The sequence below is a fragment of the Copadichromis virginalis genome, linkage group LG2 (genome assembly GCF_057382275.1).
Source record: "Copadichromis virginalis isolate Kocher_CV1m ecotype Utaka linkage group LG2, C_Virginalis_male_GT1.1, whole genome shotgun sequence".
NCBI lineage: Eukaryota > Metazoa > Chordata > Actinopteri > Cichliformes > Cichlidae > Copadichromis > Copadichromis virginalis.
The window spans coordinates 32,539,027-32,683,205 of NC_140619.1; the positions used below are offsets into that span (position 1 = coordinate 32,539,027).

The 144,179-nt window shown below is 39.2% G+C and overlaps 6 protein-coding genes and 1 long non-coding RNA gene across 11 annotated transcripts; 5 read left to right on the forward strand and 2 right to left on the reverse strand.

Moving 5' to 3' along the window:
• Window positions 1-3,140: 3,140 nt before the first annotated feature.
• On the forward strand, window positions 3,141-38,607 carry LOC146717770 (neuronal acetylcholine receptor subunit alpha-7-like). 2 transcript variants are annotated; one of them, XM_085430755.1, is made up of 9 exons: window positions 3,141-3,477; window positions 18,645-18,784; window positions 22,204-22,248; window positions 22,923-23,032; window positions 31,222-31,469; window positions 32,237-32,431; window positions 33,017-33,103; window positions 35,875-35,984; window positions 36,086-38,607. In XM_085430755.1, exons 1-9 carry the CDS (start codon window positions 3,408-3,410, stop codon window positions 36,677-36,679), a joined length of 1,599 nt encoding a protein of 532 aa, XP_085286881.1. In that variant the 5' UTR covers window positions 3,141-3,407; the 3' UTR covers window positions 36,680-38,607. The 2 variants fall into 2 exon arrangements, with proteins under 2 accessions (XP_085286881.1, XP_085286888.1); XM_085430762.1 differs by lacking the exon at window positions 33,017-33,103.
• Window positions 38,608-48,466: 9,859 nt separating this feature from the next.
• Window positions 48,467-52,175, reverse strand: LOC146717771 (uncharacterized). Its single transcript, XM_085430807.1, has 5 exons — window positions 51,752-52,175; window positions 51,497-51,670; window positions 51,318-51,417; window positions 49,749-49,879; window positions 48,467-49,525 (listed from the first exon to the last, which is right to left on the reverse strand). Exons 1-5 carry the CDS (start codon window positions 51,800-51,802, stop codon window positions 49,238-49,240), a joined length of 744 nt encoding a protein of 247 aa, XP_085286933.1. The 5' UTR covers window positions 51,803-52,175; the 3' UTR covers window positions 48,467-49,237.
• A 118-nt stretch (window positions 52,176-52,293) lies between these two features.
• On the forward strand, window positions 52,294-56,682 carry polr2g (RNA polymerase II subunit G). The gene is made up of 8 exons (XM_085430820.1): window positions 52,294-52,548; window positions 52,814-52,923; window positions 53,069-53,228; window positions 54,425-54,475; window positions 54,583-54,648; window positions 54,884-54,955; window positions 56,123-56,156; window positions 56,341-56,682. The coding sequence occupies exons 1-8, from the start codon at window positions 52,537-52,539 to the stop codon at window positions 56,352-56,354; spliced, it is 519 nt and encodes a 172-aa protein (XP_085286946.1). The 5' UTR covers window positions 52,294-52,536; the 3' UTR covers window positions 56,355-56,682.
• Window positions 56,683-56,836: 154 nt separating this feature from the next.
• Window positions 56,837-64,504, forward strand: eef1g (eukaryotic translation elongation factor 1 gamma). The gene is made up of 10 exons (XM_085430795.1): window positions 56,837-56,919; window positions 57,797-57,955; window positions 58,223-58,286; window positions 58,621-58,763; window positions 58,889-59,032; window positions 59,155-59,284; window positions 59,830-60,046; window positions 61,020-61,192; window positions 63,243-63,367; window positions 64,151-64,504. Exons 1-10 carry the CDS (start codon window positions 56,908-56,910, stop codon window positions 64,307-64,309), a joined length of 1,326 nt encoding a protein of 441 aa, XP_085286921.1. The 5' UTR covers window positions 56,837-56,907; the 3' UTR covers window positions 64,310-64,504.
• A 1,852-nt stretch (window positions 64,505-66,356) lies between these two features.
• On the reverse strand, window positions 66,357-69,154 carry LOC146717774 (uncharacterized). Its single transcript, XR_014914911.1, has 3 exons — window positions 69,013-69,154; window positions 68,638-68,764; window positions 66,357-66,705 (listed from the first exon to the last, which is right to left on the reverse strand). It is a non-coding gene; the product is annotated as an uncharacterized LOC146717774 (long non-coding RNA).
• Window positions 69,155-81,152: 11,998 nt separating this feature from the next.
• ahnak (AHNAK nucleoprotein) lies at window positions 81,153-113,289 on the forward strand. 3 transcript variants are annotated; one of them, XM_085430849.1, is made up of 7 exons: window positions 81,153-81,391; window positions 88,402-88,466; window positions 92,289-92,345; window positions 92,465-92,621; window positions 92,734-92,960; window positions 93,116-96,275; window positions 96,972-113,289. In XM_085430849.1, exons 4-7 carry the CDS (start codon window positions 92,465-92,467, stop codon window positions 112,367-112,369), a joined length of 18,942 nt encoding a protein of 6,313 aa, XP_085286975.1. In that variant the 5' UTR covers window positions 81,153-81,391; window positions 88,402-88,466; window positions 92,289-92,345; the 3' UTR covers window positions 112,370-113,289. The 3 variants fall into 3 exon arrangements, with proteins under 3 accessions (XP_085286975.1, XP_085286967.1, XP_085286983.1); XM_085430857.1 differs by having other exon boundaries at window positions 81,154-81,391; window positions 93,116-93,404; window positions 94,680-113,289; XM_085430841.1 differs by having other exon boundaries at window positions 93,116-113,289.
• Window positions 113,290-116,572: 3,283 nt separating this feature from the next.
• Window positions 116,573-141,794, forward strand: klhl4 (kelch-like family member 4). 2 transcript variants are annotated; one of them, XM_085430866.1, is made up of 12 exons: window positions 116,573-116,683; window positions 121,170-122,179; window positions 129,288-129,455; window positions 130,407-130,543; window positions 130,940-131,136; window positions 133,198-133,410; window positions 134,546-134,732; window positions 134,876-135,100; window positions 136,957-137,119; window positions 138,079-138,291; window positions 139,841-140,012; window positions 140,386-141,794. In XM_085430866.1, exons 2-12 carry the CDS (start codon window positions 121,719-121,721, stop codon window positions 140,443-140,445), a joined length of 2,196 nt encoding a protein of 731 aa, XP_085286992.1. In that variant the 5' UTR covers window positions 116,573-116,683; window positions 121,170-121,718; the 3' UTR covers window positions 140,446-141,794. The 2 variants fall into 2 exon arrangements, with proteins under 2 accessions (XP_085286992.1, XP_085287002.1); XM_085430876.1 differs by having other exon boundaries at window positions 121,713-122,179.
• The last annotated feature ends 2,385 nt before the right edge of the window (window positions 141,795-144,179 follow it).

Genomic DNA, 144,179 nt, shown 5'->3' on the forward strand with positions numbered 1-144,179 from the left:
GGCAAGCTGGCAGCTAGTGAGACAAAAAAGGACGAGCTGTGTTGAGCGGACCAAGATGATCTTCATCATGTGGGCTAGATATTCACACGTACCTCAAACCAGCACATATTGGAGTGCAGAAAAGATGCATTTTATTTTTTGGGTTGAAAACATTTCAGATATGCACACACTTCTGAAAAGATTATAAATGACACAATGCAGATTCACGAATGCGTGCACACCTCCCACATCAAAGGTAGTGATTTAGATACAAACTAAAGCTCATCTGACCTCATTCTATCATGTACATGCATACATATGCGCCCTGCTGGGACTATGGGGAATATTTCAAATATTTAAGTTAGAAACAGGGCAAAGGACAAGATGGATGTTGAACAAAATATGTTACGATACTGAAAATTTCATGCATACTTTCTCATCATTGAGAGAATATCGAGATAGTGACAAATCTGTGATTATTTTTTCTGACTATCAGCTTTTAGTTGTACTGCGATGTGTGATTGTCAGTAATGATGTGTGCTAAGTTTGTTTCACGTAGTAGAAAAATACCATAAGGATTTGAAGAGAAGAAAAGACAAAGACGAAACAGGGAAGCAGTACCAGTAACGTCATAACATTAAGTAATTAAACATAACAGTTTCCATTTATAAAAAAAAAATTGATAATTAACAGCTCCCTGCAGTCCTCACACTCCTTTCTGTGGTTATCATTTTCTCTTGTTCACTTCCTGGACTGGAGACATTTTAAACCTCAGCACTGAAGCTCACAATCAACTCAAAAAGGTGAAACATTAATTAAATAAGAATTGCACAGTGGCATCTTTCATGTTCATTCATATTACATACGTTTGCCAAACAACAGTGTTGGGAATACATCTGTACACGTCGTTAGGGTGGAAAATCTGAACGGTCTGTCTGAAAAAGGACTGTAGTATTTGGGTGAAAGAGTCCAGAGTATCATCAGCTGCCAGTTTGCTGGAGGATTGATTTTAAGAACTTTGAGCATAGAGATGTTTTTTGTTTTAGTTTTTTTAAATTGTGTGTTTGTGCAGTTGTAATGTGCACTGTGCATTGTTAAGTGGGGGCAAACAGCTATACAGAGTGTAGGAGGAGGCAAAACAGTGGAAAGAAAAACATAAAGTGAAAAAAAAATACTCCTGGTGCAACAGAGCCACAGAATCACTTTATAAACACAAACACACACAGAGACAGTACTGCATGCATAATGATGCACTTAATGTTTACACTCAACGAACACTTTGTCAGATGCACCTTAGTAATGTTTTGGACCCCTTTTACCTTCAGAACTGCCCAAATTCTTTGTTGTACACGTTTCTGGAAATACTTCAGAGATTTTGGTCCATATTGAATTGATGGCAATTCGAACAATTGCTGCAGATTTATCAGCTGCACATCAATGATGCAAATCTCCAATTACACCACATCACAAAGGAGCTCTATTGGATTGAGATCTGGTGATTTTGGAAGACATTTGATTACAGTGAACTCGCATTCTTGTTCAAGAAACCAGTTTGAGATGATTCAAGCTTTGTGACATGGTGTGTCACTGTGTGTGATTTGTTTACTTTTACTTCCTTCTCACTCCCTAGATGTTTTTTTTTTCTTTTACAGTGAGATTATTTGAAAGGATGAAGTTGGGATCAGAGGTTTCACACAGCCCACTGTGGCTTTCGGGACCACCTATTGAACAGATATGGGATGCTGTACCAAATCAGATCTAACAGCATAAATCTCCTCAGATGGAGCTCCATGTGGGGTAGGAAAAATAACTAATACCAATGGCGCAGGGCTGCTTCTTAGATAATACGCCCCTATTCCATTGAGAGAAGAAGAAGAGAGAGAGAGACAGGGAGCAAAGGCGGCGAGAACATTTGGAGAAATATGCAATGTTCCCCCTCATTGCCTGTTGGATTCTATTTCCGACTGAAATTATTTATGGACTGGAATAAATAGGTCATGTGATTATAAGCCAGTCTGGCACAAAAAGGAGACAAATATGACAAAAATGCAGTTGATGAACCTCTTTGTAAAGCTGGGAAGGGGGAAATTGCAGTGCGACGCGTGGCACTTCAATAAATGATGATCTACAGCTGTGGGAGATGGAGGGTATGCACTGGTGATTTGTACCTGCTACTTGGGTCAGAGTAAGTTTTCCTGTCAAACAGTGAGATAAAAAAAACAGACAAATGACAAATTTATTTATCTGGTATTTGTATAGCTACTCTTTGACCTTGTGTTTGATTTAAATGTGCACTTAGCAAAAGAAAAAAGATATATGTCAGTCACTGGGCAACTACCAATTTTACGAGTTGCTCAGAAAAGGCTATGCATAGAATCAAGCATGTAATGATTTGACTGATTGGACTGAGCAGATTGGTTTAAATCTTGCAGGATGTTACTTTCAGGCTACAATACTACTCCTGGGCTTAAGTAGCTTGTTTATCTGAGGTAGATAAGAGTATTGATACAACTTTTATTACACTTAATAGTGATATACGGCTACCAACTGATAACCTTATCCTAAGTTCACTAATGAATACATTTATTTACACTGTCAGAGCACTTATGCCATTTGGAGTTTTACTTAGGGTTACATATTCCTTATTTACTTTTAGATCTGTACTTATATAACAGTGCACAAATGGAATCAATCTTCATACCTTACTCTGTGCAAGAAAGATAAGATTTTTTTTCCATGAACATCTAAAAAAAGTCCCTGTTTAATTCTACTGTTTACTGTAATAGACTGCAGTGTATACAGGCGTGACTGGGAGAGCATACACACAGTCCTGTTTCCATCACTTCAGGGGACTTTACATTCAGGGTTTCGTTACATCATTGCCTGAGGTCAAACACTAACATTATCACCCCCAGAATGTGAGCAATATAAGTGGGCGGCACGCACACGCACCTTTATTTGATTAGACTAGTTGAGTTTAAGTAGACACTAATGTAATCTTTAGTCAGTGTCTCGTGAGCATGTTGTAGGATTTAACATTCAAATGTGAGCTAGTTTTCAGGGTTAGCACACAATTACTGGGTTACAGGCATCTCATCAGCCTCATCTGTGCTCATACTCCCGTGACAGAGGCTATTACTTTACTGTATCCTGTTGTGTTACCTGTGATGCGCACTCAGGCTGGGAAGGAGGTGCACTGTGCAGCGTTGTGTGCGTGTGCGTGTGAGGGAGACTGAAGCAGCGTGAACGTGCCAATCTGAACTCCGCACTCCTGTCTGTCAGTCTTTTTTTTCTTTTCTTTTTGCAAATCTCTCACGCCGTCCCGGTCCCCTTCGTTTTCCCCAGCCGCATGTTCATTCCACCGCCGAGCCGGATCAGAGTTCCCGTCTAGCCGACACAACCGCTGGAGTTCACTGGACGGTGCCAGCATGCGGTGCCACAAGTTTTGGAAACCGTGTTCGCTTGGATTTTATATTTGGATCGCAATGCTTTTCAGAGGTAGGTTTGGGGCAAAGTTGTTCTTCCCCTCCAGTTTATACAGATGATCTAATGAAGGGTACCGACTTGAAAACGATTTTTGTTTTTGGTTTTTTTGAGGAGGATGGTAATTTAGACCTGAGTTTACGTCCTCAAACGACTAGTAGGGAATCTTTTCGGCATTTTCGGAAAGTTTTCTAACATTAAAAAACAATCAAAATTGATAGGATAATTTTAAATTGTCTGACATAAACAAACCAGAGTACGTTTAGATAATTTCATATCTGGATATAATGTGGAATTTTTTACTTAAGACCTCACAGTACAGGACTAGGTGACGGTTTTTTGTTTAGCAGTCACCATACACCTGCTGAATAACACTGGCTGCTGAATCTTTCACAGGCTATAGCCTGGGTAGGAAATTCAAAGATTTATAAATCTTTGAATTTCCTACCTAGAATCCAGACTAAAAAACAAGTTAAAGACGCAAAGAGTTATTTTTAAACACTGAGCATATGTGTGCATTACTCTCTACATTAATGTTTGCTGCGTTGAATGATGATGATGTGCATGCATGACTCTATAATGCATTGCTAAGCCCCATCCCATCATCAGCATCATCATCTAACATCTGGGTTGGTTACTTAACTCAGTGGTTTTGCTGAATCTGCTTTCCAAAGCACTGCTTTATGCATAGACATATGTCCACCGCGAACCCGAACCTGCCACCTTCCACTTCACCAGTCAGAAGGGAGGCAAGACCAGGAGACAAGGTCAAATCAAGTGATAAGACATTCTAACACATGTCACATATGGCTGTTGGCATGTATTGGTAATAGCACGCTAGTTATCCTTGAACAGGGTTAGCATGTAATGACTTCTCAGAATTGTGTGGTTTACCTCTTTCTTTTTTGTTGTTTTACATGAAGCAAGAGTAAAAACTTAACTGTCTTGGAAGCTTAGTTTTGCTTTATTGACATATGTGGACATGAACCAAAAAATGAAGGGAAGCGCAACAGAATGGATACGGTTTGTTTCACCCATTGATGTTTTTTTTTTTTTTTTACTGTCTTTTAAGTGGCTACCAAAAATCAAGCACAGACACGACTCCACAGCACGCTGTTCAAACAGAGCATCATAACTGATGAAGCAAAAGCGATGAGCCCCATGCCAAGTAAAGGGTATTACCTCTCTCCATGTTAAAGGGGACAGAGGGAAAACAATTAATCCATTAAAGTACTTCAGGGAGTAAACTGGCACATCCAGAAAACATGCTTAGACTCACAGGGGTCCAATATAAAGACTGTAACCTCCCCCAACCACCCACAGACACACACATACACCCACCCACATACACACACACTACTCTGACTACACCAATGGCATCCTACTGAAACAACAGCCTCACTGCATACGTGTGACTCAGAATCAGATGTTTTTATTTAAAATAGCAGGGAAAAAACAAGACAAAGCAAAAAAAGAACAACCTGAACTAGTCTTCTACCAAGTGTTTCTAGTCTTCTAGTGTTTTCAAAATCAAATACTGGTTGACCATAGAGTTGTATTTGTTGCATCCATCCATCCATCCATCCATCCATCCATCCATCCATCCATCCATCCATCCATCCATCCATCCATCCCTTCTATTCTGTTTTGGCAGCAGGGTACACCTTGGATAGGTCACCAATCTATCGCAGGGCTAACACAACCATTCACACTCACATTCACACCTATGGGCAATTTAGAATGATCAATTAACCTTACCTCACTAATTGCATGCCTTTGGATTGTGGGAAGAAGCCTGAGTACCTGGAGAGAACTCATGTAAATATGGGAACAACATGCAAAGTCCACACTCTTAAATTGTTAATGTCTAGAATGGCTAGCTAGGGTGGTAGTGGTGGGAGAAATTTATGTGTGTACCTGTATGTGTGTGCAGAATATTTATAAATGTTAATATTCTATAAAAACTGTTTATATGTTTAGTAAAATAAAATAGTAGAGTTTTATACTTAATGAAAAAATATTAATGATTACTTTGGATTAAAAAATTAATTAAGGTTGATTTCAATTGAAAACAGGGATGTAGAGGTTCTTATGGTAGTTTCCTCCACTCTACTGAGTCAAACAAAACAGAACAGTGACCCGAAAAAACTGATGTTGTAGAGCTCTTTAACGTTTTCTAGTTTTGGTTATCTTTATTTGTAAAGCTCTCCTCAAATTATTTTCCCATCCTTTACCACCCTTGGAAGTCTGTGATTACTCAAACATTTATAACACAGCATGTTGTGCAGAAATAGTTAACAGGTTGTTCTGCTATTAAGTTAAACTCAAATGTTTAAAAGTAAACCTAAAACATTTTTATTTTGCATTAACCATGTAGGTGTTGAAGGATTTTTGTTTCCAAATCTGTAAAAGCATGTGGGTTGTGTTCAGTGTATACGAGATGTGGTGGTCACAGACTCAGTGCAGCACTTCAGAGGTCTTAGCTCCTGGATTAGGATTACAGTGGTGTCAGGAAGCCATAGATTGTAAATCTCTCCTCTATAAATTCATCTATCTAGAGGTCCATTAACAAACTGCATCATACACGATTATGCTCGCTACTGTAGCCAGTCACACAATGCTGGAAATGATGTGTTAATGGATGAGTTCATGGTTCATCAGTTGATTTAAACATCCCACACACAGAATGGTTATAGTGTGTGTGCTTGCTCTTTGGAAGCCCAGAGCTGCACAGAGAAGTGACAAGCATTATTAGTTAGCAACAGAATATGTGGATGGTTAAATCTATTATATGAATTACAGTTTTCTGTTTTATCTCCATCCTAACGGTCTCCTTTACTTGCATCATTTTTAGCTCTAGGTCATTTCTCTAGTTTCACCCTTTTATTAGGGTTTTTTTTTACACTACTTTAAGTCATAGTCTTACTGCCTCACTAAAATATTTTGTGCTTTATTGAAGTTTACAGGTTCAGAGACCCCAATTTAAGTCCTTTAAGCATGATCAGGAATATGATGAAATGTAAAGGAATCCAGGATTTTAAAGGCTCTGTGATGGACTGGTTTTCATCCATCTCTTACACCTCCATCTAGCACAAATTATTTTTTCTCCCTGGATTCTTTTTGTACTTCCTGCTTAACTCAAATCAACTAATTTCCCAGAGTCTCATGTTCTTCCAGTCTCCCCAGCTGCATTTTGAATCAGGTTAGGTAATAGGCTAGTGACCTGGGTTCAAATGTAGGTTTAGAGCTGCTGAACATCTGGATGCTTCACTGCTGACCTCCCCTGACTGATATGTTTCCTTGCCAAACGACTGATAGTAAAATAATGAGCTGCTAGACCATGCCAGTGTAGATATGTCCTCAATTTACATGAATGCACACTTGCCTGGTGTTGGAGCCAGAGCGCAACACACAGTTTATAAGAATCATGCAGATTCTTATAAACAGAATCACACAGAAAAGCACTGTGCAAAAGTCTTGAGCCACCCCTCATTCTTTAATGTGTTGTTAGAAAATGGGAAAGATGTCCGGCGTCTTATTGAAACATGTAGAGTCATATGTGAACAAACTTGAAAGCCAATATTTGGTGTGATTATCTTCATTCTTCAACAGAGTCTGAAAGCTTTAGGTAATTTCTTTAAGTAGTCCTCAGGAATAGTTCTCCAGGCCTCTTCAAAGACATAGAAAAGCTCTTTGGATGTTGGTTTCCTTTTGCTCTGTCCTCTGTCAAGATGATCCCACACTGCTTCATGACATAGTTGGTTAAACGGGTCAGATTCTTGATTGGTTCATATCTGGATCATATCTTCATATCTGGTGGGTGGAAGTTTTTATTTTAATTAGCAGTTTTAGATCTGCCTAAAACCTAAATCAGGGGTTCCTCAAAGCACTGCCCTTGGTCCATTACTCTTTACAATTTGCACGATCTCACTTAGTACTGTCATAAGCAATCACAGTATACAGAAATCTGACCACATTAACACAGTATTGAAGTCACTTCACTGACTCCAAGTGCAATATAGAATTACCTTTAAAATCCTTTCAAGGATTAAGCCTATTATATCACAGAGCTCTCAATGGTTAGGTCCCACACTACATCTCTGACTTGCTCACTGTTTATTAACCAGTCAGAACTCTCAGGTCGTCAGACTGAGATGACAGGATTAGTCTCACTATACTGAGGGTGCTTTCAGTTATTGTGTTTCTGTTCTTTGGAAGGAGCTGTCTGCTGACCTGAGATATTATTAAATGTGTGTGTAAATTCAAATACAACCTCTAAACCTTTTTATTCAGACAGCCTTACACTCCATAGGGTTTTTTTTGTTTGTCTTGTTTTATTTGAATTTGTTATTTTTACTGCTTTATTGTAAACCTACACCATACATGTTTTTATGTTTTTATCTTCTGGGTTAAGCACATTGAATTAGCATATAGTGAAATGTGCCATTCAATACTGTTCAACACTGTTTCATCCCTGGAGTATGTTGCTATTTCTTGTTTCTGTCACTATAGTGTCTGGATTCTATTATCTCTCCACACTGTCACTGTACTGTGTTGGCCACAGTCTACAAAAGAGATTCATATCTATGCTGTTCACCTTTCTATTATTGTTTTATTTAGAGTAAAAAAGAAGATTTGAAGTGCTGTATAAGTACTTTAAAATTGACAAACTGTTAGTTGTAGGAGTTTGTGGTGTAAAACAAGGTGTGTTGTCCTGATCTAATTCCATCTCCTAGAAGCAAATTATAAAGTCTTAAACTTTATTTGTTTGAACCTGTGAAAATCTGTTTCCCCTGCAATGATCTGCATATAGTGCAGCTGTTATTGTTTTGAAAAAATAACTGTGCGAGGCGATAACTTCTTTTTTACTAGTATGTTGACCATTTTCCTGAAACCTTCCTTACTCATTGTATTTTTGGTCACTTATCTTGGACATCTGAAGTGACATTGGACAATTGTTCTAGGTTGACATCACTGGCCCTAAATCTGAATTATATCCAAACTACAGGTAATGATCTGCCTCTAGGATCAAAATCTTTGCCTTCTGCTGTGCCAGACATTTGATTTTTGTTTTTGACGTTCTGTTATATGTAGTATATCACTGCAGTCAAGTGAATTCAGGAAATTTCAGGCTCTGCGGTGCAAGGAACAGCTGTGATTGGCACATGCAGGCACGCTGTCAGAGAGAGCTTGATTTGCTTTTACTTCATGTCTAGCTGTAGCACACATTTTCATTATCAGTCAATCACGTTCATTTAAAACTGCAGGAAGTTGAAATTGTGATTCAGATTAAAATTTGATTAATTGTGCAGTCACCTTCCATCTTTTAGTCTTGACTTCTGGATTCAAAAAGCTAACTAACCTTTAAAATCGACAAAACAATGTGTAAGATCACACAAGGTATACCTATCATCCTGCCTATAGTGATGTTACGCATTCATTACCAATGCTGCAGCAGTATTTTTTTGTGTCAGACATATAATTTGTTGATATCTGCAGGACGGACTGCATTTTAAAAATATCAGTATGTTTCATAGCTGAGAAGTCCGTCTATTGATACTGCTTCAAAAAGACCCAGTTACGTTACATCCCAGTCTATTTAAGCAAAATATACAGTATTTGTTAAATGTTTATATGTTACGCCTAACTGCAAACAAGGAATGTATTATAGTTTGCACTCTAGCCTGTGTTTACATTCTGATTTGGTATGTTTATTTTTCCAGCTGCCAGCAGATTTGATTTATATTCAGCAAGTTTATCATCTTTGGACTAAAAACATTCACGGTGTGACTTCAGCATCAGATATATTGCACATTCATTCAATAGTGGAAATTTTTCCATATTTGTTTCTTCCGCAAACACTCATAAATACAGTGCACTAATGCCATATATTTGCATGAGAAAGGGTCTAGATGCGTAGTATTTGTTGTGATGTCGACTCTCCGGGCCCTCAGGGAGTGGCATTCTGTTAGCAGCTCCTTTGTGCAGCATAGTCCTTGCCAGATTCATCACTCTAGTCCCAGGGCACTGTGGGTTCAGAGCCTTTTTGTGTTCCATACTGGATGATAGATCTGGCTTTTTGCATCAGGTTTTATGAGATTTGCCAAGTTTGTTGTGTGAAACAAAATTACGATAAATAATAATAGATCTGTTTCTTGTGTAGAGTTATTTTATTTGTATGTTTTGTGCTTTTCTCTTAGGGACAAACCTCAAAAGAAAGAACCTGCTGGCTGCATGTAAATTAATGTTGAGTCACACTAAAGTGAATGTCTTTAAAGCCTTTTATTTGTATTTTAATCTTCCCGAGCCTTTTGTTACTACAGCTTTGTAGTGTTGCTGTTTATTCACCAGGATTAAAGTTACATCATTTAGAACCTCGGGGGTCCCAGCTATACCAGAGTCCCCGGGTTAACTGTGAACAATGTCTGTCTAGGAGCAAGATCACTGGTGTGAATAACAGTTTATGAAGACTGTTACACTCCAGCTGCAGGAAAAAAACATCTATAACAATTGCTCCATCACTTATGGATTATATATTATGCTGAAGACAGTTTTGACATTAGGAGATAATGCCTTTTGAGTCCTTTTAAATTGATTAATGTTCATGAGATGCAATTTTGCTGCATCATCTCACTACTGTTATACATTTGAAGGCTGATGATGGGTGTCACTGTCTCAGGGTATAGGCAGAGGTAAGTGCAGATGAGGAAGAGATGGAGTGGCACAAGTATTTCAACCTTTTGCCTAAGTAAAAGGTCTAAAAGTCCTGAACGTCTGAGCTATGGATAGTAAACATAAATGGAGACAGCACAGTGGAGCACCACAGGGGCCTGCATCCTCCACAATGCAGCCCCTTGATGGGGTTAAACTCTCTGCAGCATGGATATGATTGCATCATTGCACCCCGATCTGGGAACCAGTCTTTCCAGTGCTACAGTAACTGGTCAATAGTCAATATGCTCTGATGGTGTCATCTGTTTAGTATAAGAACCAGATGTGATGTTTTCCACAGCACCAGTATCGTCTTCAGTTTTAGATTCAGGTTGTAAAATGTGACTCACAGACAGCCGGCTAGCACATGTCCTCATAACCTCGGGGCTGATACAATGACATAGCACAGGCACACCAAGAATACTAAACACACCATTTCTGTCCCATTTGTTACCACTTATCTGTTAAATATCAGCATTCCCATTGATTAGTTTTCACTCAACTAATCACTCCAATAACTTCAAGTTAGTTAGCAATTTTCAGGCATGAATTTCAAACAGGCCTGAAGTCCTTTATTCACATGCAGTAAATAGCAGGTAGGTCTGCTGTAGATGTGTTTTCACTGCAGGAAACACTCAGTTTGATTTTGGTAAGGGTGCTGTCTTAGTTCTATCTGCTATGGAGATGGCAGGTTAAAGACAATTTAATGCGATCCAGTGTCTGATATTTGCTTTCTTACCTGCAGCTGAGCTGGAAAAAGGTCGAGGGCTGCTGTGCATGTGTGAAAACAACTGAAGTTACTCAGCCTTATGTCAATATTGCAAGTTTAGTTACATAATATTTTGGATTTGCCCAAAGCATAATAGTAATTAAATCACTTTTAACTGTATAGGTAATCTACACAATAGATTACCTAATATTCATGATTCATGTGGCAGATTATCTTGACAAAGGGAAAAAATGGACCGAGAAACAAAGCCATTATCATCGCTGCACAATGGAAAGCAGCTCAGCGTGGATAGGTTTACCTGGCCACAACAGGGGCCCTGATTTAAGAGCTGGTCATTTAGTACTCTGCTTAAAATAGCAATCCTGTTGTTTGGGTGTTTGTCTAAGAGGTATGTGTGACAGCAAGAAGGAGAATGAGTCCCTCAGGCTGTTTGTGTGTGAATAGCCTGTCTGATGAGCCTGTTTAGAAGCCTCATCTGAACATACTGACCTAGTAAAAATATCCAAAAGGGACAGAATCAAATAGCTGAATTTCTCAGTATATATTAATTTGTGAGCATGAAAGAGAGAAGATTAATGTGCTTAAATGCCACCCCAAAATCACAATCACTTTGCGATGGTCACCTTCTGCCTGTTTGTTTGGCCTCACATGACCTCGACCTCAAACGACTCTGCTATTTGTTTGCAGCTGATTGGAAATAAATTGCATAGGTGACAGTGCTGATTTGGATGGTTTTGTTCATATTTTTGTGTGCGCCATCTCATTCTCTGTAAATAAGAGCAAAAGGATAGAAAAGGGAGAATGTACTTTTCATTTTCTTGTAAAGATTTGCTCTTGACATTCAAAAGTGCTTCAGATAATTTATATTTGTGGAAATAATCAACATAAATCCATCCATCCATCCATTTTCAGCTAAGTCAGTGACATTTGCGTACAACACATAATTTAGATATCGTAGATATTTTGTACTAAAACGAATAATTTGAGCTTCACTGATCACATAAGAACAAATTTCGGTTACATTTAAGCCCTCAGACAAGTTCTCATAACGTTGATTAAGTCTTTTAGCATTAATGATATTATGAAAGTTGCCTTGCTATTACCTAGTTTTTCAAAATTTAAAATCTGGTATCTTATAGTGATACTTTTTAGTTTATAGAGCAATGTGTAATTTGTTGGAGGTGAAGGAAGTAAAAATCATTGCACTGGAAAATGAACAAGCTACAGCTAGGTGGAGGTGGTGGAAAGACCAAGGAAAGTTTTGAGCAGCGTCTGATTCCAAAGTTAAAAAATAAGAACCAGAAGTTAGAAAGATAAGACCTGCACTGCAGATTTAAGGTGTTCCTTTAGACTATGTCTAAAAGAGTCCATCCCACAAAGCACTAATATCATTATTAATTTCTTTAGTATTTGAAGACCTCTAAATTTTTGCTCGCATACAACATCAACACAGACTGATTGAGAGACAAGCGACACATTTCTGGACAGGTTGTCTTATCAGCACAGAGCTAAAAACATAATGATATTCATACCAAATTCACATCTCCATGGGTCTCACATTTTTAATTTCCTCTCCATTCAGTTCCACAGTCATCTGTGAGCTAGAGCGCACATCCAATATTCTTCTAATAAATTTCATGTCAAGGAAATCCACACAAATAAAATTGGCATGGTCTGTAGTAGTAGACCATTTGAATATGTGAAATGCATTAAACTTTCCCCCTGGTGGTGCCTTGGAGTGACCAGGAGCAGGCTGGCTCTCCTTATTAGAACTAAATGCATGCAGACACCTCGGGGTAAGCTCAGAGTGCCAAATCATTATGAATTGTAACGTGGACACATCATTGTGAGCCTGTGCGTGTACTGAGTTAAAAACAAATCACCTGTTTCTGTGGAATCTGTGTCTAATGTGGAAATGAGGATGAGACTTGTATTGACATCAACAACACATTGCCATTGTGTTTGTTCTTGACTCAGAGGTAGCTGTTTTTTAAAAATGAAATTTAGCCTCTTTTTAAATTTACAGTTGCATATTCTTTTATTGTTGTTGTTTGTATACAGTGAGTCAGCAGCAATCTCCTGCTGGATGCCTCAGTGTTTCACTGGTGATAAAGATACTGACACAGGGTAAACAGGTCATCAGAGCCATGGGATGAAACCGAACGTCATTAACTGGGAGGGAGAAAGGCAAAATATAGAACTACAATGGGCTGCAGCGGGCTCAGTGGGGCTGAGCATGACAACACAGCTTTTCTCCCACTTTCTTTCTTGTTCTCACTCACTTCTGTGGTTGCTCTCTGGGAAAGGTCCAGGTTCTTCTGATGTGGTAGGGTCCCCTTTCTTCATACTAGCTACAGTTAGCTCACCAAATAAAATGAAGTTTTATGTTTAATTGAGAAGTATTAACAGCAGAAGTCTGTCGAAAAGAGAATTTGGTTAAACTTGAAGAAAATGTTTCTTTGTTCAAAACTTGGCTGCTTAAGTATTTTGTTTGAAGTAAAGTAGACGTCCTTCTGACAATTCCTGAATTTTCTCTCACATAAACAATAAATTTAACTCAAACAGAACCCTGAAAAAAGTGCTTTCATCCACAGTAATCCACAATTAAGTGCATTTTTCTGCAACAGTGTGTGGCCTACCAGTGTTTGTGAGCTTTCTGAAGGAGGCAGAGATAGTCACTACTTGTTCCAGTGGCAGTATAGACTCAAAGTTTGGTTCCTGAGACTGAGACAATTGTCTCTTGACCTTCTCTGCTAATATCTACAAATGGTCTGACCTTCACTTTTTAAATGTACATATAAATAATGAACAGATTCTCTGTTGTAAAGTTGAGCTAATAATCAATAATTTTGTGACCTTTTCATAGGCTGATCATTTCCTGTAGTGATCTATATGGGGTTAGAGGGACTGAGCATTGAAGGCAGTTGTTGTATAACATTAGCCTGAGTTTAGCAGGGATAACATGCATAGTATAAAAGACACAATACGTTAAAATGAAATATGTTAATGATGCAGCTTAGTTTCAACAAATACCCCCATGGTCAAAAGTAAATGCATTAATAAACATGTTATTTTTTAACTGGCAAGTTATTCATGTACTGTAGTTAGGGAAAGTTTGTGGCTCTTCTATTAATAACACCAGCATTCAACCCTTAAGTCCCCCCTAAAAAAACCCAGCAGAGATTTTTGGGGGCCTTAAGTAACATACTCCTGAACTGGAGTAGAACAAGGATTTTCTCTTCCCAACAACCACAAACCGCCTGCTGGTCTTCTGCTGGTGCAATGGTGGTTAGCGCAGACATGTCACAGCAAGATGGCTGTGAGATCGTTTTTACGTGGCGCTTGTATGTTCTCCCTGTTACTGTGTGGGTTATCCCACTAGGTTAATTGGTGATTCTAAATCAGCTGTATGCAAGATAGATATGTGAATGCTATACACACACAGTGATGCTCTTTTATATATACATTTTCAGAAAGAGAGTAAGGAAGTAAATACTATGAACCCAAATGTTGTTTTGTCAGGACTCTGTAAAAATCTGTATGTATTTGCATATATTTGTACAGTGTACAGGCAATAGAACTTCATTATTAAAGTAGGACCCCATTCAGTAATAGTATTTGGTAGTATTTTGCAGTATTACAATTTATTTCTTTAATTAAAGACATTAACTGGTAAATGGTAAATGGCCTGTATTTGTATAGCGCTTTACTAGTCCCTAAGGACCCCAAAGCGCTTTACACAACCAGTCAACCACCCATTCACACACACATTAACCCATGTAGAACACTCTTATCTCCCTGCAACAGGAACACATTTGCCCAAATGGGTGAATAAAGTGCCAAGAAAGTGCTCCAACTGAGGGTCTACATCAGTTGACCTATCATGGATCACCATTAAAACAGTTTTCACATTTTTTCCCAACTGTGCAAATTGCTAAGAAGACTCGTAGAATAACATATACGTGTTAAAAGTATATATATATATATATTTATCTTTTTCCTTGGTTTAGTTTAGTGGTGTAAATGGAGTCATTTGGAATTGAAATGAACTTTGTGTAAAGGTGACTGAGATATAACCTCAAAGGTCAAACCTCTCAAACTATTTATATAATATTCTTAGTTCTGAAAATATTTGATTGACCTCTCTTGTTTGACCAGCAAGGTCTACACATATTCTGAGTATAAAATGAATGCTTTTCCTTTACGATACCTTCTAACACTGATGCACGGTAATCTTTCATATTTCCCCCTCAGAAACATATTACCACATGGAAATCACAAATTAATACAATAAATATATGTCATATATTTTCTATATTTTTTTTCTCTCTTTAATATATTGACCTATAGTGTACTGACCTTGGTAAGACTTGAGTGAGAAACCAAATCCATCATAATCCGAGTCTAGAAAATAATTAGCATCTGTGTTAATGAGCCACACCCATACAAGTTCCTAATTAAAAGTGTGTCACTCTCACTTTCTTATTTCAAAAAGAAAGCAACATTAACAATAATCTAATTCAATCTAAGCCAAATCCAAACAAAAAAAATTAAGAAAACATATTTGACTAAAAAAGGAAAGAATTTTTTTTAATTTCTTTGAGGATTATCTTTATAGACAGTTTTCTATTATACTTATTTAAACAATAGAGCAGATTTGGAAAACATTGAGATAAATAGTGAAGGTGATTAAGAAAAATAGCTCCCACTGCTCCCTTTACTTCCTTCTTTCATTCCCTCTGCTGGATGCGTAATCTTTGTTTTGTTTTGAGGACGCCTCTCGCTGTGTTGGTGGAAATTATTCCTTCATTGCATCTACTCATATAATCTTCATTAGTGAGATGATTAAAAAGAAAAAGAAAAAACAAAACAAAAGGTATGAATCTACCCCTTCCTCCCTAATGTACACTGCACACGGTTGTATGTGAATTAAAGTTTGCAGTGGTTTATTTGACTTGATTATTTAATTCCTTATAAACTTGGTTTTATGATACAAGCTGCAACAGAGACTGAGGTTTCAAATCTTTTTGATTGGTTTAGTTATGTTTGTTTGGCCCTCTGTTCACATTTCACAGTAATAACACATAAAAGTGACACAGGAGGGAGATTGGCCGGATAACAGCTGCAGACGAGGCTGTGTTTGAGTCATTGTGAATGTGTGCATGCAAATTTTATTGAGGGTATATCGACATATTTATAACTTTGTTGTGCTGTGATTTCTTTAAAATGTCTTTTTTACCTTGCAGAAGAAATCAACTTTTAACATACTCGTAGTCCATTCCAACACGTTTTTAAAAAGAAAGAAAAACAAATGGTACAGATGGTGAATAATGGTTCAGCATGCATGTGTGTGGCTATTAATGAGTTTAAATGTTTATGTGGGAAAAATATTTATTTATCAATCCCACTTGAGCAGAAGGTACTGGGCCTCGGGTGGATGGGTGCATAAAGTCTGAGAGTGTGAGGAGTCTTAGGAGCAGTCAGAGGGCATCTGCTGTGCTGAGCAGCTTCTTGCCTTTGACCTAAGGCTCCGTCCTCCTATAATTCTTCTCATTATAGTCCTAATGGGCCAATCAGCAGCATGCTAAGCCAAAGGCATGCTTCTATCATCTTCACAGCTTTGCAGGGCTGTGTCAGTAATCCCTTCTCCTTTTTCCCATTCATACTACATGCCTTCTCTGATGTATTTGTTCTGTTTCACTGGATTACTCCATCCAGCAATTCACTGTTGACTGCCCTCTGATGTTAATATGAGGGAGTCCTTTTACTGTTTGCATTAGAGTATCTATATGCATGGGAAGAGTAGCAATTTGGTATCTAGAAAACAATGTGTGGATTTAATGACCTGTGTGCTGTTGACCATGTTTTGAGAGTGTTGTGATTCCCAAAACATATTGGTCCTATGAAATCCTTTAAACAAACTATCAAAAAATAACAAAGATAAAAAATGTATGGGATTTAGTATTCCATCCATCCATCCATCCATCCATCCATCCATCTGCTTCTGCTTATCCTTTTCAGGGTTGCAAGGGGTGCTGGAGCCTATCCCAGCTGTCTTAGGGTGAGAGGCAGTGTACACCCTGGACAGGTCGCCGGTCACCATGTAGCACATCATCATATACCAGCTAGCCCAACATCAGTAACCCTTCAAACGTCACTGCTGTTTAGTTTCCTGTCTTCATTTATGCCAGAAGTGATAGCAGAGCTATATGTTTTAATTTTTTCAGAAATTCCTCAGTCAGAACATGGTATATCATGTTTAGGTGGGAAACTAGGCGAGCTAACTTTCTGCTAACTTCTAACTCAGTGAAATTGAATAAATTCTGTTTTTATGGATGCCTGGATTTTAAACTTCATTGTTACACCTGGTAGAGCAGCCACACTGATCATTTTATTAAAGATGAAAGAATTTATCTTTAATAAAATGATAAAATGATAAAACTCAGAAAATCTCAATCTGCTTTCATAAAAATTAGTTTGCTGTACTCAAATAGTCTCTGTAGCCACCAAATTTGAATCCAATAGCCAGTAAATCTGCCACAGCTCTGCGATGCTATTGCGTCAATGTGGATGAAAGACTCCAGCAACTTGTTGAATCTATGCCACAAATAATTAATGCAATTCTGAAAGCAACAGGGGGTCCAACTTCACAGCAAGATGTAACTAATGAAGGAACTAGTGGGTGTATATTATCACTTCGACTGTTAATTCACAACTTCAGCTTATGTTTTTCATTGTAGCTGGAATCCAATATCATTAAGAAATTCATCTACACCAACCCTCAGATGCTCACGTTTGTAGAGAATTAATGCTATATTGAATCAAGTTATTGGACATGCATATGATGTCATTTTAAGTCATTTTTGATACTCTAATTCCAGCTGTTTGATAATAAAGGCAGAAAATCTGATTTTTAATTTTTTTTACATTTTAAGGCCAAATACAGTATCATCCTGCAGCTAGTCAGAACAGTGACTTCAAGGTTAACAAAGTGTCCTGATGTGAAAAGTTAGGTTGTTCTTGTGCTAAACATGTATGGGGCATTTGAATCAATAATGGTGACAAAAGCTGGGCCAACAAACACATCAACCTAATCACCTTAATCCTAGAGATCCCCAAACTCACAGTCCCTCCACCCTCTCTTTGTGTTACAGTCAGCAGATGTATCTGCAGATGTCAGCACTTGTTTATTTGTTCATTATTCATCAAAACTCATGGCTCAACATACACACCTTCTTCTTATACATTTTCAATAAGCTCACATGATAAACTATAGAAATCAAAAGCCTCTAGAATGAGGCAGTAAGGCAGTGGTGCCAGCAAATGAAGGGTAAAAGGTTCTCAAGACCTTTAAAGATACTTTTTGGATTAGGAATTCAGCCCAAATGCACCACAGGATATGTTCCAAGAAATTGGATAGTCCAAGCCAAAAAAAAAAAAAAAACCGTCTTTCTCCATAACATTGTTATTCTACCACTAGATTTATGGCTTAAAATGCAAAACACACCCTATCAATCACATGCTGACCTTCAGAAACTATTTATAGTGAGTGGAGGGCATGTCAGGAGTGGAGCATTTATGCAAACTAGTGGAGCTTAGGTGTAAAAAACTCATAGACCTCCATACTTGCTTTCATTCTCACAGAGCCTCCATGCGTATATGTTGTAAATGCAGCAGACGGCACTTTGGGTTTAATATGTATTCAACACAAACCCCTTTTCCTGTTGCATTTGTCCTCCAGGGTCCTTGCAGGGCGAGTACCAGAGAAGACTGTACAAGGAGCTGCTGGCTAACTACAATCGATTAGAGAGACCTGTGGTCAATGACTCAGCTCCCATCCTGGTGGAGCTGGGCCTCACACTTCTGCAGATCATAGATGTGGTGAGAAAACTGGATGTGTGTGTGTGGCATGGTATCTAGTTTGGTCATTTTAAAATAAAGAATGTGTGGAAAAATATGAAGTTTTCCAGGTGTAATTGTATGAAAACCTGAAGTGGATTTTAGTTACTTTAACGTTGACATTTTTGTATTTAGCTGAGTGTTACATTCATGGAGACTTTTCCGTGTAAGAGTTGTGGCTTTAAGGTTTGCGCTAATTTTGCAGGTGACATTAAATATTACACAATACAGGCAAGTATATATGCAAATGTGTTCTTGTTGTGTCTGTTTGAAGCTGTAATGTGGGTATCCATGAAGTGATTGATGAATCAAACACTACATTTGGGTTAATGAAACAATTTTAAAAGCTCTGTTTTATTCTATTTATTTTCATTTTAAGGTGGCTCTATTGTGCAGTAGTTTACTTATTTGCTTGGCAAGTGAAAGGTCACTGATTAGAGTGAGGCCCACTGTGGTGACCACTTGTTGCAAGGGAGGAGCCAAAAGAAGATTACATTTTATTTTTTTAATTTTTGCAGCTCCTTCTTGCAGCTCAATTGTAGTTTTTTACCGTGCCTCAAAAGCCCTGTGATTTTCTCTACCACAGTTTCCCATGTTGTCTGGAGTATATTTAAGAGATTGTTTAGAATCTCCTTTCCTGATTGTGAGTTTGTGTGAGATTGCTCATACAATTCTTGTTTATTAGCACACTGAATGGCTGTTACCAGCTTGTAATGCATCCCATTTGGCCAAAAGGTGCCCTCCTAAACTTTGTGGTAAGACTGTTTTCCTTGTTAATGGTTGTGTTTAAACTCAACTTGTGGTTTGTCTTACCTTCGACCAAGTTGTTCTGGTGCGTAAATCTAACCAAACCCAAATCTTACTGTATAGTTTAATTTTAAACTAGAACTCTGCCCAATACACAGTGGAGTGACCACTGTTGATGTGTCTATATAAGAGTAATAAAAATGGTAAAAGTAATTCAGTGGTTGATAATATTCGATACAGGGGAGCTTAATACACTTTAAACAGTTGCAGTTTATGAACATTATATTTTATTCCTCTTTTCTCAGGCCTGTGACCCCAAAATCAGGTTTCTACTAACTTTAATGACTTTTTAAATAGTAAATGATCTTCTCAGAGTAGCAGCAGGTTGTCACATGAAGCCTCATTAACCATCAGAAAGAATTAAAAACGTAACAGACCCGACAGAGGCTGTGTGTACATTTATCAGTCAGTCTCATCCACAGAGAGGAGACAGTTTAGGGAAGTGTTAGCATGTTACATGCACTGGTTCTGAGATTTAACTGCCATGTGTCTGCTGTCATTTGTCAGAAATGACAGATGCAACAGTTTGTGTGTGAGAGCATGCACTTTCAAAAGGACGTCTTCCTTTTGAAACTGGAAACAACTGGAAATAAAGCGTTTCCAGTTGTTCTTGTTTAATCTATTTGATAATTAAGGAACCACATGTTTTTCTGATGATCTACAGTTTCTAACAGACTGAGGAAGACATTCAGACAGATTCAGAATTTTACACTAGTTTACTGTAGTAGGGCTGTAGTCTAAAACAAACAAACTTTCAGTCCTTCTAAAATCATCTTTCAGTCTGTTTTTCCACTAATTTTTGTTTTTCTTTATATGTGGTGATGCTTCTTAAATCACTGAAAAGCTTTTATGTAAAAACTGAGGACTCAGATACTTACAAGTCATTTATTTGTCAGATCAGATTGGCTCTCCTTCATAAAGGGTCTTCAGTTAAGAGTGCACAAAAGATGTGTTTGGAATTAAATTTTTTTAGACTGAATGTCAATTAACTTTTCTGCACCTCAATATGTTTCTTTTTTGACAAAGATTTTTGACTGTTCCAGACAACTTTCAGAAAAAGGCTAATCCTGTTTATTCCTCCTGTCTCTAACAGTCTGATTTCTACTATCCATGTTGTTACTGAGATACTTTGACACGTGTCACCATCTTCTGCTCTTAGTTCAGTGGTATCCTTCGTTAATAGATACTCAGATTTTGTTGAAAGTGTGTCTTTGAGCATGGCCCAGGCCCATTTATTCCATCATACACCTTCCAAACAAAGTCAGCAAACTGAAGTGCAGTTTTTGTCCGCTGAGCTGCTTCATATGGACATAATGTCTGTCCTGCTGCTTCAAAAGTTATCAGTTTCCTAAAAAGTAATTCCTGAGAGAGGCTGTTCCAGGGCATTTTTGTTGTATAAGTAGAAGCTGCTTAAAGCTCTTGGCAGTCTCTGATGCTTTTTCAATAATGAATCTGACCATCCTCTAGTTTTTTTTTTAACTTGAGTGACGTGGACTTCATCTGTAATCAACAACCAAAGGAGCAGTCTTGACAGCAGGGTTTTGACGATGGTCTTAAGGAACTTTGTGATTTCTCATCTTGGCTTCTGGACAAGTTCATGCCACCGAGACCTGCATTGCTCCTGTTCTCCAACATCTTAGCTGGTGCTTCAAACAGCAACTGGTGTATTGTGTTCACTGAAGCTTTGGTCTGATTTTTATATGACGTGAAAATGCAAATGAACACGTATTGATAGAAACACCAAGATATTACTAGGAAATGTATACAACACTATTACTGTAACATACAGTAGAAACCCCCAAAGCTTGATTTTTGCTGCAATAATAATAATGATAGACCATAAATTAAATAAATAAATATTGCCATTCTATACATTATGGCCCTGTTTACTGTGCTGCAAGAATTTTGTCTGACATCAAATAGATATGCAAATTCAGCTTTTCAGGATATTCCGTTTTATTTTGATTGTTTCATTAAATTGTTTATAGACAAAGTTATTTACCTTTTATTTGACAAATTCAAAAAGAGGACAAAAAGCTAAAAAGATGCAGGAATTCTGCTTGGATTTCATTTAATATATATCCCCTTTTCTTTAAAGTAAGGGAGCACAGGGAGCAGGAATAGTGATGCTTGCAGAAATGCTAATTTCCACCCTGCAGCTAGAATATGAGCAACATCATTTCCAGAAATGCTATATGTACACTTTAAAAACATTTCCGAAGTTCATTATTTTATAATGTTCGTCATTCTTTGATTTCAGCATGACATGCAGTATTTTACAAGAGCTAGCATGATATTTTACATTACATCACCCCTGTTTAACAGACAGTGTTATATAAAAAAGCTTGGAAAAGTTTTAAATAGTCCTTTGCCACCATGAAGCTCTTTAACTGAGCTACACTTTATTGCAAAAAATCACTTCTAGAAGGTTTCACATAGCGTGGTTGGTTCTTTGGAAATGCAAAACAGCTGCAATGACTTGCTGATCACAAAGGCATTTTCCAGTTTATTAAATATGAATTGCTTTGGTTCTTTGCTCTTATATAAAAGAAAATCTCACTCTCTTTTTGTCTTTCTTCTACTTCTGTTTTTAGGACGAGAAGAACCAAGTGCTGATAACGAATGCCTGGCTGCAGCTGGTGAGTTAAAGTCTGAGTGGGGCACATGACCATCAACTTAATGTGCTGTAATACTTGCTTAATTGTTGTCTCTGAAAATAACATAGTGCATGCTCTAAAAGTTGGAATAGTCTTACTCATTTCGGCAACTCTATTATCAGCATTATAGGTGTTTTTCAGTTACACCTAACAATTTGGCTTTTTTAACCTGCTCACCTATGAAAGCCTGCCTGGACCCAAGCACCAGATTCTCGGTCTATGGAAAAAACATTGGAGCAACCTGATGTTTAGGTTTCTAATGGTACACAACACATAGGTTGTTAACACAAAAGGCTCAAGCAGCCAGATTCAGTGTCTCTGTGTCATTGTCCTGTTGCCTTTCCCGCATATACTGTTTATATGACACAGTCGACACCCAAGTCCAAAGTCCAGGTGTATTTAAAGAAATAGAGCAGCTTTCAAAAAGCTAAGGGAAGAATTATCACTAGTTTACTGTCCCATGCTTTTTCTATTTTAAGATACAGACTTTTAATGTAGCTTGTCTGCTCCATTTACATTTTTGCTATTCAATTTCTTACATTGTGACAGGTTACAGGTTTAGCAGTGCATGAGGGTAAATTATGCCATTTTATAAAAATGCCACATAATCTATAACTGAATGAATGAGTCTATAAATATGTATGTTTCTGTCTCAGTACTGGACAGACATCTACCTGACCTGGAATCCAGAAAACTATCCCGGTGTCCAAAACCTGCGATTTCCTTCAGACCAGGTCTGGACGCCTGACATCCTTCTTTACAACAGGTCAGTTCTGACTTTGTCCACTCATTGCAGCCTTACTTTAGAAGGTTATGACCTTGATCTTTCTTAAAAAAATGTTTTTCTACTTTTCTTGTGGAGCAGTTTAACACTGTCTGTCCTTTGCTACAAATAAACTCACCTCTCAGAGCCATCTTTCCTTGCACTATGTATTTTTGACAGGAGCGAATTAAACGTGTATATAATTCTTTAGATATGCCGCCATTTTTTAAATTAAATTCCACCTTTAATCTCCACAAAACCGTGCAGATTAGTTTGAGCCAAAGTGATAAATATTCAATCAAAATGCAGCACAAACACATTAATACAAAACAGGAGGAGACGGGTTATTTTAAAAACTCTGTGGCAGTCAAATCACTGACGATGAACGAAAGCTGATAAAAAGCAGCTGATGTCATTAAAACTGATTTTCACTATATTAAAAAAATATTAAAATGTTAAAAAATAATAGTTTTTAATGAATTTAGGAGCCGCACAAGAGCTAAGGTCAAAATCATTGTTTTCATAAACGATGTTCAACAAGCTCATTGCATTTTTGATTCAGGTCAAGCTGATGATGGTGGCTTATCCACTTCATGCTTCTGTGTAAGGCTTTCTCAGTCCAATTAGAGATGTAGGCCAGTTGTTTTCCTCCAAAACAACTAATTGCAATGCTTGAGTGAGAGATGGATGTTCAGTTTGAGACTAAAAGGAAAGGAGAAGATGAAGGGATGGATAAATTTAGTACCTCCAGCACACACATCACATGGAACATTAGGACAAAACAAAGGTCTAGGAGTATTAACCCAAATTTTAAAAGCTTAGCTTTTAGACCTGCCAGGATTACCCAACCTAATCTCTTGACTCTCACCCCTCTCTTTCCCCATGTCTGCCTTTTACCCTCCCCTACCCCTTCACCGCCGGCCCGTCTCACCATCCCTCTTTTCATTTCATTTCATTTGTGTCTCCCTCCACGTCTCTTTCATAACTCACTGTCTTACTATAATTCATTCCATTCAATCAACTCTTTCTCTCCATATTTTATCGTTCCCATCTTTCATCGAGTGCTCTTTATAAATCACTCCATCTGCTCTGTCAAAGTGTCAGCATGTTTCCTCGCCCTCCTCTCTCTGCCCGCTTGTCTTGTTTCTGAACTGGCTACACACTCCCCTAAAACTTAGGTGCTACAAATGTTATTTACCAAACACTTTGTTTTGGTGTTTTGTCTCCATATTTTTTTGTTTGACTTTTTTTGTCAAATCTAATCAAATCATAGTGAAACGTATCAGTCTGTGCAAAACAAAGGTTCTGTCCTCTTTGTTTCATGTTAAGGGTTTTCTATAAATTTGCATACTTTGTCAAAGTAAATTCTCCCTGTTGTATTTTACAAAATATATTCATAGTAACATATGTCCATTACAGCACTACTGCTAATATATTATGGCCTGAATATTTTTTTTACAGTTTTTTCAGAGCAATGGCTGAAAAAACCCCCAAAACAGACTCTAATGAGAAATCAAAATATCTGTTGAACTCGCTAAAAATGAACAGCAACATGAAGCTAAACATGAAGATCCCGTCCACAGTTGAGCATGAGGGTTTATGCACCTCATGAGGAAATATCTAAATTTACAGTTTTCAGAAATATTAATAATATAGCTACTATTACAGTTATTATTGGTAGGGTTGCTATAGTTACACTGCATGACACTGAGCTTTTACACAAATGCACAACAAACATCTGTACAAAAATTCCCACGACCTCTTCTCTTAGGGGTGCCACTTGGGCTGATGTATGCAGTCTTGGTAAATATAATAATTACATACTAAATAGTACTTATTCCATAACACTTTAACTCATAACCTAAAGTAACACTGTGAGGGACCAAGCAGCCAAGGCATAGAGGACACGGGAAAAATGTCTTCAAAATGGGTTCTCTTTATTTTAACCCTCAAAAAAAGTTCAAAAAGACAAAATTCAAAAATATAATTAGTGGGCTCATAAAAGAGGTCAACTAAATATAACTCTACAAAAAGTAATTTCCAGAAACTTATATAAACAAAGTGGACACAACTTAACTCACAAACTGACCTATAATCACAAAGTTTGACCAAACCATTTACACACAACAGGGGGGAAACAAAAACAAACACCAACACTAACTAAGCACAGAATAACTTTAAGTAAAGCTAAAACACCCCTGTTTCTGATAGCACGTGCTTGGTCCTGCTGAGCAGGCATTTTGTTCTCAGCCATACCTTTTGCCCAGACAGCAGACAGCCAACGCTCCAAACCAGGTAACTCAAAGAAAGAGAAACATAATTAATATAACAGAAAATATTTTTAGAAAAACCATACAATGCTATTATGCGTGTGCCTCATAATATCAGTGTTAGGTTTAAGTAAAATGATTAAAGAATCATATTAGTGAATAAGCAACTGCAAACCAAACTAATAAAGTGAATGAATGGACTAGTTTTACCTATGTGTGGCTGATGCCATCACAAACATATTCAACATATATATACATAACATATATACATGTAAGGCAGCACGGTGGCACGGTGGTTAGCACTGTTGCCGCACAGCAAGAAGGTCCTGAGTTCAATTCCACCATCAGGCCGGGGTCTTTCTGTGTGGAGTTTGCATGTTCTCCCCGTGTTTGCGTGGGTTCTCTCCGGGTACTCCGGCTTCCTCCCACCGTCCAAAGACATGCAGCTTGTGGGGTTAGGTTAATTGAATAATCCAAATTGCCACTAGGTGCGAATGGTTGTCTGTCCCTGTGTGTTAGCCCTGCGACAGACTGGCGACCTGTCCAGGGTGTGCCCCGCCTCTTGCCCTATGACAGCTGGGATAGGCTCCAGCGCCCCCCACGACCCTGAAAAGGATAAGTGGAAGCGAATGGATGGATATATACATGTATACAATGAATCTGCAAATATATATATAACAAAAAAACTGCTATGAGGCATATTAAATAACAGTTTGTCATTTTTACCCAGAGATCTCGTCATCCGGTTTGGGCTAATTTATCTGTGATTTATAACTTTATATAACTCTAAGAACAAAATGTATTGCACTTAATCACTCTCATTTTTATGTCAACACTGTGAAAGATGCACTTTGTGTTTTCTTTAAATGAATAATTCCATGTTACCACTGTTGGATGCTTGGTGTAGGTGTCCTCCCTACAAGTTGTAAGCTGAAGAATGAAAATAGGAAGTACTTACTAGACAAAAGCTTACCATAAATTTTTTTATTCATTTCAATTGTATTAATATTACCATAATGATCTTTAGAGGTGCTGAGATCCGATTCTGTCTAAATATGGAATGGACTGAATGGAAAGACAAAAAATGAGATAAGCCAGCTCATTTCTTTCCCAGTGTGAAATCTCATATTTCTCCGATATTGCTTTTGTTATTGTCAGCCTGTTTTGTTCACACTGCTTCACAATTATATTTTACGCATGGGTAATCTATACAGTGAGCCATGGATTTATCATCCAGAAGATATCTGTGCATTCCTGCCTGGGGAAAATAGTTTTTTATCCTCCATCTTTGCAATAGTTTCAGTCTTTAATTAGCACATTTCATCTTCCAGTTCAATAATTACAGTGGGTCTAATGACTTGCTTTTCGTCAACTGGCCTCATGAAAACACAAACCAAACTTTAATTAACAGATGAGACCGTTAAGATATTTCTCTTCTACTGAGACTTCTACTTTACTTCTACTATGGCTTCTCTGAAAAAAACCAAAACTTTTCTGTTAATTCACAAAATACTAAGTTTTAAAAAGACACTTTATTTTCTGTTTCATGCTTTGTCTTTTACTTGTTTAGTTTTAGTACGCCAGGTTTTGGATGAAGCCTTTATAAATGCTGAAACACTGAGAATGATTCAGACCTTTGATGGTGCAGATAAAATAATAGTCGTTATAGTTATACCATTGTGACATTTTTCAAAGCCACCCAGTGGCAGGGCTGTTCTGGTTGCTGAGCATATGTTTGACATCTCTGATATAAAGTAAATAGAACTATAACGGGCCGAATATTTGAGCTGTTAACTTTTCTCTCATTAGAGGAAACAGAAAGCTGCAACGATGAACATAACAGACGTCAAATTCAGGTAGGACAAAGACTGAATTGCAGTTATGGCAGAAAACGTAAACATACAGCACACAACATTGTGACAGGCCATATGAATTAATAGAGAAGTAATCAAATAAATGGATGTGAACTTTTTTTTCCTGGACGGATAGCTGAGTTGAATGAATAGACAGATGGCTGGATTTAATGATGTTTCTCTGATCCATTAAAATTAATGAAGTTTTGAATGAAAGAAAAGAGTCAATGTCTTTACTGCCCAGGAGCATGTTTTCAAAATTCACGATGGTTTATAATAAGGTTTATAAGAAACCTAAAAAAACCCAATTCTGTCATCTATTATTTTTTCACAAATCGCTGAAGTGGTGACAGGATAAGTAACAATAAGGTGCGGCGTTATTAGTATATGTATTCATGCCTATGAGGCTGTGCAAGTTCCTAAAATGCTTATGATGACAACATGTTTAAACTTACATTACAGACAACATATTATATGCAAAACCAAAGAAATTATCAGATACCACTGTGTAACATTACAAGTCTTCTTCCGTCCTGTTTGCTTCTGTATTTTATGATTTGAAGCTGAATTAAGTTTATAAGTAATCCATTTAATGTCACTTTGCACTCTGCTTCTATTCTGTCCATTTGCTAACCACGAAGCCTCGAGGCTGTCAAACAGAAAGCCTCAAGTCATGATGCCCTGAGGCTGCTTAATAGAGGGCTGTATCTCTGGAATATGACATAATGGACATGGACAGATTGGGTGTACTTCATGCAGTCATTCTGAGTCTGAGGCACTGACCTTGTGTAATTCTCAACTATGCTTGACTAAAAGCTTCAGAAAAGCTTTGGGGAAGGTGTTAGCTGTTTCCTCTGGAGAAATACACATTCTGTATCTCTATTTTATTCTTATCTTTCTCAGATTTCTTTTTTAAAAAAAGCTTCAGACTAATCATTTAAGATACATAAGATTATATTTGACATAATTTTATATAAACATGTTTACCGTTTGTACATTTCTTGTGCTGCATTTAGAATTTGTTCACTCTGTATGGCCTTTTTTCTGCCTCACATCCAAAAGACTTCCTTCTTTTTATTATTGAGAGTCAGGTGTTGAGTTAGTGAGAATAAAGCCGGGTGAGTCATGTCCCATGGTGCAGAGACCTGTCACTGCCACCATTGTCACTGTCGGTCAGTCTCCGTTTCCCCCTTGCTGCACTCTGACATATCCACAGCGCCCTTTTGCCAGCCTGTATGTGTGTATGTGAGCGTGACAGCTTCTCCTTCTCCCAGGGATATCACGTGTCCAACTGTATGCTGTTTTAATAATTCTAATCTTTACATGGCAAAATGTTGGTTACTCCATTATTAAGGGTTTCAGAAACTTCAAATATGCTCACAAATGTTTAACTGTAAGGTCTGGTAGATCTTTGATGTTACTTGTGCATCGTGGAAGAGCCATGTAATGATGCTTTAAATTAATAATTCCATGTGACCACTGATGAAAGCACTGTGGAGGTATAAGATAAAGAAATGCAACAAAAACTATAATCAAGCTGAAGGGGTAGGCAAGTGTCTTAAGTAAAAATTGAAAAATTGCGATTAGACAAGTGTGTACCTTCTGGCATCTACTCACACACACACACTTCAGGACATCGTCTACTGTGATGTGTGTAAGCGCTGATTGCAAGAAAGCTTGCACATCCAGATAAAGTAAGGCCAAAGCTTGAATAATTCATTGCGTGTCTCCACCTTGGCCAACCCCACACATCCCTTCCTGAGTACCTGCAGGATCCACAGCTAATAGCGACGCACACAGCAGAGACATAAAATATAACACTTGACCCTCCAGAGAAAAGGTCAATCACTCAATCTGAGAAGAAGCAGGTACAAAGAAAAAGGAGCCATCTACAAACTTTGGTTAAAATGCAGGCCACGTTTTTTTGTCAAGTCTCAATACTGCTGTGGGGTATTTCAGACACGCTGATGTTATCACTCTCATTGGGGATTGAAGTGTGTGTGTGTGTGTGTGTGTGCGCCTATTGCTTTATTTTTTGTTTGCATTTTACTGCATTGTGTGTGCCTGTATACTGTGCATTTATGTACAGATCTATATGTGGCTTTTTAAGCTGTTTGGAGTGTGAACTAAAACAATATAGCTCACAACAATTAATACACAATGTGTCTAATAGTTTGCACATGTGTATTTTCATGTAATAAATACACTTATTAATCAAAATGTGTTATTATTTAAAAACTACAGTACAATAAAGCATTTGCTCCTTTGCCAGTCATATTGTCCACAGCATCAGTGGTCTGTTCCTTTTTTCTGCAGTGTTTTTTGCAGGGCTTATTTTTTGGGCTATTGCTGTATACTTTTTACCAGCACTGTCTGCTCCTTCAGGTTCAGTCCTCTGATCAAAACTTCTGTTTTGTATTCACACTCTTGCAGACCTTTCTTTCAGGAAGCTGAAATTTGAAGCAATATGAGAAACTCTCACTCTCTCACTCTTTTTGTTGCAGACTTTTGTGTGTTTTTGTATTGTCTTGTTAATTTTGTTGTTTTGGTAGCTCATAAAAGAAGATTTCTTCCCCTTTATTTGATAGAGCAGCAAGAGTGAACAGGGAAAGACATGGAGCAAACTCAAACACTGTCTGCTGCATGGTCACCTGCTCAACCTTAATTGATATATTTTACTGAATTTTTTGTATTCACTGGTCTAAGCTGACTCAATTTTTCACTTCTATCCAAATGCCGTATTGAAGAAGGATCTAAATTGCTTTCTTCCAGCCAGCTGCTACACTCAGAATTTAGTTTGCTTTATGACTTTTGCCATATACTGTTAATTCTCTAAAAGTTCAGGTTTTGCCTCTGGCACTTTATTAAGGACTTCCCATTCTAACCAACACCAGAGGAGCTTTTCTTTAATATTTAATTAGAGTTCAAGTGGACTACCAGAGCTGTAGTACAATCAAGGTTATGCACATGCATTTTCTTTACTGTAAGCATCTATCTCTAAGTGCTAGCACTCTTCGACTTGCAGATGTAACGTCAAATTATTTATTTGTTTTTGGTACATTACAGCGAATATTGTCAGTGAAACAGATCCAATAATTTTTATGTGTTTCATATTTTGCTCAAACTGGCGTTTAATCATTGCAACAGTTAGTGAGTTACAAAAAACACAAAAAGGATCACCTACTCTGTTTTGGTTTTGCAATTACATATTTAGCGTTTAACAGTTTTCATCAAGGTGTATAGTTGCAGGCAGGTTGAGGGCTCAGTAGATATATCACTCAACAACTCCCTGCTGCCACTGCAGTCACTGCAGACTATACATGAAATACGTCATCTCCCCATTTTGAAGCTTCAGTGTTAGCATCTTGGCTGCTATCATGCTATAATGGGGCATGATAATTGCATTAAAATGCTCCGACCAAACGTAGGTGGTAGCTCTTGGCTACATCACCCCCTATCTGTGCATGCACCTGTCCCTTAAAGCAGCCTTGCCTCAACTTAAAGCGTTGATAAATTGTAACGGGTTAGTTTTACATAAGCTATGTACCCTTGTAAAATTATTAGCTATAAAGATCAGTTGCTAAGCATGATCGTTTCTGTGCTAAAGATTGTTATTTTATTATCTAGTCCATACAGATTGACTCATGACCTAGTCTCAAAAAGTCACTAAAAGAAATGCAGTTTTTGGCACTTGGCTTCAGTTTTCAGACTGAAAATGCTGGCACAAAATGCAAACAATATTAACTGTATCAGGTGTCAGCCCCATGGTAGACTGGTGCCCTCTCTCAGGTGTAAACCCTTCTTTTGAACAGAGACAGGCATTGTGCAATTTGCTATTTCTGAGAGCACAGCAAAGCTTCAGGGCGACTGTGAAGAGTAGGAACTGCTACAAGAATAAAAACACACAAATAAAGGCACATTGGCACCACGTTTGCTGCAAATAAACAGATGTGACAGAAATACCTTCTTGTTACTTTTTCCATCAGCGCTTGCATTCCCCAACAAGATAATTTTATCATGTGGCAATGAATGAATGCTTTAAAAGTACTGTCCTCTGCTTTCTTCCCAGTGCGGATGAAAGGTTTGATGCCACGTTTCACACCAACGTGCTGGTGAATGCGTCGGGTAACTGCCAGTATATTCCCCCTGGCATCTTGAAGAGCACCTGTTACATCGACGTGCGTTGGTTTCCCTTCGATGTGCAGAAGTGCGATTTGAAGTTTGGCTCATGGACACACAACGGCTGGCTTCTGGACCTCCAGATGCTCGATGTGGACACATCCACTTATATACCAAATGGAGAGTGGGATCTTGTGGGTAAGAGGGCTTCTTTAATCAGAACATTGCAGAACTTTGCAATAAGAAAGGCTGCTTAATTCAATCTGTCACCAGAGAGTGAGGTGTTACATCAGGTTTTCTTAAATCAATATTTCGAATCTCTTTTATGTAAATAAAAAGCTAAAATACTCAGACATAAGCAGATGTTATACATTATATACATGCACACTGCCTGTTAATAGACTGACATGAGGCCAAAAAAATGAGCTATAATGAATAGACTGGAAATGGAAGAAGTTTTGGAAGACCTCTCGAGGTTTTCAAGCTGGGACAGAGTAGAAGGAAATCCCAGTTCCAGGGCTCTGGGGTTTAGGTTAGTTTGAAATGGGTGTGAGACAGAACCAGATGGCATGCAAGAGAAACAGTTTGACACTTTGACATGAGTGTAGCCAAGCCATATGTGAGTGGAGCTAATCACTTCCCTAGAGCTGAACCTTAAGGTGAGAAAATTCTAAAATTCAGGAAAACCATGGCCTACCTACTTTCTACTTTTTTATTTTGCCAAACATTTAAATACAGAGTGAAAATAATGAGGTTGAAATACAATTTTATTTGAGAAGGGACTGTATAAAATATTAACATAAATGCTGGCATTCAATGCATTGTACCAGAGTTAGCTTAAGCTAATTTGCAATCCCATTGGCAGGTCGCATGGTCACATGGTGTTTGGGTTTACATGGTAACAAACATTTAAATGAAGTTTGCTCTTTAGTCCACAGAAACAGATCTGCATTTGTGTCCTTCAGGTGTGCCGGCCAAGCGTAATGAGTTGTACTATGAGTGCTGTAAGGAGCCCTACCCTGATGTGACGTTTACAGTCACCATGCGCCGCAGGACTTTGTATTATGGACTAAATCTGCTCATCCCCTGTGTGCTGATCTCTGGCTTGGCCCTGCTGGTCTTCCTTTTACCTGCAGACTCAGGAGAAAAGATTTCTCTGGGTGAGAGGGGCATGCTGAACACACGTTAGCTTACTGCAGATATGTATTGGTGCATATGTGAATAAGTAACAAAAAAGAAGAATTGATATAGAATATTGGTCGAGTAAAATAAAACAAACAACAAAGGGGGTGTATTGTTTAGACATTCTTTAAGTTTTTAAATAAAGGAGAGTGTTCAAACTAATAAGAATGCAAACACCCTGCACAGTACATCAAAACTTCAAGGTGCCCTCACATGCATTACAAGCATATTTGTCCACAATGAATGTTGTAATGAATTCATGCATTTAAAGACACTTAAAAAAAAAAATCACTGAATGCATTCTGTCCGTGCAGAGCATTGATGAATAGCTACCTGTCTGTGAGCAATCAGCAGCTACAAAGTAGGGGAGTTTTGAAGCTGTAACCTACCTTGAACATGTCAGAGAGGGCACCATCTGACAAATGGTTGTAGTCACGAGAACATAACTGATTACATACATAAGTAATTACAAGAATAATTTCATACACCAGTGACCCTGATTGCATCATTATGTATATGCTCATGTTCTCTCTCACTGTGTCTCTCTTGGTTTCTGTCTCAAGGCATCACTGTGCTGCTTTCGCTAACTGTCTTCATGCTTCTGGTAGCTGAGATCATGCCTGCAACGTCAGACTCTGTCCCCCTCATTGGTGGGTTATATTTCTGTGTCTGTGTGAGTACATGTAACATGTTTAAGCGTGCGTGAATGTTGAATCAGGGGGAGCAAATGAGATTGGTATGCCTTAGAAGATAAAGCATACCAATGATTTTGTTTAGCTTTACCTGATACTTATGTCACGGGCGGGGTGCGCCGGTGTGTTTTTGAAACAGGACCCAAAAGCAGATGTGGACGAGGTGTTGCAGGTTTAAACAGAAAGCGATCCTTTATTTGGATGATTGCAGGAGTAAACCAGGAAACCAAAGTAAACTGACAAGACACTGACAAGAAACAAAATACTAAACGGTACTGAGACCAAAACCTAAACTATGACTGTGGTGGAAAATAACAAGCAAAGACCATGACTAATAATACATAACAGACAAAAAATCGTAACTAAGACTGAGGTCAAATAAACAGAACCAGGCTAGAACTAGGGCAGAATAAACAGACGACCCGACAATGGCATGAAGAAAACAAAAGGCTTAAATACAGACATGAGGTGAATCAGGGGAAGTGGAAACATATGGGGAAACAGCTGACAGCCATAAACCTAATGACAGGACCAGGAGAGAAAAGCTAAATACAATTAACAGAGAACACATGACATTGTCAGAATAAAACAGGAAATACTAAAACTAAACATGACAACACAACTCAACAGACCCAACACGTGATGAATAAATACCAAACCCCAAAACATAGAAAACCCAGGAACAATAACCAATAACTGCCTAAACTAAAGGCAAAATAGGAAATAACACAAAAACTAATAACATATCAAAAAATACAAAGAAAACTCAGAGTGCTGGGTCGGAGACCCAGCCTGTGACAACTTACTGATTATACCTCTTTGTCAAAACTTTATTATGGCTTCTGAAAAATGAGTGACAGCAGCAATAACAGGATAACTTATATTCACCTGCCACTTTATTAGTTACAACTTGTTGGTACTACTTCCGATTCATCTCAAAGGCGCTCTATTGGATTGAGATCTGGTGGCTGTGGAGTACATTGTCATGTTAAAGAAACCAGTTTCAGATTATTTCAGCTTTGTGTGCTGGAAGCAGGCAGAAGATGAGAACATTTTGTTCATAAAAGGAATGGACTCTATGTTCACTTGGTACTAAAGAGCCCACAGTGTGCCACCACCATCACCACCACCTAGAACAGGGTGGATCCATACTTTCATGGCAGTTATGCAAAATTCTTGCCCTGCTGTCCAAATATGTATATATATATATATATATATATATATATATATATATATATATATATTTATATATTTATAAATAAATAAAAATATATATATGTACCTCGTCAATCTGGAATCGTCATGGAAGGACAGGCCCCTGCACGGTATGTACCACCGGCAGATAGAGAAGGTGGCTGATATCCAGAAATCCTACCAGTGGCTGGACAAAGCTGGACTGAAAGACAGCACAGAGGCACTAATCATGGCAGCACAAGAACAAGCTCTGAGTACAAGATCCATAGAGGCTGGGGTCTATCACACCAGGCAAGACCCCAGGTGCAGGCTGTGTAAAGATGCCCCAGAGACAATCCAGCACATAACAGCAGGGTGCAAGATGCTAGCAGGCAAGGCATACATGGAACGCCATAACCAAGTGGCCGGCATAGTGTACAGGAACATCTGTGCCGAGTATAACCTGGAAGTCCCGAGGTCAAAATGGGAGATGCCCCCAAGGGTGGTGGAGAATGACCGAGCTAAGATCCTGTGGGACTTCCAGATACAGACGGACAAAATGGTGGTGGCTTAGATAAATAAATAAAAAAAAAAAAAAAAAAAAAAAAAAAAAAAAAAATATATATATATATATATATATATATATATATATATATATATATATATATATATATATATATATATATATATATATCTGAGTTACTGTAGCTGTCAGGGCATGAGTCTTTTATTACTCGCCAGCCGTTAATCACAACATAGGTGTGCTAATTTCTTGTTTGGCTTAGTTCATTTTAATTGTGTTTTGATTAATTCGCAATTTAGTTTGTTCTGTCTCAAAAAACAATGTGGTTTGGGTCCACTTACCGTATTTCTGGAATTATTGTACATCTTGTGTTTTTCTATTGATTCTACCTCCGTATAGATATACACTTTCTAATAGCAGCCTAATTTCGTGCTCCACTTCTACTATAACCTTCTTTTCTGTCCTTTTCTTTTCTTTTTTTTTCTTTTCTTTTCTTTTCTTTTCTTTTCTTTTCCTTTCTTTTCTTTTCTTTTCTTTTCTTTTCTTTAAGGCCCTAACCTCTTCTCTTTTATCTTTAAAAAAAAAAAATCCTAACAAATAATAATGAAACTCCACCTACACACTTATCCTACCCCCTCCTCTACTGCTTCCTGATAAGAGTCTCTCTCTCTCGCCTCTGTTTTTGGGTTTATTTACCTTTGTTCTCTGTTTTGTTGCACTGTTTTGCACTGCTTTTATTCACCCAGCTTCAGTTCAAATGTGCATCTCTTCCCTTTAGCAAAATAGTGTGTTGTAGATTGAGGAGAATTGCTTTCCTTTCATGATAGAGTGTGAAATCAGCCTAGTTTATTCAGTCTTGTCTGTTTCTAAATGCTAGTAATTATGAGCATCTAATAATAAAATGAGGAGTAAGTGGGAAAAAAACATGCCACAAGTAATAAAATGATTGATCTCATACATAACTCTGGGGAAAAAACAATTAAGCCTTGTTGATTTTCTTTTGTGTGTGTGTGTGTTTGTGTGTACTAAACAGCTCAGTACTTTGCCAGCACCATGATGATTGTGGGAATGTCTGTGGTGGTTACAGTTATAGTCTTACAATTTCACCACCATGACCCTCACGGCGGGAAGATGCCTAAGTGGGTGAGTGACTGAAGCTTATATTAAAAGATAATCATCATGTTTGTGTTTGAATGAATATGTTAACGGTGCCTATGTGTTGATTTTCCCCTTTCTTCTTTCAGATCCGTGTGGTTCTGTTAAATTGGTGTGCCTGGTTTCTCCGTATGAAACAACCTGGCGATGAGCGCAAGCGGCCGGGTTACAAATATCGTCACACCTCCCACCACCACTCCAGCACCAGCTCCATAGAGATGGGAACAGTACCAAGCCTTACTGTGCCGATGTCACAGACGTCCTGCCCACCCTCAGGCACCTCCAATGGTTCCATGAGTCTCTACTTTGGCAGTTACCATCCTATAGAAAGCCCACACTGTCCACCTTCTAGTGACTCTGGGGTAACGCTTGGGGGACGTGCCCACAGCTCCCCCAGTGATGAGGCAGAGCCACATGTCAGCAGTGGTGTTGTAGGCCTGGGGATGGGAGTGGGCCTCCCCCCACCAGAGATCCAGCGTATTTTGGAGGAGGTGTCGTACATAGCTCAGAGGTTCCGGGACCAGGATGAGGCTGAGGCGATCTGCAGTGAGTGGAAGTTTGCAGCCGCAGTAGTGGACCGGCTGTGTCTAGTGGCGTTTTCTCTCTTCTCAATCATTTGTACCTTCACAATCCTGTTGTCTGCACCCAACTTCATAGAGGCTGTTTCTAAAGACTTCACATAACTGGTTACAACAGGAGAGAAGGAATGAAGAAGGTGTAACAGGGAGAGAGAGAGTGTAAGAGTGAGGACAGTGGAGAGGGCATAAATGTACGTGGTCCCAAACCAACCAAATCTACTGAATAGGAGGCGAGCTTCAAAATGTGGTGCAAATAAATGCAAAAGCACCTGCATCATGCTACATCATAAAGGTCAGGAAAAATTCTTTTTATTCTTTCTGTCTTGATATAAGAAATAGATTGATAGATTTTCTTTAAAAGGAAAAAAATATAACCAAATAAACAAACAAAAATACTCAGAACACAGAAAAGCAGTGAGAAAGCAGAGGACAGCATTGCATACGTTTTTTTTTTTTACATTAAGTAAGTGGAAGACAACTGTCTTTACCCTGAAACTAGTGTAAACATCATTTCTGTCCATTAAAATCACCTCTCCAATGATACAAACTCCACCACAGTCCTCTTTGTTAAATATTATTCTCCTGTCCACTTGCACCACCTCAGTCTGAGTTCATACACCCGTTGTTTACCTTTTAAGCTAATAAGGAAGTCACACATTACTTCTGATAATGTAAATCCTTGTAAAAATGTTTAGTGTAGTTACTGAAATGAGATGTTTCACTGTGAATCTTAATGTTTTCTTGTCCGCGTAGATCAACAGAGCACTGAACAAAACTTTATTGCTTTATTGTTCTTTATTCATCAGTTTAGGAACTTCTCACTTTGTCTTGCCTCTTCATTTCGAACTATAGAATCTGTAACATAATAAGAGCTGTTTGGGACAGTGAAAAATAATGTTTATGAAATATCCAGTGTATTGTATTGACAGCACTGTGTTGACTGGTATTTATGGTTGTTGACCAGTAAAAACAAGATGAACTGGTGTCTTTTCTTTTTCGAGTACTGTAAAATATCACATGTTGACCTGTACAGTAAATCATATAACCAAGTGCTCTGATGTGACATGCGCTTAATATTCATTTAACTGTTGAAAACAGGTCACGTAGTTGCACCAGTTTAAAAAACAAGCAATCACTTGAAAGCTGTTAAAGAGTTTGCACTTGTTGGAAATCATACGTGGTTTCTAAGGATGAAGAACAAAGTGACTTTTGAATCCTTGACACTGCTGACACTTGCTAGAGGCTCAATCGCAAACAGAAAATGTCATAACCTCATTTGCCACCATATCACCAAAGAATATAGTGTTGATTCAGGCTAGGATCCCAGTATGAGTTTTCCTGAAGGAGCTGAGGAACTGAAAGTGACTGAAAGCTGTAAATGTTTACTTCCACCTCCACCTCCCACCCATGGAACAGTTGCCACCATTCTCTGGTAGTTACAGTCTTTATCTCTTTCATTCTGCCTAAATGTGAGTGTTTTGCTCTCTGTGTTAATAAAAGACTATTTATTCTCCGTATAACAGGCTCTGCATAAATCTGTGGGGATATAATGTGGAAGGAGGCAAACGTGTGGCTTTGTTGCTATGTGAGACAGTCACTATAGAGTCTACACATAAAACACAATCACATCTAATCCTTATTGGTCTATTGTTGTGAATATTGCATTTATTGAATACTTTTAATCACAGAATGATCCCAAACAACAAATAATAGTTGAGAATTGCTGTAAAACACATCAAACAGTCCAAGGATCTTACTGGAGTAGACAAATACAGTGTAACATTTTATTCAAGATCTGTATATTCTTCGCTCTTTTCAGTAAAGCTTTGGTTTTCTTAGATAGTGGCATAAAATTGTCTTTGGTCCCAGATAAGGAAGGGGAATGAAAAATTGAATGCGGGAGGAAATTAAATATAAATCTGAGCTAAAACCATGACCAAGAATTTGGGGCATGTTTTCCTTCTGTGATTTAGGAAACATGCTCTGATTTCTTTCTTCCTCTTTTCCTTTTTTTTCTTTTGTGAGACCAACAAAGACATAAAGTCCCAACTGTTTGATGTTTTTTGTGGATAAACTCCAACTGATAGGACTGAGCCAAGACTTCAAGAAGAATGACTCGTGCATTTAAGTCTTGAAGCGATTTTACTGTTGTATGTACGCAGACAGGAGTAGTGTTAAAACCAGTTTACAAGTGCACATTTCCTTCTACAACCACAATTTTCCTGAACTCAAGCACAAACTCATTTTGTTAACAGTAAAACTACAAGTATTATCATTTGAAATGATTCGATTCACATGGCAACATTAATTAAAAATAAAACCTTTGTTCAGGTAAATCTTTTGAAGCTTAGAAATTAGGGTGGGCTTTATTTTGCAGGGGTGGACGTGACAAAATAAACCTTTTGGTTGAAGGGTTAGACTGAAAAAAAAGTATCATACTGTACAGTTATGTGCCTCTGACTATGAAGAAAATCTATACTGATGTAGTTGGTACGTATAGATGATGCCACAGACTGACATGTATACTTTCTATTTATTTTTTTTATAAAAATTAAGAACTCTATAGATTCCTCCTTCTGTTGTATTATATAACTGTGATCAATCTCACCCTCATGCTTGTCTTTTATTATTAATAAATTCAGGCTTATAGATTTGATCAAAATCACACCAAACAGTCAAAGTAACAAAAGTTAATCTCAACTTACAGTTGGGGGAAATAATAGTAGGAAACCCTGCAGAATTTGTTAGTTTGCTGTTATCTTTCTCTCCTTTAAAATTATACACAGTTCATTTCTTTGTAAGTAGACAAACTTACAAATTCAGCAGGGGATATAATAACTATTTGCCCCACTGTAGGTCAGAAGGTGGCTCAGTAGTAATCTATGGCCCCCATTTACCTGTATGCACTCTCGATAATACCTGGACATGTTCCTGTTGAGATGGTGGATGGTGTCCTGGGGATCTCCTCCTAGATCCAGATCTGAATTAGCTCCTGGACATTCCTTGGCACTATTTTGTGACTGAAATGAACCAATACACAACACTCCAGAGGTTCTCAGATGAAGGCAACGATTGGCATGAGGGCCAGTGCCTTTGTTATCCAATAACTGCCGACACAATCTGGCACATGAGGCCTCACATGGGCTCAGAGAACCAACTTAAGTTCTGCCTGTGCAGTCTGAATAGGCTGCAGATATGGTTTCATGCTACCCACAGTGACAAGGACACTGACAAAAAGCAAAACTAGAGGAAAATCAGTCAGGAGAAATAACAGACTAGAGCACTAGTCTGTGGTTACCACTTGCAAAACCATTCCTTTTTGGGGAGATCAGTTGTTTTTGTCTTGACACTGCGCCTGTTGTGACTTTAATTTACATGAAAGCGTGAAATAGATTCACACTGGTTTATGCTTCCTGACTGGACAGCGGGATGTCTCTGAAATGTAACTGTTTTGGGGTTGTGCAGTGATGATTAAACATTTCCTCAATTTTTGCAGTGTATTTCATTGTGTGCTTCTCACTGAGACAATAAGAAATGGTTTCTAATAATATATTTTGGCTTGTAACTAATGTCACCAAGCTAAAGCTCATAGGTATGGTAAAATTATAATATAACCACATTTCTCACCAGGCACATAAAGTTATTTTTCATAAGACTGTTTTGAGCGGGGTTACCCGTCGAGTGAATTCTCTGGAAATTAAATACTGTATGATTAAAACTGTGAAAACCAAGACATAAAAAAATTATTTTGGACTAAATATATTTTAATAACAACAATAACAAAATGCTAAGTAAAAATATGAGGGGGTACTGCAAGAATTACTGCAGATGCCTTCTCTCATGGAAAAACTTCCTTCTTTCTGACCATAAGAAGGTCTATTATTCACGTCCATTATTCAATGTTTATTCTCGTGCATACATTATTTTGTGTGTGTGTGTGTGTGTGTGTGTCCGTGTAGAACATGTTGAGGGACTAAAGTACTGTACTGAGATATGCCTGCTGCACTGCTTTAGCATTCAAATTACTTATTAAAAGGGCATGGGAATAGAAATGAGCGAAACAGTCCATGACAGCAGGAGATGAAAGCACTGCACCTCAACGGCATCACTATGAACAAGCTGTTAAAGAAACACGTTAACTTGAAAACTTAAAATCTATTCGTTGATGTAAAACATGAAACTGCATGATCAGACATTGTTTAACAGCTATTACAGTGGAGGTTTTGAATAATTTTGTCAACATACTATAAGCAGGAGATGCAACTGTATCCTAATACAAATGCACCATTAAACACCGGTGCCAGTTTAAATTTGTAAGTAGAACAAAGAGGGTACATTAACCTCCTTGTTCCAATTGTCTGTGAATTTCACGACTCACAAGTGCCACTTCATCGATCTATTCACACGAAAGCCCACATACTTTTATTCTGCAGTTGTGGAAGTTAGATAATTAGAATTTATATTTTGGTAGAGAACATACGCAAAAGTGTAATTTTGGACATAAACTGAGTTTGGTTTAAAAAAAAAACACACAGAGACACTTTTAGAGAGAAGACACTTAGACTCAGTCAGTGGGAATATTACATAAATGAGAATAAAGAGGGAATCCTACAAATGGAAGGTTTGTGATAAGAGAGCTTCTATATCCCATGTATTCATATATTTTGTGAGTGTGTGTTATGCATAAAAGCTCTTAAGATATTCTGGCTGGGAGACAAGTAGCCTCTCTATATAAAGCATACTGTGTTAAAGGTTAATCCCCCTCACTCTGTTTCTGCAAGACAGGCCCTCCTTTGTTTAGCTTTGCTTGCCTTAGCTACACACTTGAGGTTTTGTGTATATTTGTATGTTTGTGTGCACTCACGGTCTACACACTGATGATGGTATAGTGGAGCAAAAACAAAAAATATAAAAAATAAAAATAATTAAAAAAAATACTCAGGGGAAAGTTATATTTGAATCCAGGACTTTAGGTTAGTAACAGGTATGTTATTAAACAGTAATAAACCATAACTAGCCAGCCCTTTATCCATATTAGTGATACAAGGCTGAAACACATATCAACTTAAAATGATTAATTTACATTCATTAAAGGACCCCAATATAAGAAGAATTCATATTTATTTGGTAAATTAAGTAAATTTTGTTGTGACATGTTACCACATAAGTGCTGCCAAAAATCTTTTTTTTTTAACTTCCCAACTGGTTTCACTGCAATCTTTTCATTTACTAACTGGCACTGAAACAAGACCAGAAAACACCAACTTCATGTAATTAAATTGGTTAAAATTCTACCTCGAAGTGTCGACATCTGACATATTATCATCTCTAACATTTTGTCATTATTTGTCATCAAACAATGCAGAAAGACACTGGTGCCATATTGGTACAAACAAACAACCATAACTCAGGGCAAGAAGAGTCTAGGACACCTAATGGGCAGGCAAAACCCAAAATAACAAGGACCTAAACATGCAGCAAACAAATTCAATACTATAGACAAAAGCAATGCAAGTGTAAAAAACTATTAGGGCATTCAGGTCATGGAGGAACATTTTAATCTCTAAATCAGTTTTAGGCTTGGACCTATTCATGAATTTACAGGAAACATAGTCAGGTTAAGTCAGTTCATTTATATAACACATTTAAATACAACAGATCCACAGAAAGCATGGGAGATGCTGTATAATCCATTTATAATGAATTAGAAGTCACTCACCTCCCTTTAATTAGAAGTCTGGTTGCTCTGGTACTCATCTGATACATCATCATGGATCAGAGCACAGCAGTGGTGAGAAGGTAATGGTAGGTTTGTGATACACACTTATACATTATATTGTAATCTCTTTATTGTTGCTATTAATTATTATCAACATTAATAATTCAAGATTTTTACATCATAGATTTACAGTAAAACATACATGACCAGACCTAAGCAGACCCATATGGAAAAGAAACAGTAAAAACTTATATGATTTACTCATGAAAGTGGCCACTTTCTCATTTCTTTCATATATTGTTTTAGTAAGTGTCCAAAACATACAAGTTTCATTATATAATTTTTCAAGGGATCTTATATATGTTTTCACTCTTGTATGCTTTTCATACAAGTTTCACACAAGACAGATACAAACTTCATAAGATTTATATATATCTTTTCCATATGGGAGAGCTCAGTGTATTTCAGTTTTTCCTGCGAATATAAATTAAAATCTATGAACCTAAAAATGCAACAACAGTATATGACGGACTGAAAATGAATAATTTAGGGATCCAAACCATAAACAGGTTCAGGAAGCTATAGGGAAAAGTCAGGAAAGGGCAGAAAAGTAATAAAATCCATAAAAAAGTTATGGAATGAAGCTCAACCTTATTACCATCCAATATGGGAATGACCTCTGCCTGCTGAACTGCTGGGCCAGCATTATTATTTTAAAGAAAAATGAAGCTCTCACTTTGTGTTTGTGTGTGGTAGGTGGATTATGAGTGGGTGGAACTGTGTGTGTTTATGCTTGGTGAGTGGGATTTGAAAGCCAAATGTTATTGCTTTCCGAACACACACTAGCTTCAATGCACAAATACTGAACATCACCAGAGGCCATTACCACCCCTCTTGCTCCCTCTTCACATTTTCTCATTCCGGTCCCAATTAATCCAACCCTGCTGGATGCTGCTGCCGCCATACCCGAATATTGTTTCTCTTTTCCCTAAATGTTGCCAGGCCACCTGCCTGGTCCTCTGATCCAAGGAATCCCAAACACACAATCTCCCTGTCCAGCCAGCACATTTGTTAGATTGGTTAGAGCAATTTCCCTCCATTTTCTTCTGCTTATCTGAGTCAAAGATTTGGAATGGAGTGGTGATATGGGCAGCCAGATGTCATAGAGTGAGAAGCAGGGTACACTCTGGACATGTCACCAATCTGTCACAGGGCCAACACAACTGTCCATGCTCACAATATACACCTATGACCAATTTATTATCACTAATTAACTTCTATCTATCAATCTAGCTGAGCAAAAATTTCAAATATAGTAGTCTGCCCAGATCATGTCAGGTTTCAAGGACAGCAAGAGTGAAGACTGACTTGTATTGTTATTTACAATATTCAATGCTGGACTCAACCCTAATCTGAAACGTCAACACTGTGATAACGGAGCCTTAGATCATTAAGATGGAATTGACATCCATGCAGTGTTGAAGCCATTATTTTTACAGCACTCGCCTTCATGCCTTGACTTACAGAAATGGCTCTTTCATGCAGACATACACTGTTAAATTACCTGCTGTGAAACAAGCAAGGATACACAAAAGCAGTGAAAGCTTTATTTGAGGTTAGGTAAAGCATCACTGATAATCCTCAGGCATGAAGTAATCTGAGTATGTGGATTACCGGTTTGAAAACACTTCCTCTAGTACTAAAGTAGGAAGCCATGACGACCAAGTGGCAACTATGTGTTTTTTTCCCATTTTAGTCAGTTGCTCACCGTTCACTCTCAGAGGTGTTACATGTCTCATTAAACTCTTGCTCTTTCATTTTAGGTGCATGAAATCAATTCCAGACAGCTTCCTGTGAATCCATTTACATCACAACCCTTGATACCTTACTGGATTTCACTCATTAGATTTGATAAGGGAAGGAAAACCTGTGCAGGGAAGTGTATAGTTCCTAAAGGGCCAATATCCATGAACATCATACCACCAGTGGGTGGCCATGCTGCCTGATTACCTATTTTCCTAGTCAAACCAGAACTGATCATCACGTTTTTTATTATTATACATGTCACAATTATTTAGATGACCGCTTTGCTTAGCCTGTGGTTAATCTGTTAGTGCAAGTAGGGGGAATGTTAACACTTCATATTTGTTCAGATTTTACCCCATTCAGTCGGCTAAATATTTATGTTTAATCTCCATTTATGTCACAAACCAGCTCAAGATACAGAAAAGGAAAAAAAGACCATACAGACAACTGAGAAATGAATTTAAGACAAAGGTAAGGTGAGGCCATAAAATCATAAAAAAACAAAAACAAAGCACAGAAAGAACATCAAGCAGAGTCATTAAAAACCATCACAAATTAACCGATATCTTACTAATCTGCAGCACACCATGCTTCCATTTAGGCAAGGTTCACATGGGCTTGTTAAAAAAAGCATTTTTAACTGGGTTACTATTAATCTTTGAGCCATTACAAAGGGAAACTTAGTAAGGTCTTTGTTGGAACATATCAAACATGAAACTCTGACTGCTGCCACACCTCATCTGTGAGTCAGCGACTTCTATCATTGTGATGCGTACAGTGACAGCTGCTGCAAAAGGTCTATGAGCTCTATGATCAGGTTTTAGATGTGCAAATTGACTTTTCCATTGCATCTTTCTTGCATCATGCTTCTGTGCCAAGTTTATTTCTTTCTTAGACTAAATCATTTCTTTCAACAACTCAGCAATCTTTTTTCTACACACTGGGCTCTGCTCATAGTGAGTGAAACCAACCCTTGTCTATTAGGAGATTTACACATGTCGAGGAAAAAATATAACTAAAAGTGGACTCCTTACTTAAGTCCATATACAGCTTCCACGACTTAATGGGTCCGGCACTTAATCTAAACAACCAAAAGCACTTGCCCTTTTCCTGATGGGTGCTCCAAATGTTCTTTTCTTGAGGTAAATTTTTTTTTATTTATTTATTTAATGTGTGTGTATGTGGAGCCCTGCCTGTGCCCCTCAACAATAACATTTGACTATTAATCACAATTTTGCTAAATAAAAGGTTCTGGTTTGCATCAGTCACATGACTACCATTAACCAATGCTCACCGTTAATGGCAGAGCGTACTGGTTATGAGCCGGAAATGAGCTCGCAAAGAGCATGCACATTTTTTGCCACCTGGGCGGTGCGCAGTTGTAGTATGATGAGATTCCATATTAGATTCCTGATGAATGTGGGTTGTTGTTATTCAGCCCGGTTCTATCTGCCCCTTTTTAACTGGAGCACCCGCCCCTTCAAACATCTCTGCACAGCCCTGAAAGCAGGGTATACTTTAGGGTGTTGATACAGTGAGCTAGAAAAGCCAATATCACATGAGCATACATTGTCCTTAGGGATGATATCTGCTTCTGATGAAACCAAAATGTCTTTGGTTATTCATAATATCAGTAAACAATAATATCTCCTTACTTGTAGGCGATGAGTGCTGGGAAGCTAGTAACAGACACAGTAGCCAACTGTTCACACTAAATAACAGCCGTCTCAATGGACAGACTAGATGCACTATTAACCAGGTGTCAGGAATTGGACTGGGGCACTGTTACAATGGCAGGTGGAGTGAGGAAGAAAGGATGATGAATCCAGCCCAGGTCAGGATCTTGCTAACACAAGTTTGCACATAAGGACTCAAAAAGGTTAGCCACACAAAAAGAGGAAATGTCAAGCCATCAAGGGCTGTAACAAATAGATGCTCTGTTTTTCCACCACAGCCATTTCTACTTGCTACTTCCCTCCACTCTGTTTAGCAGCTGTGTGATGGGTTTGCACGATGAGTCTGTAGGGATTAGACTCCCAGATAAGGGGGCAAGTAGCCAGTTAATGTGAAATTCCATCAAGCCAAATTCATGCAAATGACCCCAGCTGCAAAGGCTTACAGAACAGCCTTACTCTACACACAAGCAGACACACACTTTGCTTGACAAAGTATGTGCATATGCAATCCTGCACACATGCATGCTCACATGTATTCTTAACAGTAGCCGACACGTTCTTAACGGAACGATAATGGTCTCATCCTTGTGTCTCTCCATTTGCTAATGTCCCATATGTGCTCACTTGCTAGAAATGAGCTCTTCTGCCTGTCTTCATTCTGTTCACTGCACTGCAAATGGCAAATGTGTCCCTTATGTAGAGATATAGCATCTCGCTTAAAGGAAAAGCGTAAACCTCATTCCTATCCTCAGTTTTAGAGCGTTGAAGACAGGACAGAAAGGTTTTGAGCTGCCTTGGAGTTTGAATTTACAAGTGAACTGCACACAGAGTACCAGAGCAGCGTAACAAGACCACAGCAACAAAATAAGCAAATGCTGAATACACAATTTGGATGCAAAAGAAAATCTATTTAAATATTCAATTAATTTGTCCTACTTTATATTTTTTTTGCCCCTTTTCTTCCTTTTCTCCAAGAAATGCAAAACATTGGAGAAGCTGTCTGACAACTGAGTTGTGTTAAATAAAAGCAGACAAGTCTGCCTGAACACCCAGTGGAGGAATAAAAGATGAGAAGCAACTTCTTCCATAACTTCCCCTCTCATCTTTCCACTCGCCATGTTGGATGACGCAGTAATAACGCAGTAAAATCTGGAGATTGTTCTCAAAAGGTTGACAGATTAACATGACATGAAAAAATGACAAATGAATAAGAGGAATCTGTCAGCACGGGAAAATAATTTCACATTATTTGGTTTCAATATGGGAATATATTGAAGAATTTATCAAATATGCCTAAAGTAAGTGGAGAGATACAACTTCCCACCAAGAAAACCTTACTGTGCAAATTATGATCAATGCAATGTCTAATATCTGTTTGATTCACAGTTTGTCTGCATTTATGTAATTGCCCAAGTGGTCTCGAGTGCCTCATGCTGTAAATCTGGACCCTTTGGACCCCGTCTGGAAACATCTAAGTTATGTTTCATAAATGTTTTCTACTTTGCTTTTTTCCACCTTTGTTTCCACATAACCCCCAACCTCAATTTTCTTTTTCCTTCTGCTCTTTATCATACCCCATTTGATATGTGTGTCGTGCTTTGTTTTATCTCCCTCTGGAGAATAAAGACACTGTGGCAGGCCTGCAGACTCCCCATACAGCTGCCATATAAAACCTTGATTCCTCCACCAAAGTACAGACTACAACAGGAAATGGTTAAAGCTTTCATTTTGAAGGCTTTTCTTATCTTTATGTGCTCAAGCTCAACAAAGCGCAATCGTATCTTATTCTATTCTAGTTACAACATGAATGGTCCAGGGCAGCCTCACATTACTTGTCTTGTCAAGAGACTGTTTTCTCATTTTAACAGTCATAGGACACATGGGGGTCATAAAGGTTGGTGCTTAATGTGAACCTGTAATAGCACATGAGCCATATGACACTTTAACAAATCAATAGGTCTCCCAGGACAGACACAAGGACAAAACTATCTGTGAAATGACCTTTGCTAACATCAGGTGATTCTGTTTCAAATGGTTTAATGACACATCATCTTCTGGCACAGGGATTAAATTTAAATGTGTATATACATAAATAATCCCATTATGCTACAATAAGGATCTGCTCTGGTTGACTTTCAGGGTGTTTATGATACAGAAACTATATTTGTAATTCTTTCCTGTAAGCTTTACACACACACACAATCTCATGTCCCCTGGTGTGAATATCACCTAAATAGTCTAGTGAGCAGGGAAGTTTTTAGTGCATGAGGAGAGGGAAAAAAAAGCAAATCTTCAGGTGATGCATGTTTGACTTTACTTTCTGCTATCAAACGTGATCAACTTTCAGAGGAAATGCTGGGTACTATACAGAAGTGAGACACTCCAACAGATAAGAGTTACACCAGGAAAAATGATAGCATGATTGCAGCATTTAAAAAAAAAAAAAAAAAACAAAAAAAAAAACTTGGAGATAACTTTCAGCAACATTTTTTAAGCTTTATCTAAAGCTCTTCTTTGTAGGTTTTATTTGCCCATCTTTCACATATGGAATAATTAATGAGTCAGAGGTTACATATAGAAGACAGTGTAAATTCCGATAGGTTCATGAATGCAGCGCCATCTGGTGGTGATAGGAAGCACTTTTCCAAGACTAGGTAATTTCTGTTGACAGCGACAAAGGAGAGACATCTGCAAGTAAAGCCCCATCTTTCACTTGTACACAGAAATTATTGAAAATACAAGCTCACATAAAATCAAGAACTTCATCCCACAGACAGTGTGAAACTGAGGAAATGCAATTTTCCATTTAAACTTTAAAACAAGGTCAGTAAAATACAGAAAAGTCAGTTTCATGACATTTTTTGCCATAGGAAGGGACTCGAAATTGGTTCAAAGTTACCCAATACTTCAGAAATGCATGTCTTCGTGTATCCTGGTATGCTTTTCGTGTACATTGCAATAAACAATTACATGGCAGTGGAGGCTATTAAGGCCTGAGCCAAATAAGCTTTCTCACTTTACACACTGGTCAGATTCAAAGGTAAGAGATGTGTTAACTGCAGAAAAACAAAACAAAGGGCTACTTCTTAACCTCTCTATTAACCACAACTTAGTGAGTCATGAGCGAATCGGAATAAATCTTAACATAACTATTCCTACAAGCCCCATTTAGATGCCTGCACTGCATAACTTGATTTTGGCACAACAAAAAAACAAAACAAACAGGCTCAGTCAAGCTACTTAAATCTCAAGTCTACACTCCTGACCTTCAGACTAATTTCAGTGTCAATTTATTTGCCTTTAGCGTGTACACCTGTAGAACAGGCTATCACACCTCATTAAACCACACTTCAAATATCAACAGTCATATGTTGATACAATATAAGAGAATTTCCTTCACCATGAACAGTTTAACATCACATACAGCATTTGACCTAAGACAATCTGTAACATCTCCCTTTCTCAGTTGCCATCGCCCCCCTTGTCCTTGCTCTTGTCCCGTGGTATGCGGCCCAGGTTAAAAAATTCCAGGTTTGGCCTCATGTCTGTGAGATGGGCGAGCCTGTTAGACATGGCAAAGAAAGCAGCAATGGCGGCTATGTCCCAGGCATCCTCGCGGTCAAAGCCCGCTTCCTCCAGAGATTTAAAGTGCTGCTCTGTGATGGTGTCGCAGCGACACACAGCCATGGCAAAGTCCAGCATGGCACGCTCCCGAGGGGCCAGGTCAGCATTTTCATAGTTCACAATGACCTGGAATAAACAGAGCACCAATTAGACCTACAAGTGTGTTTTGCTGATTTATGGCAATTAAGAAAAACCAAACCGGAAGGTCACATGCAAACAGCATCTGTATTAGAAAGTAAAAAAGAGATGTGACAGACAGCCTAGTTTTAATTTTGCACATCACATAATGAGTGTATATACAAAATACCTTAAAACACCTTTGTTATAATTACCGGATTTAAGATTATACCTGATCACAAAGTGTGGGGTTCTTTGAGTAGATGCGATGCAGAGCACCGTGGGATACCACACAGTACAGACACCTGTTGTAGATACTGGTTGCCACTACAATCAGCTCACGGTCTGCCTTGGTTAATCTACCTGCAAAACAATTGACATTTATAACTATCGGAAAAATACTGAGTCAAAATTACATTTGCTGCATTTAAGGAAAAGGTGCAAACACTTCTCACAAACCTGTTCAAATAACAATCCAGTCCTGTACTAAAAGACTGAAGTGAACCTGATCTAGCTAAAGTTTTACCAATAAATCAGTACACCTGCTACATCTTAGGCGCAATCTCAACTCTGTTTAGAATTAAAGCCAATCTGCTAGACTCTCAGGCTGTGGTGCATTGTTCAGGACAGATTTTATTTTAGATGTACAGACTTGCAGACAAAAGGCTAATACAAATATGCCTACACCCGGAAAAGTTAATTTACATTGTAGCAACAAAATAGCCAAACAGTGCAAATGGCAGCGATTGTTAATATTAGTGCTGGAACGAGCCATTTCCCACATTGCATGAAGTTTACGTCCCATCTTGAAGGCTTCTCATTAAAAAGAGAATTTTTAACTTTCTGTGAAAGATAATTTGCTGGCGCTGTCCCATTTCTAAGCTACTGAACATTTCTTTTGGACAAACAGTGACTCAGGTTACACATTACCAAAATGATCTGAAATGAAAATAAACACAACTGAATTTTAAGTCAAGAAAAACAAAACAACCCCTGTTACAGGAATACTCCACAAATATATTGCAGTTGTGATTTCATCATCAATCCCCCGCAGTGCACGCAAGTATGAAAAGAGCTCATTTTACGTATTGCCTAGTATTCATTCATACTAGGCAATATGATGCATTCTTTTTAAAGGTAGCTGCTAAAAATGCATACCAAATCTGCAGCTCTCCTTACTTTTAAAAAGCAAGGCTGGTGCACACAGACAAATAATGGCTTATGGATTCATTGAACCCAGAGTGCTATAGATATCCTGGAATGTGACAGGATTTACATGTGTAGTTTTGCAAGGGTTACAGGTTTTGAATTTTAGAAATGCTTTTCTGAAAGGAACAATTCAACATCCAAATCTAACATCCATCCATCCATCCACACTTTGGCCAATTTAGACTCACCAATTAACCTAACCTCACTAAAGGGTGTCTTTGAAGCCCAAGTGCCCAGAGAGAACATCCAAACGCCACACAGAAGGGCCCTGGACCTCCCTGCTGTGAGGCGACAGTGCTAACCACCACACCACTGTACTGTCCGTCACACACATACACACAGTCACACACACACACACACACGACAATAAACTCCAAAGACTTTCTCATCCCTACTGAAACTACTAAAAAAAGCAAGTTGTGTCACCATGGTTCATGTCAGTCTGGGTGTTGTGTTTCTCAGTGGGAAGAGTGGGGCCATTACTGAAGTGTGTGCGCACCTTCTGGGGCCTAACGTTTCCCAGAGTTTGTCAATTCCATTGAATCTCAGACAAAAACGCACCTGCTGCTAGAAAAAAAGACATACAGCACACCTGTGTCCTTGTTCATCAGTTCGTTGTAGTATGCAAAGAAGGCTCTGAACTCTGCCGGTCTGTGAGACAGAACTTTGAAGACATTGGGCAAAAATCCTCCCTGTAAGGAAACACAGGTTTAACGGGGAGCAGAATCAAGTTCAGCAGACTTAAAGACCTTGAACGCCTCATATGTAAACCTTTGATTCCACTTCTTCCATAAGCTCCACTATATCATACGGCAGATCTTTCTTGTAAGGAATTGGGTATCGGCTGATCTTCTCTGGTGGAGAGCCACTGGAGGAACATCTGGTACACATCGCTTCTGCCACCTCCCCCTTCCCCCGTAATAAGCAACCTGAACGGAGAGACACCTGCAGGGAGGACAGCGCAGTCACGTAAAACCACCCATAAAGTGCGCTTTCTACAAAGTGGAAAAGTGTGGAACAACTTACAAGCTGTGTCAGATGAGGGCGGAACAGCTTCGAGACGAGGTTACTCGCCATGTCAGTCAGCAGAAACTGGAGGCTGGTGTGAGATTAATCTGATCGTCAGTCAGCTACTGCTGTATCCAGGCGGAGTGGTTTTCAAGGAAGTCAGACTAATCCTTAAGAGGCACAAAGTTAGAGCTAATGTCGCTAAGTTAAGCAGGGATATTTACCTATCCAGCTTTAAGTCGACGTCACAGTGCGTCACATTACACAATAACTGAAGCAGTATTTACCATTAATCAGCTATCGTGTTAGCAAATATCTCGTTTTTGCTTCGTTTATATGTCAGACGTTAACAGTCTCGTGGAAAACAAACCAATCAAAACCCAGTATGGAGGCACGCCTGCTGCACGTCCACACCCTCACGCACTAGTCCTCCTCACCGACAGGGGTCAGTCTGTGACTGGATTGAAAAGGTTAGCCTGATTGCTGTGGGTCGTTTAAATAGTTAATTAAGCGATGCGTAGATAAGGCAGGTAAAATATTTAAATTGTTATTATATTTATTGTTTAACTTAACTTGTGATTATTACATTTAACTTTCGTGTCTATCAAAATTAGAGAAGAAAAGCGATACGCTCCTGAGAGACAGAACTGAGGGCAACAACTTCCCAACATCGACCTCTGACTCGGAAGTGACTTTGTTAGGAACAAACGAGCGGCTGGTTTTCATTCAATACACGAAAAAACATCTTTTAGAAAATATAATAAAACGATTTTTGAGTTGGGACTAAACGTAAACAGACCGAAATGTTTTACCATGTAAGTATTTGTATTGCTCTCTGTATATAATCGCTAACAGCAGTCTGGTTCTGTCGTTGATACAAGTTTGGCTGGCGTGCTTGTAGCTACTGTAGCTTTGTAAAACTTTATCGTATACCCTTAAAAGCTGTTATCACTGTTGCGCTTTTATAGTCGTGTGGAGATGCTACAAGTGTTTTTTCTCTTGTTTTTGAACGGCAGCCGAATAGCTTGAGCAGTGACGTTGTCCACGGCAAGCTAATTTACAAAAGCCTTGTTTTCACAGATTTCTTTGGAGCACGAAATCTTACTACATCCGAGATATTTTGGTCCGAATCTGCTGAACACCGTGAAGCAGAAGCTCTTCACAGAGGTCGAGGGGACCTGCACTGGCAAGTGAGTGACTCTTGTGTTTGACTTAAAAATAGTTTAAAACAAAGGCTAAAAAGAAGCTGAAATTTGACCAGTGGCTTCTGGAAAACTGGGCCACAGATGGAGGTTGTTTTGCAATTTAAATAATTTGTTTAATTCTGTCTTGCAGGCATGGCTTCGTCATTGCCGTTACCACCATTGACAACATCGGTGCTGGCGTAATCCAACCAGGCAGAGGTTTTGTCCTCTATCCAGTCAAATACAAGGCCATTGTCTTCCGTCCGTTTAAAGGAGAAGTTGTGGATGCAGTGGTCACTCAGGTTAACAAGGTGAGGGGCAGGTTTAGAGTCTTAAAACACAGTTTTCATACCATGCTGTAGGAAAGTATTTGCCCCCTCTCTGATTTCTTAGTTTTTTGTTTGTTTGTGTGTTTGTTTGTTTTTTGCATTTTTGATAATCAAAAAAAATTGTATCAGAGAGAGGGTTAATATTTAACTTGAGTAAATACAAAATGCCGTTTTAAATGAATTCCTTTATTAAAGGGGGGGGGGGGGGCTATCCAAAACCTAGTTGGCCCTGTGTGGAAAATAATTCCTGCTACATTTTAAATCCTATATTAAATATGACTAATCATTTTGGAATTTAATTTTTTTTTTGGAAAGTTGAGTTCAGTTTCACTATCCACACCCAGGGCTGATCACTGTCAAATCTGTTGACTCAAGTACTCACTTAACTTGTTGGGATTTCTATGTTTGTTTGTTTGTTTTTACCTTACAAAATAAAGTGCCTTGAGGCAACTGTGGCACTAGATATATAAAACTGAATTGAATTGAAGTAGGACTGGTCTGACAAAGTGATGTAGGCTAAAAGATCTCAAAAAGCAACACACTAAAGAAACTCAAGAACAGATGAGAAACAAAGTCATTGACACACGTGAGTCTGGGAAGGGTTACAAAGCCATTTCTAAGGTTTTGGGACTCCACTGAACAACAGTGAGAGCGTTTAACTACAAATGGAAAAATGCATTCAGCTGTCTGTGCATTGAGGCTCTCTGTGACTTGGGTTATGCAGTAGGACAATGAGTCAAAACAAGTACACCTCTGGATGGTTAAAAAACTAAAATGAAAGTTTTGGAGTGGCATAGTGAAAGTCTGGACTTAAATCAGATTGATATGCTTTGGCATCACCTTAAACAGGCCATTCATGATTGAAAACCCTCTAATGTGGCTAAATTCAAAATAATTCCGGAAAGAGAATTGGGCCAAAATTCCTCCAAAGCGATGTAAAACATTGCAAATGCAATAGTGGCACGAAAAGTTACTTTTTTACACCGTGTATTCCATCCATCCTATAAGATGTAGAAATATAAAAAAAATTGTACTTCTGAATTTTCTGAATCATTTTAACAGCCAAACTGTTAAACTAAATGTGTCCAGTTTTAAGAAGGAAGTCATGAATTGCTGAAAAAGAATAGTGTTCTGTCTTCCTTTTGAAATGTTTCTAAATATGTCTGTAATTCTTACAGGTCGGATTGTTCACAGAAATAGGTCCCATGTCCTGCTTCATCTCTCGCCACGTGAGTCAGCAAGATATTTACAATTGTGTTTAATTAGTTGTCATTTAGTGCACTTTGCAGTATTTATGTTGTTTGTAATTCAATCTCATGATACATTTCTTTTGCAGTCGATCCCCATAGAAATGGACTTTGACCCCAATTCTAATCCACCCTGTTATAAGACAGTTGATGAGGTATTGTTTCATTGTTAAGTTGAAACAATAATTGTGTTACAGAAACATGTATTAAAATACATTTCTCTTCTTTGCCTTTATTGGCTTTTAAAATAAAGTTAAAGTTATCATTATTATGTGTTTAAAAAAAAGTTTTCCGCAAACTCAGACATGTGTTCACATTATAGTGAAGATAAAGGTTAAAACACAAGTGTCAGTTTTGCATTTAAGGATGTTTCTTCCTCTTATTTTTAAGGACATTGTAATCCAGCAAGATGATGAGATCCGGCTGAAGATTGTGGGAACCAGAGTGGATAAGAATGACATTGTAAGTGTTTGTTCTTATTTTTTGAAAAACTTCTTCACCCCAAGTTTGTTACTCTTCTTTAGTTAAGTACTTCATATAAACTTAAGCCGGAGTTAATTTCCTATAAATATAAAAGATGTTCATAGTTACAGGCTCTGAAAAGTTAAGGCAGTGCAGAAGTGCCTTACACCTAGTTTTGGTCACAGGATTGATTGTGCCACAACCAACTCATAGTTTATGACTGGGTTGTGGCTCTTCTCCTGAATTATATGTCTCACCTCAACATCAGTGCTGGTGTAGAAACGGGAAAAATCGAAACACAAAGCAAAGCGATCGCTGAGTTTTCTCCAGAAAGTTTTGCTTTTTTCCAACTCTTCCAGCATCTCCCTCTCTGTAATTGGGGAATCTCTGAGCTCCTGCACTAATATATTATTAAAATGGTGGTAAGGACTGACCTGCTTTTACCCTTGTGTCTTCAACCTGGGCTGCACAGGCTATGCCATGTGTGCCAGGTTACAAAAATCACACCTGGTTTATCAGGGCCAGTGTAGTGTGTAGTTGATGGCACTATTGCGCCTTTTTGTGTATGTATTTCATTACAGACAAGCATACCAACTGCATGTTGCAGGATGTGGATAACGCTGTGTGTTGGTTGAATGCCGATTGGTTGACAAGTGGGCCAAAATGGGGAAGAGAGCGACCACAGAGTTCTCCACGAATAGGAGAAGTGTGGAAAAAAACCCTCAAAATGTCAAAGATTAAAAAGTACAGCATTAAAAGTACAGACTGTAGCTGCAGTGGACACTTTTTCATTGTCTCTAGAACTCTGTTTCACTTCCTCTCGTATGTTAATTTGGTCCAACTGGCTGATCAACATCGCAGGCAAGAGTTGCCCATAGACGGGTTGCACCACCCACTTTGTACTCTGTCCCCATCAACAGCAGACATTCTTTGCCAGTCGATGTGCTGTCTGCAAACTGCCAGTGCACTACAACTGTCTTTGTTCAGGGCATACTTATTAAAGTGTATGGTTCAACAGTCAGATCACTTGTCACATCCAGTTTACAGACGCCAAGACGGTAACAGTGAAAAATCTCAGCTCAACAAATCAATGTGGGATGCCATTGTGCCTTCATCAATCTTTTATACTTAAAACTATATTAAAACAAAGTTTTCCTTGTTTTTCAGTTTGCCATTGGATCTCTCATGGATGATTATCTGGGTAAGTTATTAGACCACAGTACATTGTCAGATGGGTCATAGATCTGCTTTTTTGTTGTTGTTGGTTTAGTTTGGTTATGATTATTTGCACATAAAAACAACAAGAACAAACAAAAATAATGGTGTATGTTTTTTTTTTTTTTTTGTTTTTTTTTTTTAAACTTACCATCTGTATTTTGTTTCAGGTCTTGTGAGCTGATTTTCTTCTGAGGAGCAAGAAACAGTGGGACTTTATTGCGTTGTATCTCAGTTTGTCTGTCTTAATTACTATTAAGACAGACAAATTACTATTTTTCTTCTGTTCTGGTATGGAGATGGGGGCCAAGCCCTATAGGCATATCATGTTATTATGCTGTACAGCCTACATTTTTTTTTTAATGGAAATGTTGTAAGAGTGTTAACAAATTTACTTAAAAATTGCTAACGAATAGAAGTATCCATATTAGTAGTGTTTGTTATTTTGAATGCTCATCATTCCTACATATTTTTTGCTTTTGCTGTAATAAAATATTTAATTTGTTCTTACATCCTTGTGTCAGTGTATGTTTATCTCCCTGTGTTAGCTACAAATGCTATTTGTGAAGGTACTAAGTTTTTAAGTCATGTTTGGATGTTTTGAAATGTGACCAGGCAGCTTTATCCATGCCGTTCAGAAGAATTGTGAACGCGGATATTTCAAGAACGCGCACGTCATTTGGCCGTAAATACGTCAGTGAAGCGCGCCGTCGTTCTTTCTTTCTCTCGTCCTGAAGATGGCGGCAGGGGTGAGTAAGATGGAGAGATGGCCAGCTATAGTGCTTACTTTTAGGTTTCCTGCTGCAATCCGCTAAAAATCAGATGCATCTGCCCTCTTACTGAGTAGCTTTTCACACAGACATTGCTTTCGGAGTGTTTTCTAGCTTTTATAGGGGATATTTGTAAACAATACCATTCAGTATTCCTCCTAACACAGGTTAGCTGTTGCTAACGATGCATTGTAAGTGGAAGACTCCGCTCTCTTAGCTCAGGGTTGTGCCACGTTACCTTACCTATTCATCACTTTGAAAACCTCCTCCTCACATCATACGCTTTTTTTCCCTCTTTTTTTTTTTTTTTTTTACCTGAGGGTATCGCTACAGTTCAGTTTATTTAGTCTCAATTCTGCCGTATATTTAAATTTATTCTCCGAAGTTAAGCGACTCGGTGTTAAGGAACAGCTTATTTGTCAAGAGAGCGTTTTAAGCCACATGAAAATAATTTATTTATTTTAGATAACTGATTAACAGAAATGCGGTATTCCGTGCAAGTCAGCATGTATTTCAGCTTCATCATGCTCCATAGCCTAATCAGCCAGATTTTAATTGGTCCACCCTTTTAATTTGGATGGGATCCTTTTATTTGTGACTATAAAACAAATTAAATGCTGCCTCTTAACGGGTTTGATAGATTGCTTACCAATTTTATCCAAGTTTACATGCCTTAAGTAGAATTAGAAAACCGACAGAAGCCTGTTCAGGACTCAGTATATACATTAGTAAAACACCAGGCTATTTCCTGAAAGTCATTCATAGGCCAATCAAATGGTTAGACATCCAGCTTGAAAAGGTGTGGTGCATATATATGCAGTTTGCTTTTAAAAACAGTTGTCTTCTGTCCTTTCAGACTCTGTACACGTACCCAGAGAACTGGCGGGCCTTTAAGGCCCAGATTGCAGCCCAGTACAGTGGTGCTCGCCTCAAAGTTGCCACGAGTGCCCCTGCCTTCACCTTCGGGCAGACGAACCGTACTCCTGCCTTCCTCAACAACTTCCCTCTGGGCAAGGTAAGTACAGCTGGCTTAATCAATTCAATGTATCAATTCCCTTAAATATGCATTTTTGCTTTGCTTTTAGAGCCTCTCTTTTTTTCCTTCCCACACGAATAAGGTTGACTCGTTATTTGTCAAATGCAACTTATGAGCTGGGATTTAACCAGTTTGACAACACACCCTTTTATGTTTCGTAGCTAACAGATCTGCACATGCACCGCTTTGTTCTCTGACTTAAAAACACATTGAATGTGTTCAAATGAGTAGTTGTGTCATTTGTAGGTACCTGCCTACCAGGGAGATGACGGCTTCTGTCTGTTTGAGAGTAATGCCATTGCTCACTACTGTAAGTCTCACATTTAATAATAATTAAGTGGCTTGAATTCTACACTCTTGTTTTAGAAAATTGCTCAGGGATGCAGTTAATTCGGTCTAGAATTTGTGATGGGATACAGCACTCAATCAGCAAAACATTTAAATTCACAGGACATTTCTTGACTCAAGGGTTTATCATCATATAGATGGGTCAGACCACATTACTAGTTATATCTATACAGTTTTACCTCTAGTGTATTAAGAAAATCTTAAAATGCTGAAGTTGTACTATAATTTTTTTTAAAAATCAGAACGACTGTGAAACCATAACAGCAACTTTCCTTTTTAAAATCTTGTGTGCGTAGTGAGCAATGATACCCTACGCGGTTCCACTCCTCAGGCGGCAGCCCAAGTGCTGCAGTGGGTGAGCTTCGCTGACTCAGAGATCATCCCTCCTGCCAGCGCATGGGTCTTCCCCACTCTGGGAATCATGCAGTTCAACAAGCAGGTATACAGCTCAGTGTTTCTTAGTTGAAACAATGGCTTCCTAGAGGACTGCACCCTGTTGTTGCACCTTGGTACTGGAAAATAAGATTTACAGTCATTTTTCTTTCTTTTTCTTCCACTGTCCAGGCCACCGAGCAGGCCAAGGAGGATGTGAAAAAGTTCCTTGCTGTGCTGAACCAACACCTGAACACCCGTACCTTCCTTGTGGGAGAGAGGGTCACCCTTGCAGACATCACCGTGGCCTGCTCCATGCTCTGGCTCTACAAACAGGTTTGTCACAGACGGCTGCACCTTGCGGTACCTTGGAGCCTAATGGCAATACTTCATCTCTGTAATGAAATTTGGGGAGGAAGTTGCACCAGAAGCCATTAACACCTCACTGTTCCCTGTAGGTCCTGGAGCCTTCTTTCCGTCAGCCCTATCCCAATGTGACCCGCTGGTTTGTCACCTGTGTCAACCAGCCACAGTTCAAGGCTGTCCTGGGAGAGGTCAAGCTGTGTGAAAAGATGGCCCAGTTTGACGGTGAGTCACCAGCAGTTAGATCAGAAGGCATACATGTTAGACAGTATGAACTCGTAGCCTAAGTGTCTGAAATGTTTAAAAGCAAAAGTCCACACCATTGTTGTTTAAATGATAGTTGGAAAAGCTGCATTCACTGCTAATATTTGAGTTATTTGCACAACTGGATTCTTCAAAAATAATAGTAATACTGTATCACTTTGACAACTGAATTTTGTGGGTAATTATCTTCCAATCACCTCGCTGGTGAGGGATCTCAGAGTAGAACCCAATTTAAGAATCTAGCATTACACCCGATCGTGCTGCCAAGTTTAAGGTGCACAATGGAGTCGGGCCATACTTCACACTGCCCCCCCCCCCCCAGCATTGTCTTTGAGGCTATTTGAAGTTAAGAAAAAAAAATAAAGTTTGCATATCTGATTTAATTCACGCCAATACTAACACAGCTAAAATCAGCCATTGTTGGGCAAATGATTTGAGGGCAGGCTCCTTCCCAACAGATACAAAACCAAAGACGGAACATGACTTTCACTGTTTTGTTCTTCCAGCCAAGAAATTTGCTGAGATGCAGCCCAAGAAAGAGACTCCTTCTAAGAAAGAGAAGGGAGGAAAGGAGGCTGGCAAGCCCCAGGAGAAGAAAGAGAAGAAGAAGGAAGAGAAAAAGGAAGAGAAGAAGCCTGATCCTGAAGAGGAAATGGATGACTGTGATGCTGTTTTGGCTGCAGAGCCTAAAGCCAAGGACCCCTTTGCACACCTGCCAAAGAGGTAGAGAGATCTTTTTTCTTTTGTGTATACATTTCATCATTCAGAATTTGTTTCGCTGTAAGCTCACACCTTGTATGGTAATTAAAAAAATCTATAATGTGGAGTCAATCTGCAAGTGTTGGGTGTGACCCTTTACCCCAGTAGTTTTCCCTAAAGGCTTCTCTGCCTTTAAGAGTGTTAATCAGTTGGTGAAGGCCTATTTCTCTATTGTGCATCTGTAGCAGTCTTTGGCATATTGATCATTTAAAACTCGTTATGTGGTTTCACATGTTGAGTTTTGACATTCCTATGCTGTGGAAAGATGGTCCCCTATCATTTGGCAAGACTGTGCCCATTTAATGGCACCAAGTCTTAATCTAACAGGGGAAAATAAAATCAAGACCACATTCATCCCAGTCATCTCTGAATTCAGTGAGTAAAAGGCTGGTTCATGCTGTGGCCACAAACAGAATGTAACTTTGAGATGCATAGTTGCCCTTCAAGGTTGACTGTATATCTGTGTGTCAGCTGGCTTAGGTCTGATTAAATTTTTTTTTTTTTGGGGGGGGGGGGGGTTGACTGTGCAGACTTGTCTGCAGAGAAATTTACATTACAATTTGCAAACTATGCGTATACCCCAGGCAGTGGACTTGGAGAAGTATAAAAGGAACGACTACTTGGTCACGTCGTCTCCAGCTGTCCATGTCTGCAACAGAATATAATCAAGGCTTTATGGTATTTAAAGATTCTCTTTGAAGTAAAGATGGTGGAGTCATGTGGGTATTTATAAACTCGGGTTATTGTCAGTGGCAAATCCTGGCTTTAAACGTCCTTTTATAGTCCTGTAGGACCCACAAAATGGTTGTAGGCATTCAGTAACTGTTCCTACATTAATTTTTTTCCAGTGATCTCAATCTAATTTCTGCACCTTGTTCTCTTCACCTTGCATGTACACGGATCACATAACTCGTGTCATTTCCTTTTTTCATTTTAGCGCATTTGTTATGGATGAGTTCAAGAGAAAGTATTCCAACGAGGACACCTTGACCGTAGCCATTCCCCACTTCTGGGAGCACTTTGACCGTGAGGGCTACTCAATCTGGCACAGCCAGTACAAATATCCCGAGGAGCTCACACTTACCTTCAAGAGCTGCAACCTTATCACAGGTGAGACTCAGCAGCAGCCATTTTATATAACACCTTTGGTCTCATTAGTATCTAAAGTTACTTTATTATTATGGTTGTTTATTGGTTGGAAAGCAAACGCAGAAAAGGCTTTATTTTCTTCCCTGGTCTTACATCTTTCTTTGCTACTTCATGTGCTGGCATGAATTTCCTCCATCTGTTTAGGTTTGCTCCTATGGCCCAGGAACAAGTTGGGATCAGAGGCAGTCGTGTGCATATGGGAATTTTTCTGAAAGTCTGTAGACTTCTAAGACGGCTCTCATGTAGCCTTAAAGAGGGGATTAGAGGAGACAGTGCTGGGACTTGCTACACAGGACAGATCATTTTAAATGCATCTTAACTTGTGTTCTTGTTGACTGCAGTGGGTACTGCTGGTTTTCTCAGTCCTGGTGTAGATTTAGGTTTTAGTCTCATTTAAATCATTTGGACTGATTCTGGGTTGGAATTAGGGCTGCCACGATTTGTCGACTAGTCACGATTACGTCGACTATCAAAATCGTCGACGACTGATTTAATAGTCGACGTGTCGTTTGAAGCTTTGTAAGATCACAAAAGACGCAGGAATAAGCAGCAGGATTTAAGAGTGTAATAACGGACTGAAACAGAAGATGGCAGCACAGCATGTACAAGGATGCCAGCTGCCGTTAAACCCCGAAGAAGAAGAAGCAGCTGTGTCCCAGAATTCATAGCACGGCCCAGCTTAGTTTCCAACAATGCCGGTAGCTAGTTAGTTTTAATATTACTCTTATTATTCTTTCTGGGTCACAAAATAAACGTTTAACATATTTTCAGGCGAGAATGTAGCTGTGTAAACCTCAAATATCGGCTCAGTTTATCAGGACACCACATATTTTCAAAAGCGCTCCGACGTTTTCGGAGACGTCTGTTACCCACTAGCTCGATAGCTAGCCGGGGGCTAGGTCACTAGCGCCGTGAGAACACCGGACTCCCGGCAAATTGTTTTCAAACCCACCGCCGTCTTTCGCGACTCAGGTTAAATATATATGAGTCACTTAGATAAATTAAAAATGTTGTTGTTTGGCTTTTTTTTTTTTTTTTTTTTTTTTTTTTTTTTTAGTATTTTATTTGTTCCTGAGTAAATCGGTTTGGCTGAGATTAAAGTTATAGTTTTTACACAGCTGAATAAACGTCAAGCAGACAGCTGATTATCAGAAGTGTGAGATGCTGGAGAATATACTCCGGTGTCCTGTTATATTTTAGATAGCAAGGAGTTTATTAAACTTTACCGAAACAATCTGCAAATTTCATTAAAATTGAATAAACTATCATCTTGTCTTTATTTTTAGTTAGCACCTTAAAAGCTTAAAGCTGTAAGCTAATGATAGTTATATAAGAGCAGATGCTGCTGGTGCAATAAGCTGTAGTTTTACGTCCAGTGGATGATGATCTGATTAGTCGACTAATCGCATAAATAATCGGTGACTAGTCGACTATCAAAATAATCGTTTGTGGCAGCCCTAGTTGGAATTTAATCCTGCAGTTTTTCAGGAAAGCTGATTACACCAGTTTTCAAAGAATGTGTAAATTGGGACAAACGGGATTGGCACTGCTAAAACCATGATTTGTTTTTTAAAAATAAGTGTTAAGTACCTTTTTGTCAAATGTTAAATTGGTCATCTTCAGGTCTTCAGTGACGTTCTTGTAAGGAGTTTGGACATGTTTGAATCAACTTCAGAAACGGGTCTGTACTACAATTAGGAGAAAAGCAATTATTCCCCTGTCATTGGGCAAGGCAGTGTCCTGTCATGACACACAGTCTTAATCAGACGGGGGAAGAGAAACTGCAAGCCATATTCATCCCAGTCATCTCTGTTTTAAGTGAGTTTAAGGCTGGTTCATGCTGTGGTCACATTAAACAGGATCAGAATTGCCCCACAGGCAATTTGTTTTTTTGTTTTTGTTCTACATGTAGAGAGACAGAAGTTCCTTTAGATATATGGATCAAATAGAAGATGTCCTTGACGTGTTGATAAAAATCAAAATGTCTCAAATCTCTGATTGTACCTCACAGGTATGTTCCAGCGCCTGGACAAACTCAGAAAGAATGCCTTTGCCAGTGTCATCTTGTTCGGCACCAACAACGACAGCAGCATCTCTGGCATCTGGGTCTTCAGAGGCCAGGAACTGGCCTTCACTGTAAGTATTAGATTTTAAACGTGCTTTGATCAATGTTCTGATTTGATAATATCCCCAGTGTTTCTCACATTGATTTGGGCATTTCCTCATGTGTCGAGGTGAAGTGCATGGATTGCAGCTCTGTTAGGATTAACGTTCCAGTCAGTGTTTTTAAATTACCCCTGTTTTTGGGCAAGGCAGTGTCCCATTATGACACGCAGTCTTAATCTAACGGGGGAAGAGAAACTCAAGACCATATTCATCCCAGTCATCTCTGGTTAAGTGAGTAAAAGGCTGGTTCATGCTGTGGCCACAAACCGTATTGCAGTTTAAGACAATTGTCCTTGAATAAAGACAGATTTAGTTGTGCAGGTATTTGTTGGTTACTGACCTAAGCTGACTTTTGAACTCTGTGGATTGTCATGTCTATTTTAGGCAGCAAAACATTGCTTTTGTGCAGTGGACATGTGCACACACTAAACCTTACATTTAAATTTCAAACTATAATTATTGATACTGCTGTATTTAGGCTGTTGTCACGGAAAACCACTCTGTTGTATACAGTTGTTGTGAAAATGGAAAAAAAAAAAACCATTTGAGGAATGTTGAGATCTGGCATTCATATAAAGTGTCCCGTAGCCTACATGGTCTGCATTTGAATGCATTCTGTTATGGTTCACCTATCGCCTTGATAGGTAGGATGGAATGTGTCATCTAAAATCGGATAGTGATGTTGATGATATATTTTTGGATTAAAAGCTGAGGGTAATTAACTTGAATTCAATTTGTGACTTTCCTTCCCAGCTCTCTGAAGATTGGCAGATTGACTACGAATCATATGACTGGTGCAAGCTGGATCCAAACAGTGAAGAGTGCAAAACCATGGTAAAAGAGTACTTTGCCTGGGAGGGAGACTTCAAGCATGTGGGTAAAGCCTTCAACCAGGGCAAGATCTTCAAGTGAGAGGACACTGATAGTCAACAAAAGCACTCTGCGCTTCTGCTCTCCAACACTTAAAACCAATGGACATTGAGCCACACATGCTTACTTACCTGCAGGAATGACAGTATTTGAAGACAAGAATGAAGTTTCTCTGTGGCCTTCAAAGTGGTTTTCTGGTTGTTTGACGTGCGAAATAAAGCATTTCCCTCAATGCTATCTCTCTTTGATGTCCATTGTGTGTGAATTCAATCTGAATGTATTTCTGTTAAGTTTTGTTTTGAGAATAAGCAAACAGAAATATTTTGGTTTTCTTAACTTCAAATCATGCATACCAAAAACAGAAAATGACCTTGCAGTCTATGGTACAACAGTGCCCACACATGCTAATAGGCAGTGGTTAGGTTTTGAAACATGCAATGAAAAATTCAACCAGAAGAGGTCAGTAAAATACTGCATTTTGGCTTTATCCAGTTACTTAACCTTGGGCTCAGCAGGCATCTTGTGATGCACTTCAGCTGATTTTGTGACTCATCAGGATTAATGTCTAGCTGTCTTGGAACATGTATAGGGCGTTTTTAAATTTCTAACTTGCAAACCATATGTGGGTTTACTATACAAATGGTAAGCCAACTTAAAACTGTAGATTCTTCAAGTCCCTGTAGAGGGCAGGCAAAGACTTAACATTGAAGGCTATTGAATACAGCACATCTGGTAGAGAAAATGGCTGGGCTGAACTCTGTGGTTTGAGAAGATGGGAATGTTGTCTGCCTTAAACTATGGGTTCTTGTTTTGAAGTAGTCTGTGCTCCCCTAAGGAGATGACTGAAACAAATCTTTATAGGAACTCCTCTTGGATACACGAGGGCAAGGGCCATTCACATAAAATCTGTGCTTTGTTATCATGGACTCCAAAGTAAAACAATTCTTTAAGACTTAGAAGTTCAGAGCAGATTTTCACATTAAACTTTAACTTGTTTAAAGCTCCAAATGCGCATGTAAATATGTAGTCTGTAAGTGGAAAATGATTTATTTTTTATTTTTGACAATGATAAGTGTGCGTGCAGGGCTGATATAAAAATGTAGAGAGAGCCACACCCCAGTCCAATGCTGAAATACCATGTTTCAGAACCTACTTCTTCAAGTTGGTATTGCTAGAGTAAAAAAAGAGGAAAAGAAAGTAGGGATAACCATAATCCACAGTTTCCTGTGTGGTACATCAATTTACTTGTTTTTTTAACATCTGCCTGAATGCCCAACTCAAAGCTAAACTCTTTCTTTTGTAATGGCAGATGCTTTGAATAAATTTTGTCTGTTGGCGCTGAACTGTGAGCACAAAGCTTTTGTCTTCATCGGACACACCCAACCATATGAAAGTTTGTTGAACACACTTGATCATTTGTTGTTGAAATTTCCCCACACCTGCTGCCCGGCGTTTCTTTGTTTGTCGCAGCATTGTCTGTTACAAGTGGTTGCAGGTGAAACGGTGCACCTGGACGAGCCCGTGTAATGAATGCAGATTATTCAGGCACATATTGATTTAACTTCCCTTTAATATCAAACATGTGACACATTTAGTACGCTTGACTGTGGTTTGATCACTGAAGTGTTGCGCATTAAACTTTATAACTTCTCGGGTGGATGCAGGGGCTTTCTTTCTGACGCACTCATCCACACACTCATGGGAGATGCACAGGAGAGGACTCTCATCTCAGAGTGAGTCAGATGTGTGATTTTTTTCCTACTTGCTAAGCGTGATTCAAGATCATTTTGGCGCAACCATCTTCCACCATGGTGTGGAATCAGGGAAGCCATTTTAGTTTGTTCTGTAGTCTCATGGAAATCAGAAAATGGAAATGTTCCCACAACAGCCAAGCACCCAAGTCCTTGAACACATGACTCACTCATCCTGTGGATCACGGTGGAAGAGGGCTGTAACTTGAGCAAATAACTTTGACTTCACTCGCACCACAGCGGCAGTTACAAAAGTGCTGAAGGATAACCCTTTGATTGCTGAAGGAGTGGCGTTACCAAAGCTGTTTTGTAAGTCAAATATGAAATGACTCTGAGCAGAACCCATGCAGTTTTAATCGTTTTGAGGCAAGCTTCCTGCCAGATGGAGGCAGCATCAAGTCCACACAATATACTGTGCCTGCTTTGTATTTAGAAGCCTCAGAGTTAAAAAACCAAACTGAAGCAAGCCACGAGAACAATGAGCTGTCTTATGCCAAAGAGCAACATTTTCTCTTCCAGTCCTGCCAACCTTCCTCCCCCTGGTCTTTATTTCTTACTTGGCCACACACTCACTACTTTTTCCTTCCTCTACTGATCCTCGTTTTCTGGACATTTTTTTTCTCTCTTCTGTGTGCTCGCATGAGGAGGGGTGGGGATTCTTGAAAGCAGTTGGATCAGCGAGGAGCCCTGTAAGGGAGGAACACAGAGAGCTGATGTATTGTTTCACCACACAAGGTCCCTGTGTGGCTGTCAGCTCGCAGTAGGAGCTCTGGGCATGGTATGCATGTGCTGAGCATCTGGTGTTGCGAGACACACATCTGGAAAAGGGTTAGGTAGTCAGTGGAGGGCTTGGAACAGCAAGGTGAAGCAATCTGACACAGTTTTCATGAAAGGAAAGCTACCACTGACGTTCCTGTTGTGTGGGTTAAGCATGTCTATGGATTATGAGTGTGTAGATTTTGTGTCTTTAAGTTATCGTTAAAGGCCTTACATGTGTCTATTTTACACAAATCTGGACATATTTACAGCTCTGCTTATTGTCACAGGCCAGCTGGCCAAAACAAGAGCACATCACTCTTGTCACAGTTGGAGGGACATCTCTGGGCGGATAGAAACAACACTCAGCCACCACATAATCCCACCCTTAGACTTTTATGGGGTTTCCCTACACTCTAGTATGTTGCTGGGTTTTAAATTCCTCTAACACACTCACACGCACACACACAATAAATTTGAGCAATAAAAATGAGGTCAGGAAGATGGATTCTTAGTCAGCACCCAGCGCGACTTCAAGTCAAATGTCCTCTATTTTTGAGGCAGGGCCAAGAATGAAAATATGAAGTTTAAAGACTGCAACACATTACAGATAGTTACACATGCATATATACATGCTGTATATCATATTATATCCTCTTAGATTAGAAATGTGACCTTGAGATCTTCTGTTTGGTGATAGGGTCTTTTCATGGCTTTAGTGCAGTCAAAGTGTGCGAGCTGCACATTTCTCTGCAGCTCTATAGCTCTAAAACGCAGCCCTAGAATGGAATGAGGGAGGTCAAAGGTGAGTATGTTGAGGGGAAATAGCTAAAGGAGGCAGGGAAAGAAAAGATTAGATCTTTTGCAGTAGTGACGAAGCACTTCGGACAACATAACACGAAACATCCGCTGCAAGTACCAGCTTTAAGTTGAAGCAGTTATTGTCATCCGTGAAGAGATTATTAATAAGTTGTTTGTTGGTGAGTTTGTGTTGCCCTGCAACAGAGTTTGTCGGTGTGAAAGTAGAGAAGAAAGTGCGTGACACAAGTCAAGAGAGAGGTATGGAGAGAAAACAGTCAGCCCCTGCACTTTTGGACATGAAACCCCAGAGTTGCTTCTGTCTCATGTTACCAGAATCTGGAGGTGGGGCGTGTTGTCAAACTAAGCCAAACTACAATAATGCACTGCCATGACTACTAAGGCAGAAATATTGCATGTTGGAAAAACATTCAAAATAAATAAAAATGTGTTCTCTTTAATAAACCTTTATAGTTGGTTCGCTACCCTACAAGGCTAGAGGACGGTGCATTAGGAAATATTACTTTCAAATGTTAGTCATAATAGCTCCACAGTTGTGGTTTGGGTGTGTACTCAGCGTTCAGTGTTTAAAATAGCCCTAGGCTATCTTCACACGAAAAAGCAAATGTGCGTTGCTAGAAATGTATTTTTTGCAGAACTAAAAACAGGTACCACTGTTGTCTCACTTCAGTTCAAAACGTTCTGTTAAGAAAGAAGTCGTTTAGACTTGTATTAGCAGAGGGGTACCCCCCACTTCACTCATCTGTTCTTCATGTACTGACTTGCTGGCCGTTTACATTATACTCATGTGAGTGAGCGCATCAACATTTTTAGCTATGACTGGAATGTGCAGCTTGGGATCATATCTGCCTGCACAACGGATGGAAGTGGAGTGAGAGATCAATAGCTGAAAACAGTTGATAGTGAATAGCTGTGAGACTCTGTGAAGAAAATGATCACAGTAATCTAATCAGATTCACAAAGGTGTGCATCAGTAATGTGTCAGATCACTTGCTTAATTTTCTGGGGGCAATGCATTACAACACTTGAACAACATAAATTTACCGGAGGTTTCCAGGAACTTATTAAGCCTGCTGTAGGGTGGTGACAACAAGACCAAACGTGCGGAAGGCGTTCCAAGCATCGGGCTGTTTAGATGACTCTTCTGTGCAGACAAAAAGGTCTGTTCAGGCTGAAATAGAAAGACAAGACGGGAGGGGGATAATCATCTTCTTTAAAAACTGTTATAATACTTTGTGTAAAAAAGTGGGGCAGAGTTCCTTACTACATAACAAACTGCTTTTTGGGCATGTGATATTTATCCATACACACACACAGGGCATTGCTATGGAAACATCCCTGCAAGTACCTGCCCCCTTGCTTATTATGTTGCTATAGTAGCCATCCCAGAATAGTCTTTTTTTTTTTTTTTTGACTCACTCCCTCGTGTTTGTGACTCATAGCTTGCAGTGGAAACCACAACTCGATCTGTCTCTTATTCCCCTTTTTTTCCTGACATTCTCTTCTCTACCAAAGGAACAGCTTGCCATTCTGAGTCATCAGCATGTGCTCGTGTGTGCCCTGTAAGTCAGCGTGTGCATGCGAGAGAGCAGGAACTGAGGGGAATTCCAAAAAGATTACCAATAGACGAGTTACTATGGTGATAGCAAATAACAGGCAGCGTGACCCGTGTGTTGCAAGATAGTTTATCTTGAGTACTGCACATTCATGAGCTGCCAGTGATTTCTTTCTAGTGTATCTCCACATAGGTACACTCTGCTCTCAATGATTATTTGAGGTCCACTTTGTTTTGAGAAGCTGCAGCTTGTAGTTTACTTACCCACAGCGCTCTGGGGCTAGCGTAGCACAGAATTGCATACGTGGTAATACATTGCATCTGACGTAACAAATGATGCATGTGTTAATTCAATTATGGGGAAACTTCTTAATGATGGGGTGATCAGTTTTCATTCCATAGGTTCGCTAATTTGCCAACAAGATGAAATTCAATTATCTGTGCTAATTAAATTGGTTAAATAGGTTTTTAAACAGGACTTTACCCAGTACTCAACTTGCAAAGCAATTTGAAAGGCGAGGAATTACATTCTACTTTTATTACAAGGATTTAAACTTCCCTGGCTTGAACAGTCTCAACACAGTTGAAGACAGTAGAGTGATTTTAATCTTGTTGAATTGCAGATATGTTTGGAAATAATATAAGCATTAGAATAAGCCATGTACACCGTCCTTACAGAAGTAACAGCAGGCATCATCCCAGTATTCAAATATTCCCTTACAAGTACATGGTTTGTATGTAAAAGTTCTTACCATGACAATGACAGTGTGAAGGCTAACTGCAGAGCATTATTATGAAGGTACAGCCCCCTTAGCTGTATGACAGTTTAGCATGAGCTCCCACTCACTGCTTACATTTTTGTTTCCTCATAGTACTGCTTTCATAGTATCATTTTCAACAGTAGCAGGTATCTGTTTCCTCAGCAATAGCCCTGTAAATGCATTACATATTACCTGCTCATCAAGTAACAGACAGACACATACATCTGTAGCCAGTCTGCAGCTCCACTACCATGGAACATTTAACAGCTAAGGACAAAACTTAAAAGATGAAAATTTGTGCTGTATATCCAAAGTTCAAATACAACCCCAATTCTTAAAATGTTGGGATGCTGTGTGAAATGTAAATAAAAACAGAATGCAATGACTGTCAAATCTCATAAACAAATATTTTTTTTCCACAATAATTCAAAGAAAGCTGAGACCATTACCGTTACCAAAAGTATTAGCTAATTTATGACCCCTATTTCAGTTGGGTTGGGGTTAACAAAAGACTGCAAAGGTAAGTGGCACTGCTGGAGGAATTTTTTTGCATCTAGGTTCATCGGTAAAAGGTCAGTGAGATGACCTTAGAGAGGCAGAATTTCTCCCAAATAAAGATGGGCAGAGGGTCAGCAATATGCAAAAAACTGTCCACTAAGTCTGGAACAATTTCAGAATAATGTTTATCAAAAATCATAAAGTGTTTGAAAAACTCATTTATGACAGTACGATAAGATCAGCAGAAAATGTTGTGCACAAGGCAAGGCAGAAAATCAGTACTGGATGCCTGTGATCCTCGTGCCCTTAAGCAGCAGGCATGATTCTGTCATGGAAATCAGTGAATGGGTTCAAGAATACTTCCAAAAGTTATTTTTTTCTATGCAAAGATTTCACTATCCCACCTACTTGCATGGCAGGCTAAAGCTCTGCCATGCAAAGAAGAAGCCATAATTGAACGCAATCCCGAAACATTGCCACCTTCTCTGACCCAAAGCTCATTCAAAATGGACTGAGGTAAAGTGGAAAACTGTTTTGTGCTCAAATGAACTGAATTTAGAAATGTATTTTCGAAAACATCAACATCACATCCTCTCGACTTAAAGAAGAGAAACAGTCATCTGGCTTGTCAATCACTACTCAAAAGCCTACATCTCTGCTGGTATGGGGATACATCAGTGCCTATGGAATTGGCAGCTTGCATCTGGAAAAGGCACCATCAATGCTGAAAGTTACATACAGGTTTTAGAGCAACATATACTCCCATCCCACCAATGCAATGCTAAACTGCACACTGCAGCTAATACAAACAGCATAGCTTTATGGATGAAGAATCAGGCTGCTGAACTGTCTTGCGTGCATTTCCCAGTGACTCTGGAAAATTGGTTTATGCATGTATTACTTCTAGGCTGGACTACTGTAATTTGTCATTATCAGGATGCCCTAAAAACTCCCTGAAAAGCCCTGAGTGGATCCAAAATGCTGCAGCAAGAGTACTGACGGGACCAGAAAGAGAAGAAATATTTCTCCTGTCTTCATTGGCTCCCTGTTAAATCCAGAATTGAAGTCAAAATCCTGCTCCTCACATGCAAGGTCTTAAATAATCAGGCCCCGTCTAATCTTAATGACCTAATGGTGCCATATCACCCCATTAGAACTCTTCGCTCTGAGATTGCTTTTAAAGTTAGGCTTAAAACTTTCCTTTTTTGCTAAAGCATATAGTTATGGCTGGATCAGGTGGCCCTGAATCCTCCCTTAGTTACGCTGCAATACTTCTAGGCTGCTGGGGGATTCCCATGATGCATTGAATGCTTTCTCTTTAGTCATCTTTTTCACTCACTATGTGTTTATACATCTCTCTGTATTTAATTATTTGTTATTATTAGTCTCTGTCTCTCTTCCACAGCAAGACTTTGTCCTGTCTTCCCCTCACCCCCAACTGGTTGCGGCAGATGGCTGCTCCCCCCTGAGCCTAATTCTGCTGGAGGTTTCTTCCTGTTAAAAGGGAGGTTTTCCTTCCTACTGTCACCAAAGCACTTGCTCATAAGGGGTCATATGATTGTTGGGCTTATCTCTGTTTTCTTTGTATTTGTAATCGTTTTCTTTGTAGGCTCTTTACCTTAGAATATAAAGCACCTTGAGGCAACTGTTGTTGTGATTTGGTGCTATATAAATAAAATAGTATTTAATTGAAAACATTTGATGCATCATGAAATGAAGGGCTGCTTATCTTCCAGATGACTATGGACCGTTGTTAATAGTTACAGTGCCATGAAAAGGTATTTTCCCCCTTACCTAGTTATAATTTTTGTCATAATTAAATGTTTCAGATGATCAAACACATTTTAATATTAGACAGAGATAAACAGAGTAAAAACAAAATGCTGTTTTTCATTTATTAAATGGGAAAATGCAATCCAAACCCACCTGGGCATATGTGGAAAAGTAATTGCCCCTTAAAGCTAATAACTGGTTGTGCCACCCTTGGTGCCAAGAACTGCAATGTTTGCAATAACCAGTGATGAGTCTTTCACATCACTGTGAAGGAATTTTTGCCCAATCTTCTTTGAAGGATTTTTCTCATTCAGCCAATTTTGAGGGTGTTCGATCACAAATGCCCCATTTAAGATTGTCTTTTGCCCTTCTCCCCCGTCCCTCTTCTCAGCTGTTTCTCTTTCCCTCTTTCTTTCTCCCCTTCTTTCCCCCAGTCAAGTCTGTCCCGTATTCAGTAAGTGAAAATAAAATAAACAATAAAAGGTGAATCAAATGGACCATTACGGCAAGGCTGGGATGGTCAATTTGGTAAAGTAAATCCGTTGGGCATCTTTCTTTGCCTTTAGACAACAATTCTGATGGCAAAAGAGCCAAACGGGACAGGCCAAAAAAAAAAAAAAAAGAAGAAAAAAAAAAAAAAAGAAATAAAGAACATGTTAACTTAAAAAAAAAAAAAAAAAAAAAAAAAAAAAAGATTAGGCAGACGCATCTATTTTTGCTGAATCTCTAAGCAAATGAGGCCTGCTGTTCTTTGGATGTTGCCCTCGGTTCTTTTGTGACTTTCTGGATGAGTCATTGATGTGCTCTTTGAGTAATTTTGGTAGGACAGCCAATCTTGGGAAGGTTAATCAGTGTTCCCAGTTTTCTGCATTTCTGCATAATGGCTCTCACAGTGATTCCCTCAAGTCCTAAAGCCTAATAAATGGCTTTGTAAGCCTTTCCAGACTGATAGATGTCAGTCCCTTGGTGATCTGTTCTCGAGTTTCCTTAGATTGTGGTGTGGTGTTTTTTCCCCCCCTCAAGCTTTTAGCCAACTTCACGTTGTCAAACAGGTTCTATTGAAATGATTTCTTGATTCAGCAGGTGTGGCAGTAATCAAGCCCGGGTTTGGCAAGTGAAACTGTATTCAGCTTTTTAAAAAATATGGTTAATTCATTCTCAGTTGTGGTTATTTGCATGACATCTCATTTAACTTTTTGCTTTGGCTGATACTGAAAACACATTCTAGTGGAATTTCATAAGTTCAAAGCTTGGTAAGAAGCTAAAATTCCCAGTCTAATCACTCAGCCTGATCATTCACATTCATCTAGAGTTAAATCTGCAGCAACTCTAGCGAATCCTCCGCAGCTAAGTTTGCAGCACTTGCACCAACACATTCAAGTTAGTTTTCTCATTATATTGCATCCCACTCCTGTAAGCAGAAGGTGAGGATTCCTCTCTTTAGCTCATGTGGCAGTAGTCCACATGTTCTGTATGAGTAGCCAACTAAAAAGTGGGCAAATTCGGCTCAAGTCACTTTGCTATTCAAAACCTTACAGATAGGACATATAGTGAAATCTAGCCATAGTTATAAAGGTGCAGACCCTGTCCACCATTGCAGAGGCAAGGGGGGTGTTCAGGTTAGACATTCTCTTGCCTGCAGTGGTTTTTCTTTACTAAAGCATGAACTGTGTCTGCTCAGCATTCGCAACATACCCCCATTTGTTTCAAATTTTTCAGTTGGGTCATGCCTTAAACTAACTGTGCAGATAAATGCCTTTTTTTTTTTTTTTTTTTTTTTAAATCTCTGAGAGTCATGAGTTGTATTTAGCAAAGCTAGACCCGGATAGGTCAGGTCAGGCTTTGGTCTTTGCAATAATTACTGACGTTTCAGTTTTTCAATACCAAGTAATATGAAACTGATCAAAGTTTATGTGTGGAATTCAGGTGAGGGGGCGGAGCCTGTTTTCTTTTTTCTTAATAGGGTGATATGTTTAGCTTTGATTTTTACATCTGCATAAGCCATTTATACGGAAGTTCATTCAGTCCACTATAGTGAACCTTATATAATAAAAAAAACCCCAAACAAACAAACAAAACCCTTAGCCTCTTTCTGTTATTCCAGGAAGCTTTGGTTAGGTAAATCTCTCTTGTCGTTCACATGTTGGTGATTATCGGCTTACTGTTTCCTGTCTTGCAACTTTCAGCCTTTTGCAGGCCCTCTGCTCTCTGTTGGCCAGCCCGCGCCTCCATGCAGGCTCTTTTCTCTCCTGTCTGTGCAACTCTCAGTCTTATTGTAGGCTCTCTGCTCTCTATTGGCCAACAGCGGCTCTGAGTCTTAATGCAGGCTCTTCTCTTTCCTGCATTTTGCAACCCTTTCTTGTCTCCTATCATCTTTCTGCTGCAGGTTGGCCTCCAGTGCCCCTAAGCTGGAAGCCTCTCCTCTCTGCCCTTCAATCTCTCCTGTCTCCTTTGCCAGCTCTCAGCCTTATCACTAACTCTCTGTATCTCTCCTGTCGTACCTCAGCTCTGAGCCAAATCAAAGGATCTACGTCCCTGTCTTAGCTCTAGTCTGTCCTCATGCCTTATTACAATTTCTCTCCACCCTCCTGGCCCCCGATGGCCCTCGAGTCTTGTCGCAGGCTCAATTTCTACTCTGCTGCTTCATAAATTCATATGTTCCATTCCCTATAGATCAGATCTTCCTGCCACGGCAAGAATGCGTTCTTTTCTTTGGGTATCCTGCCCTAATACCTATCACTTCTGGGATTCTGTTCTGCTGTAATTGGCCATTGAAGTCTGACAGTCAAATACCTCAAATTGTATTTTCTACATCAATAAATCATGTTCAGTTCCTTCTAATGATCTCTCCTTATTGAAATGAAGCTTATGCATTAGTTCAATAAAGAATTCAAAATTCAAATTCAAATTTTATTTGTCACACACACACAACCATACACAGTATGACATGGGGGTGAAATGCTTGTAGCTGTACAAGAAGATCTGTAGTCACACATCTGACTGCTTCCCAGGTATTGGCAGTCAAGGTGACGGTGACATCACTGGTCTACCCCAATCATCTTTCTGCCGGCCTTCTTCAGGCCAATCAGCTTTCACTCTGCCTGCTTTAAATCTTCCTGCGCATCCATCATTCTTCCTTGCAGACGCCTTTGTGCAACACACCTCTTTCCCCATCACCCTCTTTCCCTCATCACTGAGGCTCCATTCATGCCTTCATCTCCACCACCAGCGTCTAGACTCTGGTGGGTCCTGCCCTAATCAAAATCACAGCTGGGATGGCCATTGGAGTCTAACTGGCAAATACCTCAAATTTAATTCTATACATCAATAAATCATGTTTAATTCCTTCTCATGATCTCTCTTTATTAAACTAAACTTAACAAATATTGTCATTATACTTAATTATTTTTTGCGCACAGTATAATTGCAGAGGGTGCCTATATTAATAACTTATTAAAAAAACTTTTATTCTTTAGCAGTGCAATAGAATACAATTCTTTTAGATTTAGTGGGTGTTTTCCTTAAAGAAGTTCTTACTTCAATTTGATTTGCTTTCAGAATCAAACCATAGAAAAAGATAAAACATCCTAAATAAGTAAATAAAAAGAAACTGGCAGCAGCTGTAGGAACATAAGACAGGTCAGTGTTTGTTCTGATTATTTTTGCAGTTATTTTGAACTCATCTTCTACAATAGTGCATTCATTCACCAAAAACACAAGTGGAATTTGTGGTGAATTTCTTTTGACATTCTCCACTACTGACAATGCCTCTTTGACAATGTTTATCTCACTCTGTCTTCAGCATTGGCTGGAAAAACACTCAACACAATATCGACAATGTTGCATTGTGTAAAAAAAATCTAATGAAGCTACAAAGAACTTTTATTTGCTCACTTTCTGCGTACTGACCGCCTGCTTTTGATAAGCTCTCTGAATGCAAACCAGGCTTTTAAAATACTTTTGAGCAAACTTTTCAAGCAAGCAAAACTACAGAAAGTAATCTTGTCGTCAAATAGATGCGTTGAATTTCTTTTTTTCTCATTTTTTCTGGGATTACTGCCAGGGATGGGTAGTCATTACACTGAATACTCCATCCATCCATCCATCCATCCATCCATCCATCCATCTTCGTCCACTTATTTAACAGAAGTTTGAAAAAATCATAACAGAAGCATTTTGACAATGTCTCTAGAAATAAAAAGCAGCAAACATTGAGTTATATTCTTAAATGTGCTCTGGAATAGACATTTATCATATCTTGAAAATCATCTCAATACCTACAAACAAGATACTTACAGTACACTGCTGGCATGGTCTGAATCTAAGATCATAGTTTCCTTCAATATTTGTGATTTATTTTTTACAGATATACTATAAAATCTTTCTCTTTTTCCATCGTATACTACATTTTATTTGCAGCTTTCAAAGCCATTATACCATCCATTCAAATCAAATCAAATCAAAATTTATTTATATAGCACATATTAAAACAACAGTGTTGACCATAGTGCTTCACAGTCAGTAAAAACACGAGACAATTAAAACAAACAATAAAACAGGACAACAAACAATAGGTAACAACACAATAACCTAAAACAGCCAACTAGTTAGAATCAAAAGCCAAAGTAAAAAGATAAGTTTTAAGACGTGATTTAAAAGACTGGATAGACTCGGCAGTACGAATATGTACAGGGAGGTTATTCCAGAATCTGGGTGCCACGGTTGCAAAGGCCCGGTCTCCTCTCGACTTCATTCGAGACCTAGGTTGTGCAAGGAGCATGTGATTGGATGATCTAAGTGCTCTGTTGGGATTGTATAAGTGGAGTAGTTCAGAGAGATAGGCGGGCGCTAAATTATTTAGAATTTTAAAAGTGAACAAAAGAATTTTAAAATCTATGCAATATTTAACAGGGAGCCAATGTAGTTTGGCTAAAATTGGAGTTATGTGTTCATTCAGTTTAAAAACCTGATATGTGGTTGGAAATCATTGATTGAGATCAGTCCATTGTGTATGATTAAGCCTGTGTTGCACAATCAGGTGTTCTACTCACACCTTCTTACCTATAGGCAGGTCCAAACAGCTGCTGAAAGAAATTTGATAGATTAAAAGTTATTTTGTCTGGTTGTTATGTTACTTTTATTCAGTCATATCACAAGTTACAGTTAGGCCAGTGGCATGTGACTTCCCTTATCCTGCGGGAGAAATTATTCATAACACGCACACAAACAATCACACGCAGACACACACACATACGCACACAAGCACACACACATTTATTCAACCGTCCATCCCAATCTAATCCTCTGATTTTACTCCTCTCTGCAGTCTGAGCTGCCCATGTTTTCATTGTAGTCATGGGCTGTGACTCATCGTGCGTCTGAGCCAAGCTATTTGCGCTGGTTCACACTGGCTGACACACCTAGAGCCAGGAAACACACCCATTCCCACATATCCTTGTATTCAAGTGAGTGATCTGCAACAAAACAGTGATACACAGAGGACATTGACTTTGCAAGAGCATGGAAGATATTTAGCACATTTCACAATTATCCAGTTTGAACAGTCCACATTTGAGTTGTCCCAGAGCTAACTGACTGCTCTGCTTATCTTTGTCTCCCTCTGACCTGCTGCAGTGAGTTCATTTAGAATAAAAGCAGATATATTTATAAGAAATTTATATGTGAACACCTGTATTATAGATAAACGTCATGAGTATCTGAAAAAATAACCAATGATATGATTTACTGATGAGTTATTAAATAACTGTAAACATTTAACTCCTACTGAAAAGTTTGTGAGCAGTGCATCGTTTTTGACAGGAGTAATCCTGATTGCTAGCAGACACATAACAGGAGTTGTCTGTCTGGAATCAGCATTTTCTGGTAGCTAAGACTGTTCTTTAAAGGCCACACCCCGTTGGCAAGAAAGGGAATCAAATAGGCGCTGTACTTCGAAAGTGGGTGAAATCTTATTCTGTTCAAGTTAAAACGTTAAATTCTGTGGAAAATACTATAAGCACTAGATGATTGCTTTAGTAGTTGTGCACTCATACACACAGTATACTTTAAACACTAAAGTAACGTTTTTCTTTTTGAAACTTTTGAAAAAAACTCTTTTCAAACTTCCCCTGAACATTTTTAAACACTGTTCCATCCCAAAGAGTAAAGCTTTACCCCACTTTATACACAGTTCTTTAGGATCTCTGCATGTCTTGCACATGTTTGGTGTTATTTCTCCACTTTTATCTCAGTGTGCTCACAATTACAGACATCTACACACGTCTGCGCACAAACAGCGGGCCTTCTTTTTTGTGGGAGAGCTGCACCCTGTTTTCGCAACAAAACAAAATCTGAGATCTCCTGACTCAAAGTTTAGTGTAGTAACATTAAAATATGCGTGTGTGCGCGCACAAGCACAAGCGTGTGAGTACCACTCCCCGGTTCACTCCCAACAAAAACAACACAGTAACTTCCTCTGTATGTAATCTATTCCTTGCATGTTGCCTTCATCTCGCTGAGTATGGGTGTGGCATATTGAGAAGGACACTGCAGGAATTTCAAAGACACTAGACACTGTTGTGAGAAGGGGAGACGCACATGTGTACACTTAAAACACACATGTGCATCCACAACCCACATATGAATTCTATTTTCAAAACTGGATGCACACATATACTCCCCCTAAAAAACCCAAACAAAAAATCCCATCCATCCATTTTCTTCCGCTTATCTGGGGCGGGGTCACGGGGGCAGCAGCCCAAGCAGAGAAACCCAGACTTCCCTCTCCCCAGCCACCTCCTCCAGCTTGTCCGTGGAAACAGCAAGGTGTTCCCAGGCTAGCCGAGAGATATAATCTCTCCAGCGTGTCCTGGGTCTGCCCTGGGGCCTCCTCCCTGCCTCCTGTCCTCCGTGAATCGCTACCTTATCGTGGTGGAGGGGTTTGTGTGTCCCAGGGATCACAGGGGCTATGTTGTCTGGGTGCTTTTGCCCCCTGGTAGGGTCTCCCATGACAAATTGGTCCTGGGTGAGGGACAAGACAAAGAGCGATTCAGAGGGAGCAGTTCACCCTCCCTGCCCTGGAGCCAGGCCTGGGGAGGGTACCCGAGGGCGAGCGTCTGGTGGCCGGGCCTTAGTCCATGGGGCCCGGCCGGGCACAGCCCGAAAAAGGGACATGGACTCATCTTCCTGCAGGCCCAACACCCGCAGGAGGCACCGTAGCCGTGTGGCGGCCAGGAGTTGAGGTCCTGACGGAGGTCCCCAGCTACCAAGACTGGCAAAAAATCCACAACCCTCCAAAATTACTGTTACTGATAAAAGCATGTGGCACAAAATATCCATAGCTATATACAGCTATGCTAGATGGTAAAAGCAGCCAAGAGTAATAAGATAAGATAAGATAAAATAACCTTTATTAGTCTCACACGTGGGAAATTTGTTTTGTCTAGCAGAAAGTGAACAGTGCAAAGTTATATATAGTTGTATATAAAATTAGAGAACACTGGAATACAATAAGAATAAGATACTGTACACAACTGTACAGAATAGAATAGAATGGAATAGAATAAAATACTATATACAATAGAATGAAATGAAATAAAATTATATATACAATAGGATAAAAATAAAAATAATGGATAAGTGATGGTAAAGGTTAGCTTGTGGTGAGCTACAAGAAACCAGCACATAAGTTATAAATTCTGCTCTGCTAAACACTGTAGTAACAGCTTTCACACTTGCATTAGTAGCGTTAGGAACGCCCAAATAAACACTTTTCGAAACATGTCCTTGAGGGGAGTACTTAAGTTCATTTAACAAAGCTGCTGGTGTACACTGGGAACAAAAATGGATGGGAATACCTTTTTTTAAAACATAGTGTTAGTCATGGCTTATCAGATGTTCTCATCTATAAGCCTGTTGGTGACACAGCCATACCCATAATCCCAGTATGATTTGTCAGAGGAACCGCCCAGTGACTCTCGTAACAAGCTATCATGCCATCGCTTTGCGTGTCTGCATACCACATTGAAACATTTCATAGCTATGATCATTTAGAATGTTTTGGTTTTAATTCATAACGTTCAGTGTTTGGCTTTGCAGTACTTTTAACACAGTGGGATGTAAAAGAAGTACTCTGACATTAATCTAGGACTTTAAGCTTAACATTAGCAGTTTCACTCTAAAAATAAACTTTCATGTGACACACTCAACATACAGCACACAGACAATTACAGCAATGACTACTGCAACTACAGTTTTCAGCGTATGAAAGTGAGCTAAAAACAACAACAACCTGTGTAAAGCACAGTGAAAATGTGGAATACATTTTAATGTCCAAATTAGATGCAAAAATTATTTAATATAAATTATATTGCTACTGCAGTTCACTAGCACAGGGTGGGCCCCATTAAAGCGACAGACTTCTGTAAATCCTGTCTTGTAAATAGACACCTTGCCTTTTGTGTTTAACTAAAGGCCGTCCTCCCGAACCATTTTGGTAATGATAGCTTTGTGTCAGTTTATGTGCGGCAGTGTAAATGTTTTAATAACATGTTGATGTCATTGTCTGTCATGATAACCATTTTGTGGAGTGCATCTCTTCTTCTCTGTGTACTTCATTGTTATACTGTAGAACAAAAACTGAAGTGGGCAAAAAGCTGTTTTAAACAGAAAAATCATGATAAAAACAGTACAAGTTTCTTGCCTGAATAATTTGTTACATAGTGCTGATTACATTCGGATAACAAGAGTTTGAAAACCTGACATTTAAGTGTTGAAAGTTCTTTTTTTCAAGCAGAGCTAACTTTTCCTGTTGCATGTCTTTGCAACCATCTTTGTGAAGCAGTGGGTGGTCCCATGAACACTAAGGACCACTCCCCGTACACGGGTCCCCTCCCCTGGATTCCCCTCCCTCTGCTAACCAGGAGCCCAGCCCAGCTCCCTGTCCAACCACTCTGCTCAGCCCAGACTAGCAGCCACTCAGAAAAAAAGAGGTTAAAATCAACTCAGAACGGTGGAGGGAGGGAGAGAGAGGGGGCAGAAAACGCCCTGGAAATCTGGTTGATCAAGAAATCGAAAAAGACTGACAGAGTCCTAGCAGACTGCGAAGGCGTGACAGTGTGAAAGTGTTTTTCTTGGAGTGAGGAGAAGTGGAGAAGTTTTCAAGGATGCTCAAGCAGGCGTGAGGCTTCTAGGGCGCTAAGGCTGCGCACAGGTAAAGCTGCACACTTTTTTATTTTCTTTAATTGAAGTTAAAAGTTTTTTTTTAAACTGTTCTTTCGGTTTCTGAACTTTAACAACTCTGCTGCAAGACAACAAATCAGTCGTTCCAACTTGGCCAGAGTTTAAATAACTAACTTGCAAAGGCGTCACAGTTATCTGTCCAGCATTCTTGTTCATAGCACCAGGCACTTGCAGTGAGCGTGTTTATCATTGTAAGATTATTATGAGTTGTTTTATATGACTAGAAAACTTGTCTCCAGAGTTTTTCAAGGACTTTTTATTTTCCCCTAAGGGAATGTTTTTGCATAGGAGCATCTTGCCTAAACAGTGTTATTTGTTTTCATTGTAAATATGTAGAGTGGCAGTAACTTTGTGTGAAAACATTCATACATGATAAATATTTAATTAAAATAGAGCAGGACAGGAGATGAGGGTGTGGGTACACACCCACCACATGAATGCAGACTAGATTGAAGTTGTGCAGTTTACTAAGATGCATATAAGTCATTCATGGCTATATACTTTATTGCCTTTAGATGATTTTGATCCTTCTTAGAGATAACAAATAAGAATAGCTACATTTGTGTAGTTATTTCACCTTTGTGCAGTGTGGATGTGTAGATGTACTTTGCATAGTGAGTGGGACTTTTTCTTTTGTACAGGACCTCAATAACCCACATTTTAAAGTTATATCAAAGAGGTGCCGAAATGATTGTTGACAGTGTTGATGTTATCGCTCAGATGTCTCTCTTATCTAATCCAATGTCGTTTGCCAAGAAATGGAAGTTTAAAAAGTTACTACTACTTCCCTATGAGAGTGTACAGCAACAACTTTGGGTGTGGATCCCCCCTCTCTCCTCCCCCTTCTTTTTTTCTCTCCCTCCCTTTTTGTTTGCTGTCTCCTCACAGTGGCACACCCTTTAGTGCCAGTGAAAAAAAGGAAAACCATCCACGCTACAGACAGTTTTTTGCAGCGGGTCTCAGCAAATTACATTTAAATGTCCTTTGTGGGATACTAAGGGTGTGCTGGCGAAGACAGAAAAGTCATGATTATGGCTTTTTCTATGTCTTTTCACTGGATTCACTGTGTTGTTGGTTGGTGGTCTCTCTTTCTCTCTCTCTCTCTCTCTCTCTCTCTATATATATATATATATATATATATATATAGAGAGAGAGAGATACAAAAAGTATTATATTTTTAAATGCAAACTGCTTCCGTTTATTGGCTAAATATGTATCAGCTTTTGAACAAAACCTTTTTGGTTTGTGTTGCGCAACATGAAGTTGAAAACTTTCACTGCTGCTTGGCTCTGAGGCATATATGCATTTCATGACTTACTTTTTAAGGTCTTGAGCAGAGAAAGATTTGTCTTTGTCTATTTTACCATGGGTCTCTCAACCTGGGCTCCTGGCCAGGGTGTGCAGGGGGAGAAGAAGGGAGGAAGACAGGGAAAGAGAGTCATGGAGTGAGTTGGTGAGGGGGGGATGGGCGGGGCAGGGGGTTGAGGAGGGGAGTAATGGAATGTAGTGGTTTGGAAAGACAAGCTAATTGAAACCAGGTTTGAGGCAGAGCAGGGGGAAGAGCTGAGACTTTGCACGTTTGGGGAAAAGAAAAAGAGGCATTTCTGAAACCCTAAAGTCAGGGGATTATTTTCTTTCCCATAATATATTTAAAGCCTAAAATGGCATCATTTCAGCTGTGGTTTAAAGTAGAATCACTGCATGTAGTGCTGCCTATATTTTATGTGAAGTGGGTGTATAAGTTGAGAATCAGGAGTTCAGAAAGATCCTTTGTTTAATCTCACTTGGAAGTCAAATTTCATTGTGCTGTTGCGTGTCCTCTGCAGCTCCCTCCTGCCACACCCAAAAGTCACTTTAGAGGAGGGTTAGCGAGAGCTGATTTTTGCCCTGCTCTGCGTAGTCTTTTCTACAACGTGCACTTAACTCACACTGGGTGACCCACAGCTGTACATGTGTGGCATTTCTCAAATTGCTCTAGTCAAGGTGATTGATTATAACACAGGCTGCTTAAAGGGCCAAATGTAGTGATTGTCATTTAATCAGCATTATGTTTAGCGTTTTTAGCTTTACTTGGTGATAATACGGTGTGAATAACCAAACTAAACATGATATTTCAGGTGTAGAGTTTTGCTTCAAGAGAGGGTGTGGACCTTAAACATAATAAATTTGAAGCGTGATTTATATTTCAGCTGCTCAAACATTCAGAGCTGCTCCTAACCGCCCCAAAGCTGAAATGCTCGTCAGTTAACAGGGCCTCATCTTGGCCTGGGGTGGATACTGTTTGTCTAAATACTTGCTCTGTCTACCAGTGCAGCAGTACAGAGGGTACATTATTTTGTCACCTAGCAATGTAGGTCACTTGGAATTCCAAAAAGCACACCTTGAAATTTTAAAGCTTCATTGATCACATTTTTCTTTTTCTTTCACTCCGATGTTGCGGCTCTTCTCACCCATGTGACAACCAGCGTCGTTAGTAGGAAGAACTGGAAGAAGAGCATGCCGCATGACAGTTTGGAGCCTTGACAGTGTTGAGATGCTTATCGCAGTTCTCTGCCAGCGCAACTGCGTATTCTCGCAGTGTTGACTGACAGCACAGGCGCGAGGAATGGTGTTACTCATATGTTCCAGTATAAAATGCAAGGAAACTGGTCTCTGGCATGCTTCCTCTGCTATTTCCTCATGGGTTTGTTGAGCGGGTGGTTGAAGAGGTGGGGCGGGGGGTGTTCAGTAAGCTGAAAGAAAGCGTGGTGGTTTCGAACAAACTATAGCGTATCCTTTTCACACTTGGCTTTCATTACGAAACCAAGCATTCCGGACGACTCCGTAGACGCACACCCTGGATATTGGTTGGATAAAACAATGCAAAATGTATAGAGTGAGAAGATTTTCAATGAGCAACATTTTTCTTCCCTAAAGTTGCAAATAAAAATTTAACCATAGTGTGCAATTTCAGAACGTCTTTCTAGGCAATCCACCCAGCAGCCACGCCCTTCTCACTCACCCACTGCTGGAATGTTTCAGTGTGTACTCAGTATTCTCTGTGGAGCGCCTATCATTAGCTTGTCTTGTTTTTGAGAAACAGTTATTTTAAATTTGCGATGAAATAGTCACAATAAGTCACAAATAATTCTGTGGCAACCACGCACCTGCATGCAATTCAGACTATTTCACTGTAGATTTTAGCAATGTGGGACCTTCCCAAGCATGGAGCTCAAAAAGGGCGTGAATCATTTCTGTCTGATAAAGCAAGAACTCGCACCAGTACTCCTCCAAACATCTCCTATATAAAAATATCAAAAGCCATCTGTTACTAAGCACTACTTGGAGATACATGCCCTAAATGTCAGGGCAACCATGCTTGGAATGTAAACTGAGAAATACATTCAACATGGTTTTTCTTTATCTGGCACAAGATATTCGAGGATGGAACTCTCGTGTGGTCTAAATAGAAGTGTGAATTGAAAGTACAATCCTGATGCTCTGTTTATGCTTCAGGTTCTTACAGCAAAGGAAGTCTCACATCTATATATACATTCTGCTGCTATGGTTGCCACCTAACTCCTACTCATAACCTTGTCCCCTGTTCCGTGAATGGACTTGTATTTGCTCTCATTCAAGCAGCAGCTGAATATATTGCCATGTTAAACTAAGCGTGGCAATTTTTTGGCGTGACCTGTTTAATGTGTCAGTAAGCCTCTTGTGATGTTCTTTTTATATGGCTGATCTGTTCAAACTTGGCGCTTCTCTTTGGTCTAACTTGTTATGCCAGTTCAAAATTTACATCCTAGCTGCTTGATAGTCATGCCACTGAAACTATTGTTGGGCATTAGCCCAGGATCACTTCTCATTTAATAGCAGAACAGATCTTAAAAAATAGTTTGAATAAGCTTTTTTTTTTTTCAAATCAAATCAAGTTTTTTGTCTATAGCACAGTGTTACATATACAATCTCAAAGGCAGTTCTTGGTGTAATAATAGGAATGCAAAAAATAGGAATGCAAAGGAACAGGATCTCTAAAAAACCTGTAAGAACCCTCGAGAGAGGAAATTAAAACTGAGGTCTTAAATGTCTTGGTGTGTAATAGAGAACAAGCAGTTATGACAGAACTGTGCAGAGCTTAAAAAGTATGTGAAAATCAAGGCAAAGCTGAAATATGCTTCAAATGCAACCCCTCATTTCTGATTTTTTAAGAGCAAGAGAGGAGGATTTTAAGAGTTTCTTCAATTTTTCCATTTGGTGCATGACTCCTGCCAAAGTCACAATGGCTTAATCAGAAGCAGGCCAAGTTAGCGTCAGTGGGCAGGCTTTAGTCTTATGTTGGACTTGTGGTTTGCTTCAGGGCTATGTGGACTATGGAGTGCAGAAAACAACCAATTATTTTGACTCTCGTTCCTTTTATACACGTCACACGTGCACGTCCTATCTGCTTTTGTGAAGGAACATTGAAGGCCAGATACTGCTGTCTTCTTTGGTATTTCTTCGCTTTTGCTGTGTCTAAATACAATGCAGCAGGGGGGGAAAGAGAGTCTGTTTTGTTTTGACAACAAGACTGATTAGGTCACTGGTCTTCTCTCCGTATCTGCCTTGCTGTACTGAGGTCTTTTTATCTGCTCATAATCAAATTTTATCAGAGCTCCACTCTGTGTGATACACTCTGAAATTGAGCCTTAATCATTGTCACATTGCTCCTCTTTTCTCATTACTAAATTGATTGGATTTGGCAATCAAATTGGTAGACGGACTAAAGCTGCTTTGATCAGTTTCCAGAATGTATTGACCTACTTAAACACAAAGTATGAAAGTTAACAGTCCAGGTTTGGAGGCATGTCTCTTTTTAAGTGATGGGGTGATGAGCTGGCTGCTGTTTACTGCGTCAGTGAAGCGCATGTTAAGCCAAAAGACACAAATGTAACCTCTCAATGCACATTTGACACACGTCTTAGGGTGCCATCACAGATGCACTGCTGACTTAACGTTGCATTTTTGCTTGTTTGAGTGGAACCTGGAGGTTGGGGGTGTGTGGTGGACTCATTGCAGGTGGGTGGGCACTCCAGCTGTGTGCGCGGTGGGCAGCACAAAATAAAGCTAGAGTTAGTGTCAGAAGGAGGACATTTCTTTGGAGTTAGTCACTGTAGAAGAGGTTGGGCTTTCTTCCAGCTGGCCTGAGGGCTCTATCAAGGAATGTGTGTGACTGGAGGCCTGGGTGGGGCTGTGCACTGTGCTACTCCCTCTGCAAGTAAAGCCGAGAGGCAAAGCGACACGATCTGTGTCGTGGACTGTGGTATGGTACTTCTGGGCACTGCGTGTTTTTATTTGCTTCCTTCACTGTTTGTTGACCACATTTTATCTTCCAGAAATACCTGCAGATGTGCTATGTGTGTGTGGTCTTACCAAGACACTGAGTAAAGAGGGTGGGGCAAACTGTCTCATATATTTTGATTTTGTTAAATCCGATATGCCTATTTCGTCATTTTCTATCATGACGTTGTAGCACAACACCTAAAAGCTTACACATATAATAACTTTATCACTAAGGCAAACACAGTGTCACATTTTCTTTAGTCTACCTTGTTGTATTCTGTGACATAACAGTCCGAATCAGTAACAGGGGCATGAGTATACACAGCTGCTGTGGTGCAAGTCTCACTTCACACATGTAATGCGAACCCATTACTGGCTGGTATTTTATCTCAGCTATGTATTCTATTGGTGCAACAGAAAACAGGCCAAACTTTACTACGTTTTTTAAACTTTGCATCACTGTTAGGGGCTTTGTTACATTACACAGGTATTAAAATCTGACTGTTCCATCTCACAAATATAGTAATGAGCAGTTTAGGTTATTGAACATAAAATGTTGGGAAGGGGGAAGTTAATGATGGGGTTGAAGAAGAATTTTCCTGAAGGGCATGTTCCCACTGGTGCTGCATGTCTCTGCGCACATCAAGTCTGGTTCTGTTTGTACTGAGACTGACAAAAAGAGGGCTTTGTTTCACAATAACACAATAATTGGCATAAGACCTGTAAGATGTTGGGCTAGTTACAGCACGTGTCTCACATTTTCAGCTTTGCCTTGATTTTCACAAACACAAGACTGACTTAGTGTAAAGAATGATGCTCAGAATTTAAATGATAGATTCAATTTAGGCAACAAACTTTGCTGCTATATTTGCTATTATTGCTTCGCATTTCTGCCTTTCTGTTGTGGTTTGATATTTTTACAGTCTTCCATGAAGCAGTGAAACTAAGGCAGATCAATGCATTAGCATTTTTAATAGTATACTTCCTCTCTGAATTCCTCTATAGCCAAATTTTCTTCATTTTTAATCAATTTCTAGCAAACCTACTTGTTGTAGTTTGGCTAGTTTAGAGACAAACAAGTGGTTAAATTGATTTAAAAAGACATATTTCCTTACCAGTGTCAACACTGCTTCCAGCTACTTGTTGGTTAATTATTAAAGCCTCTTAAGGTGATGATTGATCAGCATCAGTAGTCTACTACATTAGACTACTTTATAAACGTATCTAAAAAGAAGTAAAGGAATGAATACCTGTGATTAAGTCTAGTCATGAAAGTAAAAAGTGCAGGGGCTTTTTTGTAAATATTTTCTTATGCATAAGTATGGTAAGCTTGTAAGCTTCTAAAGTGAATCCCCACTTTTTCAGTTCTGCCTTTCCCATCTCTTAATGTGTAGGCTAACATTCTATAGCACAGCTAAATTTCATCACTTAGTACTGAATCCTACCACAGCATTTGACTTTATCATTCATATGGAGATGCACCTCGTAACATAGCAGGGACTTCTATGTGGAAAAGACATGCATAGCTTTTTGTCATCTGTCAAGCATGTGACTGAAACTCAACTTTATATAGCAACATGGAATGTTATTGCAAAAGAGAGCAGCAAAGGTTTCTTTGCTGTCTTAGCAATACTTAATCTGTGTACAAATCATACTAATTGTGTTTTTTTTTCTCAACAGAAGTCAAGAATACAAGAACAGAAGCAATAAACTGAAGCTCCTTGGCTTTGCTTGAGCAATCCAAGGTAAGTGAGTGCCCTTAAGTATATTGGAAACGATACAAAGAAAATCTATGATAGACTACATAACCATCACTTTGCTCAAACACTAACTAGTCAGTGTTACCACAGAGCAGCATCTATTTTATGGTCAGACTGCAAACCGCTTTTGGAATGTTTGCTGCAAAGCCTCCAACGTAACTGGAAGGTCATGCCGCCGTCATTCAGCTGTGAAAGGCCTGCCTTGTGGAAACCTGATACCTGGGTGCTTCTGCTCCATGTGTCTCCTTTTGGTATCCCGTCCCTCCTCCCAAAGTGACCACCTGCTTCACTCAAGTCCCTTTTCCCTTCTTGAGAAACGACCATGTCAAGAGCCCGCCAAAGATAATTTACTTCTTTTGTGTGTAGGGAAAAACTAGCAGTACTTTGACTGATTAGTGTTAAATCTGTAGGCCAATGATACTGTATAAATGATCCATATCCAGAAATGCTCTGTGGTTGCATTCGAGGTAACAGAAGCTTTTGTTTGTCTGGCTGGCTGCTCATATCCCCTTCTGGACAGACATACCAAGCCATAATAAAACATGACAGACAAGCCCGTTGATCTACCTTCGTATTTGGCATTGGATCAGCGGTACTCAGGCACGTTATAGAAATGAAAGAGAAAGAATACAGAGCTGAATGACTGTCATGTACTGTCAACTCCTGGAGTCCCAGACCATTTGCTATGATTTCAAGAACAAGGGCTCATTCATTTGGCATATGTTTATAATCATAAGGTCTTTTTGGGTTAATTGTTAATTTTCCTAATTTAGTTTATACTTAATTACACTACTTTCTAAGTTTATCTTAAAATAAGCAAAGAAATTAATAATTGTGATTAAGTTGAGTAATGACAGTAAAAAGTGCAGGGACTTTTTGCAAATATTCTCTTATGCATATCTCTGAACTTGTAAGCTTCTGAGGAGAATCCCCACTTTTTCAGTTCTGCTTGGATGCCTTTCTTTAATGTTCTATAACATAGCTTGACAACAACCCCCCCCCCCCCCTTTTTAATTGCCTCACTTTAATTTTTTTTAACATACTCTTTTCCTTATATCTCTTTCTGTGTGTTTCAAATTCCCCCTTGATTTCTGTTGCATGCCTCAGCTTCCCCCCACAGCTTGCTGCCAGAAATATGTCAGAACGTCTAGGACACAATGGCCCAAATAGTTCAAACATGGTAAGCCTGTGTGCTAGGCCAAAATCAAAATATTTATCAAAACTATATGATTATGCTTGAAAATAAACCTTTGAAGGGATAAAGGGATAGTTGTGTCCCACGATTATGCGTATGAATGTGGATGCATTCTTAACTTCCCACCCTGTTTTTATAAACCCAATAATATTTCTTATGCTTTTCCCCTGTGAACATTTTTTCTGAACAATTATCTCATCTAGCAGTAATCTGTACAATGCCAATAAGACTAGCAAAAGAGAAAAACAAGATCATGTGAAAGGTTTGTCAGTTATTTGGGTCTGTTTTTATTGACTGGATTAGGACAGGATATATTCGGGCAAAATGAGCTGTGTTCGAGCCCATGGGGAAGACAAATTCCCTTTGATTTCTCCCAAATGCTGTGAGTGTGGGATCTGAAGGACACTTTAAAGATTTTGTAAATGGCTGCATCAGTTGGCCTGATTTGAATTTGCTCTACCCAAGATAATTAAATAAAGCTGTGTTTTTTGGTACTGTTTTTTTTTTACCCCTTCAGTTTTCACACATTTCAACTATAACTGATGCATATAATGTTGCAGCTTGAGGTCTTGATAGATTCGTGTTTCAAGGTACTATGAGGCCATGCGGAAAAGCACAATGTGATAGAAAGAAGGGAGGAGGACAGATGAAGCAACAAAGTGAAGATCAGGTTTTATATACCTGCAAGCGGCTGGAATCACCTTTGGAATGAGCATTATCCTATTCTCCGGCATAATCATGCTCAGTGGCTAAATGCTATTTTTTCAAAGAATTTTAATTTTACCTCAAAGCATTGCATGCTTTCTTCAGTATTCCCAACCATGCAGATCCAGTCTATTTATTGACTTGTGTTAATTTGCAGAGGGCTTGTTATGTGACCTAGGACTGGCATCAACAGACTACAAATAACTGAGACAATAGTTCATATTACACAGAACTGTATGCACCACCTAGATCTGCAGTCTTAATTTGGACATTGCAGGAAACACCAGAACTGTTTTCTTCTAACGATCTCATTTGTTTGAAACACTGCATTTTAGCTGCATGGCAGGAGTGGCATATGGCTGCTGAATAAGTGATGCATATTACAAAACCTCTTAAAACTGTTGCTTCTTTAGCTTCGTCTCAGGTTCCTCTTGTTTCCAGCAACTTGTTATCTTGTATAACAGAGAGGCAGTATCAGTGAATGAGGAAGGGATTCGTGGCCTGTGTGGTAACTGTGTTCTTGACTGTGGTGTAAAATTATATTAATTTTTCTGCTAATATTATTATTTCTAGCACATTGACATTAACATTAAAATACATATATTTGTAAGGTCAGACAAGATTATCAGTCTTATTTTTTTTCCAAGTTATTATTCCTTAAATCTTTGTTTTTAATCATAATCACAATAAACACAGGAAACTAATCACCAAAGTGACTCATATCCTGTTTCATTCATCACAACTATGAATAGGCTTTTGCCATTTTCTGTTGGCCGATAGAACCTTTGTTAAATCCTCCTCAATGGTTACAGTAGGCATTTGTAGTGATTGTCTCACTGAAATGACTGTGGTACTAGAGCTTTGCTACTGTCTTGTGGTGCAACATCATTAATCAAAAAGTACTTCCAATAGTGTTGTCACCAATCACATTACATTCTCTCGAATTTAAAAAAAAACAAACAACAACATAAAAATCCCTTTCTATTGGTAGAGACACATCATCGTGGAACAGCTTTGTATATTTCGAGGAGTGGGTGGTGGAGAGCTTGGTACTAACAAAACAATAGGTTCTGTGTTCCAAAAAGGAGAGTGGGTATTACCAGTCAGCATGTTTGTGGACACATGTCTAGTAATGTTGTCAACAAACTTTATCATTGATGTGATGATCTTTTTACATTGCAAACAGCGATAGTGACAGTTGTTGAAAAGCTAAGCATGAATTTCAGTTGGCCTAATTTAAAGTGATATAAATATGGTAAATTTGGTAATTATTTGAAGGTATAATGTATACCTTATGTACTCTGATGGCCTCACCCAACCTAATGTGTGCTACTACAGCGTAAAGAGGTAGATCATTGTCATCAGCTTTGTAAAAACTTTCAGCTGTAGTGATAAAAAAATTAATAACAAATCTATGGTTAATTGCTGAAAAGGAATTCATAGCTCTTGTTATTGAACAGAACTACAAGCTTAATGTGGGATCCTATACAAGGGTGCAACTGTTTTCCTATTAGATTAGTGTTTGTGGTTGTACATCTGTATTAGAGTAGTAACTCTTTTAGGTGATGTATTTGTTACCATACATTTCTCCACCTTGGTGTGTTTTTGGTTTTTTTCTTTAAATAAAGTACCTGTGACCCTCACTTTTGTTTCTATTGATGTTTGAGTTGATCTGTACGCAGGGGATTTGGCTGTTTCCTCAGGGCAGGGAGTGGTCTGACTTCAACCAAGTTTCCAAAACGTAGTGCATCCTGGAGGGAAGGGAAGGCACTTATAGTTAGATAGGCTATATTGTCTGAAGGAGTTTTAACACCATCTAGTGTTCACTTTTGGGTCTTTTAACCCAGGCTCCTTACAAAGTGGGATGTGGATAGAATTTGTTCAAAGTCTGTCTTTTGTTTTTGCAGGAAAACAAAGAGAATTTGTGCTACAACGAGGCTTGAATTGAAGAAAACAAAAACAAGGTATTTTAGGAATTTAAGGTTTAAGACTAGTATTCCATATTTTATGCTGTAAAGAGTTTTTGCCAACTAACTATGATTTTTTTCTGTTGAACCTGCTATTTTTATGGCTATGTTTACAGATGGCTGACGAAGAGGAGACAAGGGAGGTACTCTTTCCAGATTGGGAAGGTGCTGACAAAACTGGCATGACCATTGAACAGACAAGTGGAGGACAGCTCTTTGTTAAGGAGGTGAAAGGAGAGTCACCAGCAGCACGGTCTGGAAAAGTATATGAAGGTAACAAATTCAGTTTTTGTTCAAATATGTAGCTTTCACCAAATGTTTAGTAAGATGTGCACGCTGACTTTTGCTCTTTTGTTTTTTTGTGCTGCTTCCACTTAAATCATAGGTGACCAAATTGTGGGTGCCACTATCTACTTTGAAAATATGAGTTCTGAAGAAACAGCAGAGCTACTAAAGACACTGAACAAACACAAGGTTGGACTGAAACTACAAAACAAAGGAGACAAATCCCCTTACTACTCACCGCTGAGCACACCATGTCGTTCACCAGTCAGCACCCTTACATGGGAAGGAAAGACCCGCTTTGGAGATTCCAGTCCAGATATCATTCTTGTAAGTTCTTTTTAAAAAACAAAAAAGGGGAAAAAGCCCCCCAAACAAACGAAAGAAAAACCAACTACATTATCACTCATATGTCTGCAGGAAAGCTAGTGGACTAAAACAGGGTGTGCTGTAACACTTGCATGTTTGTGTCATTCAATCAACAGAGTGGGGATGATGAAGATTATAAGCGAATATACACAAGAAAGATAAAACCAAGGCTGAAATCTGAAGACCTTGCAGAGGGAGTGGATGTTCGCACGGAGCGGCACAGCAGCACAAGCAGCGATGGCAGCACAATTACTACCATCACTCGTCGTATCACTACTTACACAGTAGATATGCCAAGTGGCATAAGTGAGCAACTTGAACTTTCAAGCCCAGACGTCAAAGGGCTAAGGCACGAATCTGGAGATGGATCTTCTCATATCAGAATCTCACATGGCAGCCCTTCAGGTAAAATGGGAGCAGAAGAAGGTGTTTTTGAGTCAGGCGACATAACTTACACTGGGCCAAATATCACTTCCACTGTGACACGCTGGGGCAATGGTGGGGTTCAAACTACAACGCATATAGGAGAGGAAAAAGAAAGAAGTGATCTTAGATTTAAGGTTCCTAGCTTTGGAGTAACAGGTAGTAAATGCCATGAAGGCACTGAAACTTCAAGAGGGAGTAGTGAGCAAGGAGATGAAAGTGTTCAGGATTCAGAAATGACTGTGACACTAAGAGACAACAAAAACACTGCTGGCAGCCATGTTACAGCTGGGTCAGGGGGTGCTGGGATAATTTCAACTGACGAAAACGGAGGGTCGGGTAGACTGTCTTTACCAGGAAAAGGAATGAAAATTTTGACTGCAACCACAGAGAAAACACAGATGGGAAGTTCAGACAGTACTTTAGATGAGAGGACAAAAGTTAAGATATCTGGAATTACAATCAGTCCCCTGCAGACGAAAGGATCAGGTAGTACTGACATTCCACATATCAGAATAGGAGGGTCGACAGATACTGGTGCAAATTTGAAAGATGGCAGGATAGAAAAATCAACAATAACATTAGATAATGTTACCTCGGGACTTTCTTCAAAAAAATCTGAACTGGACATCAAAGGAGCCGGTGTTCAGATCAAGGGCCCCAGAGCCAACACTGAAGGGTCAGTTTTGAGTGTAAGACATTCAGAGTCTGAAAGTGACATCGGAAGTGCTGAAATCAACTCTAATATTCAAATCAAACTCCCAACAACTGATAGCAAATACAAAATGGATGTTAATGTTCCATCCATATCCGGGCTGAACAAGGTTGAGGGAAAAGGTGATTTAACTGGTGAGAGAAAAACAGCAGGACTGAAATTTGACATTAAAGGTTCAAATAAAGACACTGAGAGGAAAGAGGGAACAAACGCTCATGTACAAATTCCTGAAGCTGACATTAAAGCAATAAAACCTTCTATTGACAGTAAGGATGTAAAAATTAAAGGACCCAGTGTTGATATTAAAAGAACACAAGTAAATGTCACAGTGCCTGCTGCAGAATTTGGAGTTCCAAAAGCAGAGCGTCTAGATGTTGATCTAAAACTTTCCAAATCCAAAACTGACACCAAAATACCTAAAGTTGAAAATAAAGCAGGGATAAAAGGGGAGATAAAAACACACGAGATTGATGTCAAAGGTCTAGAGATAAACCTTCCCAGGACTGGTATTGATGTTAAAGCACCTGATTTTGATATTACAGGACCGCAAGTGGACACAGAAGACCTTGATGTGAATCTCAAAGGATCAAAAATAGAACTACCATCATTGTCGGGAACTAAACTGAAAGATTTGGACATGAGTGTGAAAGGTCCCAAAATGAAGGGAAATGTTGATGTACCAAACCTTGAGAGGGATATAAAAACTCCAAAAATGAAGATTGAAGGAAAAGAAATTGACAGTGAAGGCCAAACCAGTGGACTTATTATGTCCAATATTAAAATGCCATCTCTTTGCATAAAAGGTCCAAAGCCTGAAGGTCAGGATGTGAATATTAACCTTTCCAAGACTGAAATTAATGTTAAAGCACCTGAAGTCGATGTATCATCATCACGGGGACCCAAATTGGAGGAGTTCAACAACACTGTAAAAGGGCCAAAACTCAAGGGAGATGTTACTGTATCAGCTCCAAAGATTGAGGGAGACCTACAAGCTCCAAAAGTGGACATTGAAGGAAGATATGTTAATATTGAGGGCCATAAAGGAGGACTTAAAATGCCCAAAGTTGAAATGTCATCCTTTGGTGTGAAAGGTCCAAAGGTTGAAGGTCCAGATGTTGATGTCAGCCTTCCTAAAGGTGATATTGAAATCAAAGCACCCAACATTGATATTAAAGGAGCGGACATTGATGTTGAGGGTCCGAGTGGAAAGATCAAAGGACCACAATTCAAGATGTCAGGTATATCCGGGCCCAAAGTTTCCATGCCTGATGTGGATTTCAATCTGAAAGGCCCCAAAGTTGAAGGTGAGGTGGATATTCCAAAGATTGAAGGAAAAGTGAAAGCACCGGGAGTTGACATTGAGGGACCGAAAGTTGACATCGAAGGTCCAAAAGGTGGATTTGAAATGCCCAAAATTAAAATGCCAACATTTGGCTTTAAAGGTCCAAAGGTGGAGGGTCCAGATGTTGACATAAACCTTCCCAAAGCTGATGTCAATATCAAAGCACCTGAAGTTGATATTAGAGGACCAGAAATAGAAGGCCCTGATGCCAAACTCAAAGGACCCAAATTCAAACTGCCATCACTGTCAGGACCCAGCCTACCAGATTTTGACATTAATTTGAAAGGCCCAAAACTCAAGGGAGATGTTGATGTGTCCGCTCCAAAGATTGAGAGAGACATAAAGGCACCCAAGGTGGACATTGAGGGACCAGATGTTGACATTGAGGGCCACAAAGGAGGACTTAAAATGCCCAAATTCAAAATGCCAGGCTTTGGTATGAAGGGTCCAAAAGTTGAAGGTCCAGATGTTGATGTCAGCCTTCCTAAAGGGGATATTGACATCAATGCACCCGACGTTGACATTAAAGGAGGAGACATTGATGTCGAGGGTCCGAGTGGAAAGATCAAAGGGCCAAAATTCAAGATGTCAGGTATGTCCGGGCCTAAAATTTCCATGCCTGATGTGGATTTCAATCTGAAAGGCCCCAAAGTTGAAGGTGAGGTGGATGTTCCAAAGATTGAAGGAAAAGTGAAAGCACCGGGAGTTGACATTGAGGGACCAAAAGTTGACATCGAGGGTCCAAAAGGTGGATTTGAAATGCCCAAAATTAAAATGCCAACATTTGGCTTTAAAGGTCCAAAAGTAGAGGGTCCAGATGTTGACATAAACCTTCCCAAAGCTGATTTCAATGTGAAAGGACCTGAAGTTGATATTAAAGGACCAGAAATCGAAGGCCCTGATGCCAAACTAAAAGGACCCAAATTCAAACTGCCATCACTGTCAGGACCCAGCCTACCAGATTTTGACATTAATTTGAAAGGGCCCAAACTCAAGGGAGATGTTGATGTGTCCGCTCCAAAGATTGAGGGAGACATAAAGGCACCCAAGGTGGACATTGAGGGACCAGATGTTGACATTGAGGGCCACAAAGGAGGACTTAAAATGCCCAAATTCAAAATGCCAGGCTTTGGTATGAAGGGTCCAAAAGTTGAAGGTCCAGATGTTGATGTCAGCCTTCCTAAAGGGGATATTGACATCAAAGCACCCGGCGTTGACATTAAAGGAGCTGACATTGATGTCGAGGGTCCGAGTGGAAAGATCAAAGGACCAAAATTCAAGATGCCAGGAATATCCGGGCCTAAAATTTCAATGCCTGATGTGGATTTCAATCTGAAAGGCCCCAAAGTTGAAGGTGAGGTGGATGTTCCAAAGATTGAAGGAAAAGTGAAAGCACCAGGAGTCGACATTGAGGGACCAAAAGTTGACATCGAAGGTCCAAAAGGTGGATTTGAAATGCCCAAAATAAAAATGCCAACATTTGGCCTTAAAGGTCCAAAGGTGGAGGGTCCAGATGTTGACATAAACCTTCCCAAAGCTGATGTCAATGTCAAAGGACCTGAAATTGATATTAGTGGACCAGAAATAGAAGGCCCTGATGGAAAACTAAAAGGACCCAAGTTCAAACTACCATCACTGTCAGGACCCAGCCTACCAGATTTTGACATTAATTTGAAAGGGCCCAAACTCAAGGGAGATGTTGATGTGTCGGTTCCAAAGATTGAGGGAGACATAAAGGCACCCAAGGTGGACATTGAGGGACCAGATGTTGACATTGAGGGCCACAAAGGAGGACTTAAAATGCCCAAATTCAAAATGCCAGGCTTTGGTATGAAGGGTCCAAAAGTTGAAGGTCCAGATGTTGATGTCAGCCTTCCTAAAGGGGATATTGACATCAAAGCCCCGGAAGTTGACATTAAAGGAGTGGACATTGATGTCGAGGGTCCGAGTGGAAAGATCAAAGGACCAAAATTCAAGATGCCAGGGATATCTGGGCCTAAAATTTCAATGCCTGATGTAGATTTCAATCTGAAAGGCCCCAAAGTTGAAGGTGAGGTGGATATTCCAAAGATTGAAGGAAAAGTGAAAGCACCGGGAGTTGACATTGAGGGACCAAAAGTTGACATCGAAGGTCCAAAAGGTGGATTTGAAATGCCCAAAATTAAAATGCCAACATTTGGCTTTAAAGGTCCAAAGGTGGAGGGTCCAGATGTTGACATACACCTTCCCAAAGCTGATGTCAAAGGACCTGAAGTTGATATTAGTGGACCAGAAATCGAAGGCCCTGATGCCAAACTAAAAGGACCCAAATTTAAACTGCCATCACTGTCAGGACCCAGCCTACCAGATTTTGACATTAATTTGAAAGGGCCCAAACTCAAGGGAGATGTTGACGTGTCCGCTCCAAAGATTGAGGGAGACATAAAGGCACCCAAGGTGGACATTGAGGGACCAGATGTTGACATTGAGGGCCACAAAGGAGGGCTAAAAATGCCCAAATTCAAAATGCCAGGCTTTGGTATGAAGGGTCCAAAAGTTGAAGGTCCAGATGTTGATGTCAGCCTTCCTAAAGGGAATATTGACATCAAAGCACCCGAAGTTGACATTAAAGGAGCAGACATTGATGTCGAGGGTCCGAGTGGAAAGATCAAAGGATCAAAATTCAAGATGCCAAGTTTATCCGGGCCCAAAATTTCAATGCCTGATGTAGATTTCAATCTGAAAGGCCCCAAAGTTGAAGGTGAGGTGGATATTCCAAAGATTGAAGGAAAAGTGAAAGCACCGGGAGTTGACATTGAGGGACCAAAAGTTGACATCGAAGGTCCAAAAGGTGGATTTGAAATGCCCAAAATTAAAATGCCAACATTTGGCTTTAAAGGTCCAAAGGTGGAGGGTCCAGATGTTGACATAAACCTTCCCAAAGCTGATGTCAATATCAAAGCACCTGAAATTGATATTAGTGGACCAGAAATAGAAGGCCCTGATGCCAAACTCAAAGGACCCAAGTTCAAACTGCCATCACTGTCAGGACCCAGCCTACCAGACTTTGACATTAATTTGAAAGGCCCAAAACTCAAGGGAGATGTTGATGTGTCCGTTCCAAAGATTGAGGGAGACATAAAGGCACCCAAGGTGGACATTGAAGGACCAGATGTTGACATTGAGGGCCACAAAGGAGGGCTAAAAATGCCCAAATTCAAAATGCCAGGCTTTGGTATGAAGGGTCCAAAAGTTGAAGGTCCAGATGTTGATGTCAGCCTTCCTAAAGGGGATATTGACATCAAAGCACCCGACGTTGACATTAAAGGAGCTGACATTGATGTCGAGGGTCCGAGTGGAAAGATCAAAGGACCAAAATTCAAGATGCCAAGTTTATCCGGGCCCAAAATTTCAATGCCTGATGTAGATTTCAATCTGAAAGGCCCCAAAGTTGAAGGTGAGGTGGATATTCCAAAGATTGAAGGAAAAGTGAAAGCACCGGGAGTTGACATTGAGGGACCAAAAGTTGACATCGAAGGTCCAAAAGGTGGATTTGAAATGCCCAAAATTAAAATGCCAACATTTGGCTTTAAAGGTCCAAAGGTGGAGGGTCCAGATGTTGACATAAACCTTCCCAAAGCTGATTTCAATGTGAAAGGACCTGAAGTTGATATTAGTGGACCAGAAGTCGAAGGCCCTGATGCCAAACTCAAAGGACCCAAGTTCAAACTGCCATCACTGTCAGGACCCAGCCTACCAGACTTTGACATTAATTTGAAAGGCCCAAAACTCAAGGGAGATGTTGATGTGTCCGTTCCAAAGATTGAGGGAGATATAAAGGCACCCAAGGTGGACGTTGAGGGCCCAGATGTTGACATTGAGGGCCACAAAGGAGGACTTAAAATGCCCAAATTCAAAATGCCAGGCTTTGGTATGAAGGGTCCAAAAGTTGAAGGTCCAGATGTTGATGTCAGCCTTCCTAAAGGGGATATTGACATCAAAGCCCCCGACGTTGACATTAAAGGAGCTGACATTGATGTCGAGGGTCCGAGTGGAAAGATCAAAGGACCAAAATTCAAGATGCCAAGTTTATCCGGGCCCAAAATTTCAATGCCTGATGTGGATTTCAATCTGAAAGGCCCCAAAGTTGAAGGTGAGGTGGATATTCCAAAGATTGAAGGAAAAGTGAAAGCACCGGGAGTTGACATTGAGGGACCAAAAGTTGACATAGAAGGCCCAAAAGGTGGATTTGAAATGCCAAAAATTAAAATGCCAACATTTGGCTTTAAAGGTCCAAAGGTGGAGGGTCCAGATGTTGACGTAAACCTTCCCAAAGCTGATTTCAATGTGAAAGGACCTGAAGTTGATATTAGTGGACCAGAAATCGAAGGCCCTGATGCCAAACTAAAAGGACCCAAATTTAAACTGCCATCACTGTCAGGACCCAGCCTACCCGACTTTGACATTAATTTGAAAGGGCCCAAACTCAAGGGAGATGTTGATGTGTCCGTTCCAAAGATTGAGGGAGACATAAAGGCACCCAAGGTGGACATTGAGGGACCAGATGTTGACATTGAGGGCCACAAAGGAGGACTTAAAATGCCCAAATTCAAAATGCCAGGCTTTGGTATGAAGGGTCCAAAAGTTGAAGGTCCAGATGTTGATGTCAGCCTTCCTAAAGGTGATATTGACATCAAAGCCCCCGAAGTTGACATTAAAGGAGCTGACATTGATGTCGAGGGTCCGAGTGGAAAGATTAAAGGACCAAAATTCAAGATGCCAAGTTTATCTGGGCCTAAAATTTCAATGCCTGATGTGGATTTCAATCTGAAAGGCCCCAAAGTTGAAGGTGAGGTGGATATTCCAAAGATTGAAGGAAAAGTGAAAGCACCGGGAGTTGACATTGAGGGACCAAAAGTTGACATCGAAGGTCCAAAAGGTGGATTTGAAATGCCCAAAATTAAAATGCCAACATTTGGTTTTAAAGGTCCAAAGGTGGAGGGTCCAGATGTTGACATAAACCTTCCCAAAGCTGATGTCAATGTCAAAGGACCTGAAGTTGATATTAGTGGACTAGAAATAGAAGGCCCTGATGCCAAACTCAAAGGACCCAAATTCAAACTGCCATCACTGTCAGGACCCAGCCTACCAGATTTTGACATTAATTTGAAAGGGCCCAAACTCAAGGGAGATGTTGATGTGTCCGCTCCAAAGATTGAGGGAGACATAAAGGCACCCAAGGTGGACGTTGAGGGCCCAGATGTTGACATTGAGGGCCACAAAGGAGGACTTAAAATGCCCAAATTCAAAATGCCATCTTTTGGTATGAAGGGTCCAAAAGTTGAAGGTCCAGATGTTGATGTCAGCCTTCCTAAAGGGGATATTGACATCAAAGCACCCGACGTTGACATTAAAGGAGCAGACATTGATGTCGAGGGTCCGAGTGGAAAGATCAAAGGACCAAAATTCAAGATGCCAAGTTTATCCGGGCCCAAAATTTCAATGCCTGATGTGGATTTCAATCTGAAAGGCCCCAAAGTTGAAGGTGAGGTGGATATTCCAAAGATTGAAGGAAAAATGAAAGCACCGGGAGTCGACATTGAGGGACCAAAGGTTGACATTGAAGGTCCAAAAGGTGGATTTGAAATGCCCAAAATTAAAATGCCAACCTTTGGCTTTAAAGGTCCAAAGGTGGAGGGTCCAGATGTTGACATAAACCTTCCCAAAGCTGATTTCAATGTCAAAGGACCTGGAGTTGATATTAGTGGACCAGAAATCGAAGGCGCTGATGCCAAACTAAAAGGACCCAAGTTCAAACTGCCATCACTGTCAGGACCCAGCCTACCAGACTTTGACATTAATTTGAAAGGGCCCAAACTCAAGGGAGATGTTGATGTGTCCGTTCCAAAGATTGAGGGAGATATAAAGGCACCCAAGGTCGACATTGAGGGACCAGATGTTGACATTGAGGGCCATAAAGGAGGACTTAAAATGCCCAAATTCAAAATGCCATCCTTTGGTATGAAGGGTCCAAAAGTTGAAGGTCCAGATGTTGATGTCAGCCTTCCTAAGGGGGATATTGACATCAAAGCACCCGAAGTTGACATTAAAGGAGCAGATATTGATGTCGAGGGTCCGAGTGGAAAAATCAAAGGACCAAAATTCAAGATGCCAAGTTTATCCGGGCCGAAAATTTCAATGCCTGATGTGGATTTCAATCTGAAAGGCCCCAAAGTTGAAGGTGAGGTGGATATTCCAAAGATTGAAGGAAAAGTGAAAGCACCGGGAGTTGACATTGAGGGACCAAAGGTTGACATCGAAGGTCCAAAAGGTGGATTTGAAATGCCCAAAATTAAAATGCCAACATTTGGTTTTAAAGGTCCAAAGGTGGAGGGTCCAGATGTTGACATAAACCTTCCCAAAGCTGATTTCAATGTGAAAGGACCTGAAGTTGATATTAGTGGACCAGAAGTCGAAGGCCCTGATGCCAAACTCAAAGGACCCAAGTTCAAACTGCCATCACTGTCAGGACCCAGCCTACCAGACTTTGACATTAATTTGAAAGGCCCAAAACTCAAGGGAGATGTTGATGTGTCCGTTCCAAAGATTGAGGGAGATATAAAGGCACCCAAGGTGGACATCGAGGGACCAGATTTTGACATTGAGGGCCACAAAGGAGGACTTAAAATGCCCAAATTCAAAATGCCAGGCTTTGGTATGAAGGGTCCAAAAGTTGAAGGTCCAGATGTTGATGTCAGCCTTCCTAAAGGGAATATTGACATCAAAGCCCCGGAAGTTGACATTAAAGGAGCTGACATTGAAGTCGAGGGTCCGAGTGGAAAGATCAAAGGACCAAAATTCAAGATGCCAAGTTTATCCGGGCCCAAAATTTCAATGCCTGATGTCGATTTCAATCTGAAAGGCCCCAAAGTTGAAGGTGATTTAGATGTTCCAAAGATTGAAGGAAAAGTGAAAGCACCAGGAGTTGACATTGAGGGACCAAAAGTTGACATCGAAGGTCCAAAAGGTGGATTTGAAATGCCCAAAATTAAAATGCCAACATTTGGTTTTAAAGGTCCAAAGGTGGAGGGTCCAGATGTTGACATAAACCTTCCCAAAGCTGATTTCAATGTGAAAGGACCTGAAGTTGATATTAGTGGACCAGAAATCGAAGGCCCTGATGCCAAACTAAAAGGACCCAAATTTAAACTGCCATCACTGTCAGGACCCAGCCTACCAGACTTTGACATTAATTTTAAAGGGCCAAAACTCAAGGGAGATGTTGATGTGTCCGTTCCAAAGATTGAGGGTGATATAAAGGCACCCAAGGTGGACATCGAGGGACCAGATGTTGACATTGAGGGCCACAAAGGAGGACTTAAAATGCCCAAATTCAAAATGCCAGGCTTTGGCATGAAGGGTCCAAAAGTTGAAGGTCCAGATGTTGATGTCAGCCTTCCTAAAGGGAATATTGACATCAAAGCACCCGAAGTTGACATTAAAGGAGCAGACATTGATGTCGAGGGTCCGAGTGGAAAGATCAAAGGACCAAAATTCAAGATGCCAAGTTTATCCGGGCCCAAAATTTCAATGCCTGATGTGGATTTCAATCTGAAAGGCCCCAAAGTTGAAGGTGAGGTGGATATTCCAAAGATTGAAGGAAAAGTGAAAGCACCAGGAGTTGACATTGAGGGACCAAAAGTTGACATCGAAGGTCCAAAAGGTGGATTTGAAATGCCCAAAATTAAAATGCCAACATTTGGCTTTAAAGGTCCAAAGGTGGAGGGTCCAGATGTTGACATAAACCTTCCCAAAGCTGATTTCAATGTCAAAGGACCTAAAGTTGATATTAGTGGACCAGAAGTTGAAGGCCCTGATGCCAAACTCAAAGGACCCAAGTTCAAACTGCCATCACTGTCAGGACCCAGCCTACCAGACTTTGACATTAATTTGAAAGGCCCAAAACTCAAGGGAGATGTTGATGTGTCCGTTCCAAAGATTGAGGGAGATATAAAGGCACCCAAGGTGGACATCGAGGGACCAGATTTTGACATTGAGGGCCACAAAGGAGGACTTAAAATGCCCAAATTCAAAATGCCAGGCTTTGGTATGAAGGGTCCAAAAGTTGAAGGTCCAGATGTTGATGTCAGCCTTCCTAAAGGGAATATTGACATCAAAGCCCCTGAAGTTGACATTAAAGGAGCTGACATTGAAGTCGAGGGTCCGAGTGGAAAGATCAAAGGACCAAAATTCAAGATGCCAGGGATATCTGGGCCCAAAATTTCAATGCCTGATGTGGATTTCAATCTGAAAGGCCCCAAAGTTGAAGGTGATTTAGATGTTCCAAAGATTGAAGGAAAAGTGAAAGCACCAGGAGTTGACATTGAGGGACCAAAAGTTGACATCGAAGGTCCAAAAGGTGGATTTGAAATGCCAAAAATTAAAATGCCAACATTTGGCTTTAAAGGTCCAAAGGTGGAGGGTCCAGATGTTGACATAAACCTTCCCAAAGCTGATTTCAATGTCAAAGGACCTGAAGTTGATATTAGTGGACCAGAAGTCGAAGGCCCTGATGCCAAACTCAAAGGACCCAAGTTCAAACTGCCATCACTGTCAGGACCCAGCCTACCAGACTTTGACATTAATTTTAAAGGGCCCAAACTCAAGGGAGATGTTGATGTGTCCGTTCCAAAGATTGAGGGAGATATAAAGGCACCCAAGGTGGACATCGAGGGACCAGATGTTGACATTGAGGGCCACAAAGGAGGACTTAAAATGCCCAAATTCAAAATGCCAGGCTTTGGCATGAAGGGTCCAAAAGTTGAAGGTCCAGATGTTGATGTCAGCCTTCCTAAAGGGAATATTGACATCAAAGCACCCGAAGTTGACATTAAAGGAGCAGACATTGATGTCGAGGGTCCGAGTGGAAAGATCAAAGGACCAAAATTCAAGATGCCAAGTTTATCCGGGCCCAAAATTTCAATGCCTGATGTGGATTTCAATCTGAAAGGCCCCAAAGTTGAAGGTGAGGTGGATATTCCAAAGATTGAAGGAAAAGTGAAAGCACCAGGAGTTGACATTGAGGGACCGAAAGTTGACATCGAAGGTCCAAAAGGTGGATTTGAAATGCCCAAAATTAAAATGCCAACATTTGGCTTTAAAGGTCCAAAGGTGGAGGGTCCAGATGTTGACATAAACCTTCCCAAAGCTGATTTCAATGTCAAAGGACCTGAAGTTGATATTAGTGGACCAGAAATCGAAGGCCCTGATGCCAAACTCAAAGGACCCAAATTTAAACTGCCATCACTGTCAGGACCCAGCCTACCAGACTTTGACATTAATTTGAAAGGGCCCAAACTCAAGGGAGATGTTGATGTGTCAGTTCCAAAGATTGAGGGAGATATAAAGGCACCCAAGGTGGACATTGAGGGACCAGATGTTGACATTGAGGGCCACAAAGGAGGGCTTAAAATGCCCAAATTCAAAATGCCAGGCTTTGGTATGAAAGGTCCAAAGGTTGAAGGTCCAGATGTTGATGTCAGCCTTCCTAAAGGGGATATTGACATCAAAGCCCCCGAAGTTGACATTAAAGGAGTGGACATTGATGTCGAGGGTCCGAGTGGAAAGATTAAAGGACCAAAATTCAAGATGCCAGGAATATCTGGGCCTAAAATTTCAATGCCTGATGTGGATTTCAATCTGAAAGGCCCCAAAGTTGAAGGTGAGGTGGATGTTCCAAAGATTGAAGGAAAAGTGAAAGCACCGGGAGTCGACATTGAGGGACCAAAGGTTGACATCGAAGGTCCAAAAGGTGGATTTGAAATGCCCAAAATTAAAATGCCAACATTTGGCTTTAAAGGTCCAAAGGTGGAGGGTCCAGATGTTGACATAAACCTTCCCAAAGCTGATTTCAATGTCAAAGCACCTGAAGTTGATATTAGTGGACCAGACGTTGAAGGCCCTGATGCCAAACTCAAAGGACCCAAGTTCAAACTGCCATCACTGTCAGGACCCAGCCTACCCGACTTTGACATTAATTTGAAAGGGCCCAAACTCAAGGGAGATGTTGATGTGTCAGCTCCAAAGATTGAAGGCGATATTAAAATCCCTGAAGTAGATGTCCACGGTCCCAAGATGGACATTGGCTCTCCACAGGGAAAATTTTCAGGGCCCAAGGTAAAGTTTCCAACAATAAGTGGACCCAAAATGTCCCTGCCAGATGTTGACATCAATTTAAAGGGACCAAAGTTGAAAGGAGATATGAAGGGGGATTTTCAACTATCAAAACCTGAAATTGAGGGACCAGATGCTTCAATTGATATTCCAGAAACTGGTTCAAAGAAAATGAAATTCAAACTGCCAAGGTTTGGTTTCAAGGGTCCAAAGCTAAATGCACCAGACAGTGAGTTGAAATTGCCACAAGGCGACATCAACCTCAAAGGAAAAACTGGCAGCCTTGAGGGTGTTGACCTTGATTTGGAACTGTCTACACCAAAAGCCAAAGGATCTAAATTCAAAATGCCAAAATTTGGATTTAAAAGTCCAAAAGTTGAAGGTCCAGATGCTGATATAAATGTTTCAACACCTAAGACTGAAATAGAGACACCGGAAGTGAAAATAGAAGCACCTGATATTGACGTTGAGGGTCCAAGTGGGAAGATCAAAGGATCAAAATTCAAGATGCCAAATATCTCAGGACCAAAGATTTCCATGCCAGACGTAGATTTCAAACTAAAAGGTCCTAAATTTGAAGGTGATGTTGATATACCAAAGGCTGAAGGAAAAATAAAGGTACCTAAGGTGGATATAAAAGGCTCAGAGATTGACTTGGAAGGCCCAAAAGGTGGACTGGATATGCCCAAAATTAAAATGCCAACATTTGGTTTCAAAGGTCCAAAGGTTGAGGGTCCAGATGTTGACATAAACCTTCCCAAAGCTGATGTCAATGTCAAAGCACCTGAAATTGATATTAGTCTACCAGAAGTTGAAGGCCCTGATGGAAAACTCAAAGGACCCAAGTTCAAACTGCCATCACTGTCAGGACCCAGCCTACCCGACTTTGACATTAATTTGAAAGGGCCCAAACTCAAGGGAGATGTTGATGTGTCCGTTCCAAAGATTGAGGGAGACATAAAGGCACCCAAGGTGGACATCGAAGGACCAGATATTGACATTGAGGGCCACAAGGGAGGACTTAAAATGCCCAAATTCAAAATGCCAGGCTTTGGTATGAAGGGTCCAAAAGTTGAAGGTCCAGATGTTGATGTCAGCCTTCCTAAAGGGGATATTGACATTAAAGCCCCGGAAGTTGACATTAAAGGAGCAGACATTGATGTGGAGGGTCCGAGTGGAAAGATCAAAGGACCAAAATTCAAGATGCCAGGTATATCCGGGCCAAAAATCTCCATGCCGGATGTGGATTTTAACTTGAAAAGTCCTAAACTTGAAGGTGACATCAAAATTCCAAAAATGCAAGGAGAAATAAAGGTACCGGAAGTAGATATCGAAGGTCCAGAGTTTGATGCTAAGGGCCCCAAAGGTGGATTTGAAATGCCCAAAATTAAAATGCCAACATTTGGTTTCAAGGGTCCAAAGGTGGAGGGTCCAGATGTTGACATAAATCTTCCCAAAGCTGATGCCAATGTGAAAGGACCTGAAGTTGATATTAGTGGACCAGAAGTTGAAGGCCCTGATGCAAAACTCAAAGGTCACAAATTCAAACTGCCATCATTATCAGGACCCAGCCTACCAGACTTTGACATTAACTTGAAAGGGCCCAAAATTAAGGGAGATGTTGATGTGTCGGTTCCAAAGATTGAGGGAGACATAAAGGCACCCAAGGTGGACATCGAGGGACCAGATGTTGACATTGAGGGCCATAAAGGAGGACTTAAAATGCCCAAATTCAAAATGCCAGGCTTTGGTATGAAGGGTCCAAAAGTTGAAGGTCCAGATGTTGATGTCAGCCTTCCTAAAGGGGATATTGACATCAAAGCCCCCGACGTTGACATTAAAGGAGCAGACATTGATGTGGAGGGTCCGAGTGGAAAGATCAAAGGACCAAAATTCAAGATGCCAGGTATATCTGGGCCCAAAATCTCAATGCCTGATGTGGATTTCAATCTGAAAGGCCCCAAAGTTGAAGGTGATTTAGATGTTCCAAAGATTGAAGGAAAGTTCAAAACACCTGAACTTGACATCAAAGGTCCCCAGGTTGATATTGAAGGTCCAAAAGGTGGATTTGAAATGCCACATATTAAGATGCCATCTTTTGGCTTTAAAGGTCCAAAGGTGGAGGGTCCAGATGTTGACATAAACCTTCCCAAAGCTGATGTCAATATCAAAGCACCTGAAGTTGATATTAGTGGACTAGAAGTTGAAGGGCCTGATGGAAAACTGAAAGGGCCCAAGTTCAAACTGCCATCACTGTCAGGACCCAGCCTACCAGATTTTGACATTAATTTGAAAGGGCCCAAACTCAAAGGAGACGTTGATGTGTCTGCTCCAAAGATTGAGGGAGACATAAAAGCACCCAAGGTGGACATTGAAGGACCAAATATTGACATTGAGGGCCACAAAGGAGGACTTAAAATGCCCAAATTCAAAATGCCAGGCTTTGGTATGAAGGGTCCAAAAGTTGAAGGTCCAGATGTTGATGTCAGCCTTCCTAAAGGGGATATTGACATCAAAGCACCCGACGTTGACATTAAAGGAGCTGACATTGATGTCGAGGGTCCGAGTGGAAAGATCAAAGGACCAAAATTCAAGATGCCAAGTTTATCCGGGCCCAAAATTTCAATGCCTGATGTGGATTTCAATCTGAAAGGCCCCAAAGTTGAAGGTGAGGTGGATATTCCAAAGATTGAAGGAAAAGTGAAAGCACCGGGAGTTGACATTGAGGGACCAAAAGTTGACATCGAAGGTCCAAAAGGTGGATTTGAAATGCCCAAAATTAAAATGCCAACATTTGGCTTTAAAGGTCCAAAGGTGGAGGGTCCAGATGTTGACATAAACCTTCCCAAAGCTGATTTCAATGTCAAAGCACCTGAAGTTGATATTAGTGGACCAGAAATCGAAGGCCCTGATGCCAAACTCAAAGGACCCAAGTTCAAACTGCCATCACTGTCAGGACCCAGCCTACCAGACTTTGACATTAATTTGAAAGGGCCCAAACTCAAGGGAGATGTTGATGTGTCCGTTCCAAAGATTGAGGGAGACATAAAGGCACCCAAGGTGGACATTGAGGGACCAGATGTTGACATTGAGGGCCACAAGGGAGGACTTAAAATGCCCAAATTCAAAATGCCAGGCTTTGGTATGAAGGGCCCAAAAGTTGAAGGTCCAGATGTTGATGTCAGCCTTCCTAAAGGGGATATTGACATCAAAGCCCCGGAAGTTGACTTTAAAGGAGTCGATATTGATGTGGAGGGTCCGAGTGGAAAAATCAAAGGACCAAAATTCAAGATGCCAAGTTTATCCGGGCCCAAAATCTCCATGCCGGATATGGATTTCAATCTGAAAGGCCCCAAAGTTGAAGGTGAGGTGGATATTCCAAAGATTGAAGGAAAAGTGAAAGCACCAGGAGTCGACTTTGAGGGACCGAAAGTTGACATTGAAGGTCCAAAAGGTGGATTTGAAATGCCAAAAATTAAAATGCCAACATTTGGCTTTAAAGGTCCAAAGGTGGAGGGTCCAGATGTTGACGTAAACCTTCCCAAAGCTGATTTCAATGTGAAAGGACCTGAAGTTGATATTAGTGGACCAGAAATCGAAGGCCCTGATGCCAAACTAAAAGGACCCAAATTTAAACTGCCATCACTGTCAGGACCCAGCCTACCCGACTTTGACATTAATTTGAAAGGGCCCAAACTCAAGGGAGATGTTGATGTGTCCGTTCCAAAGATTGAGGGAGACATAAAGGCACCCAAGGTGGACATTGAGGGACCAGATGTTGACATTGAGGGCCACAAAGGAGGACTTAAAATGCCCAAATTCAAAATGCCATCCTTTGGCATGAAGGGTCCAAAAGTTGAAGGTCCAGATGTTGATGTCAGCCTTCCTAAGCGGGATATTGACATCAAAGCCCCGGAAGTTGACATTAAAGGAGCGGACATTGATGTCGAGGGTCCGAGTGGAAAGATCAAAGGACCAAAATTCAAGATGCCAAGTATATCTGGGCCCAAAATGTCCATGCCAGATATGGATTTCAATCTGAAAGGCCCCAAAGTTGAAGGTGAGGTGGATATTCCAAAGATTGAAGGAAAAGTGAAAGGACCGGGAGTCGACTTTGAGGGACCGAAAGTTGACATTGAAGGTCCAAAAGGTGGATTTGAAATGCCCCACATTAAAATGCCAACATTTGGCTTTAAAGGTCCAAAGGTGGAGGGTCCAGATGTTGACATAAACCTTCCCAAAGCTGATTTCAATGTGAAAGGACCTGAAGTTGATATTAGTGGACCAGAAGTCGAAGGGCCTGATGGAAAACTGAAAGGGCCCAAATTCAAACTTCCATCACTGTCAGGACCCAACCTACCAGACTTTGACATTAATTTGAAAGGCCCAAAGCTGAAGGGAGATGTTGACGTGTCCGCTCCAAAGATTGAGGGAGACATAAAGGCACCCAAGGTGAACATTGAGGGACCAGATATTGACATTGAGGGCCACAAGGGAGGACTTAAAATGCCCAAATTCAAAATGCCAGGCTTTGGTATGAAGGGCCCAAAAGTTGAAGGTCCAGATGTTGATGTCAGCCTTCCTAAAGGGGATATTGACATCAAAGCCCCGGAAGTTGACATTAAAGGAGCGGACATTGATGTCGAGGGTCCGAGTGGAAAGATCAAAGGACCAAAATTCAAGATGCCAGGTATTTCCGGGCCCAAAATCTCCATGCCTGATGTGGATTTCAATCTGAAAGGCCCCAAAGTTGAAGGTGAGGTGGATGTTCCAAAGATTGAAGGAAGAGTGAAAGCACCGGGAGTTGATATTAGTGGACCAGACCTTGAAGGTCCTGATGTAAAATTGAAAGGGCCAAAGTTCAACCTTCCATCACTTTCAGGACCCAGTCTACCAGACTTCGACATTAATTTGAAAGGCCCCAAAGTTAAGGGAGATGTCTCAGCTCCAAAGGTTGAGGGAGACATCAAAGGCCCCAAGATGGATATCCAAGGTCCAGAGATTGACATTCAAGGACCCAAAAGTGCACTTAATATGCCCAGTATTAAAATGCCATCTTTTGGTTTGAAAGGTCCAAAGGTTGAGGGTCCAGATGCTGACATACACCTTCCCAAGGCCGATATCAATGTAAAAACACCGAAAGTTGATATTACAGTGCCTGAAGTTGAATGTTCCTATGCAAAACCAAAAGGACCCAAAATGAAACTTCCATCATTGTCTGGACCTAAGTTGCAGGGCCCCGACATTAACATTAACATTCCCAAACCCAACAATGAATTTAAAACATCCGATATTGGAATTGACCTAAAAGGGCCTAAAGTTAAAGGTGAAGTGGATGCATCGGTGCCCATGTTTGAAAGTGACATAAAAGGTCCAAATGCTAACATCTCTAATGATGATGAAAAGACTGCTGTTACCTTTCCTAAGTTTAAAGGTCCTAAGTTTGCAATGAAAACCCCAGTTCTCGAAGAGTCTAAATCCAATATCAAGATGCCCAGTACAGCACCAAAAAGTCTCAAAACAGAAGTTAGTTTCCCAGACACTGACGCAAGTGTTGATGCCCCTGATATTGACATCAATGTAAAAGGGAAAAAAGGAAAATTTAAACTTCCAAAAGTTAAAGGAAAGGCAAAGAAACCTGATGTTGACATAGAAACACCATCAACAGAAATCAATGCAGACATAACAAACAGTTATGCTAAAGGAACAAAAACAAAGAAGTCTCGGTTTGGAAAGCTTCATTTTCCTGATGTAGAATTAGATATAAAATCACCAAAACTAAAAGGAGATGGATCTTTATCTGCCATTGATGGCTCTGGCAGTCATAGTGCAAATGTTAACTTGGAAGGGTCGAACATGAAAGTAAAATCTTCTAATATTAAAATGCAAAGCGGGACTGATTCAGAAATAAACGCAAGTGCTTCAGGAGGAAGTGCAAGTGGTGGCCTTCAGTACCCAGAGGGTAAAGTCACATTTACCAAAATCACAATGCCAAAGTTTGGCATTGTGTTGCCACAGGTGGAAACCAAAGAAAGTGGAGGAAATATTGAATCAGAACCTGCAGCTAGTGTAGACATCAAGACAGAATCTCCATCTATTAGTTGCCAAGTCAGTTCTCAAAATATTGAGGTTCCCAGTCCAGAGCTGAGACAAGAAGGCAAAGTTAAGGTAAAGATGCCAAAAATTTTTGGCAAATCAAAAGCAAAGGGCAGTAGTGTAAGTGACCTTCACGGATCAGAGGCAGAATTAAGTAGCAGTGGAAAAGCAGGTAAGACCTCTAAAGAGCTAAGTGTACATTCTGGGGAAATGATGGGTGGAAAAATAGAATTAGAGGGTGATCCTGGACTGGGTTTGTCAACTAAAGGCAAATCGGCCTCACTTGATCTTTTTAAGAAATCAAGACATCGATCTTCCTCTTTCAGTGATGAGGGGGGAGTTAGTTCTCCTTCAGCTCAATTAGAGGCTGAAGGTGGTGACATTTCTTTAGATCTCGGAAGCAAGGTCAAGGGAAAGAAAGGCAAGCTTAAGTTTGGTACTTTTGGAGGTTTTGGTTCAAAGTCAAAGGGCTCATATGAAGTGACACTGGGAGATGACAGTGAAGCAGGAATGGAGGGGAGTGCAGGTGGTTCGCTACCTGCTAAAAAATCAAGACTGTCTTCATCCTCTAGCAGTGATAGTGGTTCAAGAGGTGGTTTCAGGTTCCCCAAAGTTGAGCTATCAGTTTCACCCACAAAGTGATAAAGAGACAAATTAAAACCTCAATTGCAACCAAATGTTTTCTCCTAATATTGAAAATTGCTCTTTGTTTCTTTAAAACCTAAGGAGACATGCACAATCATCTCAGTGTGGTTAATTATGAATATCTTTTAGTAATCAAACAGAAGTGCATGAGATTGTTTAAAATCCCTTCAAACTGTAAATAAGATTAATTTGTAATAATAAATATTGTTTTTTGTATATAGTCCAGATTTAATAAATATATGCCATCTCACATCAATAGTTTGTTACAGGGTTTTCTCACTGTGTTCTTTTTCATTCTATTAAATAAATGTTAATGAATGGTTGTGGTATATTTGTGTCCAGGGGTCTATTGCACAGAACCAATATGTTTTTTTTAAAGATTAAAATGTTGTTTATTCACTCAAATACAGTTACCTTTTTAAGTAGGGAGTGATTTTATTTTCAAACTTTAATAATATATAATCAGTAAGTAAAGATGCCTTTTTATAACACATTGTAAAGAGTGATAATGTATATACCAATACTGCAACTGTTTTTACATTTTCAAGTGCTGTCAGTAGTATTCTGTTCATTTTAAACAAAATGTATTTGCTTAAATTTGCCGTTTACCACAAATATTCATTTGGTTCAGTTATTTTAAACAGGATCTCTTTCCTAATCATGTGTTATTGTCACTCATTAATGGTCTGTTTAATGATTTTATTTCATTCTGTCACTCTCTCTCTGTATACACACCATATGCTTGCATTAAGTGTCACAAATAGTACCCCCTTGATGTTAATTTGTTTGCATACAAATTCTTTGTTGATAGACAAAGAAATAGTATTGACTAGATGCAAGAGAGATCATTATTTGGGTCTATTTTTTTGTGTGCAATCTGCCAAATAAACTAAATAAAAAAACTTTTTGAATTCAAAGTGTTTTAAAAGAAAATCAGTATATGTTGCTATTTAGGGTAACACAACCATTCACACGTATGGGCAATTTAGAATCGTCAATTAACCTAACCCCACTAACGGCATGTCTTCGGACTATGGGAGGAAGTCGGAGTACCTGGAGTGAACCCACACAAACATGGGGAGAACATGCAAATTCCACACAGAAAGACACACACAGAAAATATATTTCTAATAGTGTTTGTTTAATCATTATAATAAAAAAAATCGTAATAAGGGTGAATAAAACATAATGAAACAGAGAGTAGTTTTTACAGATATGTAATATCTTAACTTGCTTATATACTTCATTGGAAAAGCTAACAACTGAAATTCTTATCTTCGTAGGGCTCTGTATCTTTTTTTTATTCACCCAGCGTTCACAGGTCTGACAGATCACCAGTTTTGTTGGGGTATTAAAGCAGTTCAGCTATTTAAAAAAGGAAATGTCAACTTTTACTCAGTTACATAATTATTATTACAAAATCCTGCTCCTCACATACAAGGTCTTGAATAATCAAGCCCCATCTTATCTGAATGACCTTATAGTACTGTATCACCCCATTAGAGCACTTCGCTCTTGCACTGTTGTTCCTAGAGTATTTAAAAGAAGAATGGGAGGCAGAGCCTTCAGTTTTCAGGCATCACTTCTATGGAACAAGTTTCCAGTTTGGATTTGGGAGACAGACACTATCTCTACTTTTAAGATTAGGCTTAAAACTTTCCTTTTTGCTAAAGCATATAGTTAGGGCTGGATCAGGTGACCCTGAATCCTCTCTTAGTTATGCTGCAATTGGTGTATGTTGCTGGGGGATTCCCATGATGCATTGAGTATTTCTTCTTTACTCACCTATGGCTCTGGCTCCCTTTTATCCTGTCTTCCTTCTCTCACCCCAGCCAGTGGCAGATGGCCACCTCGCCCTGAGCCTGGTTCTGCCAGAGGTTTCTTCTTGTTAAAAGGGAGTTTTTCCTTCCCACCGTCGCCAAAGTGCTTGCTCATAGGAGGTCATATGATTGTTGGGGTTTTTCTCTGTATGCATTATTGTAGGGTCAACCTTACAATATGAAGCATCTTGAGGCGACTGTTGTTGTGATTTGGCACGGAATAAATATAATCGAATTGAATTAGAGAGTTGACAGTAAAATGATTCTTATGTAATTATTCTTATATATTCTACTGATATACTTAAACTATAAGTTACATTAATTTAAAAAACACAATAATTAAAAAAAACACCTATGTCACTGATAAGTTGCTGAAGTGGAAGCTTAGCTTCATTATTTAGTTAACAGTAGTTTTTTTTTTTTAAATAATGGAGGGTTTTGCACCAAATGCCTCCTGTCACATTTAGTTTATATTGGCTTTTGCCAACTCTGTTAATTTAAATTGCATTGTGTCGACCAGCTGAGGGAGAGAGAGTCAACAGATTAGCACATATATATACTATATATATAATGTACTTCCTCTACCCCCCCCCCCCCCCCTTTTTTTTGTTTTTTGCACATGTCGAGGAGCGTGTCAGGTTACATTTCACTGTGTGTTATACTTGTATAACTATGCATGTGACAAATAAAGAACCTTGAACCTTGAACATATACTGTACAACTCAATATCACTAAAACAAAACAAAAACAAAAAATCTGACTTTTATTTGTTTTATATCCATTATATATAAATTCAAATATTTCCAACTTTTTTTAATTTTTATTTTAATTTAAATTTTAAATACGACCCGCAAAAAAAATAATATACTTTAGTAAAAATGATGAGCTTTTCAAAAATTGATGTAAAAACAAAACACAACAAATTTATACCTGACTCCAGAGTTCTTAATTCAAATTTAGAAGGTCTGTAATGTGTCTTCAATTTTTATTACTAGTTTGGAGTTATTCTCAAAATGAAGCTTACCAAAGTACACACATTTACTCTTCAACAAAACCAAAGGCCTTTTGCATTAATGAAAAAAGTAAATAATTGCAGACCTGTGTCACTGCTTGTGATACTATGGATTGTACAGAAAGCAGAAATATATAATAAAATAAAATAAAACTGTTTTACTTAAAAGCTCCTTACCTGCCTCAACTGTGTTTCACAAAACACCAAAAACAAACAAATAAGCAAAAAATACTGAGGTTTTACTTTTAGGGGTCTCTTTCCCCATTTTCCTTTAAAAAAGCCCCCCCCCCCCAAAAAAAAAAAAACAAAAACAAAAAACAAAAAACAAAACAAACAAAAAAACAAAAAGCAAAAAACAAACAAAAAAACCCAATTACATTAACTTATGCAGCACACCTTAACAAATCAAACACAGCTACAACACTGTAACATGTGTTGACGCTGGTAGTAACCTATTATGCTAACATGTATTATCATCTGGAAGTAGCATTTGTTCAAAGAGTTCAAATCACAATGCCATATTTATCATCTAGCAACAAAAAATGGAATTATATACATTTTTATTAATAATGAATAATGAAAAAATATGAATAATGAAGAATTTTTTCCATCTTTATATTTAACACTTTAAAATAGCTCAACACTGTACTGAAACACTGCAAGTGAACTTGTGTGGTAAAACCAAGTATCTATTTCACTACTGATGTACTATACCCCATGTTTCTGGGTTTGTAGCCTCTATAATTACCCACATCCTCACCCAGTAAGACTTACTTACTTTTAACCTTGTGGTTTATATCTTATAGGGACCAGTCTTAAATTCCGGTTAATATTAAATCATTAACCTTTATGATATTGAGTATGGCCATATAAAACTAAAATGTGACTACACCCCCCAGTGGTTGAGTTAAAATACAACATCACTGATACTGATTATTCTTCAAAACACTTTTAACTTGCGTTTTTGTAATGATATCACGAGGACTTACGTTATTGCAAGATGTTTTAAACCTTTTTTTTTTCATATCTGACTATTTTATTTAATGAGATTAGAAATACAATATTTATAAATATATACTATAAATACTTAAAATTTACTGGTAATTCACAAAAATACCATGTTTAATGGTTTTATATAATAATTGTAATATGTTATAGTTAAAAATCTATGACACATTAAATTTCATCAACACAAACGTAACAGACGCCTCTTATTGAAAAGGGCTTTGTGAAAGCTTTGCTTTAAACACAGGATAGGACCTGGTTGCTTGAATGCAGTTGTTATTGTCGTACAGAGGAAGGAAATTATCAGGAGTTTCCTTCAAAAGAGGAAAGTGCCCCTTTCCTTTCTGGAGAAGCAAACAATTCTGTAGTGAAAGAGTTTGAGCAGTCATGAGGATCATCCCTGTTGGCCATTCATTTTAAAAGATCCTTCCACCATTGGAATGTTGAGGAATATACTTCAAATCAGTTTCTCAGGTAAGAAGAAAGATTACTAAATATTACTGTTTTGTAGATATTTGCTGTAATTTAACTCACACTGTCCCTTTTGCCAGATGATCGTTTTGCCAAACAATATAAACTGAAAGCATAAATTAGTTTAGATGCAAGAAGGGCCAATCATAAACAAGACGTATATTGCAAATATATGTTTTATGAAGTTAAATATATTTGTGATGAACATATGGAAAGTTAAAATATGTGAAGTGAATGTTGAAGAAATGAAATTATTCACAGACTGCCTATTGAAAGACCTTTGTCTTTCCTTTGCCAGACAGAACTAAATACTGTGTTCAAACCTGTCTAATAATTTCCTAAATAGTATGCCATAGTCCATATGTTTGCTATACAGCAGTCTTGTCTGCTTCTTCAGCCATAAAATCACAGACTAAACACAATTTTCTGGCTTTCATAGTAAGTTGACAACCGAATTTCCTTTCTACATAAACTGAGTTAAGAATGTAATAGCAAACTATTAGGTAGTCTTCTGTTTTAAAGGTTGAAATCTCTATTGTGTGGAAAATCGAAGTGGCTTTTGGTGTGTGCACGTATAAGTGTACTTTCATGATTGTCATTTGAGTGCTTGTAATGAAGAGAGAACATAGTGTGTTAGTGTGTGTTTTTTTATGTTTTGATGGCATTTTCTTTGATTGGATCTTGGTAGTCTCTGCCCAACAAATCACATCACACATGTTGAGATACAAGCTCGTTCTTACATTTTCAAAATAAATAATTAGCTAGCATTCGTGATACATAATTAGATAGCAACAAACAAAAACAAGCAAACAAAGGAAAAGATCAAGGGATTTCAAGGAAGGCATTACATTAATTTAGTAGTTTGAATTTTTACACAATTTAATGTAATATATATCATTTAAGACATTTGACTGTCTGATCTTAATGTGACTGCTGCTCTAAACCGACCGCTTACATTCAGTGACTGACTAGGCATGCAGCTATGGTATGTGTAGTAGGGAGACAGATGTTGGACGATAATATAGTTGACCACGCCAATCTGGCATCTCACATTTCATGTGTTGTGCAGTGTACAGCTAGACTGTGCCCTTGACTTCTGTGCAAACAAAAGCAATGACCCATTGCGATGTCACTGTGCATTATAGCATACTTGGACTTTCTAATGTATTTTTTCATTAAGAATCCATTCTGTTGTCATGATGCATTATTGGTAGCATTTTGAAAAACTGTTGGATTGGATGTTTTATGAGACTTTTTTTTTCACACAACTGTTTTAATATTCCTTTAACACATCTAGTCAGGATACAATTCCCCACATCTGCACCTTGATTTTAAAAAAATATCTTATAAAACATTAAATCCAGCTTCTAGACTAAGATGAATTAATATGTGGAGAATATATTTGCAGTGGAAAAGGGAAAATTTAAAGATTCACTGAGTCCTGTCTAAGCTTCTGCATTCAAATTAGGAGAAAATCACTGTCTGATGTATTCAAGTAAGAAACTGTCTTGGAGAAAGTTGCATAGTGTTTTGAAAGCTTCATCTGTAAGGATATATGGTAGAGGGTGATGAAGAAGAGTGCCGCAGGTAGTTCTAGCTTGCATGCTAGTTTGCTTTCATGTTAAACTGCAAAGGAGAACATTCATTTCCAGCACTGTTTTGCTACTGAAACACACAATTGCACAATGTAGTTTTTGTTGGTACACATCAAAAGTTGTTTTTTCTTATAAAAATGACTCTTGTCTTGTAAAGTACATTAAAGGGTAGTGAAAACCTGGAAATTTGAATATACTGATGCAAATCTGACAACATATTTAAGGAACTTTTAATCCACAAAACCTTAATTTTAACTAGAGATGGACTGATCCGATATTACGTATCGGTATCGGTCCGATACTGACGTAAATGACTGTATCGGATATCGGAGAAAAATAAAAAATGTAATCCGATCCATTAAATATCAAAAAAGCACCTCACAAAACTTTCGACAAGGCGTAACTCTCCTCATAACCGTAGCACGTGGGAGCAGTGTGGTGATAGAGCGGCTACCAATCCGGCATTTCATCTCCGAGGAAGTGATCCCAGAGAGAAGTAAAGCAAGTGTGTAAGTTCATCTCTGAATGTTTGTAAAGCATTCCCGCGTTAAGCTTAACAACCGATATATGGAGCGACTGCCTCTTCTCTCCCCCTCCGTCTTCTGCTGCTACTTCAATCATGAAACTGATCAGTGATCAGCTGATCGGCTTTTCTGTCGCGAGTCCGTCTCTCTTGTTTGTTTATCTCCCAGAAAGAGGACACCAGCGGCTGAATAATAGAAGCACGTTTAAGCTTGATAATCTGTTGCTAGAATTTATTTAATATTACTTTCTAGACCAGGATTCTTTTCTACGTAGCTGACGGCTGGTAACTGTGCAGGGGCGGATCTAGCAAAGTTTAGCCAGGGGGGCCGATAGGGCATTAACAGGGAGAAGGGGGCACAAAGACATACTTTTCTTTCTTATTCTCATTTAAAATGTTGAGCTTTTATTAAATAATTATCTGAATCTTACACCCAAAGTTTTACTCTGATGTAAAATGAATAGAAGTCCATTACTGTATATAGTAACTATTAAGTCTAATATACCCTAGTAAGCTATAGTACTTTTTCCTTTGGGAAGGTACCATCTGTGCAGTCTGCAGTTCTGTTGAAGAACGATGTTGAATCTATTTAATTATTCTTGAAAAATAATTTATTTCTGTGCAATTATTTTCACACTGCATCAAATTAAATTTGATTACTTCGATTAAGCATCATGAGGTGGAGGGTGGGGGGTGGTTCCTTATTTTTTCGTTTTTTTTTTTTTTTTGCTGGGAGTTTTAGAGCCCTATTAGTTAGGTTGCTTACTCTTTAAAATACCAGAATAGGGAGGATGGAGTAGGTTTAAGTTTATTAGATTGATCAGTATTGCTGAACTATGAAATATTTTGGGTGCAGTGCATTTTTTGCATACAGGTATAACAGAATAGCTTTAGTGTTTTGTTTTGTTTTTTTGTTGTTGTTTTTTTTAACTTGAGTATGAACTTATACAAAAAGCAGCAAGATATTAAAAAAACAGTTTTATTGATTAAAAAACACACTATATCGGATTCATATCGGTATCGGCCGATATCCAAATTTATGATATCGGTATTGGTATCGGACATAAAAAAGTGGTATTGTGCCATCTCTAATTTTAACAGATGAAAAGGTTTGGAGAAATCATTTTGCAAGTTAACTTTAGTGTATGGCTGTATGTTTGATCAGAGAAAATGCCAAAGCAATTAAGAAAAACTAATACAATATTGTACATGGCAGACCTCTGTTTTGTTTCTGCAATACATGTATTTTCCTTGTAAAGGTACATTTAGCTGTGTGCACTGATGGTAACTGACAGTGGAATTTTATGGTAGATTTAAAGACTCAAAGAGCTTGTTTTGAAATAGACAAAGGAAACAGACTAGAATTCTTAATCCTTTGATAATGTCATTGGCAATGCACAACCTCCTAGAGCAATATATTTAAGCATATTTTAGAGGTAAAAAGAAATTTAATATATGTGCAACTGCCCCAACAAATAACCCATATTTTAGCTCGAGCTGATCAAGGAGGATAAAGGCATTTTGAGAGGGTTTCCTCTCACTTTTTTGAGTGAAGTAAATATTGGGCATAAATACACAAAGACATTGCTGCATTATCATTTTCATCTATTTCACAGTAGTAAAAGTGAAACTTGTTGTAACTTTGTAATACAGCAATAAAATCTGTGAAAATAGTAGTGGGAAGCTAAGGTGCAAAACATTAAATCTGACTGAGCTATTCCATTGCAGAAATACATAAAACATCCTGATCCTATTCAGATAAAAAAAAGGTGTTATAAAGTATTCACCACTAATTTTCCTAGTTTACAATGGGTAACAAATGAAATAAAAAATCTATAAATGCTGTCCAAACATATACACTGTTGTTCTGTCACTTTTACTTTGAAATATGTTCAAGTATATGTTAGAAAGGAACAGTAAAATATAATGCCTGACTGCGGAAGAAGGTTTGTAATGACCTTGAAGGCTCATCAGTATGTAGTCTTTTCACTTGTAATTATAGGGGGCTTTCAAGACAGTGAAGGGGAATATATTTTTTCTGCATGGGCACCTACATTGACACATTCTCCCATGAGATTCTGTTTGATGTGAAAATGGCAGACTGCATAAATGTGTGTATTAGTGTGAAATTAATTTCTCTGCCATTTAACAGCGTGAGGTGATATGTGGTGCTTATTTGTTTGAGATTAATGTATCTCATATTTTCTGTTTATAGACAAGCATGAATGTGCATCCACGTAGATTAATGTAATAAGAGCCCCTGCAAATGATCCTAGCATGTAGAACTAGTATATAGTAGTTAGCTAGCTTCCTGTGTTCCTCATTCAACAAGCAGTGATTTACTTTGTTACGGTGTGACCTCATCATCTAGGTTCTACGATACCCCACCTCCACCTCACAGCAAGAGCAGCCAGCTCACATACACATACAGAGAACATACTCATGGTCACACACAGAACAGAATCGAAGGGGTCTATGCAGAGCTGGAGAGAAAGAGAGAGAGAGAAAGAGCGAGAGAGAAAGCGAAACAGACGAGGCGAAGGGGAGGGAGTGTGGATCATGCATGTGCATTAACTCAGCACAGCAGCAGCAGCAGCAGCAGCAGCAGCAGCAACAAACAGAAACAGCAGCACAGGAGGAAAAAAGAGAAAGAAAGACAGAGAGGGGGAACTGGAGGGAGGGTTGTAGTCTAAGGCACAAGAACAATAGCTGCAGAGGACTGCTTTCCATCTCCACTAAAAGAACAACGGAGGAGTAATAGAAGGAGGAGGGGGTGGTCATGATAGTAATGAGACAATAACGGAAGAGAAGAGGCACACTGTAGTCAGTGAGGACTGAAACCAAGGCTCTTCTCTTCTCTGCTCTCCATGTTTTTGGGGACTCAACGTTCCCTTGCCTTATTCTCCAAACCCAGAGGAGGATGTCTGTGTCAGGGAAGAAGGAATTTGACGTGAAACAGATCCTCAGGCTTCGCTGGCGCTGGTTCAGCCATTCATCCCAAGGTTCGGCTGGTGGAGGAGGCGGTGGGGTTGGTGGTGGAGGAGGTTACATTCAGCAGGATGGCCTGGACCACAGAGGAACGCCTGTCCAGGGACGACTGAAAAGTCACTCGCGGGAAAGAGGTGTTGGAGGTCTCCGGAAGACTAACAGCCCAGTACACAGCATCTTGGCACCAACGCCAGGCCCCACACCTGTCTATGTCAGAGCAGGTCATCAATCATGGCATCATCAGCAGAGCACCATCCAAGGTTCCCAGGCCAGCGAAGATTCTTCAAAGAACAGTTCTTCTCCCAGTACAACAAGGAAAGATGACACAAACACTGGCCAAGAAGATGTAAAGAGTTCCACAGAAGACCCTGCAGAGCTGGAGGCCAGAGAAAGGTATGACTGTTATTAGGTGTTAGAAATTAGGAGACTGTGTAAAGTGCTATAACGGTCACTTTTGATCATATACTCAGTTAGCAGACACTGGTTATGGGATGCTCTTTTATAAATACATGGTTTCTTCAGGTTTCACAGTGAAAATATAGCTACTGAATAAAATAAGCAACTGAAAAAAAAAGAAATATTACACATTAGGCAGTATCCCCTTGATTAAATTTTTAAAAAGTGTTTGTTGTTATCAGTAAAAAAAAGAGAACAACCCAACTTTAAATAATAAAGATATAACAGTCATACTTAAAAATGGCTAAACATTGTGAAACTGCATTTTAACTTAAATATTAGCTGTGCCATTATGCATGTAGATCCTCTAATTATGCAAAGATTAAATGAACTGCACAGCCATCATTTTCCAGTTTACTCAGGCTATTCAGCTTCTACCATGGCTCACCTGGGGACAGCTCACTCTCATTGTCCACAGCATGTTAGGCAGGATGAACCAATAAAACATCCTTTTAATTATTCATTGAACTGAAAGCTGAGGCTTTTCCTGCTCCTCTGACTGTGTTGTGGTCCAGGTTACATGCACAGTATTCCTTTGAAAGAGTGTTTTTGTTTTAACAAGGCACACTATGGCATTCTACTATAGAAATATAAAAGGATAGCCGGAAGGAGTGATTACATCACATAACAAGTACTGGACCTATAAAAAGAAGAAGCAGTGCAATCGCATGAATTATCTAGACTGCCGAGCACAACTACATCCACTTTATGAGCTAAAAGCTATTCAAGCTAGTGGCTGGTATATGATGTTTGATTTATTTTCTAGCAGAATGTTATTACAAATCCTATACTGAAGTGAGTTTTACAGCTATAAATCCTTCCCCCTGCCTTTTCATGTTGTGTTTTTCCTCGGACTTCCATGTGATCCTACAGCTTCTTCCAGGAAGTAAATAGGTTAGAGTTCTATATGTGTGTTGCTGTGTGTGTGTGTGTTTGCACGCGTGGACACACTGTCTGGCAGAAGACTAAAAGCACGTCATATTAAAGATGAAAAGACCAAGTTTCCTTTTATCTCGGCTGTGACATTCTAAGGTGAATTGGTCCTTAAGCATTGCTGATTTCTGTACGCTTTTGTTCTGTACACCTGGTGAGGAAGTGAACAATGAAAGTAAACCTTCCCCTATGTTTTTGTACAGAGCTCAGTGAGAAAAAAGCACCTAATTCCCAATACATAGTCTCTACCTACAGCCAAAAACGTGTCAATATGAATTGAATAGATATCACAGTCAGTGGATGGTTTGGTTCTCGGGGAAGAACATGAATAATTCTCAGCTAAGGTACAGTTTTGGAATCAATTCAACATCCTGCACTGTGTGTTGGCATAATTGGCAGATGTTCATATTTTTTGAGTCCCTATGTGTGAAAAGTGCATGCATAAAAGATGTGACTCACAGTAAAAATGTGTAACGGTCTGGCTCTCGGGGACCTTGAGTTCATGCTGGTCATGTAAAATACAGCACAGTCGTCACATTCACACGATTCTGAAATATTAAAATGGTTCTGTTTTTGTTGGAGCATATACTCTGCTCTTATGTGTTTGATTGTAGCCTTATTCATTTAAGACATTATCATGACTTATTTTACATTTTGTTTTGCCAGCCTAACCTGTGAAAAATCGAAACAGAACACGACTCTTCAGTACTGACAGACATTTCATCATTTCCCATGTTAAAATTCGCCCTGTGAGCAAATGCTTTATATGATGACGAGTCCAATATTTTTTGATCATTCAGTACAATAAATAGTTGGAAAGTAAAATTTAGTCGTGAGCAGTTATTGCAGAAATAAATAGGTGCATTGCATAATGCCACTTTTCAGTCACGGCTGTGCTTAATGGAAATACACCAACTCAATAACTGTGAAGGAGTACTTGCTGGAAATGACTTTGGGATGGATGTACGATGTAGCCTGGTGAATTACACCAGTGGCTGTGTCACACATCATGGCTCACATGTTCATCTGCAGCTAAGCAGATGTATGGATGTCACTGAGATATGCACATTCATTTACTCTACCAGCTGGGTGGCCTTATTATGTCTCACATCATAAATCCTTGACACATAATTTGTGACAATCCCTCAGGCTGAATCTCACAAATGAGTTCTGCTGGCAGTGAAAAACACAAAAGTTTGGCCTTTTGCTACAGCTAGGAAATACCTGTCAGTCATTTTGAGATATATGCCACTCAGTGACTAGTTTTCATTCATATAATGTCTTCGTCCCACCATTTTCTTTCATTCATAGTAGAATTCAACTCAGATTACTGTCAAACTGAATTATCTGGGAAATTTAATGAAAACTGTGCACCTCTTGTGGCTGTATATTTACAAGATTATATGTAATGTTGTTATACCAAAACATATAGAAAGACAAAAAAACTGACACATGCAATGAGTATTTAGATAATAACACAAAAAGTCAGTGACACATTTATGCTGTGGTTACAAAACATTTGCTGTCCAAGTTACTTCTACATACTGTGTGTGGAAGCTATTGAATCAAATGAAGTGTAGTAAATGGGTTGCTGTTTCCCACACTTGCTCTTAATGCCCCAAATGCTGCATGTACATACTATATATTTGCTCTGTCCTCGTGATTCTCATCCAAATAGCTTCTTTCTACAGTTGACAGAAAATATATGGCAGAAGTTAACCTGAATGGAATGGAAACCCTGACCTTTCCCACATAAACACTAACAGTGGCTTGAGTCAGCGTGCTGTTACTATGAATGATATCTCAATTCCCTCTCCACCACCTTGGAAAAGAAATACCACCACCTTACCCCCTGTCAGCAGCAGTAATTCAGATATTTGTCCAGTTCTTCATAATGGCACAAGGCTTATTAGGTCTATGTGTGACACATCCAGTTGATGCATCCTTAAGATATTTGTAAACTGCAAAACACAAACTTTCTGTTGTAATCTTTAAATTACACCCGGAGGGTTTAGGTGATTGTGTTATTGCCTGTAATAAATTGTGAATGTTGTTTGCCCAATCAGCGTTCTGTATGCCAAAGGCAATCTTAGATGGAAGCTAAAGATGAAGCCAGAATTAACATAAAAAATTTCTTTGTGCTTTGAGCAATACTGAGAAGACACGCATTATGTGCCGCCCACATTTGGTAATTTCTGTTCAAATGAGACATGAATTTTTATGAATTTTCCGTGGATACCATAGAAGGGGCCATGACTTGGTTCAGCAGTTTCACTCATAGCACTTTGCACTGAAATAGATTAAGGAGGTGCAGACTGCGATCAGTTTTATAATTATGACAGACTAAAATATAAATCAATCACAATATGCACAATTACATAGCATTGGTAAGATTTAGGAAAATGCCACGTTTACCACATTTAGTGGCCCCCTTGTAAAGTATAGAAACTTTAAAGTTACAACTATAAACATTATATAACAAGTACCTTTAAATATCCAGTATATACAAGGTTCCATTGAAATGGTAAAATGGTAAATGGTCTGTATTTGTATAGCGCTTTACTAGTCCCTAAGGACCCCAAAGCGCTTTATACATCCAGTCATCCACCCATTCACACACACATTCACACACTGGTGATGGCAAGCTACATTGTAGCCACAGCCACCCTGGGGCGCACTGACACTGCTGTAAGATCACTGACTAATTTATTTAGCCACGAACATCAGATTTATATAAATTATGCACAATCCACAATATGACATCCTCATACCTTATGCAAGTTAACCTGCCACCAGCAAAGCAGTAAGGAGATTTCTGCTAAGATCTGCACATTTTTTCACTTACAGGACGCCCCCAGCTCCTAATACACACATGTGCATGTGTTTCTACATTTGTGAGGACACTCATCTCTTACCCTTTTTGTTTTCTCTTGTTTTGCTTTCATGACCTCTGGGATCACTGAAAATATGACACGGGGGAAAAAAAGCAGAGAGAAAACGATATTTGTGCAAAAATATCATCTCAGTCTTGATGCCTGGATCAAGTTATTACAGCCAGTGTATAAAATCTTTCCAACATAAAGCCCAGTGGCAGTATACTGACTGTCAGAGTACAGAAAGAAAAGGATCTCATTGAATATATAGAGCTGGCACAAGCTGTATTTGTAGGAATTGTTGGATTTTCCACACAACTCAAGCTACTCAGTAGAATTCTGGGGAAAATGGCTGCTCTAATCCATTTTCAAAGATTCATTTCACATTTGGCACTCACATAGAGAGATGGAGTTGACATCAGTTGGAATAAGAACGAAAATTTCAACAACATATCTGACACATAAATTTATAGCTAAAAAGGTTTAAAAGCTGATGACAAAACTACATAAACAGTCTAACAATCCTTCAGGTATTTTAAATGACCTGCTGTCTATTATTATTTATTCATGTATTGTTTGCATGTATTTATCTGTATCTTGTGGTCAAAAGTTACACAATTGGGCTACAAGTCCTGACAAATGCAATAAATATTGCATTGCCTCTGCCTCACCTGCATAGTGGAATTTTTAAATATGCAGTGTCTCAGAAGCAATTAGTCACACTGTGGTGTGATATCTCTGAGAGGGTGTGAGGAGCATATGACAAGACTTGGGTTGATATGTGCTCAGTGAAGGAAAACTGATGTAGTATAAGGTGTGATGATAAATAAGGCAGAATCTCCAATTCTGTTCTAGTTTTTCTTATTGTGTTTTGTCTTATTATTTAAGTTCTTATAGTTTTGACTTTAAGTAGATGCAAAAAAAAAAATGCTTCAGTTTGTACAGTACAAAAGAAATCTGGATGCTCGCTGACAATGCGGCTTTATGTGGATTGCTTTGTAGTGTGCCTTGTGCAATGTAGAGCATTGTCTGTAGGGCAGCTTCTTTGGAGATGGGTGTTCTAGGGTTTTAGTGCCTCTATAAAAATGGGCTATACCTGTGATGATCCAGCCCACTATTGGAAGCAAAATATACACCTCAGAGCAAATTTACTGCTCCCTAGAATGTGATACCAAAGCAATTAGTGTCGGAGAGATTGGTAGGCATGAAAAATCCTTACAGCATGCCTTGGAGCCAATACAAAGGCAATGCATCTCAGTTTTATGGCCCAACTGTTTATTCAGTCTTGTTTGGTGTTCCTCTCCGAGACTCTGGAGTCAGTGGGGAATATCATGACAGGGCAATAAATTACATTTGAATTTAGCATAAAGTCTCCCAATAAAGCTTAGACCATAGGATATGGTATAACTAGTGTGCTGTATAAACAATGCCTGGATGGAAAATGTTTTAGCTTTTAATAGTGAAAGAGGAGAAAGTCACACGCTCGGCTGAAAATTTTTATGATATTAATCAGGATGTCAATAAAACGCCCTCCATCTTTCCTGCAGTATCAATCCCACTGCATGCCAATATATTGCTCTGCCAAGCTTTACAGGGTTTTCGGTTCATTTGTATTGACAAATCTGTAACTTCACTGGTTTATGCAGCTCTCATATCAGCATATGAGTAGTAATGAGCGGGGGACATAAAGTGTTGCTTAAAATAGCAGTGACATTTTTTTTCTTGAGCACTATCAGTCTTTACACAGTAGAAGCGCCATGAGATGACTGTAAATTCCCCCAGAGAGACGGCTTGGGTGTTTATGTAGCATAACAAACAACTCTAAATGTCATTGAGTAGACTTTTCCTGTGAAGGACACCAAAGCGACTGGGCTGCAATATTTGCCATGAGTGTGAGGGATTACTCGGATGCCTATAAAACAGCATGTAATCTAGCAGCCTATGGGGACGGGGACTCAGCCTTACCACAATGCTGTGAGGAACAGGCTGGTTCACTTGTTAAGTCGCTGTTTTTTTGGAAAACACACATGCACACCCAGATATGCAGAGGCACACAGGAACAGGCAAAAAGGCATGCGCGCATTCTCGCTGCAAAGCTGTTGCATTGATTGTGCTGCTGGCTTGTCCCATTGGACTGCAGTGCTTAGTTATCCACTTATGTGTGGAGTTTAGTCCATAAGAGTTTTAATTTCAGCTTAGAGTGGCAAGAAAGATGCAGATTCACTGCAGGGAAAAAAGGATTCAGGAGTGCAATGTGTCCAAATAAGCTCTTTTGTGTCGTTGGTAATTTGCTGTTTATCTTGCTGTGTACAGCTATTTAATTTTGTTTTTAGTTCATATTTGGACAGATAGAGTTAACAGCAAGTGAGAGTAATACACTTTCTTGAATAATTTGTCACAGCGCTGCTAACTTGTGTTTCATGTCTTCTAGAAATGGAGTCGCTGCTCCTACATTGGTATTAGATTTCATAAATGACAAAATCATGCAAAAAAAATAAATAAATTAACAAAAGCAAATAATAAAAAAATCCAGATGAATGGCTGAATTAAACAGATCACAAGCAGATCCACTGAGTGAACACAATGGATCTGCTGATACGTCTATTCAGCAGCATATTGTGTTAGCTCAACTCAAACAAATAAAATATAAATTTTTTTCCCCATTTAAAACTAGTAGATTAATGTTTTTGCTTTGTTCCCTAGGCAGCTTTTGAAATTAAAAAAAAAAAAGTCTCTTTTAATTTTCTGATGATGGGAAAGGTATACAAACTCTGTGTTCACTGGTTTGCATCCTAATTTCTATTCCACTGTGATCTAATTACACCATTGCCCAGCCGTATTCCTGCATTACAGCTTATTCATGGACAAACCCTGTGATCCATTGCATGATGTTGTCAATATTGGAGCCCTTAGTTGAATGGCTGAATTAAAGAGATCACATGAAATCTCATGAATGCTAAGAACCATTGTGTTCCCTCAGTGGATCTCCCTGCATATTGTGTCAGTTCATCATAAACAAACAAACAAACAAACAAACAGACAAACATTTAAACATGCCTAGATTCCATACCTATAGGGAGGGGCAAACTATTTTTAATGCTGTGTTAAAAATGCAACATGTTGATTATACCGCACAGACTGTAAAGATACTGCAGTCATACAGTCAGGGTTAATTGTTTTTATATTTTTAAATTACACCACGTCTTTTTTCTTCCTCTCTCTTTGCTCTTCTTCCACAGGTTGGTTCTGAGCACCTTCTCCAGAATGAATACCAATTCCTCAGATGAGTTTTTCCAAGCCACAAACCATGCGGAACAGACATTCCGGAAAATGGAGACCTACCTCCAGCACAAGCAACTGTGTGATGTCCTCTTGATAGCAGGGGACCACAAGATACCGGCTCACAGGTTGGTGTTTGTGCCTCTGTCTGCTTTGATTTCATTAATTACTTACTGCTTTAGATCAGAGTTAAAAAGAAGCTCATCTGGATGCACTTCGTTAAGATAGCAATGCAGGCAGTCAGACTTTGGTCTGGACCACAGTTTGCAATAAATTTGGTCAGTTTGATCTATATGGGGGATAATTGGATGAGCTTTGAAATTCAAAGAAAGTCTCTTCTGATTTTCCGGTGACAAGAAAGGTATGCAAACTCAATGTTCACTGGTTTGCATTCTAATATCTCCTCCGGTGTGATCTAATTACACCATTGCCCAGCCTTATTCCTACATGGACAAATATTGTGATCCACTTCATGGCATCTCTTGACTGCTGAGAACCATTGTGTGGATCTGCTTGTATGTCTATCCACACGGTATATTATGTTAAGGATCTGGTACGTTCCACAGTGCCAGAAAAGAAGTATCTTAGTAACTTAGTTGCCTGAATTTTTATAGCTGGATTTTTAAATTCTACTTTCAGATACAATCATGTAAAGCAAAGTTTAAACCATAAAAATCCATATTAGAAACCGTAAGCGCGTGTGAATGTATGCTGACTGATTTATTCATTCACATTTCCTTCATGAATCCACAAGCTTGTTGCTTGAGCTTGCTAGACAAATTAGTTAACATAATTACAAGTCTGACCATTGTAGCTATTAACATAACATACTGTATGTGGGATAAAATAATTTATCACAGGCTGACAAAGTGGAATCATACAGTGGTGGAAGGGGGCTATAAATCACTGTAAAATGGAATAAGTACACTGACAGTACATTATGAATGTGGTGTATTGAGTTATGTGAGGCATGCTGTTTGTTAGGAAGCAGAGCTTCATTTGGGGGCATTCTTAAAACCACAAGACCATAGATCTCCCACCATGTAACCCAATTCATTGATCTTTTTTCTTTATGGCAGATTGGTCTTAAGTGCTGTGTCGGACTACTTTGCTGCTATGTTCACGAGTGACGTGAGAGAGGCAAAGCAAGAAGAGATAAAGATGGAGGGAGTGGATCCAGAAGCCCTCAGATCCCTGGTTCATTTTGCCTACACTGGTGAGTGCTTATAAAGACATTCACTAGCCCTTGTAAGTAGTTATGAGACTTCTGAAATGCAGCATGATTAAAATGGATCAATAAGACAATTCATCATAGAGCTGGCAGACTGGGCAGGACTTCAACACAAAATTGCTTCTTTTTTTTAAACTGGGCAAATGGCTGTTTGGGAAATATGCTTTAATCAAAATATCCACTTTTTACAGTTTAAAAGTTGTGTGGTAAAAATCATAATAATGGCTATCCTTGTAAAAGATTTTAAGTGATTTCATTATTAATGCTATAATTTAGCTGTTGATGCCTTTTATTTGATTCAAATGTTAATCGCAAAACTGCTTCCATGCAGTTTCGGTCATGTGTTGTTTTTCATGTAGTTTCCATGTTGTGACATTGCAGGTGTCCTTGAGCTGAAAGAGGAGACCATTGAGAGTTTACTGGCAGCAGCTTGTCTCCTCCAGCTTTCACAAGTCATCCAGGTTTGCTGTAACTTTCTGATGAAACAGCTTCATCCCTCCAATTGCCTGGGAATTCGTTCCTTTGCAGATGCCCAGGGCTGTGTGGACCTGCTTAATGTGGCTCATAACTACACCATGGTAGGACTATGAACAGAGCCAGACCACATTTTCGTGGTGGGCTGCATTATTCAGATCATAATAAATAATGGGATTGCACTCATCATTGCGCGCGCACACACACACACACACACACACACACACACACACACACACACACACACACACACACACACACACACACACAGGGGATTCTTTAATCATAAAAGACATAACTTTAATACGAATTTTTAAAAAATTTAGTTTCATTACTGTGCACTCACAGGAAGTAATAACCAACCGAGTTCCTGACACCGCTTGTTAGGATTTATTTGTTTAAGATATGCAATTACTCTACATTTCTGTGAGAAATATTCCTGTTGGATTAGGATTCACCCACATGTTCGTCAGATAATTTCTTGCTGGTCATGCAGAACTGACAGCACAAGACAGGCGTTATCTCCTAAAGGACATCTGCTCACTCTGTTTACACAGTCCCCATCCGAGACCAGGAGGTTAATCTAATCATAAAACTGCACAAGAGGCCCAGCTTCCTGTTCAGTAACGTCAGTAATGAGCAGGGATGTTCGGGCTTCCTGGAAGACTATCCTCTATCCCCTCAGCTGAAGATTTTTGTTTTGATAAGCTTGTTTTTTCCCATTGCAGCACGGCAGCTTCTGACACCGTTTTCCTTCATGAAAGAATACTTTAATGTTCAGTATATACACGTTTAATATTATATAGTGTCATATTGCAATATTTTTCCAGCTATAAAATACTTTGATTTCCACACAGGATTTCAATTAATACTTGACAATTTCGGTTTTGTAAATGAATTCTGATCTCAGGAAAGAATAAAGAGCAGTCTTTGTTGCAAACCAGTGCAAATTAAATAGTAATCAAAAGTTTTTGGAAGGTAATTTTCCCAGCCTCGCATTAGTTTAAGTATTAGTTTTTCAATTACTCTTTCAGTTAAATCAGTTAATATCCTGTGCCGCTGGTCTCGTTTTCTGAGGAGTTTACTTGACTGCTGTGAGTCTGCCAGTATCTACAAACACATCCTTTTAAATGGTTATGAAACAAACTTGGCTAAGCTTTCAATTTTGTTGTAAGCTCTTCAGCATTTGCAGTTACAAATTTATTGGTTTAACGCAATGTCAAAGATTGAGCTGGATTGAGTTCCTCCCTTCTCTTTAGCACCAGAGATCAATAGATGTCCCTCATTTCATTAAGGCTCTCCTTGCTAAGCTCTTAAAACCTGCCCTCAAAAGATAGATCGGACTAACACTGCAATGTGTTGCATGTTGATGATCAATAGCATGCTTGTTTCTGGTTTCATGCTTTCTACAGTGAACACTCGATTTGTTAAAGATTATAATGATGAATCCTTTACTGCTTTGTTTAAAGCATAAACAGTGCAGAAAAATGGCCAAATGTTGGACATACCATAGATGCACATATGAGCAGGAATGTTTTATATATCATCTCTAATGGAACTGCCCAGAGACAAAGCCCTTGAAGAGGTAGCCATGCAGTGCTTTAATATTGCCTGGGCTTCTGGCCAATAAATGGAAGATTAATCTTTAGAAAGGCAATAGAAAACAGCTTCCATCAAACTTGGAACTGGACACACCATTGGTGGGATTGTAATGGAGGTTTCCAGAGCCTGTTTTTCATTAAAGACTTATAAAGGCTTATTGGTATCATGTATGATCAGCAGAAAAAATGCCATATTAGCTTAAGAGGAGGCTTTTCGGAGCGAATGCTCTATACCAGATTGATTTGTAGTCTGTTGTTATGTGGATCATTTTATTTACTGAACTAAGTTAAACAGATGATGGCTTCATCTGTTCTTTGGAAAGAAATAATTTGAGAAATGGAGAGCGATTCACTGCGGTTATCGGTTATTGGAGATAAAGACCTTCAAACTGGCACTCTCTATCTCTCTTCACGTTCATTTTTCTTCACCTCTCTGTCCTTGTGCCACTTGGACCTCAGAGATGTAGAAACATACACAGACACACACAAAATGCTGCACCAAGCGTACTCCTCGGCTAATAACTGATGATTATCTGTCTCCTCTGCGTCTCCGCTATGTTCCAGGAACACTTCCTCGAGGTCATTCAGAACCAGGAGTTCCTGCTGCTCCCCACAGCTGAAATTGTTAAGCTGCTCTCCAGCGATGACATCAATGTTCCTGATGAAGAGACGATCTTCCAAGCTTTGATGATGTGGGTGAGGTATGATGTCCAGAATCGACAACAGGACCTCGGGGTGCTTCTTGCTTACATCCGCCTACCCCTACTTCCTCCACAGGTGAGACAGCCGATCAGGACTGTAAGTCGCTTATGCTTGTGTTAGAGCTTGTGACTGATGATTCGGATGGTACAAGTCAGCTTGGCTTCATTACAGAAGGTGTGATTTGTGATCTTTGATACTCTGTCCAGGTTGTAACTCCTCATTTTATAACTTTATTAACTTAAAATGAATAATGAAATGAATAGAAATAATAACTAACACGAACACAGTTCATGTGATGTAAAATTATGCTGTATTTCTGCAAGTAAGCACTGACTTACAACTTGGTCATCTTGATTTAAATAACCTAACAGGAAACAGATAAGCATTTTTGACAGATATGAAGCATGAACATATCTGTTTTTTTTTAAATGGTATTTTATTTTCACTGACAAATTTGCTTTCCAAAAGTAATTATGCTCAAGTTATTTTTTTTTTATTATCAGTATGCAGGAAAGTAACCTGCAGCATTATTGTTTGCAAAATGAAAAATATGTGGAAGATATGATACATAAGGTTTTTCATCCATGGCTTGGGAGATGCCATTTGCTGCGAGGCAAATAAACAACAGAAATGAATCATTGTTTTTTTTCTTCTTCTCAAAACTGGTAAAGTTCTTTTTAAGTCTCGCAGGCATAGCGGTATCAATGAATAAATGCAAAAATATATGAAAGTGAAATGTCTGAGAAAACCCACATAAAAAGCAACTTCACTGCAGTTTCTGTAATGTGCGGAAATGTAAGAGTGCTACTATTTCTCAGAATAGAAAGAAAAGTTTAGCTCTTCTGCAGTGCATTTACAAAAAAGAAGTAAAATCATTAAAATACAGTGTGTTTCATATGTCTTTGCTGTTTTATCTAATTGCAATAATTTATATAGTGACTTCCTTTAAAGTAATAGTTTGATGATAGACAAAGATTAGATAATTTTGTTTTTGCTTTCACCCCATTTTAATTAAAACATATCATAATCTTAATTTTCAATGCTGTTTTGCAGTTATATATATATATGACATCTTTTCCAAAGGGATTTAAAATCTACACATTATATTACAAATACCATTCCACAAGAGAGATTTCTATAAATACCATAAACATTAGAAATTTTCGGCACACATTATAATGCAGCTAATTTTTATTTTCTTGAAATATAGCTCCTTGCAGATCTGGAAAACAACAAGATGTTCTCTGATGATCTGGAATGTCAAAAGCTGCTAATGGAAGCCATGAAGTATCACCTTCTACCTGAAAGACGCCCAATGTTTCAGAGCCCAAGAACAAAACCTAGGAAATCCACTGTTGGTGCACTTTATGCTGTCGGAGGAATGGATGCTACCAAAGGTATCCGACATAGCAACTTACTGAAAAGACTCTGAAGATGGCTTTGCCAGATGTCTAAAAAAGAGAGAGCTAGCTTATACACAATTGTTCTAAGTGTATGGCAACACAGGTTATCTAAATTGCGGTATTTTGTTTTATTTCAGGCTCTACCACCATAGAGAAGTATGACTTGCGAACAAACACTTGGGTCCAGGTTGGAGTCATGAATGGGCGCCGGCTGCAGTTTGGTGTGGCAGTGATAGATAATAAGTTGTACGTGGTTGGAGGGAGAGATGGACTGAAGACGTCCAACATGGTGGAGTGCTATAACCCCATCAGCAAAGTGTGGTCCACCATGCCCCCAATGTCAACACACAGACATGGGCTTGGTGAGTGATTGGCATATAACTGGCCAACAGCATATTGTTATTTACATTGGCATTCATGCATTTTTAGTAGCATTATTACTATGTCTGTGTTCTGAAACTTACTTGCCTTTCCATGCACATACATGGAAAGAAAAATGTAGGAAAAACATGCCATACTTCTTTTTCAAATGGAAAGCTATAGGTAGGAAGAGCAGCAGCAAGCCTTCCATACAGAACAGAACAGGAAGCAGTGATAACAGCTCTGATGCTGGTTAAATCAGGCACAGTATAAAAGGAGGACCTAGGGTAGAGGTGGGTTGCAAAGTAGCTTGCAAATGCCCAACAACTGTAGGAAGTTAAAAAAAATATAAATAGCACATTGCATATGAGATTTCCCAAATGAAAGCATTTCATCAGCTGAACTCTTTGCTACTGTAGGCTGGCACTGAGATCATCTTATCTGCAAGGACTGTGGTTGAATTCAACTTTGTGACTTTGTCTTGAATATTATGCTGCCTAATGCCAACTAACTGGAATGATCATTTCATTACAAACTGCAACCCATCAATTTTCAAAAAAAAAAATTCATTAACTGCTTTTATTTCATGATGAAATTTTTTTTACAAAGACATAACACATATGGTTCTATATGTTTCAGGTTTCAGCTCAGTTAACCAAGCAGATTTTTTGAAACACCAAAGAGGATACATATTTAGTAAGGTCACAATTGGTAGGCTGTTAAGAAATTTTTTTTTTTTTGACATATACCTTTGATATTTTTTCCATTCCACTATCAAAGCTTGGCAAGCTGTGCTGGCCCTGCTCTTCCTTACCCTTCCCTGCCCAATAAATCTCATATCAGAAGCATTTTGATTCACAGTTGAAACACGTCTGGGTAACAGAGGAGGGAGATCTTGTCAAAGCATTCAGCTCACTCACACAGTGTGGTCGGAGGTATCAGCAAGCCCAGGAGATCACACTGTACAGATTACCTGCGCTGTCTTTGATCTTTCACGTACCAAATATCTCTTGGTGCTTTGCTTATCTTGTGCATATTTTCATTCTGAATATGTTTTAACTTAGTGTCTACCAACATCCCCGCATAGCCATTTCCTGCTGTGTGCTTTATGGGTAAAGAAAAGGAAAAAAACGTGTTGTTTTTTATCCCCAACCCACAAGCCAGTAATAAAAAGAAGCCTCACTACAAGACCAGTTTTCATTTGACAGTGTTTATGTCACTCGAGGTTCTCTGAATGCGGTCTTGTCCTCATGTTTCCTCTAAATAATTGAACTCTCACCAAAGGAAATAAGTGTTTTCATATAAAAATCCATTGTGCTAAAGCACCCTCTGCATTGACGCTGGTGGAAATAACCATTCCTATGTGACTGGGGGACGAGGAATAACAAAGCAGTTTTATAGTCTTCCTGTTTTCTGAATAGCTTTGGCCAGCTGGTTGACTCACTCTGCTCTGTTCTAAAATGAGAAACGTATCTCTGCTCAGACTCTCTAAGAATAACATTCACTTGGAAATCTTTGGACTTCTTTCACTGATTATTCTCTTAGATGTTTTAAGGTTTCTGTGTTCGAATACCTTTTTCATGTAATTTTGGCAAAAATGTTTGTTTCATTTAACCTCAGTGAGGTAAACACATGAACATTTGAAACAACTTAATATAATTATGCAGACAAAATCACACATGATCGAAACACGCATATAAAATATTAAATATTCTCTTTATTTCGTTATATTTATAGTAGCAAATATTTATAGCGTTTGATTTTTTCATATGCAGTATCTAATGGGACAATTCATCTTATTTATCTTTACAGCATTAATTGTTTGGATAGCATTCATTTCTTATTTCTATTTCTGCAGGTATTGCTGTGCTGGAGGGTCCCATGTATGCCGTAGGAGGCCATGACGGCTGGAGCTATCTCAACACGGTGGAGCGCTGGGACCCACAGGCCAGACAGTGGAACTACGTGGCCAGCATGTCGACACCACGGAGCACTATGGGAGTCACAGCACTTAATGGAAAGTAAGTTGCTATGACCCCCATCTTTGTCTAACCTGTTTGACTATCCCATCATAGCCTTTTAATTAAAATGTGCAACCTTAAACTTTAATGCAAAGTGTGCTATTGTATTTCCGCTTGCCTGCCTCTGAAGCCATTGCCCTCTGCAAATTAGTACTAAGAAGGCAGACATTTGCAGGCAATTCACACTTAAAAAGGAAGTCTAATTGGAGTATGCTCTTTTTTTAGGGTGCTGCCGTCCATAAATTCTACTTTTCTACTTAACTGAAGTAAACTTGCATATAAGGATAGCACAGTTAGTCTTTATTCCTGCACCTCTTAGTCAGTTTTAGCTATTGATTTGCTGGAACAAATGTTTTTGCAGGCAGTAAACTTGCAGCTGGATTTGAGCATGAAATAAAACAAGTATGGTTGTGTAACTCACAGTGCAGTGGTCCAGGAAAAGCTGGAGCACAGTATTAATGCACTATTAGTTCGACAACATTATACTTCCTTTGTGGTCTGCGTCAGATAAACTCCAAAGTGGCTGTGCAACAGTGCAGCTCGGAGCAAAGGCTGCTCTGATTAGTGTGGTAATTTATACAGTATAATCTAGACTCCATAAATGCAAAACACTTGATGTATTTGTATGTATTAAATACCTTACAACACAATTTAAAAGTAAATTAGCCAAATAACAGACCAGCTTTCGGCCTAATTTGAATATGTTTGTGTGCTGAAGTAGAAAAGAAGCTGCTGCTCCTTTGAGCTACAAGCTACATTTAACCCACTGATGTTATCTTTTCTTATCTAAGAAAACTATCTTTGAAAAACGTTCTGCTCAGCACCGTATCATCTACAATCTGTCTTACTATCACTGTTCTGATAATGTTTAGATAACAATTCTGTTTCGAAGCACGCAGCGGCTACTCATTTGTCGAATATTCGTTCATAGTTTTGCTTAATTTACTCGAATCTTTCAGACTATTTGCAGTTGGTGGTCGAGATGGAAGCTCCTGTCTTAGGTCGATGGAGTGCTTTGATCCACACACCAACAAGTGGAGCATGTGTGCACCAATGACCAAGAGACGAGGAGGAGTGGGTGTAGCAACATACAACAACTTCCTGTACGCCGTGGGAGGACACGATGCCCCTGCTTCCAACCACTGTTCTAGACTCTCCGATTGTGTTGAGAGGTCAGTAAATGCACGTCCTCATCTCCAGAGTACACAGAAGACAATGGTGTGTTTGGACTGATGTTCATTGAACTCAGTAATGGGTGGGGTCAAGTTAGGAAAATTTCTCAAAGGAACAAAAAGGAATTCCTCTTGATCCCCACCCTGTTCCTGCATTTGGAGACATGTCTGCATTACGCAATACCCTATTGTAGAGACCACTGTTGCTACACATGGTTTTATGTTATAGTATCTGGCACCATCTGGTGGCCACAATATCCTCTTTAGTCCAAACCTGAGGTAAACCCATTGGCGTGATTTAAATACACGTAACAGTTTTGTTTTTTTTTTGTTTGTTTTTTGTGATAAAATACAGACATCATTTTTTCTAGGACATCACATTTTACTCAGATATTTATATATATATTCCCTCTTGTCATGGTGATGCACTGGTCAGTACTGTATAACTTTAGAGGTTTATACCTACTGGTTGAGTAGGTCCTTTCAAGAGGCTGAAACTCCAGATACACCCCTAGTACAAAGAACAACTTTACTGTTCTACCCACATGTTTCAGCCTGTAGCTGAAACAGCCTGTAGCATTCTGGTATTATGCAGTTCTTCCACGGTGAGTGTATCTCACAAAGATAAAAGGTTGTGCAAACAGAGTAGAGATGTCTGGCACAACTTTCAAGGTACACAGAGCAGAGCAAAAGTTGAAAGCGGTACAGTGTTGTTCTTCCATGAAGAGCAAGTCTAAAAAAGATAAAATGTTGCAAGGCTACAGGCTGAAATCTGCTGGTCAGGCAATAAAGTTGTTCTTCATACCGCATGTGTTGCTGGAGCTTCAACCTCTTTAAACTTTTGTTCTTTTCTTTGCACCTTATTAGCAGATGAAGTTGTGAGTAGAAGTTTTCAGTCTTCAGTCTTCCTCCTACAGTCCAAACACACATTTGGTAGATTAAGTGGTGATTATGTACTTGTGTATATGGTAGTGTGTAGTTCTCTGTCTCTCTGTGTTAGCCCTGTGACCTGTTCAGGATGTACCTTGCCTCTTTAACTTTGCCAACTGGGATAAGTTGGATGAGCCGTTCGATATACATTGTTACTGATGTACTTTTAACAAGCAGCACACAATACTTAATAATAACAACCACAATTCACACTTTTTTCCCATAGTGGACGGATTTTTAAACATTTGAGTGACTGTTTTGTTCATAAGCATAAAAAGTAAATCAAATGATGCCTCTTAACTTCCAATATGGACAAACAGATGAAAAAAAATCTTTCTGTGGAAAATTCTGTCTGATGAGTCAAGTTCTCCCTGGACCGAGCATCTGCCAGCTGCTTTTGGAAAGACAGCTTTGTCTTTTGCTTTAATGTTTCACTTTAGTTCTCTGTGACCATTCAGACATCTGTGATTAAACAGGAGGAACATAAGGCTGTTCCAATTAGTGGGGATGAGATGCTGTTAGACTGACTGAGTAAATGAACTTTTAGAGAAAATGTTGTTTCGCCATACTGAGTAATGTAATGCAAGGCCAGTTGTTCAACCAAATATTTTAATTACAGGTATGACCCAAAGACGGACACCTGGACCACCGTGGCTCCCCTCAGTGTTCCCCGGGATGCGGTTGGTGTTTGCCTGCTGGGTGACAGACTTTATGCAGTGGGCGGATATGACGGCCAGTCGTATTTGAACACTGTGGAGTCCTACGATGCACAGAACAATGAGTGGACTGAGGTAATTGCATTAACTCAATTTAATGAAACTGCAAAAACAAAGTTATGAAATATATTCCTACTATTTTAGATTAGAAAAAGTATGAAAAAAATCCAGCGGAGAAAAATAAATAGTTTAAAAAGTTATAAAAAGAATAAAACTTTAATAGAACTGCAGATATTTTGCTAGAACAGTTACAACCAACATCACCGCTTCAGTTAAATCTGAAGTGACTGAATCCTATCAATATTTTATAGTTGCTTTTCTTTTTGCATGTTTTTTTGGTTTAAATCTTGACCCTTTGACCTCCTTACCAGCATGAAGTAAAACAGGATTTTTTTAAAAAGCCATCCTTACATGAAAGACTGATGTGTACCTCTCTGTCTTCCTGTAGGAGGTCCCTCTTAACATTGGCAGGGCAGGCGCCTGTGTGGTGGTGGTGAAATTGCCTTGAGCGTTTTGTCTCAAAACAGCATGGGTAACAAATGAGGGAGCAGCAAAGAAGAGTGGACAAACAAAACAACAGATCAAGGACGGTTCCTTTGAGAGTCATGCTTTTATTTTTTCTTACTTTAACTCGCCTCTCCAGAATTTTCAGAGGGAAACACAGACAGAGCCTTGCCCATAAACCAGTGTTGCTATCATTAGTGGACATGCCTGCCCACTGGGAAGGACTTGTTCAGAAACTGGAATGCACTGCACATTCTTCACATTCTCGACCAATCAAGAATTTTCATAGACTCGGCCAAGCTGCGGAGAATCAGCGCCAGGCCTTTGTTGTACGGCTTTGTTATACTAGTTTTATGAAAAGTGATGTGAATGTCTGCAAGATTACATTTAAAACTTACAGTCTGAACAAATAAGCCAAACTCCAGGTTAGTTTACATTTCTACGCAAACATTTCGTACCAGTACCATCTCACACAATATATTTTTGGGATTAAATCTCCATTTATAGCCACTATAATGAAAATTGTTGTAACAAATAGAAATAACCGTACCAGTGTCTTTCCTCATGGGTGGTCAGAATCACTTCTGAAGCATAGGAGACCACTGTGAACACTGAGGGTTGAAGTAAAGCAATGAAATGATCTTTTTTTTCTGAATAAAATATTTAGACGTTTTATTGCTTTTATTTTGCTTTTTTTAAGCCTGTAGCTAAAAAACACCAAAGTCATTTGCTTGTTTTAGATGTCTTGTTACTAGTTACATGTTCTAAAGGTTTACAAATTTGTGAATTACAGAAAAATATATCACATTGATATTTCACATTGCTGTACAGATTTTTGTGAACTTTCTGAAATGACATTTGTGTTTATAGGATCATGCCTAAACCAGCGCCCTCAGATCACTACAGTCATTGCTGTTCATTTGGCTTCCTTCCTGGGCATGCTAGCCGAGTGAATGTTTCGTTTGATTTACATAATATTATATATGACGATCATTACCGTCCTGTCTGTATTTTTAAGGATATACATAGATACATAGATCTTTTTTTTTTTCATCACAAACCCTTGCAGTGGAATCAGGTGCATCTAAACCAGCTATGTGAATCTATGACAGCTTTTATTTTACACGTTACCTGCAGCACTAGGAAACCTGATTGCCACAGCACTTCACTATTGCAAATGTTTCGAATTTTTACATTTGTAGTTGGTATATCTGTTTAGAAAAACGAAACATTACGACCTTCTTCTTAATAATTTGTAACTGTAATTCGAACACGTTCTGGGGCCAAATGCTAATGTTTTTATCATAATTTTGTACAGCATGAGAACCAATAAATAAACTGACTTCAGTCTTCTCTGCATGATCAAATCCATGTTTAGAGTTGTGGCCCCACACCGGGCACATTTTCATTACTCTTGTTGTTCTGCTTCAAGTAAACATAACCGATTCTTTGACTAAACAGGCTTGGAAGCTGCTTTGATGTCTGTCAGCGTTAACCTTAGTTTTGTTTTCGCTGCAGTGCCCTCTTCTTAAATCAAGCAAGCATGTTTGTTGATATTGCTGTGTTTTTTCAATCTCCCATCAACAGAATGAGGACCAAATGCTTTTGCTTGCCTTTGTTTTTTCCCCATTGTTTACCCTTCAAATAGTCCCTTCAACCCACCATCCTCTAGCTTGTTTGGTAAGATTTCAATCACTTTCGCATACATAATATTGGCTTATGTGTCCACGTGTGGACCCTTTTTTTTTTTTTTTTTTTTAATTTTCAGGAACCTGTTGGTGATTTTAAAATACACAGCATATTAGACACATAACAGGAAAAAAATCCCTTTTGCACTTTCCTTTTTTTCACGTAATGTAAAGATTAATCGTCTTCTCTAGCTTTCTATTTTTGTTTATCTGCATCTTTTCCTGCCAGAGCTCATGAGGGAAATCAATAAAAGGATAATAGCTTTGATCTAAACTCACCTCTCAAAGTAAAATGTGGAATTCCTCAGTATATATCTGTACATTAATTTGAGATGCAGTGCTGTGGAAATATGGGGCCATGATGATTAGAATTACTTTATTCAATTTGGTCCTGCGAAGATTGCAACAAGATGCAAATATACAGAATTCTGTATACTCATCTCATAGTTTACCTCAGTATTGCCTAATCTTTAACAGCACCGTCAGACTAAGCTGCTTTACCAAGTCAATCTAGTAATAGGTTAACAGCTGCAGTACACACATGGATACACACTGAATTGGCTACGTGACTGAACTAAGATCCACTGCCTCAAATCAAAATTTAATTCTAGTTTCAAGGGCCCAAGAAAATGTGTTTGTGCCACAACATGTTGCTGAACACCTCTGGAAAAATATATAAAATATTAAGATCCCAATGGGTGGAGTAGCTTGACTGTTTCTGAGCTCAGCCGAGATTCGTGCAGATTTCAATGCAGATTTAAACAATGAAATGTTTAAATTCGCATTCATTTAGCTGAAATGCAATGTTTAGCATTTTCACGCTGCACATTTCCATGCTGACTCTACTCGAATACATGCTTTGTTGCCTGGTTCCTCTGCTTCTGAAGCATTGCGAAAGAGCCGATAAAACATGTATGACTTATAAAATGTGCTTAAAGCTCTGAGAAAAAGACAAGTGGATTGTATGCACCATGAGAAAGCACAGCACAAGGTAGTAATGGGCGATCAGTTTGCAGTGCACATGTTCCAAAAAGCATTTGCAATGCAATATTTAATTCACTGTTTTCTCAATGAGGTTTAGAGACAAAATATGGAATATGCATCCCTTGCTTGAGTTTTGTTCCACCAGTATCCTGCACGCATACTGTAGGCTCTTGTACGGTGAGGTAATTCTATCATAAATTATCAAGAGAGGGTGCTGTTGCACTGCAGAGGATCTACTTACTAAGGCTAATGGCAAATCAAAATCTCCAATACCATTACTGTTCATAATAAATGTCAACCGGCATTAAGGATGCCAAGGACAAATACTTGAGCTAATAACCCTGCATAATTGTTGAGACATGATGATGAAATGTTTGGAAATTGGATGTTAAGGCAACTTGTTCTCTTACCTTCGAATGAGCGTTTTGCTGAGTTTTAAGGGGAGCTTGAAGCTTCTGAACGAGATGAGTTCTGACTTGTCAGGTTTTAAAAGGATTTTGGCTTCACAAAAGTTTGAACAATGTCTCATAATTGTGTGACAAAGCTTGACAGACTGTTCTATTTTTTTCCTTTAGGTCTGTGCCTAGCTTTTGGGGGATATATATATATATATATATATATATATATATATAGTTCTAGGACTGAAGAAGCAGCTTTCCCTCATATTTTATTCTTTTTGTGACAGCAAACAGAGATGGAAAGGGATGGGAGAAAGATGCAACAACACAGCATGAGTTGCAAACATTTTACTATATTGATTGTTGGTTGTGGAGACAGAGTATGTTTACAAAGTTTCTTTCTTATATAATAAGTATTTTTTGGATTTAGGGGACATTCGAGTTCTTGTAAGTCATAAACCACTGCATCACAAACATAAAATCTTACACAGAGAGAACTGTGGATTTCGCCAAACACATTTTTCTCCAGAGAAATAATTTTACTGCATAATTGTTTTCTGTCAAAATATAGTCTGATAACTTCAGAACGAATCAGTTAGCCTAATACTAAATGAAGAATTTCTGGGAAAAAAAGAAAGGATTTTGACGGCTTATATGTCAAAACACAG

Bases quoted from the DNA above. Each gene is read 5' to 3' on its own strand.
- LOC146717770 (XM_085430755.1), top strand. From the start codon at position 3,408: ATGCGGTGCCACAAGTTTTGGAAACCGTGTTCGCTTGGATTTTATATT. The intron at 18,785-22,203 runs GTGAGAAAACTG...TTCTGTTTTTAG, and splicing joins TTCTGCAGATCATAGATGTG to GACGAGAAGAACCAAGTGCT. The intron at 22,249-22,922 runs GTGAGTTAAAGT...TTTCTGTCTCAG, and splicing joins CGAATGCCTGGCTGCAGCTG to TACTGGACAGACATCTACCT.
- polr2g (XM_085430820.1), top strand. The intron at 53,229-54,424 runs GTGAGGGGCAGG...TAATTCTTACAG, and splicing joins TGGTCACTCAGGTTAACAAG to GTCGGATTGTTCACAGAAAT. The intron at 54,476-54,582 runs GTGAGTCAGCAA...TTTCTTTTGCAG, and splicing joins CCTGCTTCATCTCTCGCCAC to TCGATCCCCATAGAAATGGA.
- ahnak (XM_085430841.1), top strand. From the start codon at position 92,465: ATGGCTGACGAAGAGGAGACAAGGGAGGTACTCTTTCCAGATTGGGAA. The intron at 92,622-92,733 runs GTAACAAATTCA...CTTAAATCATAG, and splicing joins GTCTGGAAAAGTATATGAAG to GTGACCAAATTGTGGGTGCC. The intron at 92,961-93,115 runs GTAAGTTCTTTT...TTCAATCAACAG, and splicing joins CCAGTCCAGATATCATTCTT to AGTGGGGATGATGAAGATTA.
- eef1g (XM_085430795.1), top strand. The intron at 59,033-59,154 runs GTTTGTCACAGA...TGTTCCCTGTAG, and splicing joins TGCTCTGGCTCTACAAACAG to GTCCTGGAGCCTTCTTTCCG. The intron at 59,285-59,829 runs GTGAGTCACCAG...TTGTTCTTCCAG, and splicing joins AAAGATGGCCCAGTTTGACG to CCAAGAAATTTGCTGAGATG.
- klhl4 (XM_085430866.1), top strand. From the start codon at position 121,719: ATGTCTGTGTCAGGGAAGAAGGAATTTGACGTGAAACAGATCCTCAGG. The intron at 122,180-129,287 runs GTATGACTGTTA...CTTCTTCCACAG, and splicing joins GAGCTGGAGGCCAGAGAAAG to GTTGGTTCTGAGCACCTTCT. The intron at 129,456-130,406 runs GTTGGTGTTTGT...TCTTTATGGCAG, and splicing joins CACAAGATACCGGCTCACAG to ATTGGTCTTAAGTGCTGTGT.
- LOC146717771 (XM_085430807.1), bottom strand. From the start codon at position 51,802: ATGGCGAGTAACCTCGTCTCGAAGCTGTTCCGCCCTCATCTGACACAG. The intron at 51,671-51,751 runs GTAAGTTGTTCC...TCCTCCCTGCAG, and splicing joins GCCCTCATCTGACACAGCTT to GTGTCTCTCCGTTCAGGTTG. The intron at 49,880-51,317 runs GTGTGCTGTATG...ATTGTTTTGCAG, and splicing joins ACTGATGAACAAGGACACAG to GTAGATTAACCAAGGCAGAC.